The 144,179-nt window shown below is 36.1% G+C and overlaps 1 protein-coding gene across 2 annotated transcripts; it reads right to left on the reverse strand.

Annotated features, from left to right (window-relative positions):
• Nucleotides 1-40,818: 40,818 nt before the first annotated feature.
• SLCO4C1 (solute carrier organic anion transporter family member 4C1) lies at nt 40,819-112,766 on the reverse strand. Of its 2 annotated transcripts, XM_078005074.1 has the most exons (14): nt 111,842-112,667; nt 111,503-111,737; nt 107,031-107,294; nt 84,502-84,684; nt 77,164-77,260; nt 75,052-75,173; nt 73,417-73,523; nt 70,941-71,085; nt 70,103-70,298; nt 62,604-62,754; nt 60,220-60,410; nt 47,482-47,546; nt 46,007-46,144; nt 40,819-43,801 (listed from the first exon to the last, which is right to left on the reverse strand). In XM_078005074.1, the coding sequence occupies exons 3-14, from the start codon at nt 107,233-107,235 to the stop codon at nt 43,641-43,643; spliced, it is 1,761 nt and encodes a 586-aa protein (XP_077861200.1). In that variant the 5' UTR covers nt 107,236-107,294; nt 111,503-111,737; nt 111,842-112,667; the 3' UTR covers nt 40,819-43,640. The 2 variants fall into 2 exon arrangements, with proteins under 2 accessions (XP_077861200.1, XP_001097443.4); XM_001097443.5 differs by having other exon boundaries at nt 111,503-112,766.
• Nucleotides 112,767-144,179: the final 31,413 nt, after the last annotated feature.

A 144,179-nucleotide genomic window follows, 5' to 3' on the forward strand; every position in this document is an offset into this window, starting at 1 on the left:
GACATGGGGACTCTGTTTCACCCTACAGTGTCAAGGCATTGAAAAGATCATATAAATTACAGGATGTAAAGGCATCCTTTTATTTGAATAGATAAGTATCAAAAATATTTAACCCTACTACACATGATTTCACATAGAATATTTCTTGTTCCTAGAAAACTAATTTTGTGAACAAAAGATGTTAGTTCAATGGCTATACTGACAATTGTGTACCCTTCCTATATATCAAGAGAGAAAAAAAAATCCCAAAGCAATTTTCACCTTTAAGTCAAAGATGGTTACATGGCTTGAATTCTAATGGGAAGAGAAAAATCAAACAAATAGTATGGTCCCACCGAAATTTTTTTTTTATATTGTACTTTAAATTCTAGGGTACATGTGCACAACATGCAGATTTGCTACATAGGTATACATATGCCATGTTGGTTTGTTGCACCCATCAACTCATCATTTACATTAGGTATTTCTCTGAATGCTATCCCTCCACCAGCCCCTCACCCCTCAACCAGCCCTGGTGTGTGATGTTCCCTGCCTTGTGCCCATGTATTCTTATTGCTCAACTCCCATCTATGAGTGAGAGCATGCATTGTTTGGTTTTCTGTCCTAGTGATAGTTTGCTTAGAACGATGGTTTCCAGCTTCATCCATGTCCCTGCAAAGGACACGAACTCAACCATTTTTATGGCTGTATAATATTTCATGGTGTATAAGTGCCATATTGTCTTAATCCAATGTATCATTGGTGGACATTTGGGTTGTTTCCATGTATTTGCTATTGTGAATAGTGCTGCAATAAACATAGGTGTGCATGTGTCTTTATCGCAGAATGCTTTCTAATCCTTTGGGTATATGCCCAGTAATGGGATTGCTGGGTCAAATGGTATTTCTAGTTCTAGATCCTTGAGGAATTGCCACACTGTCTTCCACAAGGGTTGAACTAATTTACACACCCACTAACAGTGTAAAAATGTTCCTATTTATCTACATCCTCTCCAGCACCTGTTGTTTCCTGACTTTTTAATGATCACCATTCCAACTGGCGTGAGATGATATCTCACTGTGGTTTTGACTTGCATTTATCTGATGACAGTGATGATGGACATTTTTGCACATCTGTTACCTGCATAAATATCTTCCTTTGAAATTTGTCTGTTCATATTCTTTGCCCACTTTTTGATGGGGTTGTTTTTTTCTTGTAAATTTGTTAAGTTCTTTGTAGATTCTGGTTATTAGTCTTTTGTCAGACTGGTAGATTGCAAAAATTTTCTCCCATTCTGTAAGTTGCCTGTTCACTCTGATGATAGTTTCTTTTGCTGTGCAGAAGCTCTTTAGTTTAATTAGATCTCAATCATCAATTTCATATGATAAGGATATGTCTGTTCATATCCTTTGCCCACTTTTTGATGGGGTTGTTTGTTTTTTTCTTGTAAATTTGTTTGAGTTCTTTGTAGGTTCTGGATATTAGCCCTTTGTCAGATGAGTAGATTGCAAAAATTTTCTCCCATTCTGTAGGTTGCCTGTTCACTCTGATGGTAGTTTCTTTCGCTGTGCAGAAGCTCTTTAGTTTAATGAGATCCCATTTGTCAATGTTGGCTTTTGTTGCCATTGCTTTTGGTGTTTTACTCAGAAGTCTTTGCCCATGCCTATGTCCTGAATGGTATTGCTTAGCTTTTCTTCTAGGGTTTTTACGGTGTTAGGTCTTACATTTAAGTCTTTAATCCATCTTGAGTTAATTTTTGTATACGGTGTAAGGAAGGGATCCGGTTTCAGCTTTCTACATATGGCTAGCCAGTTTTCCCAGCACCATTTATTAAAGAGGGAATCCTTTCCCCGTTTCTTGTTTTTGTCAGGTTTGTCAAAGATCAGATGGTTGTAGATATGTGGTGTTATTTCTGAGGCCTCACTTCCATTCCATTGGTCTATATATCTTTTTTGGTACCAGTATGATGGTGTTTAAGTTACTGTAGCCTTGTAATATAGTCGGAAGTCAGGTAACATAATGCCTCCAGCTTTGTTCTTTTTGCTTAGGATGCTCTTGGCTATGCAGATTTTTTTTTTCTCCATATGAACTTTAAAGTAGTTTTTTCCAATTCTGTAAAGAAATTCAGTGGTAGCTTGATGGGGATAGCATTGAATCTGTAAATTACTTTGGGCAGTATGGCTATTTTCATGACAACGTTTCTTCCTATCCATGAGCATGGAAAGTTCTTCCATTTGTTTGTGTCCTCTTTTATTTCATTGAGCAAGGGTTTGTAGTTCTCCTTGAAGAGGTCCTTCACATCCGTTGTAAGTTGGATTCCTAGGTATTTTATTCTGTTTGTAGTAATTGTAAATGGGAGTATGATTTGGCTCTCTGTTTGTCTCCTATTGGTTTATAGGAATGCTTGTGATTTTTGCACATTGATTTTGTATCCTGAGACTTTGCTGAAGTTGCTTATCTGCTTAAGGAGATTTTGGGCTGAGATGATGGGGTTTTCTAAATATACAATCATGTCATCTGCAAACAGAGACAATTTCATTTCCTCTCTTCCTACCTGAATACACTTTATTTCTTTCTCTTGGCTGACTGCTGTGGCCAGAACTTCCAACAATATGTTGAACAGGAGTGGTGACAGAGGGCATCTTTGTCTTGTGCTGGTTTTCAAAGAGAATGCTTCCAGTTTTTGCCCATTCAATATGCTACTGGCTGTGGGTTTGTCATAAATAGCTCTTACTATTCTGAAATACATTCCTTCAGTACATAGTTTATTCAGAGTTTTTAGCATGAAGGGCTGTTGAATTTTGTCAAAGGCCTTTTCTACATCTATTGAGATAGTCACGAGGTTTTTGTCATTGGTTCTGTTTACGTGATGGATTATGTTTATTGATTTGCAAATGTCGAACCAGCCTTGCATCCCAGGGATGAAACCAACTTAATCGTGGTGGATAAGCTTTTTGATGTGCTGCTAGATTCAGTTTGTCAGTGTTTTATTGAGGATTTTTGCATCGATGTTCATCAGGGATATTGGTCTAAAATTCTCTTTTTTTGTTGTGTCTCTACCAGGCTTTGGTATCAGGATGATGCTAACTCATAAAATGAGTTAGGGAGGATTCCCTCTTTTTCTGTTGATTGAAATAGTTTCAGAAGGAACGGTACCAGCTCCTCTTTGTGCCTCTAGTAGAATTTGACCATCTGGTCCTGGACTTTTTTTGGTTGGTAGGCTATTAATTACTGCCTCAATGTAAGAACCTGTTATTGATCTACTCAGAGATTCAACTTATTCCTTGTTTAGTCTTTGGATGGTGTTTGTGTCCAGGAATTTATCCATTTCTTCTGAATTTTCAGATTGATTTGCATAGAGGTGTTTATAGTATTCTCTGATGGTAGTTTGTATTTCTGTGGGATCAATGGTGGTATCCCCTTTATCATTTTTTATTGTGTCTATTTGATTCTTCTCTGTTTTCTTCTTTTTCTTCTTTATTAGTCTATTAACAGTCTATTTTGTTGATCTTTTCAAAAAACCAGCTCCTGGAATCACTGATTTTTTGAAGGGTTTTTTTGTGTCTCTATTTTGGTTCTGCTCTGATCTCAGTTATTTCTTCCCTTCTGCTACCTTTTGAATTTGTTTGCTCTTGCTTCCCTAGTCCTTTTAATTGTGTGATGTTAGGGTGTCAATTTTAGATTTTCCTGTATTCTCTTGTGGGCATTTAGTGCTATAAATTTCCCTCTACACACTGCTTTAAATGTGTCCCAGATATTCCAGTACATTGTGTCTTTGTTCTCATTGGTTTCAAATAACATCTTTGTTTCTTATTTCATTTCATTATTTACCTTGTAGTCATTCAGGAGCAGGTTATTCAGTTTTCATGTAGCTGTGTGGTTTTGAGAGAATTTATTAATCCTGAGTTCTAATTTGATTGCACTGTTGTCTTAGAGACAATTTGTTGTGATTTCTGTTCTTTTACATTTGCAGAGGAGTGTTTTACTTCCAATTATGTGGTCAATATTAGAATAAGTGTGATGTGGTGCTGATAAAAATGTATATTCTGTTGATTTCAGGTGGAGAGTTCTCTAGATATCTATTATGTCCACTTGGTCCAGAGCTGAATTCAAGTCCTGGATCCCTTTACCATTATGTAGTGGCCCTTTTTGTCTCTTTTAATCTTTGTTGGTTTAAAGTCTGTTATGTCAGACTAGGATTGCAACCCCTGCTTTTATTTTTATTTATTTATTTATTTATTTATTTATTTATTTTTTTTTTTTTTTGCCTTCCATTTGCTCAGTAGATCTTCCTCCATCCCATTATTTTAAGCCTATGTGTGACTTTGCACGTGACATGGGTCTCCTGAATACAGCACACTGATGGGTCTTGACTCTTTATGCAATTTGCCAGTCTATGTCTTTTAATTGGGGCATTTAGCCCATTTACATTTAAGGTTAATGTTGTTATATGTGAATTTGATGCTGACATTATGATGCTAGCTGATTATTTTGCCCATTTGTTGAGCAGTTTCTTCATAATGTCAATGATCTTTATGTTTTGGTAAGTTTTTGCAGTTGCTGATACCAGTTGTTCCTTTCCATGTTTAGTGCTTCCTTCAGGAGCTCTTGTAAGGAAGGCCGGCTGGTGACAAAATCTCTCAGTATTTGCTTGTCTGTAAAGGATTTTATTTCTCCTTCACTTATGAAGCTTAGTTTGGCTGGATATGAGATTCTGGGTTGAAAATTCTTTTCTTTAAGAATGTTGAATATTGGCCCCCACTCTCTTCTGGGTTGTAGGGTTTCTGCTGAGAGAGCTGCTGTTAGTCTGATGGACTTCCCTTTGTGGATAACCCAACCTTTCTCTCTGGCTGCCCTTAACATTTTTTCCTTTATTTTAACCTTTGTGTATCTGACAATTATGTGTCTTGGGGTTGATCTTCTCGAGGAGTATCTTTGTGGTGTTCTCTGTATTTCCTGAATTTGAATGTTGGCCTGCCTTGCTAGGTTAGGGAAGTTCTCCTGGATAATATCCTGAAGGGTGTTTTCCAACTTGGTTCAATTATCCGTGTCACTTTGCGGTATACCCATCAAATGTAGATTTGGTATTTTCACACAATTCCATATTTCTCGGAGCCTTTGTTCATTTCTTTTCACTCTTTTTTCTCTAATCTTGTCTTCTGTCTTTATTTTATTAATTTGATCTTCAATCATTGATATCTTTTCTTCCACTTGATCGAATCAGCTATTGAAGCTGTGCATGCATCTCGAAGTTCTTGTGCCATGGTTTTCAGCTCCATCAGGTGATTTAAGGTCTTCTCTACACTGTTTATTCTAGTTAGCCATTCATCTAACCTTTTTTCAAGGTTTTTGGCTTCCTTGTGATGGGTTAGAACATACTCATTTAGCTCAGAGAAGTTTGTTATTACTGACCTTCTGAAGCCTACTTCTGTCAACTTGTCAATCTCATTCTCCATCCAGTTTTGTTCTCTTGCTGGTGAGGAACTGCAATCCTTTGGAGAAGAGGTGCTCTGTTTTTTGGAATTTTCAGCTTTTCTGCTCTGGTTTCTCCCCATCTTTGTGGTTTTATCTACCTGTGGTCTTTGATGTTGGTGACCTTCAGATGGGGTTTAGGTGTGGATATCCTTTTTGTTGATGTTGATGTGATTCCTTTCTGTTTGTTAGTTTTCCTTCTAACAGTCAGACCCCTCAGCTGCAGGTCTGTTGGAGTTTGTTGTAGGTCCACTCCAGACCCTGTTTGCCTGTGTATATCACCAGGAGTCTGCAGTACAGCAAATATTGCTTCCTGATCCTTCCTCTGGAAGCTTCATCCCAGAGGGGCACCCACCTGTTTGAGATGTCTGTCAGCCCCTACTAGGAGACATTTCCCAGTCAGGCTACACAGGGGTCAGGCTTCCACTTGAGAAGGCAGTCTACCCATTTTCGGAGCTCAAATGCCATGCTGAGAGAACCACTGCTCTCTTCAGCACTGTCAGACAGGGACGTTTAAGTCTGCAGAAGCTATTGCTGCCTTTTGTTCTACTATGCCCTGCCCCCAGAGGTGGAATCTATAGAGGCAGTAGGCCTTGCTGAGCTGCGGTGGACTCCACTCAGTTGGTGCTTCCAGGCCTTTTTGTTTACACTGTGAGCTACTCAAGCCTCAGCAGTGGCAGATACCAATCCCCCTATCCATCTGCAGTGTCACAGGTGGATCTCAGACTGCTGCACTAGCAGTGAGCAAGTCTCTGTGAGTGTGGGACCCACCAAGCCAGGCATGAGAGGGGATCTCCTGGTCTGCTGGGTGCTAATACTGTGGAAATAGTGCAGTATTTGGTCAGGAGTGTACCGTTTCTCCAGATACAGTCTGTCATCGCCCCCTTGGCTAGGAAAGGGAAATCCCCCTACCCCTTGCACTTCCTGAGTGAGGTGACACCCCATCCTGCTTCAGCTCACCCTCTGTGGGCTGCACCCACTGTTCAATCAGTACCAATGAGATGAACCAGGTACCTCACTTGGAAATGCAGAAATCACCCATCTTCTGCATTGATCAAGCTGGGAGCTTCAGAGCAGAGCTGATCCTATTCAGCCATCTTGGAAGTGACTAGAAAAATGTTCTAAAAATTCAAATAGCTAGTTTTACTTGTAAGGTTAGAAATTTCCTTTACCTTGCCTTAATATTAGTTTGTCTACTTCCAAATTTCAAATGATGAAATGCCAACTTGTGAATACTACAAATGACTAAACAGTTTTTAAGTATATGACTTTAATCCAAACTGAGTGATAAACAGAAAGATATATTGACTTGGTAACAGTAGCTTTTCCATCCTAGGTAGATTTATTCTTCCTTTAAATTAAGAACCCCTGAAGACTATCCCACGTCATCTTTGTATCACAGTGGTGGTAGCTGGGAACAAAACACAGAGTTGATCCATATTATTCTAAAGGCAACTTTCCTCTAGCTGTTTATTGAAGTCACATGCCAGTTTCTAAAATATTATAACCAAAGACAGAAATTAAGTTCTATTTTGCCAGATTACTCTTCCAAAATATCAATGACAGATAAGTACAAGAGTTTGGCATTATAGCAGGAGTTTAGAGTTTGGTTTTTTTTTTTTAATTAGTTCTAAAGCATTTCTATTAGGATACTTCTTTAAAGTCTCAGTCAATGAGGTGAAAAGCCTTTCCAGAAACCCCATGCCTATTATTTTGTTACTACAATAAAGCTTTTGCAAAGGTCTCTGCAATTTTTTTTACATTAATAGAAGCCTCATTCTTGAAAACAGAAATTCTCGTCCAGTTTCTCTATGCTGTTAGAATATTGTGAAAAATGGAAAGAACAGGTCCTTAAAGTTACATGTAACTAACAGTATGTGAAAAAGCAGGGTTGAATGTTCAAAATAAAGTAGTAAATCAGATATTAAGAAGTAATACCATATTTAATTATAAAAAGCTATATTTTTCCTGATAATTTCTCTCTAATTGAAGGGTAAGTAAGAGGTATACAAGCATCCGGATTCTGATCTATGGATACTTTCAACATATTCATTAAATCTTACCACTGAATGAAGAATAATGACTGTATGTAAGATTTCCTTTTAATTAAGTATATAGTTAATTAAAAATAAAAAAGCACTCTTAAGACCTCTATTTCCTAATATTTATTCCTTTTAACTATTTAATTCCACAGAGAAGAATGTATCTAATCATGAGGAAAAAAGATCAATCATCAAACCTTTCTTTTTAAGGTTTGAATTTGGAATTTTCAAGCAACATTTTTTGTGAGATAAATAAAAACAAGTCAATGTACTTATACTTGTTATAGTTTATCCTTTTCTACTATCAAGGAGATAAGTAGATCTGTAATATTTCCCTCCTAAGAGAGTTTTTCAAGGAAGGAAAACAAAATCTTCTTGAAGTTAAGACTTTTTTTCTGATTTTTGAGAAATATTAGTATAATGAAGAGATTATTTTAAGTGTGATTAGTGGGGAGAGAAAGAACCAAATTTTTTAGAGGATTATGACCCTTGATACTGGGAAATAGGTTATTGGGAAGTAAATCAGAAGAAAAGGAGAAAAAACTAATGCAATCATTTTTTTTTTTTTCTGAGACAGCAATCTTGCAGAGTTTCTCTAGGGACGTTTCCCAATTTCTCACCTCTTCATATTTGTCAGTGGCAATAAAAGCCAAAAGAATGGATTGAGAAGGTGAGGAAGGAGTCAATCATAGATTAGAGGAAGGTGAAGAGATGTCTAGTAGAGAAAGTAGCATTCACATTTCTACTATGATTTCCCTGCAGGGGTAATGCTGGCCTAGATGTGTTTGATACCAATATAACCTAAGTTCTAAGTCATTTTATGAAGAAAAGTAAAAGTTACAAAATATATTAAAGTATGAAATATTCCTATATATCCTTGCCTACTTCATACTGTGTGAATCAATAAAGATTAGGTATACTAGGAAACTGTTTTGTGCCTGAAACCAGTTCAAGTGTCAATTGGTGTATTTCATTTTGGTGTTTCTTTTTATTTAGTTACCAGAAAAAGAAAATCAAAAATATTTTTTAAAAAATCTAGATTATTTCTATTGTTTTCTACTTATTCAGGGTTTCCATTAGTATACAGTAAATTTTATGATGTATGCTATTAATGATAAGTATTGAAACTCACTTCTTGGACTATCTTTATTCTTTGGTCTCAGATTGACTGCAGGAGTAATGTTGTCTGTAGATGTTTTTGGGTAGTTGTCTGTGAGATGGTCACGATCCTGTTGGTTAAAAATCTTTGAAAAAGGTTAATTAGGCAGGGTGAAAACATTAGTGCTAGGCATATTATTAGGAGATGGCTCAGTGAAAGTTAAATATTTTTTGTAAAATATATTTTGTAAAAGTTACAAAATATAAAATATAGTGACTGCAATTGATGTATTTCATTTTGTTGTTTCTTTATTATTTAGTTACTAGAAAAAGAAAATCAAAAATATTTTTTTTAAAATCCAGATTATTTCTATTGTTTTCTACTTATTCAGAGTTTCCATTAGTATACAGTAAATTTTGTGACATACGCTATTAATTATAAGTATTGAAGCTCACTTACTGGACTATCTTTAGTTATAATTGTTAAGAACAATTATTTACTAGACCCAAAATCGCTCAAAGACATCTTTTCTGTGTGTTTTGTGGAAGGAAAAGGGACTGAAATCTTGATGTTATTGTACCTATTCAGCCTTAAAGTATATTCTTTCATTCATTTTATAGTAGTAAGTTTAGATAACAAATAGCAATTTAACCTTCTCAAATTTCTATTTCTTCATCTGTTAAAACCACCCGGAATGGTTATGCAGACTAAAGAAGTTAGTATACGTGAAGACACTTGAACCGGTTTCAGGCACAAAACAGGTTCCTAATATACCTAATCTTTACTGATTCATTAAGTGCCCACTATGAAGTAGGCAAGGATACATAGGAATATATCATACTCCAAATTTCTGAGGCACATTCATGGCTAGGTCAGTAGCAGAACCTGAAGCATGACCCAGTAACCTTGTTACATACTAGTATTCTGTCCCTAATGATGGTTTGTGAGAAGTCCTTTATGTACTTCCTACCTAGGCTATCAGGAGCCTTTCTACCAGAAACTCAGAACTATTACAGCACTAACTAGTCAGTGATACCAGCATCATCTGCAGCACATGAAGATTCTCACTGGGCTAGAGGTCTGCATAAGGCACCCTGGCTCTAGTTCCACCATGTTTCTCTTCCCGGACCCATGGTGCTTCATTATCATTCCAGTTATCACCTTGCTTTACTGCTTAGGGCAAAATTTCTAACAGGTCATAGGTAAGCCGCATAGGAAATAGAAGTCTCATAATTAATATGCCATAGAACAAAATAACTGACAGATAATATCCTGCTATAGGAACTAGGGGAATAGGTAACCCATTTGCTAGATTTGTGTGACAAAGAGTGTAATTTCTGTGATGTATTTAAGGCAAGAATGTCCATATCTTCTTTAAAAGATTAGGCAACACAATAAAATAAATGTATGTGTTGTGCTAACATCATAAGGACATCTTGACATTTCTTTTCATTTTATGACAAGTGTTTTACAAGTTTCTCTCTAATGTTTTCATAAATCAGTAGCTAAGTATATAAAATCATGATTCTATATCTCTGGAAAAAATCACAGAAACCTTTCTTTAGGTGATTAACTTCAATATTTTCCAAGTTCATATATCTTAAATGTTAGCTTAAATGTTAAGCCATCAACCTCCTGACACTTCCAGCTTGCCGTATACATGACACAAGCATACTCCCACAGAGACTTTCCTCATGGAATGAACTGAAAGGATATGGTTGGGCATTGACAGTATCTTGGTAGAGTAAGGAATGCTTGTAAGAGTCAAAGAAAGAGAAAAGAAACATGAAAAGCGGCTTAACAGTCAAAGACAGGTTTATTTTGGAGAATAAATTTGAGAGGGGCTTCTGGTTGATTTTGATCAGGAGCAGTCTCTCTTACAAACTAAAGGTATTTAAGGGTTTAGAGGGTGGGGACTTATTGCAGGCTTGGAATGTTTCTGTGTGAAGGAGAGTTTGATTGAGGGGTTGGAATGTCTCTGGTCAGAGGGCAGGTTATCTCAGGATTGGCATGTTTCTGGTCAGAAGGGGGTTTATCTCAGGGTTGGAATGTTTCTGGTCATGCTGACATTAGCCATTAGGCTGTTTTGGGACTAGATTTAGGTGGTTTTTAATCAAGGGGGAACTTAAAATGGTGGTGTTTGTCCACAATGGTGATGCTCCTGCTCTATCAATCCAGATCCTATAGTTATAAAAGGACAAGGGACAGTATGTTCTTTCTGGCAACTTCCTGCTGAGGTGGGGACAGAGAATTCTTTGATCTCAGATTGACTGTAGGAGTAACGTTGTCTGTAGATGTTTTTGGGTAGTCGTCTGTGAGATGGTCATGATCTCATGGTTGGTTAAAAATCTTTGAAAAAGATTAATTAGGCAGGGTGAAAACATTAGTGTTAGGCATATTATTAGGAGATGGCCCAGGAATGGGATGACCCATGGTATGATTTTGTTCCAAAACCAAGAATCTATTTGGTTGTTTTGGTATGCTTTTGGCATTTTAGCCCTTTCTTTAAGTTTTTCAGCAGCGTTTCTTAATTGGCCCAACTGGATGACATAGAAGCAACATTCATGGCAATGTTCCTGCTCTGTCAATGCTAACGAGTCAAAAACATTTAAAATTGTTTGAATCTGTGTGACTGAGACGCAAGTAATGGAATAAGTACAGTCAAAAAGAACAGCACTGTTTGGACTCTAAATCTAGTCTTGGTAGCACTAGGCAAGTGAGGCTACTGGAACAATCAGAAACATGTGTCTGAAACCTGAGAACTGATGCGAGTAATACTTACACAGCATGAACAAGACTGAGATTGGTAACAGTAGAAAAATTGACATCTAGGAAGCAAGAAGAAAAGGGACACCCTAAAAAGTAAGCATAAAGATTGAAAGAGAGCCAGACTTTAGTGGCATTGAACTAATAGCATTATGCTAATTTTATAACATAGAATTTTTATTCAAATTAATTTTCCGTGAATATTATTAGATTGGGGCAAAGTACTTGTGACTTTTGCCATTGAAAGTAATAGCAAAAGCCATAATTACATTTGGACCAATAATAATTCAGAGATGTACCAAAGTTTATGGAATATTAAGTGTTAGGATATTAAGTTGCATCTATTGCTGATTTAAGAATGGCAATAAGATAAAATATACAGATTAATATTTACAAAAGTAGACATTGTTTCCGGAGATTCAGTTTTCTAGTACTGCTCAATATTCTTCCACTTTCAGAAACATTATCCTCAGGAGATCCATAGAACAAATGTCAAAAACTTACAACTAGATTTTAACTTGATTTTATTTTACTTAAACAAGGTTTTAACCACTTGGAATTAACTAAAATCAAACCTAATTTTAAATACCACCTTAAATGCATTATTTTAGATCACTTGAAATTAACTAAAAAGAGAGAAGTTTGTATAAATGCCTACATAAAAAAAGAAAGCCTCAAATAATCTAAATGTATAGCTTAAGGCACCAGAAGAACAAACTAAGCCCAAAGTTAGCAGAGGGAAAGAAATAATAAGTGTTAGAGCACAAATTAATCAAATAGAGAATTTAAAAAAAGAAAACTCAATAAAACTGAATACTTTTTTAAAAGATAAATAAAATCGCCATAACTTTAGTTAGACTAAGAAAGAGGACTCAAATTCATAGAATCAGATATAAAAGAGGCAACATTACAACAGATGCCTGAGAAATACGAAGAATCATAAGAGACCATTATTAACACATACCAACAAATTAGATAAACTGGAAGAAACAGGTAAATTCGTAGAAACACACAACCTACCAAAACTGAATCAAGAAGAAAAATAAAGTTGAACAGACCAATAACAAAGAAGGAGATTGAATTAGTAATTAAAAATTTTCCAAAAAAGAAAAGCATAGCACCAGATGGCTTCACAGCTGAATTCTATCAAACATTGAAAAATTAGTACTAACCCTTCTTAAATTCTTTCAAAAAATAAAAAAAGGAACACTTCAAAACTTATTTATGAGCGTATCCACCACAACTAAGTCAGCTTCATCCCTGGGATACAAAGCTGATTCAGCATATACAAATCAATAAATGTAATTCATCACATAAGCAGAACTAATGACAAAAACCACACGATTGTCTCAATAAATGAAGAAAAGGCCTTTGAGAAAATTAAACATCACTTCATGTTAAAAACTCTCAATCAACTAGGTATTGATGGAGCATATCTCAAAATAATAAGAGCCATTTATGACCAACCCACAGTCAATATCATACTGAATGGGCAAAAGCTGGAAGCATTCCCTTTGGAAACTGGCATAAGACAAGGATGCCCTCTCTCACCACTCTTATTCAACATAGTATTGGAAGTTCTGGCCAGGGCAGAAAGAAATAAAGGTATTCGAATAGGAAGAGAGGAAGTCAAATTGTCTCTGTTTGCAGACAACATGATCCTATATTTAGAAAATCACATCATCTGAGCCCCAAATCTCCTTAAACTGATAAGCAACTTCAGCAAAGTTTCAGGATACAAAATCAATGTGTAAAAATCAAAAACATTCCTATACACCAACAACAGAAAAGCAGAGAGCCAAATCATGAATGAACTCCCATTCACAATTGCTACAAACAGAATAAAATACCTAGGAATACAGCTAGCAAGGGATGTAAAGGACCTCTTCAAGGAGAACTACAAACCACTGCTCAAGGAAATAAGACAGGATATAAACATGGAAATATGCTCCATGCTTATGGATAGGAGGAGTCAATATTGTGAAAATGGCCATACTGCCCAAAGTAATTTACAGATTCAATGCTATTCCCATTAAACCACCATTGATGTTCTTCATAGAATTAGAAGTAGCTACTTTAAAATATGGAACCCAAAAGGAGCCTGAATAGCCAAGACAATCCTAAGCAAAAAGAACAAAGCTGGAGACATCATGCTACTCAACTTCAAACTATACTACATGGCTACAGTAACCAAAATAGCATGATAGTGGTACCAAAACAGACACATAGACCAATGGAACAGAATAGAGATCTCAGAAATAAGACCACACATCTACAACTATCTGATCTTCAACAAACCTGACCAAAACAAGGAATGAGGAAAGGATTCCCTATTTAATAAATTATGCTGGAAAAATTGGCTAGCCATATGCAGAAAATTGAAACTGGACCCCTTCGTTACACCTTATACAAAAATTAACTCAGGGTGGATTAAAGACTTAAATGTAAAACCCCAAGCTATAAAAGCCCTAGAAGAAAATCTAGGCAATACCATTTAGGATATAGGCATGGGCAAAGATTTCATGATGAAAAAATCAAAAGCAATTGCAACAAAAGCAAAAATTGACAAATAGGACTTAACTAAAAAGCTTCTGCACAGCAAAAGAAACTATTATTAGAGTGAACAGAAAACCTATGAATGGGAGAACATTTTTATAATCTATCCATCTGACAAAGATCTAACATCTAGAATCTGTAGAAAACGTAAAGAAATTTACAAGAAAAAAAAACATCAAAAAGTGGGCAAAAGGGCATGAACAGACACTTCTCAAAAGAAGACATTTATGTGGCCAATGAATATACGAAAAAAAAGCTCAACATCACTGATCATTAGAAAAATGCAAATCAAAACCACAGTTAGATACCATCTCACACCAGTCAGAATGGCGATTATTAAAAAGTCAAGAAACAACAGATGCTGGCAAGGTTGTGGAGAAATAGGAACACTTTTAGACTGTTGGTAGGAATGTAAATTAGTTCATCCTTTGTGGAAGACAGTGTGGTAATTCCTCAAGGACCTAGAACCAGAAATACCATTCAAGCCAGCAATCCCATTACTGGGTATATACCCAAAGGAATATACATCATTCTATTATAAGGATGAATGGACGAGTATGTTCATTAAAGCACTATTCACAATAGCAAAGACATGGAATCAGCCCAAATGCCCATCAATGATAGACTGGATAAGAAAATGTGGTACATATACACCATGGAATACTATGCAGCCATAAAAAGGAAAAAAATTATGCCTTTTAGAGGGACATGGTATATACAGCTGGAAGTCATAATCCTCAGCAAACTAACACAGGAAAAGAAAACCAAACACTGCACATTCTCACTCATAAGTGGGAGCTGTACAATGAGAACACGTGGACACAGGGAAGGGAACAACACACACTGGGGCCTGAACAGAGGGGTGGGAGAAGGGAGACCATCAGGATAAATAGCTAATGCATGTGGGGCTTAATAGCTAGGTGATAAGTTGATAGGTGCAGCAAACCACCATGGCACATATTTACCCATGTAACAAACCTGCCCATCCTGCACATGTATCCTGGAACTTAAAATAAAATAAATTTTTTTAAAAAACTTTTTTATGAAGCTAGCATCACCTTTATACCAAAACTAGAAAAAGACAGCACAAGTAAATAAAGCTAAAGGCCAATATCCCTGATAAACATAGATGCAAAAATTCTCAATAAAATACTAACAAATCAAATTCAACAGCACATTAAAAGGATCATACATCATGACCAACTGGTACCTATTCCTGGGATACAAGTATGGTTCAACTACACAAATCCATCAAGTGATACATTACACTAACAAAACAAAAGGGGGAAAAATCACCTCAGTAAATGAAGAAAAAGCATGTGAAAAGTTCAATACTCATTCATGATTAAAACCCTTAACAAAATTGACGTAGGAAGAATTTAAGCTTAACACAACCAAGGCCTGCTAGTATAATCAGTGGAGAAAAACTGAAAGCTTCTTTCTAAGATTCGATACAAGACAAGTATGCCCACTCTCACCACTTCTGTTCAACATGGTGCTGGAAGTCCCAAGCAGAGCAATTAGACAGAAAAAAAAAGAAACAAAAGTTATCTAAATCGGAAAAGAACAAGTAAAATTATCTTTGTTTGCAGTTGACATAATAATATATGCAGAAAACCTTAAAAACTCAACAGAAATTTTATTAGAACTAAGAGAAATTCAGTAAAGTTCCAGGGTACAAAATCAAGATACAAAAGTCAGTAGCATTTCTTTCTTTTTCTTTTTGAAACAGTCTCACTCTGTCACTCAAGCTGGAGTACAGTAGTTCAGTGGAACGATCACAGCTCAATGCAACCTCTGCCTCCCGGATTCAAACAATTCTCTTCCCTCAGCCTCCCAAGTAGCTAGGATTCCAAGCATGTGCCAACATGCCCAGGTAATTTTTGTAATTTTGGTAGCGATGGAGTTTCACCATGTTGGCCAGGCTGGTCTTGAACTCCTGGGTTCAAGTGATCCACCCACCTTGGCCTCCCAAAGAGCTGGGATTATAGGTGTGAGCTGCCATGCCCAGCCAATCAATAGCATTTCTATACAATAATAACAAACTACAGATATTAAGAAAATAATTCACTATAGCAACACAAATAATAAAATACTTAGGAATAAACTTAACAAAAGAAGTGAAATACTCGTACAATGAAAATTATAAATTTCATTAATGAAGGAAATTAAAGAAGACATAGATGAATAGAAAGGCATCCATTGTTCATGGATTAGAATTAGTATTGTCAAAATTTCCACACCACCCAAAGTGGTCTACAGATTCAATGCACTCCCCATCAATATCGCAATACCATTTTCTATAGAAATAGAAAAAATACATATAAAATTCAGAGGAAATTATACTATAGAGACCTGAATAATCAAAGCAGTCCTGAGTAAAGAAAACAAACCTGGAGGCATCAAACTTTTTGACTTCAAAATATGTTACAAAGCTACAGTAAAGTAATCAAAACACTATGGTGATGGCATAAAAACAGACATATAGAATAAGAGAACAAAATAGAAAGCTTAGAAATAAATCCACTTAGTTACAATCAACTGATCTTTGACAAGGATGCCAAGAACACACAAGGGGAAAGAATAGTCTCTTTAATAAATGCTGTTTGGAAAATTAGACAGCCACATGCAAAATAATGAAATTAGACCCTTATCCCAGAAAATATACAAAAATTTATTCAAAATGTATTAAAGGCTTAAAAGGAAGACAGGAAGCCATAAAACTATTAGAAGAAATGAGAGGAGAAAAAATTCTTGACATTGGCTTGGGCAATGATTTTTAAATTATAACACCAAAAGTATGAGCATCTAAAGCAAAAATAGACAAATGGGATTGCATCAAACTAAAAAGCTTCTGTAGAGCAAAGGAAACAATTAACAAAATTAAAGGTAGCCTATGAATGGGAGAATATATTTGCAAGCCATACCTCTGATAAGAGTTTAATATCCAAAATATATAAAGAGGGCTATGCACAGTGGCTCATGCTTATAAACCTAGTACTTTAAGAGGCCAAGGTGGTGGATCACTTGAGGCCAGGAGACCAAGACCAGCCTGGCCAACATGGTGAAATTCCAAGTCTACTAAAAATACAAAGATTAGCTGAGTGTGCTGGTACACACCTGTAATCCCAACTACTCAGGAGAGTGAGGCACGAGAATTGCTTGAACTCGGGAATCCGAGGTTGCAATGAGACAAGATTGCACCACTGTACTCCAGCCTGGGTAACAGAGCAAGACTCTGCCTCAAAAATACATATATGTGTGTTTTTTATTAAAATATACATATATGCACATATTTTTATTAAATATATACATATTTTTATTAAAATATATACATATTTTATCGAAATATATACATATGTGTGTATATATATGTGTGTGTGTGTATATATATACATAAATAAAAGGAGTTCACACAGCTCAGTAGCAAGAAAACAAATATGTAATCTTAAAATGGGCAAAGAACTAGAACAGACATTTCTCCAAAGATATACCAATGGCCAACAGATAATGAGAAGGGGCTCATCATCACCAATCATCAGGGAAATGCACGTCAAATGGAAGTGAGATATCATCTTACACCTGTTAAAGTGATTATTATCAAAAAGAAAAGAAAAGATGTGTTCCAAGGATGTAGAGAATAGGGAACCCTTGTACACTGTTGGTGGAAATGTAAATTGGTAGAGCCATTATTAAAAGAACAGCACAAAGGTTCCACACAAAATTAAAAAGTACAACTACCTTATGACCCAGGAATCCTACTTCTGGGTATAAATATAAGGAAAATGAAATCAGCATCTTTAAGAGAGATCTCTACTCCATGTTCATTGCAGCATTATTCAAAATAACCAAGATATGGAATCAACCTAAGTGTCCATCTGTGAATGAATGGATAAAGAAAGTGTGGTATATATACACAATGGAATCTTATACAGTCTTTAAAAAGGAAAAAATCCTGACATTTGTGACAATATGGATGAATCCAGAAGTCACCGTGCTAACTGAAATAAACCAGACAGAAAAAGACAAATACTGCATGATCTCACTCATATATGGATTCTGAAACAATCAAACTCACAGAAATACAAAGTAGAATGGTGATTTCCAGGGACTGGTAGTGGAAGGGGAAAATGAGGAAATGTGAGTGATAGGTCTGAAATTTCAGTTATGTAGGTCTCAGTTATGCAGGTTCTGGAGACCTTCCATATAGCAATGTGAATATTGTTAACAGCACTGTATTGTACACTTAAAATTTGCTAAGAGAGTAGACCTTAAATATTCTCATTACACACATATGCGCACACACACACACACAAATCAATGATTAGGAAATTATTTAAATTAAAGACAGCATATTTTGTGAAAAGCTAGTTTATAATCCTAGCTATTGTATTCATTATTACATACCCCTAACATAGTCATTTGGTCCAAACAACTTTTGCCTTTGTTTAATAAGAAACAATTATTTTGTTTCTTTTCCATTTTTGTTTCCATTTTTTCCTAATTCAGAAAGAAATTGAAATGGCACTGCCACTGCAAAGTTAGCTATTGTTGGGATTGCAAATGTTGTTCTCCTAATCAATATCATACTTCAGGTCCAGGTGCCTAGCAGTTTTGTGACTAGAAAAAAATAAGGTAATAAAAGCATGCCAGAAATGTGCTAGCAGGAAGAAAGAGGGAAAAGACAATGAAGTCCTTTTTGAGAGATTCTTCAGGCTTATTATCTCTCATTGTAGTATCTCAGCAGCATAAATAACTGGTATTCTTTTTCTGTTTAATGTTAAAGCTTCTAATATCCAGATATTAAATGAACTCAGTGATAATTTTAGTAGATTAGTTCTCATTTTTTCAGCCTTTTAGTTTAAGCCTGCTTATCAGTAATGGAAAAATAATGATTACTTTCTTCAGAGTGTTTTATGGTAACTTATCCACAGATATTAGATTAACAAAGCCATGTGAAGCACATAGTTCTTAAAGGCCATATTGAGCCAAAATTTATCTCACATTAAAAAAATCACAGAACTTGCCTTTCTGACCAATTCCTGATTATTTTCATGCCACAAGCTGACAATATTTAGTTTTCAATCAAATAAATTTAAGGTCATGCTTCTGACCATAAACATAAGTATTCTGTCTCCACATATTTTTATTACTTTGTTTAAAAATGTTTACTCCTATAGGGTTTTGTGTGTATGTACAAAAGCTAGAAATTACAAAATTTAGTCAATTACAAAGCAGATTTACTTTCAAAAACTTCCCTAGATGCTAGAAATGACTAAATGCATGTCTGTAAAAGACTGAAAAAAAAAATGGCAATGAGACAAAAGACTTTTTGCATTCCCTTGATTGCCTAAATTCTTCACTTTGGAGCTGATTATCCTGGCATCATGTATACTGTAGACAGAATATTAGTATTCTGTCTATTCTAAATTTCCTGACAAATCACAGATCTCACAAATTGGCACTTGGACAATGTCTTCAAACTCCATGTTTCACTTTGAGATCCATCAATTTTGGGGCAACCTCTTCTTAAGTACACGGGAAAAGTAGAGTGAAAGAGGATATCCTATGAAAGGTGTCTCAAAGTTTCAGCAATCATAACTGAAGGAACATTCTAGATATTGCACTAAAAAATTCACTAAACTCTCCTAAGTCATTTTTCCCTTTAAAATAATCACTTCTGCTCTAAGAATCAAGAGGTTATTTAACTTTAATTTAGTCTTTATCAAAAAATATTCAAAGCGTTTGAAATGTCAAATAGTTCTGAAAGCTTAACAAAAACAAGTTTTCACATATCCCTACCTCTTCACCTCTCCCATACACAAACATCATCCTACTGACCATAGGCAACCATTTTCATGTTTATTGCCCATTTCTTGTTATTTATTTACTTTTCTATTACTAAATAATATATTTGTAGTCAGATCTTTGTTCATCAAATCTAGCAATTATCCTTTTGCTTCCCATTATAGTAAGTGAAAATACCAGGTCCATTACAATCTGTCTTGCCCTCCACTCATCTATCCACCATACTATAATTTTTGCCTAAACTCTATTTATTCATGTATTGTGTGTATTACCACATATTTCTTCACCAAGTAAGCATATTACAATTATGTGTCTTTTCCTGTCAACCCTTGTGGTAGTGTTTGCCTGGCAATTTTTTTTTTTTTTTCATGGTACTTATTTTTGAACAATGGGCAGTTTTTCCTGAAACAGGACCATTTTTCCATAATAAGCTAAAAGCACTTCTAGGAAAAATGTAATTAAAATAAAATCTCGTCCTCGTCCTGAAAACTTCTTCACAAAGGTAAAAGAGAAATAAAGCAATTTTATTATCTAACAAGCAATAGAACCAGAATGTGATGTACATCATAGCATGATCCACTAAAGAGATTCCAAGAGCAGAAAGGGTTATGGCACTGTTACACAGCCAAATAGATATAACTCACATGCATATTCTCAGAGTAAACAAAAACTAGTTCCTCAGTAAACGGACCTATCAGCACCATCTGCCATACGTAGAATTAAGATTTGTAAATTTACTTAGTAACTGAATTGGTTTATTCAAAGGAAAAATAAACTTCTCCTATTTTGGTAACAGGAGGTAGCTTGAGACCAAAGACCTGACTACCTTAAGTTCCTTCCCTCCCATACAACCTGGGAGATAGGGGTTCTATCTTCCTTGATGATTACATTTCAAAGAGATGGTCCCCAGGTTTTGAAGAAAAAAACATTCCTGGGTCATTAAGTGGGCAAGAGGCTCTTTTAGCTTTTGAAAAGATTTACATACATTTCAAAGATACAGAAATAAGTTACAATTACAGGTTTTGTAAAATAAATGCTCTAAGCAAAGGGAGGGGAGAGAAGTCTCTTTCCTTATTTTCAACAGGGAGAATTAAACCTTTTATTTTTAATTTGCATTTACTTTACACACCCCATCGTGTGGTAGCAAACTCACAAAAGCCCTGCGGAATATTTTTAAAATTTTTAGAAAAGTAAAGGAATACTTCATATCTGTTGAACTTGGTACAAACTGCTAGATTGAGGAATTCAGAGTCTTAACATTTAATTGTACTGTATTCCTTAGGCGACGTCGTATCTTTGCAAAGCTGGGTCTTCAACAATCGCTATGATAAAAAGAAATTACTGGTGAAAATCAATGTGAGATATAAAAGGAGGAAGTCGCCTGTAATCCCAGCACTTTGGGAGACCGAGACCGGCGGATCACGAGGTCAGGAGATCGAGACCATCCTGGTTAACACTGTGAAACCCCGTCTCTACCAAAAATACAAAAAAATTAGCCAGGTGTGGTGGCGGGCGCCTGTAGTCCCAGCTACTAGGGGAGGCTGAGGCAGGAGAATGGCGGGAACCCGGGAGGCGGAGCTTGCAGTGAGCCGAGATCGCGCCACTGCACTCCAGCCTGGGCGACAGAGCAAGAGTCTGTCTCAAAAAAAAAAAAAAAAAGGAAGTCAATATCCAAACCAGTTACGAGGTTTAAGTTATGCAGTCTCCGGCAAGGTACACACATTAGTAATTGTGACTATTTAATAATGAAATAAAAATATATTAATACATATACTTTATGAGTATTGTTTTCCTATAATGATCAAATTAATTAATTAGGAAATAAATATTTACTAATTTTTGGACCTATTTAGTTAATTAAAAAAAATGTTAGCCATTTCTTAGGGTCTAGGTATTCTAGGAAAAAAAAAAAAAAAAAAAAGAATTACGGAAACATTAAGTTTGCTGTGAACAGAGAAAATGTCGGAACCCCTGGACTAGTATCTAACGTCTGAAAAACTGCTGTACTAATTTATAGGGTTACAGTAAACTCACCTCAGTGTGTACGCCTTTTCTTCATTTTTCTTTTTTTTTTCTTTCAGACGGAATCTCCTCTGTCACCCACGCTGTTATGCAATGGCGTGATGTCGGCTCACTGCAACCTCCGCTTCCAGGTTCAAGCAAGTCTCCTGCCTCAGCCTCTTGAGCAGCTGGGATTACAGGCACCCGCCATCATGCCCGGCTAATTTTTGTATTTTTGTAGAGACTGGGTTTCACCATGTTGGCCAGGTTGGTCTTGAACTCCTGACTTCGGCCTCCCAAAGTGCTGGGATTACAGGCGTGAGCTGCCGCGCCTGGCCCTTTTCTTCATATTAATGGCAGAACGATATTTGCTCCCTCCCATCCTCTGAGAGCTAAGGTTATATTCATTAGAATGGGAATAATTTGAAGACGATCTTTTTACCTAGCAGGAAAAAAACACAAATCCAAGACGGCGCCTAACTAATGCTTTGTTTACCCCGCCCACTCCCAGCAGGGGTCCGCTGCTCTATTGTCATGGCAATAACAAGGCTTATTATTCACATTTATATGTGCCTGAGAGTGATTTTATGAAAAAAATAACTTTCCACCAAAATAGAAACATCCATCCAACAGAGCACCAGACTACCTGGGCCTAGTAACTCACTGAAAATTGGGAAAATGCTCTCAAAACACATCCCTTCATAAACCAAATAGTTATTAATGTCTAAGTACAGCAGTTTTGTGACTGGTGAAGAGGGTGTGACATTGGAAAAGTCCAATCTTCAGTCCAATCTTCTAAGTATAGCCCATTGCATCTCCATTCTTGGTGATTTTATGTGTATACATTGTGTATCTGCAATGCAGCTAATTATCCAACCCATAAAGGGAAAATGGTAAGGAAAGAAACAAGGAAAAGCAAAAAGGAATTAACCTGTATGCCATCAACTATTGAATGACTCTGTGCTCTTTTATAAATACTAGATTCATGAACCATTTCCAGAGAAGGTCATTCACTTTAACTGGAATAAAACACAGTAGCGAAGTAATTTTCTTAATCTCCTGTATGAGTTTCCTTTTGTGCATCACATTTCCATCCCTCATTTCTTTTGTCTCATTTCATGTCTTCTATTATAGTGGTTTTAATATGCTTACTCCCCAGTCTTTTATTGGCCCACATTCAAACCATTTACTGTAGGTAATTAGCTTTAGTCTGTCTGAGCCTGTGTTATCTCAGCCTGCTCTGTTCACAGCAGTCTTTTATGAGTACCCTTCCTATATCAGAATTCAAAGCAGAAAAATAGGATCAATGTCTGTCGAGGACACTGTGGCTTAGTTTTTCAGTTTCTAGCAACTAATTGCTCTGTTATACTCATTTGATTAAAACCACAAATCCATTGACAGATATGCTGTTTAATGAAAAAACAATAGGCTAAGCCTGACTGAAATTTAAGAAGGGCTTCTATGTTAGTGAGTACCTGAATCCAAAATCAAATACCTAGCAACCACAGGATAAGCTACATAAAACTTACTTAGAGAAACTTTAAACACATTGAAACCAAGTCAAAGAATTTGCATCCCCCTTAACTCTGACAGCTTTCACATTTCCCTCAGTTTGACTAAACTTTAGACTTGCTTTTTCCTGATTCTAGGCACCTGACATCTCTTTTCGTAGAGCACTTACTCTGAAAAACTTGTAATTCATACCTTCCCCGCCCCTCTGAGATGTAAATAATGGGAATGTCTTTCTCAAATAACTAGGGGCCATCCCATGAAAATTCAATCATCAAGGAAGGTAGTGCCCCTATTTCCGAGTTTTTGCAGAATAGGAGCCTAACTTCAGTGGGCCCCTCACTCTAAGTTGTAAAACTACCTCCTGTCTTGAAAAAAAAAAAAAAAAATTTACTTCTTCTTGGATTAAAGCCAGCTGGTAAACACAGATGGCTTATGATCTTTCTCTTAACCTACCTCCTAAACACCTTACCTGCTTTTGTTTGAGCAGAGTTGAGTTCTGGTCTTCCTCTTCTATTGCGAATAACCTTGAATAAAGGCTTTCTTGTCTATTTACCTTTGCCTGATACAGTTTTGGCTTTGACACCCCAAGGCTGGACAAAATTATAAAAATTTTTAAAACTACCAGTTTTACTTTGTAGCTTTTTCTGGGACTGCTTCTGGGCTATCAGCCAGGTATTATTAAGCTGGAAAATAAGAATTCAAAAAGAACAAGCATTTCCATTTCCAATTTACATCAGAAAGTGATTCATATTGAAGATTATTAAATTGTCATATATATTCATGAGAGAAATAATGCTTGAAAATAAAAATTAAGCCAAGAAATTAAATTAAATATTTTGTCACTCTTGATTTTTCTCTAATTATTTCTTGAGAATATATATAGGTAATATAGGAAAATGTTTAGTCTATATCTACATATGGCATTCCATTATTCTGCTTTTACATGGTGTAATCCAATATCTATTCAATGAAGAAATTTTAAATGATGTTTGTACATTATCCTTTCTGTGAAATTATAGTCACTACATGCAATATTTGATGCTAGTTTATAGTTCACTGTTGACATAGGGACTGCTGATGGGTTTAGAATGCAAAGGCAACAGGTAAGGTACTGCCATTACTCAAAAAGAAGAAAGCAAGAAAGGTAGACTCCTGGGAAGGGAAGTTAGATGTTGAGTTCAGTTGCTGACAAATTGAGTTTATGATGCTTATGATTTACCCCAAAAGAGATGTCTGCTATGAGCAAAGATATGAGAAGACAGATTAGGCTTGGAATTGGGCATTTGGTAAGCATGAGGGGAGGAGGAGAATATTCTACAGAAGAGAGAACTTGGTCTTCAGATGGGAAAAAGATGAAAGAGAGAAGCAATTAATATACTCTAGAGAGCAGAGAAAAATTAATTGATCAAGGCCCCAAATAAGATGATCGGGAAGATTCATAGTAGAATGAAAGGACTAGGTTAGTAGGTGACCCCGAAAAAGAAGGGACCTCTTTGCCATTGAGATGAGATGAAATAATAGATATATGTTAATTTGTAAATGGGAGGTAAAGTGATGTAAATGAAAGATGAGAATGATCCTATTTAACAGTCTGTCTTTTCTCTCGGAAGTAAGAAGTAATACCATCCATGGCAAATAATATTAGGATGCAAAGCACGATAGAAGTTTCTGGATGTCTCCTCCATTATGGAGATAGCTCTAACTAAACCATTTTCAGCGTAGAGCTGTGCAAGTCATTTGTGATCAGGCATTGCTTTGTAACATTATGTCAATTCATCACTTTCTAAATCACTAACACAGCTGTCACTGTCCTGCATAACAATCTCAGAGTTGGTGAGTCACTTTCATTGTGTGTTGTGGTGACAATTTGAACACTCTATATTGTATGTCTTCACTGCTTTATTGACTGTATGTAAGCACTGATGGCAGGGGTGGAGTATATCTCTATAAAACTGGTGTTAAACTTGACTCTCTAAACACCTCCTCAATAAAGTACCTTGTGAAAAATTGAATTGTTTTAATAAAATTGATTAATTCCATGTCTACAGACATATCTTCTTTACTGTGCTTCACTTTATCATGCTTTGCAAGTTTTGCAGTTTTTACAGATTGAAGGTTTGTGACAAATCTGTGTTGCACACCTCTGTCAGTGCCATTTTTCCAACAGCATAGGTTCCCTTTGTGTCTCTGTGTCACATTTTGGTAATTCTCACCATATTTCAAAATTCTTAATTATTATCTGTTCTGGTGATCTGTAGTCAGTGCTCTTTGACATGACTATTAAAATTGTTTTGATGTGCCATGAACCATACAACTTTAAGATGGCTAACAATAAACAAATACTGTGTGTGTTCTGACTGCTCCATGACAGGGCGTTCCCCCATCTCTCTCCCTCTCCTTAGGTCTCTCTATTCTCTAAGATATAACAATATTGAAAATAGGCCAATTAATAACCCTACAATGGCCTCTATGTGTTCAGGTGAAAAGAAGTCACACATCTCTCACTTTAAGTCAAGAGCTAGAAATGTTTGAGCTTAATGAAAAATGCATGTCAACAAGTGAGATAAGCTGAAAGCTAAGCCTCCTGCACCAAACAGCCAAGTAGTCAGTGCAAAAAGAAATAACTTTTGAAAGAAATTAAAAGTGCTACTCCAGTGAACACACAAATGATAAGAAAGCAAAACAGACTTATTAATGATATGGAGAAAGTTTGAGTGTTCTAGATAGAAGATCAAACCAGCCACAACAGTCCCTTAAGCCAAACCCTAATCCAGGGCAAGGCTCAAACCCTCTTTAATTCTGTGAAGGTTAAGAGAGGTGAGGAAACTACAGAAGAAATGTTTGAAGGTGACAGATATTGTTTAATGAGGTTTAAAGAAATAAGCCATCTTCCTACATAATAATGCAATATGAAGCAGCAAGTGTGTAGAAGCTGCAGCAAGCTACTCACATCTAGCTAAGATCATTGACGAAGGTGGCTAAACTAAACAACAGATTTTCTTTTTCTTTGTTTAACATCTAATAATTCATTTTTTATTCCAATAGGTTTTTTGGAATCAGATGGTGTTTGGTTACATGAATAAGTTCCTTAGTGGTGATTTTGGAGATTTTGTACATCCATCACCCGAACAAACTACACTGTACCCAATGTGTAGTCTTTTATCCCTCACCCCTCTCCTACTCTTTCCCCCAGGTCTGCAAAGTCCATTGTATCATTCTTATGCCTTTGCGTCCTTATAGCTTAGCTCCCACTTATGAGTAAGAACATATAATGTTTGGTTTTTCCATTCCTGAGTTACTTCACTTAGAACAATGGTCTCCAATTCCATTCAGGTTGCTGCAAATGCCATTATTTTATTCCTCGTTATGGCTAAGTATATTCCATGGTATGTATATACCACAATTTCCTTAACCACTCATTGATTTATGGGCATTTGGGCTGGTTTCATGATTTTGCAACTGAGAACTGTGCTGCTATAAACATGTATCTACAACTATCTTTTTTGTATAATGACTTCTTTTCTTCTGGGTAGATATCCAGAAATGGGATTGCTGGATCAAACAGTAGTTCTAATTTTAGTTCTTTAAGAAATATCTACACTGTTTTCCATAGTGGTTGTACTAGTTTACCTTCCCACCAGCAGTGTAAAAATGATCCCTTTTCACCGTATCTATGCCAACATCTATTATTTTTTATTTTTTGATTATGGCCACTCTCGCCAGAGTAAGGTGAATGTTATTTGCATTTCCCTGATAATGAATGATGTCAAGCATTTTTTCATATGCTTATTGGCCATTTCTATATCTTCTTTTAAGAATTGTCTGTTCATGTCTTTGGCCCACTTTTTAATGGAATTGTTTGTTTTATCTTGCTGATTTGTTTGAGTTCTTTGCAGATTCTGGATATTATTCATTTGTCAAAGGTATAGATCGCAGAAATTTTTCCCACTCTGTGGGTTGTCTGTTTACTCTGCTGATTGTTTCTTTTGGTGTGCAGAAGATTTTTAGTTTACTTAAATCCTATTTATTTATCTTTGTTATTGTTGCATTTTGATTTTGGGTTCTTGGTCATAAGGTCTTTGCCTAAGTCAATGTCTGGAAGGGTTTTCCCAATGTTATCTTCTAGAATTTTTACAGTTTCAGGTCTTCGATGTAAGTTCTTGATCCATTTGAGTTGATTTTTTTTAGAGAGATGAGGATCCAGTTCAGTCTTCTACATCTGGCTTGCCAATTATCTCAACACCATTTGTTGAATAGGTTGTCCTTTCCCCACTTTATGTTCCTGTTGGCTTTGTTGAAGATCAGTTGACTGTTATTTGGCTTTATGGGTTCTCTATTCTGTTTCATTGGTCTATGTGTCTATTTTTATTACAATACCATGTAGTTTTGGTGACTATGGCCTTATAGTATAATTTGAAGTCAGGTAATGGGATGCCTCCAGATTTGTTATTTTTGCTTAGTCTTGCTTTGTCTATGCAGGATCTTTTTTGGTTCCATATGAATTTTAAGATTGTGTTTTCTAGTTATGTGAAGAATAATGGTGGTATTTTAATGGAAATTGCTTTGGATTTGTAGATTGCTTTTGGCAGTGTGGTCATTTTCACAATATTTATTCTACTCATCCATGAGCATAGGATGTGTCTCCATTTGTTAGTGTCATCTGTGACTTCTTTCAGCAATGTTTTGTAGCTTTCCTTGGAGAGGTCTTTCACCTCCTTTGTTAGTTACACTCCTAAGTATTTTGGAGTTTTGTTTTTTTTTTTTTGCAGCTATTGCAGAAGGGGTTGAGTTCTTGATTTGATTCTTAGCTTGATTGCTGTTGATACATAGCTGAGCTATGGATTTGTGAACATTTATTTTGTATCCTGAAACTTTGCTGAATTAATTTATCAGTTCCAGGAGCTTTATGGAGGAGTCTTTAGGATTTTCTATGTTTACAATTCTATCATCAGCAAACAGTAACAGTTTGACTTCCTCTTTACCGATTTTTGTACCCTTTATTTCTTTCTCTTGTCTGATTGCTCTGGCTAGGATTTCCAGTACCATATTGAATAGAAGTGGTGAGAGTGGGCATCCTCATCTTGTTCCAGTTCTCAGGAGGAATGCTTTCAACTTTTCCCTATTCAATGTAATGTTGGCTGTAGGTTTGTCATAGCTGGCTTTTATCACATTAAGATAAACAACAGATTTTCAGTGTAGACAAAACAGCCTTCTATTGAAAAAGATGTCATCTAAGACTGTGCTAGCTATAAAGAAGTCAATGCCTAGCTTCAAAATTTCAAAGGGAAGGCTGACCCTCTTCTTAGAGGTAGCCGGCATCTTTAAATTGAAGCCAATGCTCATTTACCTTTCTGAACATCTTAGGGTCCTAAAGAATTATGCTAAATCTACTCTGCTTGTGCTCTACAAATGGCACAACAAAGCCTGGATGACAACACATAAACAGAAAAAGTTCTTGGTTTACTGAAAATTTTAAGTCCATTGTTGAAACCTACTGTTCAGAAAAAAAAATTTCCTTTCAAAATGTTACTACTCATTGACAATGCACCAAGTTACCCAAGGGCTCTAATGGAGTCACCCCCACGAATGATTTTGAGAGGTTCAAGATTTCAGTGAGGGAAGCAACTACAGATGTGGTAGAAAGAGCAAAAGAATTAGAATTAGAAATGGAGCCTGAAGATGTGACTGAATTTCTATAATCTCATGATTAAACTTGAGGGAATAGGAGTTGCTTCTTACGGACAAGCAAAGAAAGCGATTTCTTGAGATGGATCTACTCCTGGTGAAGATGCTTTCAACACTTGTTGAGGTGATAACAAAGGATTTAGAATATTTCATAAATGTGGTTGGTAAAAGAGCAGCAGCAGGGAGTCAGAGGATTGACTTTAATTTTGAAAGTAGTCCTACCATGTGTGAAATGCTTATCAAACAGCATCACATGCTGTAGAGAAATATTTCCTGAAACAGTCAATCAATGTAGCAAACTTGATTGTTGTCTTGTTTTATGAAAGTGTCACAGCAACCCCCGCCTTCAGCAACTAACCACCACCTTAATTATTCAGCCGCCATCAACACTAAGGCAAGAACCTATCAAAAAGACTGCAACTCGCTGAGGGCTCAGATGGTTCTTACTATTATTTTAACAATAAACTATTTTTAATTAAGTTTACCAACTTTTAGAAATAATACTGCACTTTTAGTAGACTATGGTGTAGTGTAAACATTAACTTTTATAGGCACTGGGAAACCAAAAACACTTGTGTGCCTTGCTTTATCACAGTATTTGCTTTGTTGCAGTGATCTGGAACCAGACCCACAGTATCTCTGAGGTATGCCTGTATTTACAGAAATCCATGGGCCTCTGAGAATAAATATTGACAGAGTACCTCTCTTTATCTATCTCCCTTTGCTCATTTTTGGAGCTCACAATAGTTCTTTGCATTAAGTAAAGGGTCAATAAATGTTTTTGGAAGATGACTATATTGTCTTTGACTTTTTGTTTATATCTTGTATTGCTTTACTTTTAAACTTTTCACATATTTATGCTTTATTTTCCCAATTAGATTTTAAGTTTTTGAGGAGAGTAACTCTAGTTACAACATCCCATATTAAATAAAGCCTGAATTGACTTAAAAAGAAAACTTTGGGAGAGGCATTTTGTAAGAAAGTCACATTACATAATTCATCCCATGGCTAGCCAAAAATGGTTTGAGACTTATAAGCACAATTGAAATATTTTAACAGAAATTATATAATAAGTATAAGAACATATCAATTTTTTCAGATTTGATTTTTAAATTTTATGTTGAAGCAGTCTTACTGATATTCATGGGAGAAAATGCTAGTATTAATAGTAGAACATGTTAATATTTTTAGTATATACAGAATTCATGCTCATCAGTGAGAAGACAATCTTGTAAAAATTTTGAAGTTTTTTATTTGTTAGTACATTTTTCCAAATGTACTACGGATGACAATATAAATAGCTATTCGGTATCTTAAAATAAACTACAGAATAGTACAAAAATTTGCTTTTGGTCGATATCTGCAGTGAAACTTGTGAAATGAGAAATGTGCTATTCTATTTCCAACCTAGAAAGGAACTGAAAACAGTGAAAGCGGCATCCACAAAATAATTCTCATTCGTTACTAGTTTTTCTTTTAGCTGCAAATCTTTCTAATAAGCTGCAATGAGAAAAGAATTCTTGCAAAATTAGTAGGAGTATGGGAACAAAGAAAATGAACAAATGCAAATGCAAATGCAGTTTTTACTCCAGGAACAAGAAAAAAGTTCAGCAAACAAAGCGCTTCATTTTCTTAGTATTATAAAAAGCAACACCGCCACCTTCTGGTAAAAATAGAAATTGCAATCCCAGAAAGACTGAAAGGACATTATAACACATTTTTTTTTCTTTTTTCTTGCTTCTTTTTTTTTATTTGTTGAAGGTCCAAAACTTAGTGAAGATTTTCTTTTCTTGAAAATATCACATTTTTATGTCTAGGGCCTCAAATTTGTTCAATTGCTTAATTAAATGTGATTTTTAGGATTAAAAGAGATACTGTATGATACCCATGACTAAAAGTTGCGGGTTATGTTCCTTTTAACCTACAAAGTGAACTTCAGCATATACTAGTGAAAAGAGAAAGCCTGAACTTTGGAACCGCAGATACCTGGATTCAAGTTCTACCTCTGATTCTACCTTTGTGGCCTTGACAAATTAATTCCCCCGGGTTTCAGTTGTTTCACATGCAAAACAATAGTGGTGTCGTGAGCATAAAATGTGTGATACATCTAGTACATTTTGTCATACCGAGTAGATAAGCAATAACTGATAACTACCTCATTTTCATTAGAATTACCTGATTTCTGCTATGCTTTTTTTGAAAGTGTTTTCATGGATAATGTTATTCAACATGGTTTTGCTGCTTATAATTAATTAATTTTCAGACCTTCAAATCATCTGTCAAAGATACCTGGTAGCTGGGTGTGGTGGAGCATACCTGTAGTCCTAGCTATTGGTGAGGCATAGGTAGGTGGATTGCTTGAGCCCAGGAGTTCTAGTCTGCAGTGAACTACGAGGGTGCCACTGCACTCCAGATTGGGTTTTAAAGTGAGACCATGTCTCAATAAATAAAGACACATGGTAATTATCAATATGTTATTTACTTACATAAAAGGAAAGCCAATAACAGATTTATTTAATCTTACCAGGCCCCAAACAGGATGTATATAGGACAAGGAAAAGAGAGGGAAGAAGGAAAAAATTTGAAAATATCTGATATTGTGATTTATGTTCCACTTCCTTGGGTAAGCTTTGCTGACCACAGTCAAGAGACCAATCAAAATATTGTGTCATTGTGCAGCCAGATGGATCAGTTGTTTCCATATTATTAGAAAGATTTCAAGAATATAGCTGCAGAGCATGTCCTAGGATGTCTTTTTTTTTATGTCTGAGTGTCTTTAGCACCTGTACCTTAGTTATGCCAAATCTGCCCCATTTTCCTTATCAGAATTTCTCATATTACTATCACCATATGTTGCCTGTACTCTGCCAAATCACTTCTGGATCTATTCATGAAATATCCAGTAGTGTTGTGTTCATACTATTACTGAAGTAGCTCACGAATGCAGAGAAAGAGGGAATTTACCAAGCGATATTCTCTAATTTGTTGTTGTGGTTATTTCTGAAAGGAAGAACTCTGGGCAAAATTTAAAAACAAAAATTTCTCTTCCCTGCTTCCCAATTTTCTGACACCCTTTCTTCCCCAATTAACCTCATCCAACCCAAAGAACACATGCTTCCATATTTTCAGATGAAGGCTGAGTAATGTCTCAACCTCAAATTACCCCATTATTTTTCATGTCTCTTTTACTTTCAGAACTAAATGTTTATTCTCTGAGACTAAAGTCAGAAATAAGAAATCTTGATTAAATCACTGACAACAAAGAGTGAGTCATGTCTCCCTCCCGCACTGCATCTTCTTCAATGAGATAGCTTATATTCAGCGGTTTCCAACCCTAACTTAACTTTAGAATCATCTGGTAAATTTTTAACAAGTTAATTTAATTTGTTCTGGATGGAGCTTGAACATTGTTAATTTTAAAAATTCCACGAGTGACTTCAATTGTAGCCATTGTTGCCAACCCTCGACCTAAACCCTAGTTAATAAATTTCACGAGGTAAGGAATAGGTTTTTTCATAGGTTTGGAAGGGAAAATTGTACTAAAATTATGTTTGTTTTCTCTGTATAAGTAAAGCAAGAATACAAAGATAGTAAAGTAACTGAAAGAGGTGGAACTGATAGGATTCAATCTATAAAGGGCCTTATTTTTATCCCATTGCTATCTTCAAATATATTTTGTAGGATCTGCCTTCCCCACTTTCTTGACAACAGTCTAAAATTTCATCGCCATATGGCAATTTTAGGCAATAGAAAAGACTCATTTCTCTTATACCCCCAAATTAGAACTCACTCATGTAAAAGGTACCAATAAGGGAAGAGAGGGTAGTTCTTCATTAGTCCATTTTGTTCTCTGTGCTCTTTGCATCAGGGAAGGGATGAAAGAAATACAGGAAGAGGGGCAAAATCCTTACATGACCAGGGCCTACACCATCTTCTCTTGGCTGACACTGGCTGACTTCCATGCCCTCCATTACAGCATGGCTTCAAAGACTGCTTCATTTATAAGGTGCAATATTAGGTCCATGTTTACCTCTGAACTGATCAATTCCCAGACAGATTGACGCTCCCTTGAGTTGACTTCTTACAGAACTATCCTCCCTTGTTCCATACTTTAGTAGGAAGGACCTCACAGCAAGGAGCCCCTGAGGCAGAGTTCCATCAAGTATAGTAATGCCTCATGGCATCTTATTGCATGGGAAATTCTCATCCTCAGATGTTAGGAATGCAGCTATTCCTGTAAGACTCCCTCTCTTTGCATTGGGGGCCCTAGGCTTAAAACAGTAACCCATTTCCAAGTTCCTTTACACCTCAACATACTGAGGTTCATACTCCATTCTGGTTGGACTGCAATTCAACAAGCATCCAACTACAAATATTTTATCAGTCTCCTCTCTTACACCTTCATCACTAGGACTTTCTCATTCAACTTGGTGGAACCGATCAACAGCTGTTTGTTTTTTAAATAGCTTAGTTTTTTAAAATCATTGTTTCTAATATTATGTTCTAAAATTTTCAAATCAGTGTTATTAGGGAAAAAATACATATCACAAAATACACCATTTTTAAGTACACAGTTCAATGATTTAAAAAAAGACACTAACATTGCCATCACTGCTGTGCCCTTCTCCAATCAAGCATTAGCCATATCGCCAGAGAGCTCTAGTTTTTTTGTTTGTTTGTTTGTTTGTTTTTATAAAAAATAGTTTTTGGAAAGCAACATCTGTCTGCTTACATGTGCTCATTACTGCTGGATTACCAGTATCTCCAACCTTTTTGACAAACAGAATCTATTCCATCTCTTCATGTGCTTATTTGCCATGTGTGTCTCTTCTTTGGATAAATGTCTATTCAGATGCTTTGCCCGTGTATTCATTGGCCCATTTATCTTTTTATTGTTGAGTTGTAACAATTCTTTATATATTCTGGATGCAAATGAGTCCCTTATCAGATATATTATTTGAAAATATTTTCTCCTATTTTTGGGTTACCTTTTTACTTTTTATGATATTTTTTACAGTATAAAGTGTTTAATGTTAAGTCAAATGTTTCCATTTTTAATTTTGTCACTGTGCTTTTGGTGTCATATCTAAGAAACCATTGTCTAACCCAAGATCACCAAGATTTACCTTTTTTTCCTTCTAAATATTTTAGAAGAAATATTTACAAACTTTAGCTCTTATATTTAAACTTATGTTCTATTTTGAATTTAGTTTCATATAGATGTGAAGTAGGGGTCTAACTGCATTTTTGCATATGGATAAATTATCATTTAAATCAGTTAAGATAAATATGAGAAAATATATATATAATCTTTCATATTCACCCATGTACTTACCTTTTCTAGTGCTTTTTATTTGTTAATGTGAATTAGTTACAATCTAGCGTCATTTCTTTTTAGCCTTTTCAGCACGTCATTCTATTTCTTTCAGAACTTACTTGAGTGTTTCTTGTAAGGCAGGTTTGATAGGAGGAAATTCTTTCATTCTTAGTTTATCTAGGAATGTCATTTCACCCTCACTTTTGAAGCATATAGTTGCTAAATATATATTTTATAATGATTTTTTTTCTTTCAATACTTTGATTCTGTCATTCCCCCCTACCTTCTAGCCTTGATTATTTTTGGAGAGAAGTCAGCCATTAGTTGCATTGTTTTCCTCCTGTGCATGTTGACTGGGTTTCCATTTGCTGTTTTCAAAATGTTCTCTTTCAATAGTTTGAATAAGATGTGTGTAGCTATGAATCTCTCTGTGTTCACCCTACATTGGACTTTGATGATCTTCTTGGCTATGTAATTTAAAATTTTCAGCAAATTGGGAAGCTTTTAGCCATTACTTCTTAAAATATTTTCTGTAGCTTTATTTCCCTCTATGATTCCTATTACCTTGTATATTGGTATGTGTGATGGTTTCCCATAGTTGCTGAGGCTCTTATTTTTACTTATTCGTCTTATTTTCTAGTCCTCAGATAGAATAATTGGGAGATCTTCAAGCTTGCTGATTATCTCATCTGACATTTCTAATCTGATGTTGTTTCCCCAGTGAATTTCTCATTCATTACAGTTATTATACTTTTCAATTCCAAAATTCCCTTTTCTTTTCTAAAATTATTCCTTATTAACATTCTCTTTGAGGTATTTTTATCATAATTTCATATAACTCTTTAAACATGGTTTCTTCAGTTATTTGGGCATTTTGTAATAATTGTATTGAAGTCTTGGCATGCTAAGGCTAGTATCTGCTCCTTTTCAAGACAGGTTTCATTATTTTCCCTGAGTACAAATTATTTTCAGTATTTCTGCACATACACTGTAAGAACCTGAATGATGGAATGAGAGGTTCATCAAATCCTCTCCTAAAATGCAGCAATACAACAATACTATACAAAATTGTCAAAAACTACCACTTAAGGTTCTGGAAATCAAGCACAGGCATATGACAGACTGGGAAATATTTACTCACCAAAAAAACCTGCTAAATCTTGTATAAGAAAAGCGGACCATGCATGGTGGCTCATGTCTGTAATCCCACCAGCTTGGGTGACCGAGACGGGTAGTGTGATGAGTATGGGTGATGATCTTCTGCTTTCGATGTTTCACAATTTTTTCTTTGAATCCAGACACTGAAGAAAATATACTGTAGCAAACTCTGAATTTGTTTTCCCCTCTGGGTGAGTCCAGAGATCCCTGTTAAATTTCTTGATACTCTGATAGCACTGCATGTTTTAACCAGCATCTCATCCTCAGACTAGCTGCAACACTGGCCACTGAGATTGTCAGTGACTGAGAAAATGCCCATGGACCTTGAATTTCACTGTATTCCACTCCAAGCCAAGACAGGCTCCTCTACCTGCAAAACTGCTGGTTTTCACAGTCTGGCACCCTTATAGTACCACCACGATGATGAAGCTGGTGAAGGAACAAGAGCATCCCCAGGCTAAAATACATCAGAAACTCCTATCTTTTATTTCCCCCTCAAGACAGGGTCTCACTCTGTCATCCAGTCTAGAGTGCAGTGGTAATCACAGCTCTCTGCAGCCTGGACTACCTAGACTCAAGTGATCCTTCTACCTCAGCCTCCCAAGTAGCTGGGACCACAGACATGGGCAATATCCTCGACTAATTTTTCATAGTATTTGTAGAGACAAGGTCTCCCTATGTTGCCCAGGCTGGTCTCAGACTCTTGGGCTCAAGTGATCTTCCCGTCTCGGCCACCCAGGCTGGTGGGATTACAGACACGAGCCACCATGCATGGTCCGCTTTTCTTATACAAGATTTAGTAGGTTTTTTTGGTAAATAAATATTTCCCAGTCTGTCATATGCCTGTGCTTGATTTCCAGGACCTTAAGTGGTTGTTTTTGACAATTTTGTACAGTTTTGTTGTATTGCTGCATTTTAGGAGAGGTTTTGATGAACCTCTCATTCCATCATTCCAGTAGATCATGTTTTTACAGTGTATGTGCAGAAATACTGAAACTAATTTGTACACTTATAAGGTGTATTAGACAGAATTCTAAAGCTGCTTCTTCCCCAACATTCTATACCTTGGGCTATTCAAAGAAGCTCTTAACTGGATACTGTGGTCAAGAGACTTTGTAAATGTAATTAAGATGGTGAATCTTAAAGCAGAGAGTTTATCACGAGTTGTCCAGGTTGGCCCAATCTAATTACTTGAGCTCTTAAAAGCAGATCATTTTATCCAGCTAGAGTCATAAAAGCAGCAGCAAAAGAGAGCAGAAAAGATGAGACACAGGGGAAGTCAGAGAGATTCAAATCTTGAGGAGTCCACACGTCATTGCTGGTTTTGAAGATGGAGGAAGTCGGGGGAGGTGCATAAACCAGGAAATGTGGATGTTCTCTAGGGCCCAAGAACAATCTCCAAACACTATTGCAAAAACAAAAAAAAACCAAAAAAAACAAAAAAAACACACAAAAAACAGGGACCTAAGTCCTACATTGCTATGTGTATTAGTCTGTTTTCACACTGCTATAAAGCACTACCTGAGACTGAGTAATTTATGAAGAAAAGAGCTTTAATTGACACACAGTTTGACAGGCTTCACAGAAACCAAGACTGGGAGGTCTCAGAATACTTACAATCATGGCAGAAGGTGAAGAGCAAGCAAGCATGTTTTACCGTGGTGGAACAGAAGGGTGGAAGTAAGTGCTAAATACTTTTAAACTACCAGATCTCGTGAGAACTCACTTATAAGACAGCACTAGGGGGATGATGGTAAGCAATTAGAAACTGCCTCCATGAGCCAATCACCTGCCACCAAACCCCTCCTTCAACATGTGGGGATTACAATTTGACATGAGATTTCAGTGGGGACACAGCCAAACCGTATCATCATGCAAATCAATTTGCCCAACAACCTGAATGAGCTTGGGATTTAATTCATCCCCAGAGCCTCCAGAAATGAATACAGCCTTGGACAACAACTTGATTTCAACTTGTGAATCCTGGAACAGAGAACTACCTGAACCACACTATTCATGGGCTTCTCACCTACAAAACTGTGAGATGTAAATGGGTATTATTTTATGACATAAAATTTGTAGTAATCTGTCATGTCAGCAATAGAAACTAATACTCCATCTAGTGTTGGACAAATGATGTGTTGTGAATAACAAAAGTCAGTTTTCTCACTCTTTAAGAAAGTATTTACAAATGAGGAAAAGGAAGATTAACATGAACTCTATGGTGTTGGATTGCAATTGGAGGTATCCATATTCATACACACATAAATTAATATAGAAATAGATGTTATGCATGCACATTTTGGTTTTCAATTATTTGATCCTTAAATAATGGAAAGTATAAGAGGAGCCTGGAGTATCTTGTGGTGCTAAACAGTAAGGATGTCCTCAAATAATGATGTAAATATGTCCAAAAGACACAGGAGCCAACATAATGGGGCTCCAATGTCTACATATAAAACAAATTGACAAAAAAAAAAAAAAAAAAAAAAAAAAACTAGTGGATAACCTAGTCAATTAATTTATATTTATTCAAATAATGAAGTAACTTTAAATAAACAAAAAGGGACGGTTCTTTCTTAGATTACAATACCAATTAATACATGTTAAAGAAGTGATGAATACAGAAAATCACTATTAGCAAAAACCACATTAAGCATGCAAGAATAAAAAATGGATGCTAAAATTAGTGGAAAGTTTGCTGAGAAACAGGATATTTGCATGCTCTCAAAGTATCCCTTCAAGAGCTAGTTATTAATAACGCAGGAGAAAATAAAATTAGAGTGGTTATTGCTGGCAGATACATACCTTAACCAAGTGATCAAAGTTCTATCATATTTAGACAACACGTACTCTCTAATATGTGCTCTGAGAAGAATATATCATTTTTGAAAAAAATATATATAATGTTAATATAATCATGAGAAAACATCAGACTAATCCAAACTGATACTCTACAAAATAATTGGCCAATCCTTTTCAAAATTGTCAAAGTAATATATGGTAGCCACCCCCAATATCATCCCAATGATAATCACAATATTCATGCCTCTTGGTACTCACCTTTTGTCTTTTCTTCCCACACTATACCAGGCATGGTAGGCAGAATTGTAAAGACATCTTCTCCTCCCTGGAGTATTCAACCAAGTATATGAATCAAGGCGTTGTAGTTTACTGCAAAGTTCTTTTAAATCCTTTTAAGGACTTTGCAGCTGGAATTAAGATTACTAAGGTCACCTGTATGACCAGTAGACTGTGGTAGAAAAGATATGTCACTTCTAAAATTAAATCATATAAGACACTGTGATTTCAGTTTTGGTTGCTCTCACCCTGGGGGCAGTCAGCTGCCATGTCACCAGACCTGTGAAGAGGCTCACATGTTGAGGAATGAAGTTCTTTTTTCAAACAAACATGTGAGCACACTTTCTTACAAGCAGATTATTCAATCCCAGAGAACCCTTCAGATGATTACGGCCCCAGCCAATATCTTTATTGAGACCTCTTGAGAAACTTCAAACCAGAGCCACTCAGCACAGCTGTTCCTGAAATCCTGACACACAGAAATGGTAGGATAAGAAATGTTTCCTGTTTTAAGCCACTGAAGTTTAGAGTTATTGGACACATAGAAATAGAGAGGAAATATATCATGAAGAAAAAAGACTGGGGAACCATTCCAGATTGGAAGAGATTAAGAAGCAGTAATAAATAAATTTAACGTGGGATCCTTGACTGGGTTCAGATCAGATAAAGACCACTGAAGCAGGAAATTTCCCTGATCCCTTTGCAGGCAGGAACTGGAGTGTGGGCACTGGAGCTAGCTGGTTGCTTTGGTGCCAGCAGGTGTAAACTCCACTCAGTAGAACCTGTTGTGCTCAACCCCTTGTGGAAGAGAGCACATAAGTGAGTGGATGCAGGAGCTAGGGTGAGTGCTTCTGGGCACCAAAGGGAAACTCCATGCAGGCCCCATGGAAGCATCTAATGGGAAGTACCTGCGACCCCCGAAGCCCCAGTTGCATGCTTTACAGTGTTCTTTTAGCTTTGCTATCTGCTGACGGCATAAGTGTGAAACAGCTCAGTAGGCCCTCTGTCTTTTGGCGTGAGGCAGTTGCTCTCCACCAGTGAGGGCAGAGGGTCAGAGTGATAGCCTTTAGCATTCACACCTGTGGCACCTGAGCTATTGTTCAACATCCAGGAAAAATCAGGTTGCATGAAAAAATTGAAGGGTGGTGAATGTGAAGGACTTCATTGCCTATGAAAGTGGCTCTCAGCCGGAAGGGGAGCTAGAAAACGGATGGAGCAAGAAGGTGATCTTTTCCCGACGTCCAGCAGCCTGGACTTCTTCTCTCCAACCCCAAACCATAGTTTCCAATGTCCAGCTGCTTTTCATCTTCTCCTCTCCTACTCTACTGGCAGAGCCTGGGATGGCACAGGATGCGGGGTGGAGTGGGCCATGGGTAGTTTTGGAAAAGGTAACATTTGAGTAGGAAAACAGGAATGCATGTTCTCACTTTGGGCTGTGGTTCCAGACTTGAGGGTGGGGCCTTTACCAGGACCCTCTCTCTTCTGCCTAGAATTTCTCAGCCTCCTGTCCTTGTCACCACTAGTGTTATGATTGGCAAAATTATAATAAAATCTGTAGATTAGTTAATAGCATCATGTCAATGCTAGTTTATTTGTAATTGTTTCTAGTTTTAGGTAATTGTTCTATGGATTTTTAAAATGTTAACACTAGCGAAAGCTTATAGAGGAATTTTATGTGTACTATTTTACAAAGTCACAAAATAAATTTTTAAATGGAAAGTCAGACACACTAAATTTGAAAAGAAAAAAATGATAAATTCTTGGTAATTTTTAAAAGCTAAATTAATTTTAGCTGAAGCACTAAAATGTTATAGTACAATTTACTTACTGAGTTTTTCAAAGTGGATTGTCTTTCACCTATTTTTGATTACTCATATGTGCTGTAAAAGTTAGTGTTTATTGGACTTTACTGAAAAAAAAGCTGAAGGAGCCTAGGGAGAAAAGAACATTATATTTCAAATTAATATCTAATAGTATTTCCTTAAAATATTTTACTATTATAATAAATTGAGATAAATACATCCCACACTTTTTTATCAGATATTTTAAAAATAAACCATCTGTAAAATGTATCCTACTCATATAAATCATATATATTAATCTGTCATATATAGAAACTTGTGTAAGAGAATTTTCCTAATATATATTTCATAATAAATGTGGTTTGTATTGAATTAAAAACATCTGTTGAGATACAAGAAATCTCTGGATCAAATTATTAATACATTCACCAAGTTCAAAAGTAATACTAATTTCCCTTTCCCATCCATAAAATATGCTTATATTCACAGAGATAAGCCAATTTTCAAACCTGTGTCATTTAATAAGCTCAAACATGACAATTTTGTAATAAACACTCTGATTTAATAAATGGTATGAATATATATTTTGCATACTTTACAATAAAGACAATTTTGAAAGAAAATGGATCTAAAACTTTGTTTCCCTCCAATTTACATAGTAAAGTCAAATGCATACAGTTCTTTCCACATATATTTTCTACAATTAAATAAATCTAAATGTTAAATTTTAACACATATATCCAATTATGTACAAAATTACAATGTCAATTTATAAGTCAATCTTACTTAAAAATCATAAATTACAAAAAACACATTTTGAATAATTTTGTTCTAGAAGTATCATAACAACTCATATGATCTAGGTGAACCCAAAAGTAAAAAACAATGATCATAAATTATGGTAGTGTCTATAAAACCCTGTTGTAAAGGAGGTATTCTTTTAAAATATGTACATTATATATAAAAGCTCTGGACTCCTTTTAAGAACCAAAATTATGTTCAGTTTAACCATTTTCATAAAAAGCTTATTTAAAAAGTATCACCTTATAAAACTGAATATATAAAATACGATGCAGCCCTTGATAACTAAGAATCTTTATAAATGCCAATTATTTAGTCACCTGTTTATCAAACTATTTCTGTGGATGAGGTGATTTTTTTTCTTCCTCTAAATTAAGTGGCCCTAGACTAACATATTTGTATAGTTATTCTGTTTTCTTCCTTACTGTCATTTCACATCTCTATCAGTGAGTTCCTCAGGATTTGCCTTTATTTTACAACTATGAGTGTCTTCAATCCAATTTCCTGCTTCCACACATGGGACACAGAAAGCCTAAACTTTCCTTTTTTCTGGGCTCCAACAGGAAGCAGCATTTACACTGTGTCTAGCTTGGTGGGCGGGAGATTGTCAACTGAGGTATCACGTGTGTTCACCTGCCCATCTTGCCCTGTTTCTTTGGCTGCTATAAATTTCCTGCTTCTCAAATATCTGGATTTTTGGCTACCTATTTGGCTTCCGTCTTTGGTGTTTATATCTGTCTGGTTTTAGCAGGTCTCTCTGATTCCTGACCCAGAGCTCCTCTCCTTCTCTAATATTCAAGTGTGCTTGCTTGACTAACTTCTCATTCCTTCTCCTTGAATTTCACTTTACAATTGCACTACATTCTATCATCCTTGGCCACGGATTACCACAAAACATAATTTCTTAAATTCTGCAAATTTCTTAAATTCTGCAAATTTCTAATGTTTCTAATATTGGTTTCCTACAAGATCTAACACTAGTCTTGTGTTATCCTTATTACAGTGTATATAAAACAATGCTTGTGGAAAACTAACCTAGGAGAAAGCTTATAGGGGAAACCTGATAATGAATTTTATTAAATTAATAACCCTTATAAAAATTTCAAATGTAATAATATCTGGATTTAAACTTCAATACTTTTCTTAAGTAAAATTCTTAACCATGGTAGAAGTTATGTTTGTTGATGTTCACTCATCTATACCCTCCATATTCTCAGCAAAGTTGGCATAAATAGCACCTGTATAAATAGGGTTATAATATTATCAGGCTTGTAAAATACTTTATTGAATCAATGCATCAGTTAAAGCAGGGGTCCCCAACTCTGAGCTGTGTGTGGCCTGTTAGGAATCAGTCCACACAGTAGGTGAGCTGAGAGGCAGGTGAGTGAGCATTACTGCCTGAGCTCCGCCTCCTGTCAGATCAGTAGTAGCATTAGATTCTCATAGGAGTGCAAACCCCACTGGGAACTGCACATGCAAGGGATCTAGGTTGCACTCTCCTTACGAGAATCTAACTAATGCCTGATGGTCTGAGGTGGAGCACTTTCATCTCAAAACCATACCCTCTTCCCCCATGGGAAAATTGTCTTCCACAAAATTGGTCCCTGATGCAAAAAAGGTTGGGGACTGCTGAGTTAAAGGGTAGGGTTTAATGTTTTAATTAAACAACAATAATAGATGACTACACTATGCAAGGCACTGTTTTAGGCGCTATGAGTAATGTGTTAAGTGATTGGCTTTTCAAGTAAGAAAAATTATAAGTATTGATCAATAGTTTCATGTTTATTTGGCATTTTTCTTTACTGACTGGTACTTTCCTCTGAAATATATGTAATTGAATAATACTATCACAGAATCATAGATGTGTTAAACATTGTAATATCAACAAATTACCTCTTGGAATTCTTGAGTTAAAGTGAAATTATGTGTATACAATGCTGATGTTTCTGTATTCACTATATACCAAGACACAAGGATGATAACTAACATATTCTAATAGTTCAATAATTTGAGAAAGGCCAGACTAGTATACATAAATTTAAAAACAAATTATGTGACAAACCTGGTTTTAAGTTCATAGGCTTTCAATAATAATTCCTGGAAATCATCACATAACTTTGATTAGTTTAAATTTTTATACCATAAATGTTCTAAGCTCAAAATATTGGCAATGAAACTTAAAATTAAACAAGTTGTAATGGGGATAGAAACATCATTGTTTTTTAAATGTAAACTTTTCTAATTGTGGGCCTTTTTTCTTGTTATTGCTTGAGGATTTCATATCTAGACAATGGGAATGGGAAATAAGTGTGTGTGTGTGTGTTCGTGTGTGTGTGTGTGTGTGTGCTGTGTTTTGAGGCTTTTGGAGGGCTTTGAAGGCACAGGTCTGTTTCTTGCATAAAACAAAAACTACATATGTAAAAAAATACATTTGATTATGAAAACATCAATTTTGTAAATATGATTGTCCATATTGGATAGATAATGTTGTCACGGCAACGTCTGTTCTTAAAAATCGAGGTAAATTTTCCAGGTGTAAAACAGTCTTCTCTTTTCTCATTTCACCCTTCTTTTACTACTTTGTTGAGATCCTGTTCTGCTAAAACATTAGTCACAACTGAATTCTCATTATGAAATGACACATCTGTGGCTGGTGGAGGTGGTCTATACAAAAGGATTGCAAATCCATTGAAGAACATGGTGATAACTTTACAAGTAACACCTAAGTAAAAAAAAAATTAGTCATGGTTTTTGTTTTTAATTATGATAAAAATTATCACTGAGAAAAATCTTCATGAATAGAACATTTTCAAAGAGAATAATTACATAACCATTAGAGTTCTATGTTTCAAATTTTTGAAACTTTAAGGGGAAAGAAAAAATATTTGTATACAATTCAAGGCAGTAGTATTTATTTTCTTTCTAAGCAGTAATAGAGTACAATAATTAACTTATTCTTGGTTATGCTTGTGCATTCTGGTAAAATAAGTGTTGTATAGAACTAAATAGGAATTGGGCCACAGTCTAGATTTGTTAACACAAGCCCATAATCCCAGTACTTTGGGAAGCTGAGAGAGGTGGATGTCTTGAGTCCAAGAATTTGATAACAGGCTAGGCACCATAGGAAACCCTGTCTCTACCAAAAAAAGTACAAAATATATCCAGGTATGATGGTATGAGCCTGTAGTCCCAGCTACTTGGGAGGCTGATGTGAGAGGATAACTTGACCCCTAGAGGTGGAGGTTGCAGTGAGCTGAGATCACACCACTGCACTCCAGCCTGGGTGACAGACAGAAACCTTGTCTCAAAAATAAATAAATAAATTTGTTAACACAATATCATATCTATAAAAAATTGCAAGCAACCAAAAGTCAATAATGAGGGAAAGTAGTTTGTAACATTCTTGAACCTGAATAAATTACAGAACATTCTGGTCCAGGATAGAAAATAATTCTAAAAATTAAAAAGGTTTTGGAGTTCTTAAGAGAAAGCCTCTGTGGGAGAATATCACACTCAATACTTAACCAATCTACTCTTCTTATCAGCTAAAAATATGAAACATTAAGATTCACTTCACAAACTTTGATTTATTTTCAAGTAAATCTGATTTTAATATGAAGTTATATGAACTTAAACTAGTTCCAACCACAGTATAAGCATTTAATAATTGCCTGCCTGATAAATTCAATGTGGTCTCACAGCATAGTTCTTGCAGTAGCTGGTTTCTTTGTGTTGATTATTAATATTTTGTTTAAAAACAGGAATGCTCATTCATCTAGACATTACTAGATTTATAGAATGATTAGTTACATAGGTACAACTTACAATATTTTTTTATTTGTTTCATTCTGAAAATTTTAAGATTTTTATGTATTTTGTGGGGGAATTCCCACATTCATCACTGAGTAGGAAAATGAACAATTTGTTATCTATCTATATCTTTGACCAAAAAGTATAAACAAAATGAATTAAATAAATTTTAAACATAAAAACATTGTATGTAGTCATGATTGTGGTAAAAATATATAGTTTAAAAAATTGAATAAAAAATGGTTTTTAAAAACAAGTAAAGTAATGGGATGATTCATTTTGCTTATACTTGTCAATACTTACTCCCCAAGTGCTATATGAATTTATACATATTTCTTCAGGAAATATTCTATTACTCTATCTCTATCAACTCAGAAAGTATACTCTGGATTTACATGCATGTAAAGAGTAATCATAAGCCTATCTTGATACTTGTGTCAAAATAATCACAATGAAAATCACACATTATATTAGATACATATGTATACATATGTTCAGGATTTCTCTAAGATATTTTAGTTTCTTAGGTTATTTTTCAAATTTTAAATTTCAACTTTTATTTTACTAGTATAAACTAGATACATTGTTCTACTTCCTTAATCTTGCCTTAAATTTCATTCATTGTTTAACCAAGACATTACAAACTGCAAAAGGCAAAAAAGAATTAAACATCACAGCTAACCTTCTAAGCTATAAAAACCTTCCTCACAATGTGCCTTAGAGACAAAAGGTACTTCCCTGCCTGAGCTGTCCGTGTTTGCAACACCTAGATACCTAGATGACAATCATTCCAGGGAGTTTCTCAGAATTCTCCTTTACCTTTCAAGTATACTTTTCAAAAATGTTTGAGATAAGTTATTAAAAGTATATACTGTATGATATAATGACAGCAAGAATTTTATTTTCTTGTATTTAATACTGAGCGTTGCAGACTCCATCCATTCAAAGCCTCTCATAACATGCTGTGATAAGATTTCTCTGCTTCAGGAAGACTACTGGATGGTTCAACAATGTGGATGGAACAATTGAAAATAACTGTGACCTAAGTAACCAACAATGAAATTTTTTTTTTAAAGTTCTTAGTTTACTCTAAAATTATCAAGAAGTCACCACTTACTTATGGCTACTAGCATATGGGCCATCTTGATGTTATCGTAAATCCAGCAAGCTCCTTTAATTCCACAATCATTTATATCCCAAAGAATACATGTGCTGTCTATTGTGAAACCAAATATAATTGGTCCAGGTATTGTTCCTAAAAGAATTATGGGTGAAATACACAAGGGTAAAGTACAGTTTAGAATTACAGATCTTTTTATACATGATCATACATATATTTTATAGAAATAAAAATAGATATTCATCTGTCCACATGCAAATTAATTCATGTATGAGTCAAAGGAATATAAAGCACAGATATAATATTCTAAAATAATTATATGTAATTACTATGTATTTCTAATCAATTCAAAAAAGTATTTATTTTAATAGAAATATCCAATCTATATTGGACTAACAGTTAATATTTCATTTCACCACTTTTCTAATATAATGAATAAATGTGCCTTTGAAATTAGCTATTATACTTTTTAAAAATCAAAATAAATTATTCATGATGCACAAATAAATCTGTTGAACTACAGTATATGTTATATCTATGCGGGTGTGCATGTGTACATAAATTAACATGGACCTCTGTATGTATTAGTGTATGTATATACAGATATATAGTCTTATAATACCATATCTAGGAATATCACTATCTTATATACCCGCCACCATCTCCAAGAAGCCATGAGGTACTCAACTTCCATATAGCTAAGGAATTTCCAATTATTTGAGGTAGTAATTTTTAGGCAAAGATTTCAGTTACATCCAGTCAGTTATTTCATGACCTATAGCATGATACAGTCAGAATACTAGACTCACAGTTAGGAATCGTTTTCCTAGTTTCATTTATATTACTAGTTGTGTAACTATGGGCAAAACCCTGCACTTTTCAGGACCTTAATTTACTCATCTGAAAAAATCGGCAAGTTGCACTAGGTGATCTCTAACGCACTCACTTTTTGTTTTTGTTTTAATAAATAATCTTAATATTATGTTTACTATGTCTGCCTTTCTTGTAATTTGTCCTGTATCTGGAACTTTATAAAATTCTCTGGTATAAATTCTTTCTTCCAATAATTCTTAACTAGTCACAATATCCATACCACAGTTGCTATTGAAACATTTTAACATTATTTTTAATTGCTAATGTAACACAATAGTGTCACAAATAGAGAAAAAAGCAGAGAGAAAACAAATTACATGTTGATGATCATATTTCATATTTGAAACAGACATGATACACCTTTTAAGGTTTTATTTGCAATAGAGTTAGAACAGGTAACCAGGCAGGTAGGTTAAAAGTATGCAATATGTAAATAATCCTATATCTGAAACATTGGAAAATGGCTTCCTTCAACAAGTATGATGTAGCCTAGTCTTCCACTATAATTTTTTTTGTCACAGGCCATAAATTAAAAAATCAATAACACTATTGAACCACAATAGCCGACACTTAGCAATGAATAAAGAGAAATGGCATACCTAATAATCGAAGGAACATAAATTGTATTCCCAAGGCTAGGGACCGTTGTCTGTGATTAACACACCTGGAAATATTAAATACATATGAGACCAAAAAACGTGGAATAGTATATTCACTCTTTGAGCAAGTTCACATTTATAAGAGGTTAGCATTCCTATATTAAAAGTAAATGTTGTAAACACAATATAAACAATGTATTTGTAAGAGCTTATAAATGGTTTAATCTTCCCGGAATTATAAAAGAAGAAAAATGTTATCTGACCTAAAATATTGCAAATAACACCAAAGAGTCACTAGTCTTTATTAATTTTAATAAATGTAAAGGAGAAAGGGTATTCATTCACAAGACATATTTTCCATGAAAGTCATCAATACATTATGTATAGGAGTGTGCCTCAATATAACAGAGCCCAGATATAACAAATCCACAGCTAACATCATACTCAATGGTGAATACCTGAAAGCTTTTCCTCTAAGATGAACAGGACAAGGATGCCCACTCTCACGAATTCTATTCAGCATTGTACTACAAGTCCTATCAAGAGCAAGTAGGCAAGAAAAATAAAAGGTATCCAAATTGGAAAGTAAAAGTAAGATTATCTCTGTGAAGATGACATGGTCATGTATGTAGAAAACACTAAAGATCCTGCCAAAAAAGCACTACAACTAGCAGATGTATTTAGTAAAGTTTCAGGATACAAAATCATAATACAAAAATCTGTTGCACTTCTATACACCAACAATGAACAAAAGAAATCAAGTAAACAACAAAATTTACAATAGCATTGAAAAATAAAATACTTAGGAATAAAGTTAACCAAAGAGGTAAAATACTTGTACACTGAAAGCTATAAAACAATGATGAAAGAAATTGAAGAAGCCACAAATAAATGAAAAGATATCCCTTGTTTATGAATTGGAGGAATAAATATTTTAAAATATTTATCCTGCATCAAGTGGTCTACAGAATGCAGTGTAATTTCCAATAAATTCCAATAGCATCTTTCACAGAAATTGAAAAAGCAATGCTAAAATTCATATGCAACAACAAAAAAAATTCAGAATAGCTAAAACAGCCAGAGGGTAGCACAAGATGAGGGACTGAAAAGCTCCAAGTTAATAATTATCTACATAGAAAGAAAAAAGAAAAACACTTTAACAAGAATCAAAAGTCAGGTGAGCACTTATAAAACGTGGTTTGACCTTTATATTTCTGAAAGAGGCACTGAAGAGATTGAACAAAACAGTCCTGAATCTCAGACAACACCCCTCCCCAACTCAGGCAGTGGCAGTTTAGTAGAGAGAGACTCTCAGGGGTGGGGAGGCAGAATATAGCAACTGTGAGGCAATAAAATCAGTGCTGTCCTGTTAGAGCAGAAAGGAAAGGACCAACTCACCTGACACCTGCCCACAGAGGGAGCATTTAAACCAGCCCTAGCCAGAGGGTAATCTCCTAGGCAGCAGTCCAAACTTGAGTGCTTACAAAACAACTCACCACCAAGGGCTACAGCACTGTGTCTCCAAGTTAACTTGAAAGGCAGTCTAGACCATAGGGACTGCAACTCTTGGGCAAGTCTTAGTGCTGAATTAGGCTCATAGACAGTGGACTGGAGGCACACGTGACATACTGAGACGCCAGCTGGGACAGACAATGGAGTCCTGGTGTTAATCCTCCACTAATCCCAGGCTGCACAGCTGCAGGTTCCAAAAGAAACCCTTTCCTGCCACTTTGAGGAGAAGAGAGGGAAGAGTGGGGAGGATTTTTGTCTTGCATCTAGGATGCCAACTCAGCTACAGGAAGACAGAGCACCAGTCAGAGTCGTGAGTCCCTCCCATTTGAGGCCTTAGGTCCCAGACAACATTTCTAGACACATTTTGGGCCAGAATGGAGCTCACTGCCTTGAAGGAAAGACACCAGTTCTGACCACACTCATCTCCTTTTAAGTGAAGAGCCCTTGGGCCTGAACAGCCAGCACCAGTACCCAGGTACTACACTGAGGGCCTTGGGCGAGAACTCTTGAGACTTGCTGGCTTCCGATAAGACTCAGCACATTACCAGCTTGGTGGCTATGGTGAAAAACTCGTTCTGCTTCAGAAAAGCAGAGGGAAAAGTAAAGGGGACTTTGTCTTACACTTTAGGTACCATCACTGCCACAGGCGGGTAGAGCACCAAACAGGTTATTGGAGTTCCCAATTCCAGAACTTGACTCTTTGACTCCAGAACTTGACTTCTGGACCTGTCCTGGGCCAGTGGGGAGCCCTCTGCCCTGAAGGGTGAGTCCCAGGCCAGGCAGCATTCACAACAAGCTGACTTAAAGAGGCAGTGGGCCATAAGGGAACACCGGTGGTAGTCTGGCAGTGCTCCTCGTGGCCTGGGTTGGAGGTGCCTATAGGGTGATGCTTGTCTGTCTTTGCAAAGGGGAAAGAAGAGTGGAAAGGACTACATTGTGTGGTTTTCATGCTAGCTTAGCCGTAATACAATAGACCAGGTACACCTCTAAGGTTTTTGACTCTAGTCCCTGACTTCTGGGTGGCACTTCTAGACCCACCAGTGCCTGTAGGACCTCCCCACCCTGAAGGGAAGGACACAGGCGTGGCTGGCTCTCCCACTTGCTGATTGTAGAGCCCCAGGCCCTTAAGCAAGCAGAGCCAGTAACCAGGGAGTGGTTACAGAAGGTCTTGGGAAAGAGCCAACACTGTGCTGGTTTCAGGTTTGACCCAGTGCAATCATAGTGGTGGTGGCCACAGAGGTGTTTGCATCACTCCACTTTCAGCTTTAGGTGGCTCAGAACACAGAGAGAGAGAGTCTGCAAAAACCACAGCATTACTGACCTTAGGGTGCCCCTTAAAGCAGATCCAAGTAAAATCACAACACCCAAGTCCTTTCAAATATATGGAAAGCCATCCCAAGAAGGACGGCTACAAATAAACCCAGACAATGAAGACTACAGTAAATACTTAACTCTTAAATACCCAGATGCTGAAGAACATCTACTAGAATCAACACCATCTAGGAAAACATGAACTCACCAAATGAGCTCATGCCATCAGAGACCAATCTGAAAAACAGAAATATATGACCTTTCACACAGAGAATTTAAAATAGCTGTGCTGAGGAAACTCAAATAAATTCAAAAAACACAGAGGAGGAATTCAGAATTCTGTCAGATATATTTTACAAAAAGACGAAATGATATTGGCCGGGCATGGTGGTTCACACCTGCAATCCCAGCACTTTGAGAGGCTGAGGCAGATGTATCACTTGAGGTCAGGAGTTTGAGACCCAGCCTGGCCAACACGGTGAAACCCTGTCTCTACTAAAAATACAAAAATTAGTTGGGCATGGTGGTGCACGCCTGTCATCCCAGCTACTCGGGAGACTGAGGAAGGAGAATCACTTGAATTTGGGAAGCAGAGGTTGCAGTGAACCAAGATCATGGCCACTGCTCTCCAGCCTGGGCAACAGAGCAAGACTCCATCTCAAAAAAAAAAAAGAATCAAGTGGAAATTCTGGAGCTGAAAAATGCAATTGGCATATTGAATAATGCATCAGAGTCCTTTAGTAGCAGAACCGATAAAACAGAATAAAGAATTAGTGAGACTGAAAACAAGCTTTTTGAAAATATATAGTCATAGAAGATAAAAGAAAAAAGAATAAAAAACAATGAAGCATGCCTACAGCATCTAGAAAATAGCCTCGAAAGGGAAAATCTAAGAGTTATTGGTCATAAAGAAGAGGTAGAGAAAAAGATGGGTAAGAAAGTCTATTCGAAAGGATAATAACAGATTCTTGAGGGAGGGGCGGAGCAAGATGGCCGAATAGGAGCAGCTCCAGTCTCCAACTCCCAGCGCGAGCGACACAGAAGACCGGTGATTTCTGCATTTTCAACTGAGGTACTGGGTTCATCTCACTGGGGAGTGCCGGACGATCGGTGCTGGTCAGCTGCTGCAGCCCGACCAGCGAGAGCTGAAGCAGGGCGAGGCATTGCCTCACCTGGGAAGCGCAAGGGGGAAGGGAGTCCCTTTTCCTAGCCAGGGGAACTGAGACACACAACACCTGGAAAATCGGGTAACTCCCACCCCAATACTGCGCTTTAAGCAAACAGGCACACCAGGAGATCATATCCCACACCTGGCCGGGAGGGTCCCACACCCACGGAGCCTCCCTCATTGCTAGCACAGCAGTCTGTGATCTACCGGCAAGGCAGCAGCGAGGCTGGGGGAGGGGCGCCCGCCATTGCTGAGGCTTAAGTAGGTAAACAAAGCTGCTGGGAAGCTCGAACTGGGTGGAGCTCACAGCAGCTCAAGGAAACCTGCCTGTCTCTGTAGACTCCACCTCTGGGGACAGGGCACAGTAAACTAAACAAATGCAGCAGACACCTCTGCAGACGCAAACGACTCTGTCTGACAGCTTTGAAGAGAGCAGTGGATCTCCCAACACGGAGGTTGAGATCTGAGAAGGGACAGACTCCCTGCTCAAGTGGGTCCCTGACCCCTGAGTAGCCTAACTGGGAGACATCCCCCACTAGGGGCAGTCTGACACCCCACACCTCACAGGGAGGAGTACACCCCTGAGAGGAAGCTTCCAAAGCAAGAATCAGACAGGTACACTCGCTGTTCAGAAATATTATATCTTCTGCAGCCTCTGCTGCTGATACCCAGGCAAACAGGGTCTGGAGTGGACCTCAAGCAATCTCCAACAGACCTACAGCTGAGGGTCCTGACTGTTAGAAGGAAAACTATCAAACAGGAAGGACACCTACACCAAAACCCCATCAGTACATCACCATCATCAAAGACCAGAGGCAGATAAAACCACAAAGATGGGGAAAAAGCAGGGCAGAAAAGCTGGAAATTCAAAAAATAAGAGCGCATCTCCCCCGGCAAAGGAGCGCAGCTCATCGCCAGCAACGGATCAAAGCTGGACGGAGAATGACTTTGACGAGATGAGAGAAGAAGGCTTCAGTCCATCAAATTTCTCAGAGCTAAAGGAGGAATTACGTACCCAACGCAAAGAAACTAAAAATCTTGAAAAAAAAGTGGAAGAATTGATGGCTAGAGTAATTAATGCAGAGAAGGTCCTAAATGAAATGAAAGAGATGAAAACCATGACACGAGAAATACGTGACAAATGCACAAGCTTCAGTAACCGACTCGATCAACTGGAAGAAAGAGTATCAGCGATTGAGGATCAAATGAATGAAATGAAGCGAGAAGAGAAACCAAAAGAAAAAAGAAGAAAAAGAAATGAACAAAGCCTGCAAGAAGTATGGGATTATGTAAAAAGACCAAATCTACGTCTGATTGGGGTGCCTGAAAGTGAGGGGGAAAATGGAACCAAGTTGGAAAACACTCTTCAGGATATCATCCAGGAGAACTTCCCCAACCTAGTAGGGCAGGCCAACATTCAAATCCAGGAAATACAGAGAACGCCACAAAGATACTCCTCGAGAAGAGCAACTCCAAGACACATAATTGCCAGATTCACCAAAGTTGAAATGAAGGAAAAAATCTTAAGGGCAGCCAGAAAGAAAGGTCGGGTTACCCACAAAGGGAAGCCCATCAGACTAACAGCAGATCTCTCGGCAGAAACTCTACAAGCCAGAAGAGAGTGGGGGCCAATATTCAACGTTCTTAAAGAAAAGAATTTTAAACCCAGAATTTCATATCCAGCCAAACTAAGTTTCATAAGTGAAGGAGAAATAAAATCCTTTACAGATAAGCAAATGCTTAGAGATTTTGTCACCACTAGGCCTGCCTTACAAGAGACCCTGAAGGAAGCACTAAACATGGAAAGGAACAACCGGTACCAGCCATTGCAAAAACATGCCAAAATGTAAAGACCATTGAGGCTAGGAAGAAACTGCATCAACTAACGAGCAAAATAACCAGTTAATATCATAATGGCAGGATCAAGTTCACACATAACAATCTTAACCTTAAATGTAAATGGACTAAATGCTCCAATTAAAAGACACAGACTGGCAAACTGGATAAAGAGTCAAGACGCATCAGTCTGCTGTATTCAGGAGACCCATCTCACACGCAGAGACATACATAGGCTCAAAATAAAGGGATGGAGGAAGATTTACCAAGCAAATGGAGAACAAAAAAAAGCAGGGGTTGCAATACTAGTCTCTGATAAAACAGACTTTAAACCATCAAAGATCAAAAGAGACAAAGAAGGCCATTACATAATGGTAAAGGGATCAATTCAACAGGAAGAGCTAACTATCCTAAATATATATGCACCCAATACAGGAGCACCCAGATTCATAAAGCAAGTCCTTAGAGACTTACAAAGAGACTTAGACTCCCATACAATAATAATGGGAGACTTCAACACTCCACTGTCAACATTAGACAGATCAACGAGACAGAAAGTTAACAAGGATATCCAGGAATTGAACTCATCTCTGCAGCAAGCAGACCTAATAGACATCTATAGAACTCTCCACCACAAATCAACAGAATATACATTCTTCTCAGCACCACATCGTACTTACTCCAAAATCGACCACGTAATTGGAAGTAAAGCACTCCTCAGCAAATGTACAAGAACAGAAATTATAACAAACTGTCTCTCAGACCACAGTGCAATCAAACTAGAACTCAGGACTAAGAAACTCAATCAAAACTGCTTAACTACATGGAAACTGAACAACCTGCTCCTGAATGACTACTGGGTACCTAATGAAATGAAGGCAGAAATAAAGATGTTCTTTGAAACCAATGAGAACAAAGATACAACATACCAGAATCTCTGGGACACATTTAAAGCAGTGTGTAGAGGGAAATTTATAGCACTAAATGCCCACAAGAGAAAGCAGGAAAGATCTAAAATTGACACTCTAACATCGCAATTAAAAGAACTAGAGAAGCAAGAGCAAACACATTCGAAAGCTAGCAGAAGGCAAGAAATAACTAAGATCAGAGCAGAACTGAAGGAGATAGAGACACAAAAAACCCTCCAAAAAATCAATGAATCCAGGAGTTGGTATTTTGAAAAGATCAACAAAATTGACAGACCACTAGCCAGACTAATAAAGAAGAAAAGAGAGAAGAATCAAATCGACGCAATTAAAAATGATAAAGGGGATATCACCACCGACCCCACAGAAATACAAACTACCATCAGAGAATACTATAAACACCTCTACGCAAATAAACTGGAAAATCTAGAAGAAATGGATAATTTCCTGGACACTTACACTCTTCCAAGACTAAACCAGGAAGAAGTTGAATCCCTGAATAGACCAATAGCAGGCTCTGAAATTGAGGCAATAATTAATAGCCTACCAACGAAAAAAAGTCCAGGACCAGATGGATTCACAGCTGAATTCTACCAGAGGTACAAGGAGGAGTTGGTACCATTCCTTCTGAAACTATTCCAATCAATAGAAAAAGAGGGAATCCTCCCTAACTCATTTTATGAGGCCAACATCATCCTGATACCAAAGCCTGGCAGAGACACAACAAAAAAAGAGAATTTTAGACCAATATCCCTGATGAACATCGATGCAAAAATCCTCAATAAAATACTGGCAAACCGGATTCAGCAACACATCAAAAAGCTTATCCACCATGATCAAGTGGGCTTCATCCCTGGGATGCAAGGCTGGTTCAACATTCGCAAATCAATAAACATAATCCAGCATATCAACAGAACCAAAGACAAGAACCACATGATTATCTCAATTGATGCAGAAAAGGCTTTTGACAAAATTCAACAGCCCTTCATGCTAAAAACGCTCAATAAATTCGGTATTGATGGAACGTACCTCAAAATAATAAGAGCTATTTATGACAAACCCACAGCCAATATCATACTGAATGGGCAAAAACTGGAAAAATTCCCTTTGAAAACTGGCACAAGACAGGGATGCCCTCTCTCACCACTCCTATTCAACATAGTGTTGGAAGTTCTGGCTAGGGCAATCAGGCAAGAGAAAGAAATCAAGGGTATTCAGTTAGGAAAAGAAGAAGTCAAATTGTCCCTGTTTGCAGATGACATGATTGTATATTTAGAAAACCCCATTGTCTCAGCCCAAAATCTCCTTAAGCTGATAAGCAACTTCAGCAAAGTCTCAGGATACAAAATTAATGTGCAAAAATCACAAGCATTCTTATACACCAGTAACAGACAAACAGAGAGCCAAATCAGGAATGAACTTCCATTCACAATTGCTTCAAAGAGAATAAAATACCTAGGAATGCAACTTACAAGGGATGTAAAGGACCTCTTCAAGGAGAACTACAAACCACTGCTCAGTGAAATAAAAGAGGACACAAACAAATGGAAGAAGATACCATGCTCATGGATAGGAAGAATCAATATCGTGAAAATGGCCATACTGCCCAAGGTAATTTATAGATTCAATGCCATCCCCATCAAGCTACCAATGACTTTCTTCACAGAATTGGAAAAAACTGCTTTAAAGTTCATATGGAACCAAAAAAGAGCCCGCATCTCCAAGACAATCCTAAGTCAAAAGAACAAAGCTGGAGGCATCACGCTACCTGACTTCAAACTATACTACAAGGCTACAATAACCAAAACAGCATGGTACTGGTACCAAAACAGAGATATAGACCAATGGAACAGAACAGGGTCCTCAGAAATAATACCACACATCTACAGCCATTTGATCTTCGACAAACCTGAGAGAAACAAGAAATGGGGAAAGGATTCCCTATTTAATAAATGGTGCTGGGAAAATTGGCTAGCCATAGGTAGAAAGCTGAAACTGTTCCTTTCCTTACTCCTTATACGAAAATTAATTCAAGATGGATTAGAGACTTAAATGTTAGACCTAATACCATAAAAATCCTAGAGGAAAACCTAGGTAGTACCATTCAGGACATAGGCATGGGCAAAGATTTCATGTCTAAAACACCAAAAGCAACAGCAGCAAAAGCCAAAATTGACAAATGGGATCTCATTAAACTAAAGAGCTTCTGCACAGCAAAAGACACTACCATCAGAGTGAACAGGCAACCTACAGAATGGGAGAAAATTTTTGCAATCTACTCATCTGACAAAGGGCTAATATCCAGAACCTACAAAGAACTCAAACAAATTTACAAGAAAAAAACAAACAACCCCATCAAAAAGTGGGCAAAAGATATGAACAGACATTTCTCAAAAGAAGACATTCATACAGCCAACAGACACATGAAAAAATGCTCATCATCACTGGCCATCAGAGAAATGCAAATCAAAACCACAATGAGATACCATCTCACACCAGTTAGAATGGCGATCATTAAAAAGTCAGGAAACAACAGGTGCTGGAGAGGATGTGGAGAAATAGGAACACTTTTACACTGTTGGTGGGATTGTAACCTAGTTCAACCATTATGGAAAACAGTATGGCGATTCCTCAAGGATCTAGAACTAGATGTACCATATGACCCAGCCATCCCATTACTGGGTATATACCCAAAGGATTATAAATTATGCTGCTATAAAGACACATGCACACGTATGTTTATTGCAGCACTATTCACAATAGCAAAGACTTGGAATCAACCCAAATGTCCATCAGTGACAGATTGGATTAAGAAAATGTGGCACATACACACCATGGAATACTATGCAGCCATAAAAAAGGATGAGTTTGAGTCCTTTGTAGGGACTTGGATGCAGCTGGAATCCATCATTCTTAGCAAACTATCACAAGAACAGAAAACCAAACACCGCATGTTCTCACTCATAGGTGGGAACTGAACAATGAGATCACTCGGACTCAGGAAGGGGAACATCACACACCGGGGCCTATCATGGGGAGGGGGGAGGGGGGAGGGATTGCATTGGGAGTTATACCTGATGTAAATGACGAGTTGATGGGTGCAGCACAGCAACATGGCACAAGTATACATATGTAACAAACCTGCACGTTATGCACATGTACCCTACAACTTAAAGTATAATAATAATAAATAAATTTTAAAAAAAAGAAAGGATAATAACAGAGAACTTTCCAAATCTAGAGAAAGATGTCAATATCCAAGTACGAGAAGGTTGTAGAACACTAAGCAGATTTAAACCAAAGAAGACTACCTCAAGGCACTTAATAATCAAACTCTCAAACATCAAGGATAAACAAAGGATCATAAAAGCAGCAAGAGAAAAGAAACAAATAACATACAGTGGAGCCTCAGTACATCTGGCAGCAGACTTTTCAGTGGAAACCTTACAGGCCAGAAGAGAGTGGCAAGACATATTTAAAGTGCTGAAGGAACCAAACTCTTACCTTAGAATAGTATATCTGGTTAAAATATCCTTCAAACATGAAGGAGAAGTAAAAACTTTCCCAGACAAAAGTCAAGGGATTTCATCAATGCCAGGCCTGTCCTATAAGCAATGCTAAAGGGTGTACTTCCATCAGAAAATGAACATTAATGAGCAGTAAGTAATCACCTGAAGGTACAAAACTCACTGGTAATGATAAGTACAAAGAAAAACACAGACTATTATAACACTGTAACTGTGGTGTGTAAACCACCTTTATCCTAAGTAGAAAGGCTAAATGATGAACCAATAAAAAATAATAATTCCAACAAATTTTTAAGACATAGTACAATAAGATATACATAGAAACAACAAAAGGATAAAAAGCCAGGGGACAAAGTTAAGGTGTAGAGTTTTTATTAGTTTTCTTTTTACTTGTTTGTTTTATCAATAACACTGAATCTAAAAGGACTAAACTCTCCAGTGAAAAAACACAGCCTGGCTGAATGGATGATAAAACAAGACCCATTGACCTGTTGCCGACAAGCAAGACACTTCACCTATAAAGACACACACAGACTGAAAATAAAGAAATGGAAAAACATATTCCATGCCAATGGAAATTGAAAGAGAATAGGAGTCACTATACCTAGAAAAAAATAGATTTCAAAACAAAAGCTATAAGAAGAGACAAAGAAGGGCACTATATAATGATAAAGGGGTGAATTCAGCAAGAGGATATAACAATTTTAAATATATATGTAGCCAACACTGGAGCACCCAGATATACAAAGCAAGTATTACTAGAGCTAAAGAGAGAGACAGACCCTGATACAATAATAGCTGGAGACTTCAACACCCCATGTTTTGCACTGGACGGATCTTCCAGATAGAATATCAAGAAAGAAACATCAGACTTAATCTGTACTATAGATGAAATGGATCTAATAGAGATTTATAAAACATTGCATCCAATGGCTGCAAAATACATACTCTTTTTGTCAGCACATGGATCATTCTCAAAGATTGACCATATGTTAGGTTACAAAACAAGTCTTAAAACATTCAAACAAACCGAAATAATATCAGTCATCTTCCCTGACCACAATGGAATAAAACAAGAAATTAATAACAAGAGGAATTTTGGAAACTATGCAAACACATAGAAATTAAACAATATACTCCTGAATGACCAGTGGGTCAATAAAGAAATTAAGAAGAAAATAGAACAATTTATTGAAACAAATGATAATGAAAACAACATGCCAAAATCTATGGGATATAGCAAAAGAAGTACTAATAGGGAAGTTTATAGCTATACATCAAAAAAAGAGGAAAAATTTCCAACAAATAATCTAATGATACATCTTAAAGAATTAGAAAAACAAGAGGAAACCAAACCTAAAATTAGTAGAAGAAAGGAAATAATGATCTGAGGAGAAATAAATGAAATTGAAATGAAGAAAACAATACAAAAGATCAATGAAAAATTAAACAAAATTGACAAACCCTTAGCCTGACTAAGAATAAAAGGAGAAGATGCAAAGTAATAAAATCAGAAATAAAAAAGGACACATTACAAGTGATACTGTGGAAATTCAAAGGATCATGAGTGGCCACTATCAGCAACAACATGCCAATAACTGGAAAATCTAGAAGAAATGGACAAATTCCAAGATACATACAACCTATCAAGACAGAATCAAGAAAAATCCAAAGCCTGAACAGACCAATAACAAGCAGCAAGATTGAAGCTGTAATGAAATATCTGCCAGTAAAGAAAAGCCCAGGACCCAATGGCTTCAGTGCAGAAAAGCCAAAGCTATCCTAAGCAAAGAGAACAAAACTGCACATGTGCCCATGAGCTTAAAATAAAAATCAAACAGTAAAAAAAAAGAAAGGTAATGAGTAAATATTGAGGAACAAAAAAAGAAAAAAAGCTAGAATTCATTAGGAAAGATATACAAAGACTGATGACTCTATGGAAGGACAGGTATGAAATGTACAGGTATGAAATGTGTTTGTACAGTGGGATAGAAGGAAGAAGAGCAACTGGAAACATAAAACAGGTGAACAACACAGGTAACAGCCAGTTTCTTATTGATTAGCACTGCTTAAGGAAGATTTAATGACACAGTGCCTAATGCATAAGGTAGAATGCCTGCCATTCTGATTCTGGCATATTGGAATGCATTTTATTTCTGTGATACTCAAAATTGAACATTTCTCCAGCTCACAGCTGAAGTTTCATGAAAGAAGCAGAGAAAACACCAAGCACAAGCCAGGCAGGCAATGTGAAGACACTTTCACGTGCATATCACTTAAATCTTCTACATCTGGGGTTCTATGGAGGCGCTTATCCAATGCCACAGAACTAATGATCTTGTAAGGGTTGATTGGTATTGAATCAATGGTCAATATGAACCCCAAATGAACCCCAAGTCCATTTGCTTTCCATCAACATGTTGCCTTGGGAATGAAACTTTCTCAACATACTACATACCTTAGGATAGACACAGTTATAGGAGTACTGGCCATAAAGGTAAAAATAATTATAATAAAGAAAATGCAAAGGAATATGGGCAGGTTCGCACAATGAGTTTCACATTTTCCAGCTTTAGCTTCAAAACCCAAAGTTTCTGCAGTGGATGTTATTTCTGTTTTCCTTTCAATACAAGAACAGTTGTAATATACCTAAAAATATTAGACACAAAAACAATGAAAGTGATTATTTAGAAAATAAATTATTGTAAATTAGGTATTCTCTAGACATGGCAAACACTCTCATACTGTCTTAATCCATATACAACAAATTATGCTGAGAGAATATTTAACCCTTAAGAAATTAAACAAGTGGAAACAAACCATATTTATGATGTGGAATTACTTGTATTTGACTTTTGTGGCCATTACTCCAGCTTGTACCCTGCTATAGTAATTACTGACTTACAGAACAATTTAATGGGAATATAAGTTATGTGATCTTGCACATTCTAGGCTTCTTACAACAGTAATTATTTCTTAAAGGCATTTTACATCTCAACTCCATCATTCCATATCCTTTATCCTTACTGTAAATCTTTTTTAGACATTAAGGCCTTAACGAAATCAGAGCACAGCCAGAGATATCAAAGAGAAGCAGTGCTTTCATTGTTCGAAAGGCCAGAAACTTTTTTTTTTTTTTTTTTTTGGTGCTAAAGCCATTCTAAGACCTCTGGTACCAATTCAGGAAAACCAAATATGCAGATGACACCTCCAAAATTGACTATTACATATTCAGCAATCAGATATATCAAATAATGAGGTAATTCAGCCTTTAAAATTTTAAGGAGAGAAACTGAGAACAGTATTTTCTATCCTAATGAAACTTTACAACTCTCATTCACCTGCAATATAGCAGTTAGTCAAGGTCAGATTTTGTAGTTTGGGTCACTGGTGTGAAATATAAGATTAAAACTGTATTGCTGTGAACAAATGTATATGGGTGTTTATTAAAAGTATTATAAATGTATATTGCCTATCTGAAATATTTCATAAGAAAAAAATATTGTGAATCAATTGATTATTTCACAGACTGATTGGACATAAAAAAGTCAGGACAAATAGAAAATTTGCAAGTCAAAATCATTTTCTCTTCCCAAAAAATTCTAGAAGACAACTTGCTGTGTAAGACAGTAATTATCTTAGCATTTGGTGAAAAATATAAATATTAAATTAACCATATCAAAATAACCAAAACTATTTTAAGTATGCTCTGGGTATTAGATTTTCTGTGTTGTTTCCCTGTGCAGGATGGTATTTGTGTCTATATATATTTAGTTACGTAACTAAAACCCTTCCTAATAACTCCTTGTCATAATCCGCTTCTAATCAAAGTTAGCCAATAGCGTTTATTGGTTATATATACAGAAAAAAATTCAAATATTCAAAATTGTCATATAACTCTTACACGTCTTATTCATTGTTTTTGTTTATACCACAGTATATATTTCCCTCAGATCCTTTTAAAGTTATCACATTATCTACTAATGCATAATATACTGTGTACTACTCATAATCTGAATATTATTTATTTCCAAGGCTCTTAAGTTTAGCTAAGTTTAGAAATATTTAGTTTCTAAGATATAGTACAATAAAATTGCATTGAGTTCTTTTAAACTATTTAACCATACAAAAAAGAAATAACATCCAGGCACATTGATTAGTATTCAGATCCAGAATTAAATATGAATTTGTATTAAAAATAAATTGATTTGAATATTTTAAATGTATTCATGGTACATCAAATAAATACTAAGTTTCTATTATATAAACTGTACCTAGTGAAAATAGGAAAACTCTCTTGCCGTCAAAGATCTTAAAGTATATTTAAGGAAAAATAAAATTGACCCTTGAACAACACAGGTTTGAACTGCACTGGTCCACTTATATGCGGATTTTTTTTTCAGTCGAACATGGATCAAAAATACGTATTCGCAGGATGCAAAACCCATATATACTGAGGCACTGACTTAAAGCAAGTTCTTCAAGGCCATCGGCGGGACTTAAGTATGGCATATTTGGGTATATGCAGGGGTCCTGGAACCCATCCCTCATGTATTCTGAGGGATGACCATAAAACAATTTGAAAAGGTAAAAGATATTTCACAACTGCAAAAAAGTGATATTGCTAAAATGTTTGTAACTTCCAAATTGATTTTTCAACAATAACTGCAAGAGGCATGAAAGAACAAGAATCCATTTCAGTTGGAGACATCATGGGCTGCTTAATGGAGGCAGTGGAGCAGGGAGGCAAGAATAGGCATTGCATAACCCCATTAGCAAAGTCAAGATAGAAACCCACAAACACATTGCCTCACTAAGGGAAAAGTAGGAGACATAAGCTACCTTTGGTTTCCTGTGTGAGACTGTGTTTGAACAGCCTGCAAAGCAGGGAGAAAAATATTGGACTCCATCTCCACAGACAGGATAATAATATGATCGCAAACAGTTACAATTGGCATTACAAGGGGCTATCAAGCTTCCCAATTCTCCAGTCCTGTAAATAAGAAATGAAAGAAGGGTAAATGATCTATGTCATAACTTTTAACTAACAGTTTCGAAGCACTGTTATATCTTACCATTAGAACATTTATTCACTCACTCAACACATAATTACTAAACAAATAAGAAGTCTTCCTTTGCACATAAAGTTTAACTTCTTGTCAGAGAGAGGCAATAAAAACAATAGTCATATAGTATAGTATCTGTCAGTAATTAAAAATATAAGGCAGAATAAGTGAAGAAAACAAGAATTTCTCATCTGGCACCAGATAATTCTCTTGTGGGGTTGGTTCTGTGGACTGTAGAATGTTTAGCAGCATCCGTGACCTCCACCAGATACCAGTAGCACTCTCCTTCATTACAGCAACCAAAATATCTCCATACAGTGCCAAATACCTCCAGGATGCAGACAATATTTCAAACTTGGAAGGATGAACAAAATCATGCTGTTGAACATAATCATCTCATCAGTGGGAAAACTGAGGTCCAGGGAGATTAAGTTACTTTTCTTCCCTTACCAAATATAATTTTCCCAGTCTCCAGGATCAGTGTCATTTCAAGCTGCCTCTTACAGAAAATATCTTCCCTAATATAAAGGGTTACACTAATCAAAAATGCATCCCTCATACCTCATTTGTTTATTTATTCTTTCAAACAACATATATTGAGCAACTGCTAGGCCCTATGCTAGGTAACAGGAATACAAAGTAGAATAAGACAGTCTCTGTCCTCAAGGATTTCACAGTTTAGAGGTAGAAAGGGACATAGATAATTATTTACTAATATGCTAAGTGTGGTTACAGATATCTGCAAAGTGCATTTTAGAAGCACCAAGGAAGGACATCTATCACAAGCCACAGTTTGGAGAAAAGGGGCTGGAGGAGCTACTGCCTGAGATGCAATTTAAAGAATGAGTAAGAGGTTGGTGCAGTGGCTCACACCTGTAATCCCAGCACTTTGGGATGCCAAAGCGGGTGGATCACTTGAGGTCAGGAATTCCAGACCAGCCTGGCCAACATGGTGAAACCTTGTCTCTACTAAAAATACAAAAATTAGCTGGGCATGGTGGCAGGCACTTGTAGTCCCAGTTCTCAGAAGGCTGAGGCAGGGGAATCTCTTGAACCCACGAGGCAGAGGTTTCAGTAAGCCAAGATCATGCCACTGCACTCCAGCCTGGGCAACAGAGTGAGACTCCAAAAAAAATAAAAAATATATAAAGAAAGAGTACAAGTAAGCCAGTCAAATGGGGAAGGTGAAACGTATTTCAGAAAAAGCTGGTACAAAGGCATAGAGTAGAGAAACAGCATCCTCTGTGGAGAAATATGAATGTTGGCTGAGGCACAGAGTGATAGGAAATGTAGCTGGAGAGGAGTAAAGGACCAGTTTAATTGAGAACCACATGGGCCTGACAAAAGGTAATCATTAAGGTAGTTTTAGACTGGAAAGTGACACTGTCAAAAGTTCATTTTAAAGAAATAATTCTAGGAGTTGTACAGAGTATGAATTTGAAGAAAGGGGACCAGTTACAATACCCTAGGCAGTAGGTGATGACAATATAAAGGAGAACTAAGATAGAACATACGATGATAGGAAGCTGATTAAAGAAAACTTTTGGATGTAGAATCAGTAAGATTAGGTGATGGATTGGTTGAAGATGACTCTTCCTGTTAAAAATGGAAGAGGCTACTCAAGAGGGTTAGGCAGAAAGATCACTTGAGCCCAGGAGTTTGAGACTGCAATGCATTACGACTGTGCTGCACTCTAGCCTGGGCAACACAGTGAGATCCCATCTCTAAATAAAAAAAGAATGCAAGAGTCAAAGGTGACTCATAATATCTAACTTGATGTTGATGTTTAGGTATAGGAGAACAAGTTTTGGAGAAAAGATGATGAGTATGGTATTGTACCTATTGAGATTAAGAGTATCTCAAATTTAGTGAAGAAATCTTGAATGGAGCTAAATTTCTTAATAACCATTTGGACATAGATGTAGCTGAAACCACGAGCATTTATAAGATCAGTCATATAGTGTGTGGAATGAGGAGAGTACTGAGGTCTTGGGAGTTCACTTATTTAATAAACACACAATGAACACCAATTATGTGCTAGACTACTCAAAGTGGTAGAATTATATTTAAAAGAAAGAAGGATCTAGAGCTAGAACTAAAAATGACAGACAGAGGGAGAGAGAGAAATGGATGGAAGGAAGGGAATGAGGGAGTGAAGAAGAAAAGGAGACAGAGGGAGGGAGAGGGAAGAAGGAAGGGAGAAAACAGAGAAGGAAGGGAGAGAGGGGGAAAGAAGGAAGGGAAGAAGGGAGGAAGGGAAGGGAAAGAGAAAAGGAAAGGGAAAGAAGGAAAGGGGAAGGGAAGAAGGGAGGGAGGAAAAGAAGGAAACCCCTGCCCCCATGAAGCTAACTTTCTTGCATCAGGGGTCAAACACAGTAAATGAGTGATTTCTGGAAATATTAGAAGATAATCGACACTATGTTGGAAAATGATGACATACAAAGTAGGTGGAGAACAAGAAAGTCATGAAGAAAACAGATTAAAGAGAAAAAAAAATGACGAAATCAGTAGAGAGTCTGAAGGAAAGAGTGATCAAGATAGTAATCTCCACTCTGCCTGCAGTCTCATCTTACTCAAATCTATTCCACAGGATGCTGCCAGATTTATCTTTATCAAGTATGATGATATCAAGGGTTGGTCACGTTCACAAAAACAATCACGAGTGTCTGCTCACAGAGCTCAAAACACAGATGCAGAAATAAGATAATCAGAGAAAAACCATTGCTGCAACTTTAGAAATAGCCTTTACACAGCAACTTTTAAAGTTCCCAATAGATAATTCTCATATTATTGATAAATAATTACTGAGATCATACAAAGTATAAGACAGCATGATGCAAATTATAGTAGAAACAAAGAAGTCTAGCTTATATTCCTTAATATCAAGGGTTGGTCACACTTGTCTACATATTTTACAAAGGTTTACTTCTTGAGGTAACTAGAAAATTATTAGAAAAACAGCGGATGCTTGTGAAGTTTATTAAATTTTCTTAGTGTATACATATTATTTTAAAAATATAAAAATATCCTATTTTGAAATGTTTACTAGTTTTTAAGATATAATAAAATAAACGTGCATATATACATTTGTCACAAGTAGAATTCAAACATTAGTTTCTTAAATACAAAGTATTATTCTATAATTACGTCTCCGTAACAGGCTAAAATTTCCCTAAAACCATTGCAAAATATTAATATGCCTCTTTAAGATGCTATTTCATATAATCAGTAAAATTCTAGCTAAAGGCCAGATACAGAAAAAAATACTGTGTGTATACACTATGGTATTTCTATATTCTATGAGGTTTTTAAGTATTAAGTAAAACACAAATCATCATTACCACCCCTGATCACCAAAATAAGACTCAAAGTTCCTATAGATTGTCAAGGCAACAAAACAGCAGTGGGAAACAGTGGGAAAATAAACAGTATTCATGCAATCGAATTTAGTATTGTGCCCAATTGAAGATTTAATAATAAATTACTTTAAAATATTATTGAAAAATATCCTGACCATTATCTCAAGCAAATTAACACAGGCACAAAAAACCAAATACCACATGCTCTCACTTAAAAGTGGGAGCTAATCACTGAGTACTTACGGAATAAAGATGGCAACAATAGACACTGCAGACTACAAGAGGGAGAAGAGAAGAAGTGGGGCAAGGGTGGAAAAACTATTAGCCAGGAGCAGTGGCTCACACCTGTAATCCCAGCACTTTGGGAGGCCGAGACGGGTGGATCACCTGAGGTCAGGAGTTCAAGATCAGCCTGGTCAACATGGTGAAACCCTTTCTCTACTAAAAATACAAAATTTAGGTGGGTGTGATGGCACACCTGTAATCCCAGCTACTCGGGAGGCTGAGGCAGGAGAATCGCTTGAACCCAGGAGGCAGAGGTTGCAGCGAGCTGAGATCATGCCACTACACTCTAGCCTGGCTGACCAAAGGAGACTCTATCTCACAAAAAAAAAAGGAAAGAAAAAAAAATTAACTATTGGGTACTATGCTTGGTACCCGGGTAACAGAATCAATTGTACCCCAAACCTCAGCATCATATAATATATGCAGGTAACAAATCTGCACATGTACCCCCTGAATCTAAAAGTTGAAATTTTATATATATATATATATATATATATATATATATATCCCCTGATCTTACATTTTTTGGATATGCTGTTATATTAAACAGGAGCTTTCAAAGAATATATCAATGAACCTAATTCATTAATTCATAGATGCAAAACCTATTTTTACTCATGTGTGCTTACCATGGTAAAGGTCAAAGATTCTTTGCATCCCTCTACTAGAAACCCTGCATCCTCAGAACCTCTTCTGTCTCTCACTCCCTGAAAAGGTATTTCCTGAGCTTCTTAGTCTGTTCTTTCCATAGATAGGCTTACCTAGCTTTACTTCACTTTGTTTTATTGCACTTGGCAAATCTTGTGTTTTGTACAAATTGAAGGTTAGTGGCAATGTAGTGATAGTGATAGTATTCAGTAAGTCTATCAAGTGCAATTTTTCCCAGAGTGCACGATCATTTTATGTCTATTTCATATTTTGGTAACCTTGCAAAATTTCAAATTTTTTCATTATCATTTCTGTTATGGTGATCAGTGATTTCTGATGTTACTAAAATAATTGTTTCGGGACACCGTGAACCATGCCCCTTTAAGAAGTAAAATTTAATCAATAAATGATGTGTGTGTTCTGACTGCTCATTATTGTCTTATTTTAAGAAGTTGCCACAACTACCCCAACCTTTGGCAACCACCACCCTGGTCAGTCAGCAGCCATCAACACTGAGGCAAGACTCTCTACCAGCAAAAAAAATTACAACTTGCTGAAGGCTCAGATGATTGTCAGTACATTTCAGCAATAAATAATTTTTTAATTGAGGTATGTACATTGGACATTTCTTTTGTAGACATAAAGTTATTGCATATGTAATAGACTACAGTATAGAGTAAATATAACCTTTATAAGCACTGGAAAACCAAAATATCCATTTGAGTTGTTTATTGCAATATATGCTTTATTTTGGTGGTCTGGAACCAAACCCACATATCCTCAACATATGCCTGTACCTTTTCTTCTACACATGTTTCTTAGATGAGACTAGTTTGACTGACTAGTTTGTAATATACACATTTTAATACTCAGGGTACAGAAGCTAAAACTAAGAATTTGGGGCAATGAGAAAAATATGATCTGAAATGTCACACCTACTTGGTGACATTAAATTGTCCCTATTTCTATCTATATACATACACATACATAAATGTGAGTAAAAACACATACATTTAGTGACATTTATGTGTGTGTATGTGTATATTTACTTTCAGTTTTTCTCATCACTAAGAAATGTGTATGTGTATTAAACACTATGTCCCAGATCTTAATATATCTTAATGGCCAACTCCTACACGAACCTCAGAATTACCCCATCACACATGCCTTCCTTTCTGATTACATGAAGGACAGCACACCTGGTAGTAACTATCATTTAATGTAGACAATATTAAATGGATTCACATGTACTTTGTTACTCAAGGTGATAAAACTATGTGTTAAACTATCCAGAACTTCCTTTTTTTTTTTTCCTAAAAGGAACATACAGAAAAAGTTTAGTGGGATAAGTTTGCGTGAAGTTTACAGGGGTGAAAGTCAGGTCTCCGCAACTTAACCTCTACCTACCTTTCAACATTCCAAAACATATTTATACTATCTCTAGACATTTAATCTAAGTTCCATTTAACTTGGTCTCTGAAACTAGCCTTCACACTTAATAGCATTTATAACTTTGGTTTAGCGTATTCCCTCTCCCTTTCTCTCTTCTCAAATCTTTATTTCTCAAAATTCTTCGTATCCTTGAAGGATTTTTAAACCCCATTTCACTATTATGCTATGAAGCCCTTCCAGATTCTAATCAAATAAAATTGAAAAGCTCACCTTCTTTTCAATTCCATAGCAATTTGTTTATCCCCCATTATCTAATTGACTATTCATTCACTGTTTTCTTCCGCAATCTCTCCTTTAGAACAGGGATTTTGCCATGAAGGTCTGCCAGAGGAAGCATTCAACAAACATCGAATAAATGTAATGGAGCTTGGCCAGGCGTGGTGGCTCACACCTGTAATCCCAGTACTTTGGGTGGCCGAGCCGGGCGGATCACTTGAGGTCGGAAGTTTGAGACCAACCTGGCCAACAGGGTGAAACCCCGTCTCTACTAAAAATACAAAAATTAGCTGGTCATGGTGGCATACGCCTGTAGTCCCAGCTACTCCAGAGGCTGAGACGAGAATTGTTTGAATCCGGGAGGCGGATGTTGCAGGGAACTAAGATTGTGCCACTGCACTCCAGCCTGGGTGACACAGCAAGACTTTGTCTCAAAAAAAAAAAAAAAAAATGTAATGGAGCTTAACTAAATATTGCTTTAGAATGCTCAGCATTAATGTAAAAGAATCACAGATATATTAGCAGCAACTACAAATCATGGTAATTGTCATTGGCAAACTTTTCCCAAGTAGATTATATTTATATCATCTGTAGGTCATATTACACAAAATTATGGAGTCCTTGACCTAACGTACCACCTTCCTTGACAGCCTCAAACACATGTAATGAAACAAAGCAGCACTGTGAGGTATAAAATGTACTGCTGTGCAATATCCTCTTGCCTGACCACTTACTTAGGGCTTAAAATTTCAAAGGAAAACAAAGAAATATAAATGGTCAAATCAGTTATAGCTAGAAGCATGTCTACAGGTGAGAACAAGTTATTTATTTATCTACAATAAACAAACTTTTAAGTAGATACAATAATGATTAGTATTAGCTAGGACTAACTTTATTCTAATTTCTCTTCTTGTCTATTTGCAACCAACCTAATAAGGTAATTTTTATCATAGGGAGTTATTTGTATTTTTAAAAATTTGAATCAATAAAAACATATAATGTGAAATTCTCCCTAGGATATGAATCGCTTAGAGGCAAAAATCCTACTGTATTAATCTTTGTATCCCTAAGGAAGCATAGTGCCCAGTATATGAAAGTTGCTCCTTAAATGTTCTTTGTATAAATATCCCCAACTTTTAAGAAGACATCAATTATCTAAACTAAAAACAAAACCACATGTTCTTACATAGGAAAAAAGGCCTTCCAAATTTTTAAAACGCCAATTTCTCACCATTTTATTTAAGAAAACATATGCTTGGAAATGCTTAGTCTATTATTCTGGTATTAATATCAAAAAGCACTGAGATGTATTTACCCATTATACGATTCGGATACACCAGCAAACGGCTCATTTTCACAATTAGCATAAATAAATACAAAACTCAGCGTAAATGCAACTCCAGATGTAAACAATGCAAACTTCATTGTGTTTTTACATGTCATTTTGAATTTTGAAACAAGGAAGCCACCTAAAATTTGACCGAGAGCAGCTCCAGGAATTAAAACAGCCCCTAATAAGAAAGAAGAATGTGGATTGTGAGAAATCATACACATATACTCACTCATACTGACAACTGAAAAACATCAAAAACAAATGCCAATATGGTTTTAACTTATATTTATTCACCTGATATAGAAATATGTGTACAAATGACTTAACAGGTCCACTAAGTAGGGAATTAGTCAAATTAATATATTGAACATTAAGAATTAAGATTAATAGATATTCTCTTTAGCCATTTTAGCTTTTGTCTTTCTCTAGTTTATACAATAGACTGCCTAATGTCAGAAAATCAGAACTTTGTACCAAAATTAAGTTTAAATGTCTTTTTTTTTTTTTTTAGACAGGGTCTCATTCTGTCACCCAGGCTGGAGGACAACAGTGCAATCTCGGCTCACTGCAGCCTCCACCTCCCAGATTCAAGTGATTCTCCCACCTCAGCCTCCAAAGGAGCTGGGACTACAGGCACATGCCACTACACTCAGCTAATTTTTATGTTTTTTGGTAGAGACAGGGTTTCACCATGTTGGCCAGGCTGGTTTCAGTTTAAATTTCAAGGAGGGGCTATCTCAAATTATACATTATCCTAATAAAAATTTAATATGGCAAAGTGAAATTTTTAGATTAAGTTAAAATAAAGAAAATGTTTTACCTCCAAGAGTAGCTGCAAAGCTGGATGTCAATCCGAATTGATTTTCTATAAATTTAGGTAAAAATGTAGCAAATCCAGTAGTAATTAAGGCTTCTGAAGAAGTTGATAGAACTAAACACATAAAGACAGCATTCTTCATCAAATTCTAAAGAAAAAATACAGTTCCTCAAATGAATAGCTATGATTATACTGCAAAGTATAGGGTTAGAAGGTTAGCATGATGAAATAACAAAATTTTACAATCGTCTGTAAAATTTCAGCATTTCCTCCAAAACAAAAATGTAGCTAGGGATAATTAATAGATTTACATATACATGATAAGAAAATTTATATGTGGAATACCTAGAAAATTGATAGATGATTCCTCAATATGGTGGTTATGCTTTTATTGCATTCCAAGGGCCACGGAAAGAAAGTAAAAGCCTTCTTGGAAAAGTTCTCTTCCCAAGTGTTACTGTAAATCTACACACTACAAATCTACCACCTATTTGGTATTTTATTGTGTTTGAATTCCTATGTCCAGTAAAGAAAGAGTTTGAGACTATGAGCACAGATGAGAATGGTCTGTAAGTATCAAATTCATAGTATTGTTCCATGATTAGACTCAGCAATTAAAAACTTTAGAAACACAGTTAAGCAACTTTAGATAGGTGTCTATATGGCTAGACCTCTCAGAATCTTATTTATTGACAGAGGGGAGTATGGAGGTTAATTGTGTTAATATATTTAACCACGAAATGAAAACCAAATTATAGTTCTCAAATATTAAATGTCAAAAAATTTTTCATAAAACGAAGCAAAACACAAACACACACACACACAGAATCACAAAGGAGCAAGATGGCAGCTTTAGAAGTCAGAGCCACATAGACTGATAAAGGAAGGAAAACGTACCTAAAAACACGCAATAATTTAAAATAATTCATAATAATAATAAATAGCGGTATTTTAAAAAATTGCCTTCAGATTGAAAACAATCAATTCTTGAGAAGAATTAATGAGAAAAGACATATACTTCAGAATAACTAAGTAAATTTCCTGTAATCAAAGATAAATGAAAAAACTTACCAACATACAGATGAAAAGAATAAGCCAGAATCACACTAACATAAAACTTCTCAAATACAACACAATTAAGTAGAGAAGAGCAAGCAATATTCACAGGCTACAGAGATTAAAAAGGAATAATCTAAAAGTATTCACCTAGTAAAATACATTATTCAAACATTCAAGGATATCTAGGTGGTATCCTATCTAAGGAAAACCGACAAGAAAATGTTGAATTCATAGAGATTGAAATCAGAATAGAGATCACTAAGCAGGAGGACACAAGGATTAAAAAAAAAGTAATGGTCAGTAATGACTCTAGATGATAATGTAAATTAAAATGTATAAGATAAATTAAACAGGGATAATGAAATAGAACTACTGTAAGAGAAAATATTAGTAGTTGTAATTAAAGCATGAACAATATCAGCAAAACACAAGAATGTGCATGTATGGTGTGGAGAAGTAAAAACATTCTAAGGCTTTTATTTGACAAGAAACAAAAAACAATGAAAAGCAAACAATTTCACATCTTGAAAAGGTAAAATTATAAAGTCCTTTATGAATAAAACTTTAATAACACTAAATAGAATACTTTTCTGCTGAGTACAACTGAATGGACCATAACATTTTTGTTCTTTCTCCTCAAATTCAAACCAAGTTACCACTAACTACTTCTTTCACAAAAGAAAAATATTGGTTCAGAATTCTCAAATACATTTACAATTCAGTGACAAGTGACTAATCAATTTCATAAGGAAAATGTCATGGAATAATGGGCTGCTAGCGTTAACAAGGAACCACTGAATGTGATATTGCCAATAAGACAACTCATGCTCTTTCAACCATTCTACCCTAGAATAGTTTTCATTTACTCAAAGGACAATAAAACTGAATCCAAAGAGTTGTTTATAAGAGCTCCAATTGTAGTAAACAAGCAAACAAAATTGTACTCTGAAAAGATGGCGCGCGTGTGTGTATGTGTGGGTATGTGTTGGTGTGTGTGGGTTTATGTGCATGTTTATATGTATTTATATATATAATGTACTATACATAATATATAATATACTATACATATATGTTATGTATAGTATATAATATACATAATATATGTATATTAATATCCATAATATATAGTATATAATAAATATATAGTATATATAATAAATATTATATACTATATATTATGTATAGTACATATAATATACGTTATATTTATATATAACTATATATAATTATATATAAAATATATAATATATACTATATATTATATATTTATACACCTGTTATATATAATCTATATTATACACATATTATACATACTATATATAATATACACACACATCTATACATATGTACATGTGAGTTGTGTGTGTGTATACATATGTGTGTATGAGACAGAGAGAGACAGAGAAGAGTTTTATTTTACCTTTAGAGCAGCTGGAAAATCTTTAATAGTTTTCCCAAATTTCGCATCTGCATTACCATTACTCTGATGAGCCTGGGAAGTTTTTCCAGCTTGAATTTCTGCTGTACCTAAAAAGAAAAAAAAAAGTAGTAATTAAACTTGCTCTATCACTTTATTCTTCATATAAAAATGTGCTTACTTTCTAATTGACACATACTTCCGCTAGTATATAAATTCTATAAGAGGCTAGTTGTTCTGTTAAGAAAATTGTTCAAATATCTATGTCTGTAATCAGGATGCCCCAAGAACCAGTATTCATTAGTACTAGCTAAGGAAGTTCCAACTAGTCTAAACATTCAAATGAGACAATTTTGCTCCAATCACATATCTATGCTTTTCATTTAAAATCTCTTTAACATTTTTTCTTCCTTTCAAATGGTTCTCTTTTTGATCCTTTACATATTAAAGTACTTTTGTGGCTTTTTTCCTCTGCTCTATTAATCCTAACATGCTTGACAAATGAAATATTTACCATCTTATTACCATGTCCTTTTGATTTTTAATAATGGTACTGCCAACAAATTTGAGAAAACAGTTAACATATGGAACTATAAATGAATGGCTCAGGGTAGAAAGAAATTAATGAGCCTATCTACTCCCAGTCTGTCAGATTTTCTCTTGCCCATTTCCAAAAGTTAATCATCTATCCTGCTGAAAATAGCAAAGTAAACTACTAAATACCTCCAACCTAAAGAAAAATACTTCTACAGATATGTTTTTTAACTACATGATTATACAGAAGCAAGAGCTCATAGAGAAAAATGAATATTACTTCTAATTAACCTTTTCTTTTGGTATAGAATGTTTAATATTCAAGCTGGGAGTGGTGGCTCACGCCTGTAATCCCAGCACTTTGAGAGGCTGAGGCAGACAGATCACCTGAGGTCAGGAGTTCGAGACTAGCCTGACCAACATGGCAAAACCCCATCTCTAATAAAAATACAAAAATTAGCCGAGTGTGGTGGCACATGCCTGTAGTGCTAGCTACTTGGGAGGCTAAGTTAGGAGAATTGCTTGAATTCGTGAGGCAGAGGGTGCAGTGAGCGGAGATCGCACCACTGCACTCCAGTCTGGGCAACAGAGGGAGACTCTGTCTCAAAAAAAAAAAAGAAAGAAAAGAATGTTTAATATTCACATACAGTAAAAAAATAAAAAAAGTACACTACAGAATGACTTCAGTGATAATTAAAAAAAAATAAGTACTTGCACTTTTAACTACAAATAATTGATATGAATGATTTAAGACAGACTGAAATTAATGACTAACTGAATACAAACTAATAGTTTAAAAGATACTGTACCTTGTATACACATAAAGCAGAATTCCAGATAAAACATAAGAAACAAATTTATTAAGTACTAAAGAAGTAAATATTCATAGTTCTATCATTAATTGGAAATTGAAAGAAAAACCATGAATATTGATTGTTACCCAATAATTTCTAGAATGAAGAATATTCAAAATTTACATAGGCAGACAGTTGAGATTCTATAAAACAAACAGGGTGAATCTACAGTTCTTATTAATCATATAGAAAAGAACAACTGGCCTACAATTAAAATAAACCTCTCTGGTTTTAAAGAAAGCATGCTTACCTGGTAAATGTTTTGGAAAGCAAGAAAAAGGTATTATTAAAGACCAAGCAAAGATCCATGATAGAAGAAATCCAATCCACCAAGCTCCCAACCATCGTGGATCATCCTCAGTGACATCAGTGCTATACAATAGAAAAACAAGAGGTAAAAGTCAACTCTACCTTATTAATTAAAACTCAGTTAAGATAATTATATACTTTATACTTCAAGTGCATATAGTAGAATACGATTATAATATCCAACAGTTTAATGGTGCCATTGCAAAGAATCAGAAAACAGGTAGCAGACATAATTGAGTTATGAGAATAATGGTTTACAAAATGTTTAACAATGGCAAATATGACATGAAAGTTTAAAATATCTAATAGTAAATATGACAAATATTTGAAAAGATACATAGAATTTCTCAACATTCTTTTAACTTTGGCTAAATTTTCTTCTCTACTGTATTAAATATATATCACAGCAGGCCGGGCGCGGTGGCTCAAGCCTGTAATCCCAGCACTTTGGGAGGCCGAGACGGGCGGATCACGAGGTCAGGAGATCAAGACCATCCTGGCTAACACAGTGAAACCCCGTCTCTACTAAAAAATACAAAAAAAAAACTAGCCGGGTGAGGTGGCGGGCGCCTGTAGTCCCAGCTACACAGGAGGCTGAGGCAGGAGAATGGCGTAAACCCGGGAGGTGGAGCTTGCAGTGAGCTGAGATCCGGCCACTACACTCCAGCCCGGGCGACAGAGTGAGACTCCGTCTCCAAAAAAAAAAAATAAATAAATAAATAAATAAATAAATAAATAAATAAATATCACAGCAAATCACTGATCTGTGTTAAAAGCCCATAGAGTGTGCTTCAATTAGAGCACTTCTTTAATGTAAAATTATTCTTAAAGTGACTATTTGTCTATTTATTTCCTTGAAACAGGGTCTCAGTCTATCACCCAGGCTGGAGTGCAATTGCATGATCATAGTTCACTGCAGCCTTGAACTCCTGGGCTCAAACGATTCTCCCATCTTAGCTTCCCAAGTAGCTGGGACTACAGGCACAAGTCACTCCTGGCCTCAAGTGATCTTTATACTTTGACCTCCCAAAGTGCTAGGATTACAGATATAAGTCACCGTGCCCAGCCAGGGATCTCGTATTTTAATACACTTTGACCCTTTCCAAAAATACACTACTCCTACAACTCACGTAATTTTCCACTGAAATTAAAGTGTCCTTTCTTAAATCTCGGGGTCACTACTTCAAGAGTTCTTCTGCATGCCTTTTTAGAGTCTGTGAAAGAGTAACCTAGGACTAACAGTTTAGAGAACAAATCACATACCTATGACCCTATTTTTGTATTCACTGCTCATGGTCATGTAGAGGATTGTGCAGTTATAATTCCCAGTGGCAAAATGAAAAAACATATGACCTCAGCAAAGGCACAAATTTCTCTAACCAGGAAATAGAGAAGGTAACTAACTCAGTGTTGGATTTTGGTCAAAGAGATCTATTTTAATTCATGTCTTAGACACTTACCAACCTGTGCGTATCAACTACTTTGTTGAATACTTGAGATTATTAAATAAGATAGCATGTAAAATAAGTTAACACACAAAACATATGGTGTCTGGTATACAGTATAGGACAAATAAATATTATCTATTACTATCCTTCATTGTCATCATTGTTAAAATGGCATAATTGTGATCTCTGTGACATTATCAGAGTTATTCTGGAACATTTTCTGAGAATCATAGACTCTTGAGACTCTTCAGACTATCTAGTCCCAACTAAATCCACGGAAAATATTGCTAATTTTTATTGAATTCTTATTTTTGAACAATGCATGGGGTCCTACATATGTATTTTTAAAAATTTCACCAGATGACTTTATTAAATGTCATTATTTATGAAAATATGTTATTATAATAAAAGATGGTATAGCATTAACCCAAAAGGTAATGCAGCCAAATTAGATATTATATAAGAATCTTTTGTATTCAATTTTTTTTTCCTGAATAATTCTTCATGCTATACTGAGGGAAGTACTGTGAAAATGTTTTGTCTATGATATTGGCATAATTAAAATAAAATGACTTTAAATACAAGAAAACTAGATACTGCCTTGCCTTTCTCCCACAGCAGCATCAATGTACATGGTTAGCAGTTGTCCTCCCAATACATAGCCAATAGCAGGGCCTAAGATTGACATAGCATAACCAGTTCCTAGAAGAAGAACAGAGACATTGAATACAGTCATATGCACAACTTCACTTTGCCTATCTAACAGTGAAAACAAATGTCTTACTATAGAAAAATCTAAACAATTAAACATACCAAAATCACACATATTTTCATTAAAACAATAACATTTGAATAGACAGTCAAGGAGTCTAAAACATGTAATTCAATGTAAAAGCTATTTGTAGTAATAATTAGAACAAAACCAAAAATTATAAATCCATGGAAAGTGTTGTTAACTGGCAGTAGAGGTAGTATATCTACTATTTATCCTTTACTGATAGTGATCATAGTTACTGTTTACAATATCACGGAAGAAAATAATGCGAGCAACGTGAAACAAGAAGCCTTTTCTACTCTGTGCAACTCAAAAAGAATTTTATATTTTGCACTACAGCAGCTGACTTCAAATCTGGATCTGCTGAGAAGTCTACTTCTTAAAAGTAAGTCATTAAACTTCTTAAAAGTAAGTCATTAAACTTCTTCCTCTTAGGGACTCTCCCTATTTTTACTTGCAGTGGAATTAAATTGAGCTTATTTCTATCTGTGAGACATTTAAAATGTTGCCATATATAACTCTGAATTTTCATAAAACAAAACTTATTTGACCACTCATGTCTTTTTATTGTTGTTGTTGCTGTTTATTTAAGCTCGCAAGTATTTTGGGGAGTTAGTTGAATATAGTTTCATTTTTTTTTCCTTTTTTTAGTTGACACATAACCATTGTACACATTTAGAGGATACATGGTTATGGGTCAATACATCTATACAATGTGTAATGATCAAATCAGATTAATTAGCACACACATCACCTCATACATTTAAGATTTGTTTGTGTTGGGAACATTTAACATCCCCTCTTCTAGCTTTTTGAACATATACAATGAGTAATGGTTAGCTATATTCAATCTACAGTGCTGTATAGAACACCAGAATTTATTTCTCCTAACTGTAGTTTTCTATCCATTAACAAATCTCTCTATATCCTCCCCTTCCCATATCTTCCCCAATCTTTAATAACCATAATTCTGTTCCTGAATTCTAGGAGCTGGTATTTTTTCTTTTTAGCTCTCACACATCAGTGAGAACACGTAGTATTTACTTTTTGTGCCTGACTTGTTTCATTTAACAGGATGTCCTCTAGGCTCACCCACGTTACCATGAACGACAGGATTCTTTTTTTTTTTTTTTTTTTTTTAAATGGCTGAATAGTATCCTGTTGTATCCTTGTTTCATTTAACAGGATGTCCTCTAGGCTCACCCACGTTACTATGAAGGACAGGATTTTTTTTTTTTTCATGGCTGAATAGTATCCTGTTGTATGTACATTTCACGTTTTCTTTATCTATGCATCTGTTGACAAATGTTTAGCTTGATTCCATCTCTTAGCTATTGTGAGAAGTGCTACAATAAGCATGAGGACACAACTATCTCTTCAATACACTGATTTCCTTTCCCTTGGATAAATACCCAATAGTAGCATTACTGGATCATATGGTAATTATACTTTCCGTTTTTGAGAAATGTCTATACTATTTTCCATAATGGCTGTACTAATTTACATTCCCACCAACATTCTATTAAAAAGTTCTCTTTTCTCTGCATCTTCACCAGCATTTGACATTTTGTCTTTGTGATAATAGCCATTCTAATTGAAGTGAGATAATATGTCATTGTGGCTTTGATTTGCATTTCCCTGATAATTTATGTTGAGCAGTTTTTCATATACTTGGTGGTCATCTGTATATCTTATTTTGAAAAATGGCTATATAGATTCTTTGCTTATTTTTAATTAGATTATTTCGACTTTTTGCTGTTGAGTTGTTAAAGCTCTTTATATATTCTAGACATTAGTCCTCTGTTGGATGAACAGTCTGCAAATAATTCCTCCTGTTTTATAGGTTGTCTCTACAATCTGATGATTGTTTCGTGTGCTGTGCAGCAACTTTTTAGCTTGATATAGTCCCATTTGTCTAATTTTGTTTTTGTTGCCTATGCTTTTGCAGTCTTGGCCATATAATCTTTCCCAGGACCAAGGTAATAAAGTGTTTCCCCTGTGTTTTCCTCCAGCAATTTTATAGCTTTGAGTATTACATTTAAGTGTCTAATCCATTTTGAGTTAATTTTTGTATATGGTGTGAGATAGGGGTCTAGTTGTATTCTTCTGCATATCAATATCCAGTTATTACAGCACCTTTTATTAAAGAGTCCCCAGTGTATATCCTTGGTATCTTTAGCAAAAATTAGTTGGTCATTTCTGAGTTCTCTATTGTGTTCCATTGGTCAATGTGTCTGGTTTGATATCAACACCATTCTTTTTTGATTACTAAAGCTTTGTTGTATAATTTGAAATCAGATAGTGTGATGTTTTCAGTTTTGTTCTTTGTGCTCAGGATTGTTTTGGCATCTTTTCCAGTTCCATATAAATTTGAGGACTGCTTTTCCATGTCTGAAAAGTGACATTGGAATTTTGATAGGGATTGCATTGAATCTGTAAATTGCTTTGGGTAGTATAGTCAGTCATTTTAACAATATTAACTCTTTGAATCCATGAGCATGGGATGCCTTTCCATTTTTATTCTGTCTTCAGTTTCTGTCATTAGTGTTTTGTAGTTTTCCTTTAAAGATTCTCACCTCCTGGGTTAAATTTATTCCTATGTATTTCTTTGTAACCATTATACATGATATTACTTTCTCGATATCTTTTTCAGCTAGTTCATCAAAGGTGTAAAGAAACATTACTGATTTTTTAATATGATTTTTTACCCTGAAACATCACTGAATTTATTTAGTAGTTCTAAGAGTTTTATGGTGAAGTCTTTAGATGTTTTTATATAAGATTATGTTATCTGTGGAGACAGACAATTTGGCTTCCTCTTCTCCAATTTGGATGTCCCTTATTTCTTTCTCTTGCCTAAGTGCTCTGAATAGGACTTCCAGTACCATGTTGAATAAGAATGATGAAAATGGGCCTTCAGCCAGGCCTGGTGTCTCACACCTGTAATCCCAGCACTTTGGGAGGCCGAGGCAGGTGGATTACCTGAGGTCAAGAATTCAAGACCAGTCTGGCCAACATGGTGAAACCCCGGCCTCTACTAAAAATACAAAAATTAGCGGGGCATGATGTGGGCACCTGTAATCCCAGCTACTTGGGAGGCTGAAGCAGGAGAATTGCTTAAACCCGGGAGGCAGAGGTTGCAGTGAGCAGAGATCGCACCACTGCACTTCAGCCTGGGCGACAAGAATGAGACTCCATCTCAAAAAAAAAAAAAAGAAAGAAAAGAAAAGAAAAGAAAAAAGAAAGTGGGCTTTCTTGTGTTTCAGTTCTAAGAAAGGCTTTCAGCTTTTTCTCATTCAGTATAATGTTAGCTGTGGGTTTGCCATACATGGCCTTTATCGTGTTGATGTATGTTCCTTTTATACCTAATTTCTTAGGAGTTTTTATCATGAAGGGATGTTGAGTTTTATGAAATACATTTCTACATCTATTGAGAAGATCATGTGATATTTGTCCTTCTATCTGTTTATGTGATGTATCACATTCATTGATTTCCATATGACGAACTAATTCTTGCATCACTGAGATCAATTCCACTTGATCATGGTATATCATTTATTGATGTGCTATTAAATTCAGCCAACTATAATTTTGTTGAGGATTTTTGTATCTATGTTCATTCGGGATATTGGCTTGTAGCTCCTCTTTACATTCTGTTTTTCTCTGGTTTTGGCATCAGGGTAATACTGGTCTCAGAACAAGTTAGGAAGAATTCTCTCCTCTTCAACTATTTGGAATAGTTTGAAAAGAACTGGTACTAAGTTCTTCTTTACAAGTTTTATAGAATTCAGCAGTGAAGCCATCCAGCCCTGGGCTTTTGTTTCATGAGAGACTTTTTATTATTGATTCAATCTCATTACATGTTATTTGTCTGACCAAGTTTTCTATTTCCTCCTGGTTCAATCTTGGTAGGTTTTATGTGCCTGGGAATGTATCCATTTTCTATAGGTTTTTCAATTTGTTGGATATATTTGTTCGTAAGACTAATAATCCTTTGTTTTTCTGTGGTATCAGCTGTGATGCCTTCTATTTTGTTTCTGATTTCACTTAGGTCTTCTCTCTTTTTTTTAGTCTACTAAATGGCTTTATTTTATCTTTTCCAAAAACCAATTTTCATTTCATTGATCTTCTGTAGTATTTTTCTTTTTTTTTTTTTTTTTTTTTTACTCTTGTTTAGTTCTGAGATAGTCTTTATTACTTCTTCCCTTCTACTAATTTTGGGTTTGTTTGTTCATGCTTTTCCATTTTCTTAAGGTACATCATTAGGCGGTTTATTTGAAATCTATTTTTACGATGTAGGTGTTTCTTGGTATAAAATTCCCTGTTAGCATTGCTTTTGCGGTACCTCATAAGATTTGGTTTATTGTATTTCTATTTTCATGTAATTCCTTCTTAATTTCTTCATTGGCATATTGGTTGCTCAGGAGCATGATGTTTAATTTTCATGTATTTGTACAGTTCCAAAAGTTGCTCATTATTAATTTCTAGTTTTATTTCACTCTAGTCTGAGAATATACCTAATATATTATTAATATTTTAAAGTTTATTGAGACTTATTTTGTGGTTTCATATGGTCTATCCTAGAGAATGTTCCATGTGCTGAAGAGAACATGTATCCTGTAGCTGCTGAATAAAATGTTCTGTAAATACCTGTTAGGTCAATTTGGTCTATACTGAAGTTTAAGTCCAGTACTATTTGCTGATTTTCTGCCTAGATAATCTTTCCAGTGCTGGAAGTGGAGTATTAAAGTTTCCAACTGTTATTATATTGGGGTCCATTTCTTTAACTCTAATAATATTTGATTTATATACATGTATGCTCTAGTGTTGGGTGTGTATTCGATTATAACTGCTGTATCTTCTTGGTGAATTTATTTTTGTATTCTTGGTGTATTCATAAGAGTAAAACGATATTCTTTGCCCCTTGTACTTTTTGACTTACACTCTTTTGTCTAATTTAAGTATAGCTACTTCTACACACTTTTGGTTTACAATTACAATAAATATATTGTTTATCCCTTCACTTGCAGTCTAAGTGTATCTTTACAGTTGAAATGAGTTTCTTCTAGGCAGCACATGGTTAGATATACTTTCTTAATCCATTCAGCCTATCTATATTTTTAATTAGGGAATTTAAACTATTTACATTCAAGGTTGTTATCATTGATAGGTGAGGACTTCCGTCACTTTGTTAATTGTTTTCTGATTGTTTTATATATCTTTTGTCCATTTCTTCCTCTCTTGTTCATCTTAGTATTTTGGCAGTTTTCTGTAGTGATAACATTTGATTCCCTTCTTTTTCTTGAGTATCTGCTTTGCACTGAGTTTTATACTTTCACTTGTGTTCAGGGTGGTAATTATTGTCCTTTTGCTTCCAGATGTAGGACTCCCTTAAGCATTTTTTATAGGGCTGGTCTAGTGATGATGCACTCCGTCAGTTTTTGCTTGCCTGGGAAAGACTTTATTTCACCTTTATTTCTGAAGAATAGCTTTGCTGGATGTAGTATTTCTGACTGACAGCTGTGTCCCCCCTCTGACCCCCAAACCCCTGCCTTTGAGCATTCTTAAATATATCATCCAATTCTTTCCTGACCTGTAAGGTTTTTGCTGAGAAATCTTTCTGATGGGAATTACTCCATAGGTGATTTGATGCTCTTCTCTTATTATTTTTAGAATTATCTTTGATTTTTGCTGGTTTGAATATAATATACCTTGAAGAGGACCCTTTTGGGTTGAATCTATTTGGGAATCACTGAGTTTCCTGTATCTGGATGTCTAATTTCTCACCCACAACTTGGGATGTTTTCAGCATTATATCATTATATGGATTTTCTATACCTTTTCACATTTCTTCTCCTTCTGAAATTCCTAAAATTCAAATATTTGTTTACTTAATAGTGCCCATATGGCACATAAGCTTTCTTTATTTTTTTTCATATTGTTTGCTGTTTTGTTTGACTGGGTTATTTCAAAAGACCTCTCTTCTAGGTCAGAAATTCTTTGTTTGATCTAGTCTATTGTTAAACCTCTCAAATATAATTTTTCATTCAACTACACTTGTAATTTCATTCATTTAACTCATCAGTTGCATGATTTATATTTGATTATTTTTAATGATATCTATCTCTCTTGAATTTCTCATTCAGATCATAAGTTGTTTCCTTGATTTCCTTATATTGTTTATCTGAGTTCCCTTGATATCATACTGAGTTTCTTTAAGACCATTAGCTCAAATTCCTTTTTAGGCATTTCATAGATTTTTATTTTCTTTTGGTTCTGTTACTGTATAATTATTGTATTTCTTTCAAGGTGCCATGTTTCCTTGATTTTTCATGTTTTTGTTTTTGCTTGTTACTATATTGATGTCTGCACAGCTGGAGCAACAGTAACTCTTGCGATTTTAATGAGTAGTTTTCATAGGATAAGACATATTCCTATAGATATATCTATGGTGTTGGTTGGGTAGGTACCCTTTGGGTTTGATTCTGGGTGGGTGCGGCAGTGTAGTCTCCATTTGAATCCTCTGGCTGTAATCAAGGCCAATGGTATCTGTGAGTTCCACAGTAGCTTAGGCTGCACTGAACATACTATCTTACTAACCCTATGGCAATGAATCTCCTATGTTAGATTAACAGACTGATAAAGAGAAAACTCATATGCAAATAAAGTACTCAATAATTAGATGTAGGGCTGTGCATTGTCTAGTTAGTTTTACCTTTCAGGAACATAAGAGAAGGAATTTAAGAGAAACTTATGCTACCAGGAATTAGATCACAAAGGAGAAACAATGGTTTGTTTTGTGGACTGTATGTCAATATAGGATGTAATAAATCACACAGAATGGCAGAGCTCAATCTCAACACCTTGCAGACATCTGCCTCTATGTCAATTCAAGCAATCTAGAGAGAATGCTGCTTAAATGGCTCTTCTTATCCTGCAAAGCTGGCCTGCCAATACCAAGAAATACAGCAGAGGATCAACAAAAATGATGACAATTTATATTCACTGACATTATATGGCAGAAAATAAAAGTAATACTGCATGTATTTATTGGGAATACCTATGGCATTACAACTAACTTTTTAATAAGCCTATGTTATACTTTACTTCTAAAGTAAACATATAATAAGATAAATTGATACTGAGACAGTTTAGAGAGTAAACTTACCTATATAGAGAGAAGATTTGTGTGTGGGCACAGAATCATCAAGAAAGGCTGTTCCCAGAGTATAAAGAGGAGTTCCTCCTGCCCCCAGCAATAGTTGTCCCAAGATGAAGACATACAAGTAGTTAGAAAGTGAAGAAGTTGAAGAGGTACAACTGGTGCTATTGCTTGCTGTTACACAAGTGTCTTGGGGAAAAAAAAACAACAAAATTGTGAATTAACAGAAATTTAACTAATAATTTAAATTTATATCATATAAATTATATTTGCCTAATATGATATAACCTTATTTATTTCTTCCAATCATTTTACTTTGATTTAAACTATTTAAAAATAAATCAAGAGAAAAATATACTTTCTTACCCCAGCCTGCCCTCACTTTATGAAGGTAACCCCTATTCACCTAGGTCACTTAGATGAGGGTAACCACTGTTAACAGTTCTTTTCAATTTTTCAGACATTTACTCATATAGTTACATGTTGTATACCCACTTAATTTTCCACACAATTACAGGCATAATAAAACATACTATCTTTATATTCAACAATGTCCAGTTTTCACTTATTATGTCCTGGACATCTCTGATATGGGCACTTAAAGCTATAAATTTATTTATTGGCACTGTCATAATATTCTACAGCATAAATGTCCTGTAATTTTATTGCCTAGTCCAGTACATGTATTTAATGATAAATATTGTTAATATTATATTGTATTATACATAGGTTTAGACCATTTTGTTATTTCCATTAGAATGTTATGAGGTACATTTTTTTTTAAGTTTACCCTGGCACATTTTGGGTAATCCTATCTATAGGACAGGTTACAATGAGTGAAACTGCTGGGTCAAAGTGAATAAATATTTATATTTTGATACTGCCAAACCACTTTATCAAAAAGTCATACAAATATGCAGTCCCACCAACAATTCATTAACACTTTACATAATAAGACTTAAATGACTACCAAGCTCATTGGTTAAAAAATATATATAATTTTTTAATTTCATTTTAAAAATCCTCAGTGACATTAAGCATTTTTCCATATATTTATTGTCACTTACATTTCTTCTAATTTTTCAATTAGTTCAATTTTCCTAGGTTCAGAGTTTGATACATGACTGTTCCTTGTTCCATAATTACACAAACAATGGCTTTATCCTAACATTTTTACTATTTGATTTAGATATAAGATAGGTGGATAAACATATACACACAGAAGGGATCACATGGCTATGTCTATGTAATGTGTGTGTATATGTTGCAAAAAAAAGCCTCAGAAGAAAAGTAGGTCAGAGGTCAACTTCTGCAACTAGGGTAAATACCTTAAGCCAATTAGCTCAGCCCAGGTGATTGCAATAAGCCAATTAGATCAGCACTGGTGAATATAATCAGTCAATTAGTTAACTTGAGAAAGTAGAGGCATCCAAGCAGGCCCCCAGTAGAAAATGTTGATAATACAGGCCTACATTGAGAAAGGAAGCAGGGCTGTGATGTGCTAATTCATATGTAATATCTTTAAGTGGGAGAAGACAGAGATCCAGCATTCTATTGCATTAACCAAAAAGCACATCTTTTAGTAACTTGACTATTTGTGAATTTATTTATGGCCGCTTGATCTTGTGTCACTAATCTCTGCAATCCTACTCCAGCACAAATCTCTTGTTATTACTGCAGCTTTCTAAGGTTTAAAGGCATCAATATGTCAACCCAGCTACAACTTATTTTACAGTGCTTCATGAAAAGTTCTATTTAATTGATCCATTTTCATAATACTGCTGACAAGGAATAATTCACCTCATTAAAAGTTAAATAATAACCAAAAAAGAAAAACAAATGACTAGTAAGGGAGAACAGTCTCCAGAAAAATGCTGTTATTAACGTAGATTTTAAAAGTACTATATTGCCATACTTAAAAAAGGAATTGAAACAATTGCCTCTTAAAATCCAGAGCTCAAAACAGGGATTTAATAAGCTCATAGAAATATGTTGAGGCAGGGAGTGGTGGCTTACACCTGTAATTCCACTACTTTGGAAGGACAAGGTGGGCGGATCACTTGAGGTCAGGAGTTTGAGACTATCATGGCCAACATGGTGAAACCCCGTCTCTATTAAAAGTACAAAAATTAGCTAAATCTGGTGGCACACCCCTGTAATCCCAGCTACTTGGGAGGCTAAGGGCAGGAGAATTGCTGTAACCCAGGAGGAGGAGGTTTCAGTGAGCCACTGCACTCCTGCCTGGGCAGAAAAGCAAGGCTCCATCGAAAGAAAAGAAAAAGAAAGAAAGAAAGAGAGAGAGAGAGAGAGGGAGGGAGGGAGGAAGGAAGGAAGGACAGAGAAGGAAGGAAGGAAGGAAGGAAGGAAGGAAGGAAGGAAGGAAGGAAGGAAGGAAGGAAGGAAGGAAGGAAGGAAGGAAAGAAGGAAGGAAGGAAGGAAGGAGAAAAAAGAAAAAAACTCAAACATGGGCTAAAATAACTCAGTATCAAATTTTGTTCTATAAAACATAAAAGAACAAAACTATCAGAAGTGGAAGTCACCCTGGAATGGTCAAAAAAAGAATAGACTGTAAGAATTATGACAGAGAGAATAGACTTGAGAAATAAGAACAAAATTAAATAAAGGAAAAATAAGACACCAAGATTTAAAAGGTTACAGAGAAAATTACGGATATAGAATTCAGACAAAGGCAATCAAACATATGTCTAATCAACCAAAATAGAAAAATGAATATGTTTAAAGGTAAAATTTTGGAAAATTTTCTGAAATAACGATTGATCTATAATTTAAAAAGATATAGAGCATCCCAGGAAAATTTGCCGCAGGACTTTCAACACCAAAATATTCCCTGGTAAAGTTTGTGAATTTTAAAGATGAAAAGACTTTTTTGAACAGCTAAACAAGAAGGTAAAGCCACTTAGGCAGAAGGAAATAAAAAACATAAGCTTACATTCAGACTTCTCTAAAGCAACATTAATCCCATAGAGGAAGTAAAGGAATGCCAAAAAAGTAACCACTGCAAGATAATGCGACCCTCATATTTTATGCTTAGTCAAACTGTCATGTCAAAAGACAAAGAAAAATATTTAAACCTCTATTATTTAAACCTATTAAATCTCATAAAATGAACTTGCCCTGATAAACACTACTAAAGGGTACATTTTAGCCTATAGAGAAATACTTCATTCAGAGATGCCATGTGTACCTCAAGATAATCAGAGGCAAATTTATATAAAATACATAAAATATATTTTATAATACAGTTCATAAAATAGCTAGATTTACCTATTCAAGTAATTTTGTGAGATTATTAGTTGAGGAAATCATTTGAACCCAGAATTTCAACTTCTAATGAAAAATCAAACAATTTCTGACCAAATACAGTTAGCCCTTCATATCCACAGGTTCCATATCTGTGGATTCAACCAACCACAGATCAAAAATATTCAGGGAAGAAAAATAACAACACATCAATAAAATATAATATAAATAATATAAATAAATATTATATATAAAATATATATAAATAAATATATATTTATAAAATATAAATAAATATATATTTATAAAATATAAATAAATATATATTTATAAAATATAAATAAATAAATAAATATTTATAAAATATAAATAAAATTTATATAAATTTTATAAAAAATAAAATTTTATTTAAAAAAATAAATAAAATGTATTAAAAAATATAAATAAAAATATACTATAATTATTTACATAGCATTTACACTGCATAGCTATTATTTGTAATCTAGAGATGATTTAAAGTTTATAGGACAATGTAGGTAGGTTGTATACAAATAACACACCATTTTATAGAAGGAACATGAGCATGCACAAATTTTGTTATCCATGGGGGTCCTGGAACCAATCCCCCATGGATATTGTACTTTCAACATTAATTAAAAAGTATGTGATTTGACAATACACCACAAGAGGAAGGTCCTATGTTCTTTATAAATTTGGAGGAACATTGCCAATAAAATTAAGAATTAGAACTTTACCTAATGAACAAAGAAGTGTCCAGTCTTACCCATTAACATTGGCAGGGCTGTGACAAAAGGACAAAAGGAAATCCACATACCATATGTCAAAACATTTAGAAGATAAATACCAAGCTCAGCCAAATGCTCAAAGACCCACGGCCTGCTGCTCTCCAGGCATTTGCCCTAAAGACCTAGAGGCTAAAGGTACGTCTTTTCTTCTGGGCCTATCCTGCTGCCAGGGGTAGAGCAGAATGGACTCCGCTGTGATGTGATTCCTCTTCCCCAGCCACATATTTGATAAGATTCCCAGGAGATGCCTATCTATGCATCCTGGAGAGGGGAGTAAAGAAGCATAGTTTTTAGGGAACCAAGTCTCCCCAATTACCTGCATCAGGTGCTTTGAGGTGACTAACTTTAAACAAATAGTCTCTCTTTCTCCTTTCCCAGGGGCTGGCTGTACTTTTCTTCCCTCAGTCTCACTCCTCATCTCCTAACCTCCTAACCACTGCCCTGAGGAAGGAGAAAGAGTTGCTGCTTTTGTTTATAGTTGACCACCTCCTAGTCTATACAGTATCTTCTGGCCTGGAGAATTTAGCCCAATCCTACATTCCTCTCCTATCATCTCTGTTCACTTATCCTGTTACCAATCTTTCAAAACCTCCCCTTATAAAACTCGAGAAAGAAAAGTAAAGTATCTTCAAGTTTCAATGTTTGTGATAATGTGGGTCCCGCTAAGCACAGGGCTCAGGGCAGGACCCTTCTTATCCAGGCCTCATGTCAGCTGGTGGCAGAAGATCCAAGAAGGCAGCAAGAGAAATACTCTTCCTAAAGGTGACAAGAAACACTCTAAAGTCCAAATTTATATCTCTTGCCTGTAATAGGTGTCAGTAGGGACCTTCTGGGCTGCTATGACTCATAAAAACAGAGGGTAGGGTAAGAAGAGGTTGCACAAAGAATCTCACAGACAATTCAGCCTTCTCTGTGGGAACTGAAAAGCCAAGAGCCTTTATCCCTGCAACCAACGCCTGGGATGCCAAATAAGTCACTCCCACCCTATGGGAGCCCAACGGAGTCAATAAAGTGATTTTCAAACAGAGCTACCACGGCATTTACAGAAAGATGTCATAAGAAAAAAAAAGCAGCATAATTTTATTACAGTTAAGATTAGGGCACTGACCACAAAAATATTTTCAGGGAGCAAATTAGAAATGTGAACACACAGTTCATCATGAGATGAGGCAATTATTTATACAAAGAAATGAAGTAACAGAAAAGAAATGATGAAGGAAAGAAAGAGGAGATCAAATGTTGGCAGAAAAGAGTAAAAGGAAAAAACTAAAACCTCATAGAAAAGAAGACACAATGGAAAGGGGCACACGGGTAAACTGACTGAGAAAACACAGTTATGGGCATATAGAATACAAATGAGAAAAGTGAGCAAAATTAATGATAAAAAAGGAAGAAACGTTAATATAAGGAGGCCAAAGAAGATCATATATACACATAGTTGAAGTAGTTGATGTACCTAAGAAAACTAAAATCATAGAACAAAATACTTAAACATATAATTTAAAGAAATATCACTATACTTTAAAAGTGTGTATGTAAATCTCTATAGGTCAACCTGCATAAGTGGAGGCCAGGAAACTATGACATGAATGGTCATCACCAGGACATAGCTTAGAGTAGACTTCGAAGAGAGACTCCAAGTTGCAGACACACTTGGACTATTGAGAATCTTCTTTGTAGAGAACACCAGCAGTATACTGTATATTACGTGTCACAAGCACTTCTGAATAATTTCAGAATGCACAGGCAAACAAAGGCTTTGTGTGCTTTCTATCTTTCCTTCTTGGAGAATAACAAGTGGACTAATCACTTATTTATATGTAACATGATAAAGAATGTTAACTTTAAAAATCATCTACCATATATTCAAGCTAGTTTTTTCTTCATTAATGTCTAACATCTCCCAGAACTAGTGCTCTATAAATCACTTTGGTAAAAGACTGTTTAGAAGCATGACAAAAGTGTCAAAAGAAACAAAACAGTCCTAGGTCATTAAAATATTTAAATTTAGCCCTTATACAAACAAACTTAAATCCTAGAGGGTTACAGTGGCACACAGCCACTCCAAACCACACCAGTGGGGAGGACACCAGGAAAATACACACTTAGGACCTCTTTCTTCCCAACATGCACACTCCTGTTAGCTAACCCAACTACAATCCAGGGCAGAGAAAAGTGCCAGATTGACAGAGTCTGTTGGGTTTTTCTACTAAAACACAAAGCGAAAGTGATAAATCGTGAATATTGGCTCCGGAAGGACACAGAATATCCAACACAGCTCCCGCTCCTTCTTTTTTTTTTTTTTTTTTGAGACGGAGTCTTGCTCTGCCGCCCAGGCTGGAGTGCAGTGGCCGGATCTCAGCTCACTGCAAGCTCCGCCTCCCGGGTTCACGCCATTCTCCTGCCTCAGCCTCCCGAGTAGCTGGGACTACAGGCGCCCGCCACCTCGCCCGGCTAGTTTTTTGTATTTTTAAAGTAGAGACGGGGTTTCACCGTGTCAGCCAGGATGGTCTCGATCTCCTGACCTCGTGATCCGCCCGTCTCGGCCTCCCAAAGTGCTGGGATTACAGGCTTGAGCCACCGCGCCCGGCCCTCCCCTCCTTCTTTAGCATCCGCTTTTATCTGTCTGAATTTAAAAATCTATACTTTTAAATATTAAAATATATATTTAAATATTAACTTATTTGTCTGAATTAAAAAATCTGTATGTCTCCCACATTAAAAAACCCACAAAAAGCTATCAGCAAAATATCATCGTGAGGTAACATCCATTCAGTTATTCTCCCACCTGAAAGCAACACTGAAGTGTTAGCCCCAGCTGTGGTCTGCATCAAAGGTGGCAGAGGAAAACAAGAGCAAGGCGACAATTAACCAGCTCCATAGTTCTCTTTCTATAGTTGATCAGAGAGCCCGACTAATAAGCATAGCTTCCTTCTATCACGCAGTTCTTGTTCCCTTTACCACTGCCCATACCTTAACTGATCAGGTATTTTACAGTCTTTTACAAGTCTCCAGCTGTTCTTTCCCTATTGAGCTACTGAAGTTTTCTCTCAACAAGTACTGTTGGGTATGGGAGTGTTAAGAGGCATCTAAGTGAATCTTACAGTCCAAAAATATGCTGTTCCTTGCAACTGGAAAGGAACAACTCAATTTTCCCTCGGTAACTAGGATCCATTAGCTCTGTCAATTTAGTGAACTTCTCTCCCTGTTGAATATTTACTATGAAGCGATCAAAAAGGATTAGCAAACATTATAGTTAAGCTTTGGACTTAAGGGAATAATGACTGTGTGCTTTGATGGAAACTTGCATCCCTTGGGTACTAGAATTCAACAAGGCAGGGTGTAAGAATTCCACTAAGTAGATTATTAGCTACAGTAGTGAGAGGCACCAATTCATTGCCGCTCCTTAGTTCCCTAGACAGTACCCAATGAACACAGTGGTGAGTTTTTCCTGGGTTTTATTTTTGCTTATCTATCCCAGATTTGCAGATGAATAAGTCAGCAACCCACAAATGCCAAAGGCTGCATACAAAACAAACAAACAAACAAAAAGCCACAAGAAAATTATCATCATTCTAGCCAAAAGATCATGAAAGCAGCAGCTTGGCAAGGCAGAAATATTATACAGTAACCATGCTACTCTAGTCAAACACCACAGAGAAAGACTGCAATCTCACCCACACTCACTCCCGCAATATATAGTGTAATAAGGTTGCCCATCCCCCTTCCAGGGTGGTGTCAGAGAAGGGTGAGAAGGGACCCGGCACTTCTACCCCCATCAAGAGGTAACGATCCCCACCCCTGGTGCCAGTGACATCTACATTGGTAGCCTGGGTTTCCAGCTCTATGTAGCAACAGAAGCACCCCTCCTCCCTCTCTGCTAGTACAAGAGGAAGCCTAGTGAAGAGTCCAAATTTACACTGTAGTCGAGTTGGAATTAGGTCATACTTCTCCTCTGTGGTGTCAGTAGAAGAGTAGCAAGTCACTCCTACCCTTCCCAGACAGAGTGATATCAGTGGAGTTCTAGTGGAGATCCAGGATTGCCACCACCACCCAACAATAACAAGGAGCCTGTCTTCCTAGTAGTTGTCAACTGAGGCCAAGAGGTAAACTTGGATTTCGATGCCACTCGGCAAATAAGATAACACCCACCCCACTTCAAAGCCATCAGAGCAGTTCCAAGTAGTTAAGACAGAAGATTTAAATAAGAATCAGAGTCTAATAATATAATACCAAGAATATACTTCTATACATTTAATACAATAGCTGGAAAAAAAAACACTCAAAAAGCTATACAAAGAAATACACTCAAAACACTATAGATAAATCAAAATGGAATTGTAAAAATGTTCAACCAACCCACATTCAGGAAAGCAGGAAGCAGATAATAGAGAAACAAAAAACAAAGAACAAACACAAAACAAAATATTAACAGTACGGGTTTAAACCTTAACGTACTAGTATTTACATTACATGTAAATGGTCTGAACATTACAATTAAAGGATATTGACATAGTGAAAAAAAAAACAACCCAACTGTGCCATCTACAAGAAATTCACTTCAAATGCAGTAATGTGGGCAGGCTGAAATTTAAAGATTGGGGGAAAAAAATATCATCCAAGCATTAATCAAAATAATGTAGGAGTAGCCATATTAATATCAGTTGAAACTGACTTTAGAGCAAAAAAATTTACTAGACACAGAGAGACATTACGTATTGAAAAAACAGTCAATTTACCAAGAAGAGTAACATGTATTCACCATCATAGAGCTGTAAAACATAAAGCGGAAATTTATAGAATGAAAGGAGGAACAGACAAACCCACAATTACAATCAAAGATTTCAAAATCCCTCTCTGAGCAACTGATAGAACAAAAAATCAGCAAGGGTATAAACTAACTTATTGACCACATCTACCAACAGGATCTAACCAACATTTTTTAAACATTTTGTCAAACAACAGCAAAATACATTTTCTTTTCAAATGCCCACAGAACATATGCCAAGACAGACCACACCCTGCATCACAGAGCAAACCTTAATAAATTTTTAAAAATTGAAATCCTACATAGCACATTTTCTGACTACAATGGAATCTAAACATCATTAACAAAATGATAACAAGAATATCTCCAATCATTGGAAACTAAACAACATGCTTTCACACTTTCAAATAATCTATGGGTCAAAAAAGAAGTCTCTAAGGAAATGAAAACATTCACTGAATTAAGTAAAAATGAAAACACAATATATAACAATTGTGAAATACAACTCAAGCAATACTGAAAGAAAATTTTATAGCACTAAAATGCATACCTTAGAAAAAATAAAAATAAAATCAATAATCTAAGCTTCCATGCCAGCCACCTAGAGAAAAATAATAATAAAATAAATTTAAAACAAGCAGAAGGAAGAAAATAAAGAGCAGAAATCAATAAATTGGAAAAGAGAAAACTACAGAGAAAAATCAATGCAACTAAAAGTTCATTTTTTGAAAAGATGAATTTAATTGGCTACATCTAGCAAGACTGACAAAGAATAAGTAGACAAATACTATCAATACCAGAAATCAAGCAAAGGATTTCACAACAGATACAGCAGACAAAGAAAATATAATAAATACCAGGAACAGTTAGCTCTATGTACATAAATTTGACAACTCAGATGAAATGGGCCAATTCCATTAAAAGCATAAATTACATCTACTCACCCAAAATGAAGTATAAGGTTGGTGCAAAAGTAACTGCAGTTTTTGCCATTAAAAGTAATGACAAAAATCACAACTACTTTTGCACCAACCTAATAGATTTGAATTACTATTAAATATAACTATTAAGAATATTAACTTTTTAATTGAGAAACTCCCCAAAAAGGAATCTATAGGCTGAAATAGTTTCACTTGCAGAATTCTAACAAACATATAAAGAAAAATTAAAATCAATTTCAGAAAATAGTAGAGGAGGAATATTTCTCAATTTATTTTATGAAGTTTATAATCCCCTAAAATCCACAAAAACTTCAAAGCCAAATAGAGACATTACATAAAAGAAAATTAAAACTAAAATCCCTTATGAATATAGACACAAAAATGCTTAACAAAATAGTACCAAACGGAATTCACAAATATATTGAAAGAATTGTACACCATTGGCCAGACGTGGTGGCTCACGCCTGTAATCCCAGCACTTCGTGAGGCCGAAGCAGGCGGATCACAAGGTCAGGAGATTGAGACCATCCTGGCCTATACGGTGAAATCCCGTCTCTACTAAAAATACAAAATAATTAGTCGGGCGTTGTGGCGGGAGCCTGTAGTCCCAGCTACTCGGGAAGCTCAGGCAGGAGAATGGCGTGAGCCCTAGAGGCGGAGTTTGCAGTAAGACAGATCATGCCACTGCACTCCAGGCTGGGCGACAAAGCGAGACTCCATCTCAAAAAAAAAGAAAAAAAAAAAAAAAGAATTGTACACCATTGCCAAGTGATATTTATTCTGGGATGCAAGGCTGGCATCAAAAAAATCAAAAAATTAAAAAATGTTAGTGACTGTATTAACACATTGAAGAAGAAAAAATCACATGATCATGATCATATGATCAGAAATCACATGAACAATTGATGCAGAACAAGTATTTGACAATATTCAACAATGATTCCTGATAAAAATTCTCAGAAAAAGAGGAATAAAGTAGAACTTTCCCAACTTGATAAAGAGTATTTCTAAAAACATGAAACAGTGGTGAAAGACTGAAAGCTTTTTTCCCGAATGTAGGGAAGAGGTAAGAACAATCACTCTCACCATTCTTACTCATAATAGTACTGGAAGTTCTAACCAGCGCAATAAGGCAAAAAAAAAAAAAAAAAGAAAAAAAGAAAAAAAAGAAAATTAATGCCATACAGAAGGTAAAGGAAGTAATAAAACTGTTCCTATTTGCAGAAGACATGACTGTCTACATAGAAAACACCAAGGAATCCACAAAATAATATCAAGAACCAATTAGTTCAGTAAGGTTACAGAACACACAATAAAACATACAAAAATCTATTGTATTTCCATATACCGGCAATGAACATACAGAAACCAAAATTTAAAATACAGTACTATTTACAATCATTCAAAAAAAAGCAAAAAGAAATACTTGGATGTTAATCTAGCAAAACATATACATAACTTGCATGCTAAAAATACAAAATACTGATAAAAAATTAAAGAAAATCTAAACAAATGGAGTATAAATCCATATATATTCATGGATTGGAAGACCCAACATAGTAACTACATCAATGTAATCCCAATTAATATGCAGGTTGTATTAGTTCATTTTCACACTGCTGTAAAGATACTACCTGAAACTGGGTAAATGTAAATAAAGAAAAAAATTTAATTGACTCACAGTTCCACATGGCTGGGAAGGCCTCAGGAAACTTACAATCATGGCTGAAGGGGAAGCAGGTACATCTTATACGGTGGCAAGCAAGAGAGCATGTGAAGGAAGAACTGTCAAACACTTACAAAACCATCAGCTCTCATGAAAACTCACTCACTATCAAGAGAACAGCACGGGGGAAACCACCCCTGTGATCAAATAACCTCCCACCAGGTCCCTCCCTTGACATGTGGGCATTATGGGGATTACAATTTGAGATGAGATTTGAGTGAGGACACAAAACCAAACCATATCAAGGTTCAATACAATTCCTCTCAAAATCCTATTAAGATGTTTTGTAGATATAGAAAAGATTATTCTAAAATTTATAGGGAAATAAAAAGGAATGAGGCAAACCAATATGGAAAAATAACAATGAAGTGAGAGGAATATCTATAGGATTTCAAGACTTATATAAGTATAATAGTCAAGAATGTGATATTGGTGGAGAGATACATAAATTAGTGGAGCAGAGCAGAGATCCCAGAAATATAGCTATACAAATATGCCCGACTGATTTTTGAAAAGTTGCAAAAGTAATTCAATGGCCAAAGGACAGCTTTTTCAAATGGAGCTACAGCAACTGGACATTTATAGACAAAAAATAAAACTTGATCTAAACTTCACATCTTTTATACAAATTAACTCAAAATATATCACAGACTTAAATGTAAAATAGAAAATTATAAAACTTTTTTTAAAAATAGAAAATCTTAGAGATCAGAGCTAGGCAAAGGGTTTGTAGTCTTGACAATAAAAGCATAATCTATAAAAGGAAAAAATTGATAAATTCAACTTTATTTAAATTGAAAACTTTCACTCTGTGAAAAGCCCTGTTAAGAGGATGAAAAGACATGCTACAGACTGGAAGAAAATATTTGCAAACTAGCTTGTGACAAGACCTAGTACTTAACATAAATAGCTCTCAAAACTCAACGGTAAAGAAACAAATATCCAAAGACATGAAAAGACATTTCACCAAGGATGACATGCAGATAGCACATTCGCACAAGCAAAGATGCTCAATGTTAACAGCCGTTAAAGAAATACAAATTAAAATACAATGAGATTTCACTGTATACCTATCAGAATGGCTATAGCAAATGCTGGCAAAGATTCAAATAAACTGAGTCACTCATACATTGCTGATGGGAATATAAGGTGCTACAGTGAATCTGGAAAAAGGTTTGTCAGTTTTTCAAAAAACTAAATACAGAATTTTCATATGACCCAGCAGTTTTACTCCTGGGCATCTACTCCAGAAAAAGGAAAACTATGTTCACATGAAAATCTGCACACTAATGTTTGTAGCTTTATTTGTAAAGCAGTTTCACTCCTGGGCATCTATTCCAGAAAGATGAAAACTATGTTCACATGAAAATCTGCACACTAATGTTTGTAGCTTTATTTGTAATAACCAAAACCTGGGAACAAACCAGATGTTCTTTAACAGGCAAATGGTTAAACAAACTATGGTACATCCATACCATGGATTACTAATCAGCAGTAGAAATAACAGAACAACTGATATATACAACAACCTGATGAGTATTCAGAAAATCACTCAGACTAAAAAAAGTCAATTCCAAAATATTATATACTGTATAATTACTGAAATATAGTAAAACCTTTAAACATAAAAATGTTCATCATGAGTTAATTTATAATTAAAAACTTTTTATATGTAAAAACTGAGCTCTATGAGAATGTTTAAAATGTAAAACAGAATGCTATGCAAGAATAAAAATGCTCACAGGTTGCAACATATTTTATTAACTGTATTAAAAATAGGCACAGAAAAACAGTAAGACAATTCTGAAGTTGTTTTCCTTGAGAAAAGAAAAACAGTGAATTGGGTTTTTCTCTCTTTCTACTTCTTAGTATTACCCAAATTGTCTGCATGACCCATAGAACCTCTCTAACCAGAAAAATTAAATGTATTAATAAAAAATATAACAAAGGAGGGTTGATTAAATAAGTTATTTATAAAATGAAATAATAGAAAAGCAAAAAGATTCTGCAGTCTCATCTTTACTAATATAAAATGTGTCCAATACATCTTCCAAGTAAAAAGAAGTCAACATCCATAGATTAAAAATCTTGTTTCCTTCAAACAAGGATTTTGAATGTGTTTGTGCAAATGTGAGGTAAAGATGTGTGAATGTTAATAAAATTATGTGAGTGTGAATGTGTGCATGAACATGTGTTAATGACTGTGTAGTGTAGTTTATGTGTGATAATATATGTATGAATGTGTATATACATTTTAAGAAGACTGAAGAGTGTTAACAGTGAATAATCGAGGTGTATTATCATGAAAACTCTTTCTTTATTCCATTTTTGTTTGTATGTTCCTATTTTCTGAACATTTTACAAAGTATATATCATGTTCAAAGCCAAAAAATTCAAGACATTTTCAAAAGGCAACTCGGCTATTTAAAAGGCAATATTTCAATGTGTTATTCTAAGTGGACCCAATTAAACTGAGCTACACCAAATGAATTATTTTCTTATCTCATAGCAATATGATCTTAGAAATATAGCTAATTAAAACCCTTTCTAATGTACTAGTTCAAAAGTGTTTGGTCAGACTTTGGGGATATGTCAACACCAAATGACATCCACAAAAAGAAAAGGGCTTTATTGTTCATTGCTACTATTTAATGAGCACTTATCACACACCAGGCACTACCTTATCCCCAAATATGTATACTCTTCCAGGTGGCATTGATTATTATTAACATAATTTATAGTCAAAGAAACTTATCTCCAGGATCACTACAGTTCTATCACAGTGTGTGAGCAAAAACTTAAACTCACTTATTTTTGACTCTTACATCTCTGCTAAAGTGCTGAATACTTTCATTAAATAGGATGAGCTAACAGCATTAAAATGAAACACACAAAAAAAAAATACATTAAAACACACACTGGCAAATTTGTGCATTTTTAAGAACAGTGACTAAGAAACTAGAATTTCCTCATTTATTTCCTGCCACAAACCTCCAACCTTTCTAAAGAAGCTACAAAAAAAAAAAAAAAAAAAAAAAAAAAAAAAAAAAAAAGACATTGCTGAAAGACCTTCCACACAATATATCTGGTTAGACACAACTATGTCTATGGCCACTTCAATGTCCTATCAGAGCATTTCATTTTATATATGAAGATTTTTTTTTAAAAAGTCCATGAAAAGAGAATTGCTAACATTTTAACATTAAGAGCCTAATGTCTTGTCCTTCCACAAAAGACGGTAAGAGTAGGTAATGGCAGATAAAGGCAATTTGGGATTATCTGTTCACATTTTCCATAAACTTGGGCTAAAAAACAATGGAACATTAAAAGAGAATTTTCTTAGAAGCACTGAAGTGAAATCAACATCTTAGCAAGTCATTAAGACAAAAACCAAAAGTAGAATATCGAAGCATTCTGCTGCTATTTCCGAATATGCTTCTCATTTTAGCTTACTTTTTCACACTGCAAATTTTTCAGATCCCAAATCTTACTCAAAAAGATTATGGAAAATAATTTTTACCTGTAACAATGTAATTTGTCCCAATTTGGTCACCAGAAAAAAAAAAATGAATAAGAGAGAGAAAGAGAAAATTCTCTTTAAATGTTCCGTTATTTTTTAGCCCAAGTTTATGGAAAATGTGGACAGAGAATCCCAAATTGCCTTTATCTGCCATTACCTACTCTTACTGTCTTCTGTAGAAGGACAAGGCATTGGGCTCTTAATATACCTCATCAAAGGACTCCATTAATTAATATATGTGACAACTCAACAAATAGTTCTTAAGCACCTAGTCTATATCACATGCTGTTCTAGGTGCTGATCATAATAAAGTTTCTAAACTCAACAAGGGCTTTCAAATACACATAATTAAACGTAAAGCAAGATAGAGCAGATTTTACCAGTGTGTTCACTGCCTCCTTTACCTAGAGGAAGACAAAATAAAGGGTGAAAGCCGGATGAAGGGGACAAGTGTAACAATGAAGCCTCTTCATCAACTCTACATATCATACCCCTAACTAAAGATTCACAAAATGCATTTGCTTTATAGTGCTGCAATAAAGACACCTGCTTAGCTTTCTTCTTTTTTGTTTTTTTCCCAAACTCATTCAACCATTGAACACATTTTTAACATATTCCTAATACCTCTAGAAACTGTTCTCTGTAGATCACGCTTTCAGAAATGTTTGGACATGTTTTTCTCTTTCAGAAGGCCACGGATTTTTTAAACCTCTACCTATCAGCAAACTACAGCTTGCAAGGAGAATTGAGCTTGTGCTAAAATTTCATTGACATATTTTTTTCCTACTTATTTTTCTCTGTAAGTTTCCTCTATTTCAGAAGTTTGGTCATTTGCATTTTAACAAAACTGGCTGCATTAGAGCACCTAGCATTTCATGATGATTGTGAAACTCCTATTTTAAAGGAAGACATAAAGCAAGAATCCAGAAAGGAAAAGAAACCTTTCTCTCTATATCCACAGTTAAAAGCTTTACAAAGTAATCAGACATTAAAATGGACATGTAGGTCCTAAGTTAGACTAAGATAACCTGGATAATTTTTTTACAATATTGATTCTTGAGTCCTACTCCAAACTTACTGAATCAGGATCTCCAATATTTTATATATACATATATATATATATATATATATATATATATATTTTTTTTTTTTTTTTTTTTTTTTTTTTTTTGAGATGGAGTCTTGCTCTGTCGCCTAGGCTGGAGTGCGGTGGCCCAATCTCAGCTCACTGCAACCTCCGCCTCCTGGGGTTCATGCGATTCTCCTGCCTCAGCCTCCCAAGTAGCTGGCATTACAGGTGCCTGCCACCACCCCCAGCTAATTTTTGTATTTTTAGTAGGGACGGGGTTTCCCACGTTGGCCAGGCTGGTCTCAAACTCCTGGCGTCAAGTGATCCACCCACCTCAGCCTCCCAAAGTGTTGGGATTACAGGTGTGAGCCGTTGAGCCTGTCTCAGGGTAATTCACATTATCTAGGAAATATGAGAAAGACCAAAAAGCCTCTGATATAAAAAAATTTTGATAGTTTTATCTAGAGCATTGACTATTGCTAAAAGGTAGCTCTAGGCCTTTTATTGTATGTATTATATTTAATTTGAATCATTTGTTTTATTACACCATTGTAGCTTCTAATCTAAAAGAAATCACCTCTCCTCATTATTCCTTTATTCATTTCAGTTACAAAGAAGTAAAATGTAAGAAAAATAAGTGATTTCTGTAAAGGAAAAAATAATATCAAAAAAGGAAAAACACTCAGAGGCCAAGCAAAATTAAAGCTTCCTGTATTGAATTTGTGCTTGAAAAGCACTAAGATTCTTTGCCCTAGGTCTTCTCAGATCTAGGCAAGCATTCCATTAAAGAAAAAAAACAAGAACAAAAGATAAAATAGTAAGTAGAAATAAAGTCCACTTTGAGTCCTACTCTAATCATTTTCCTAGCACAGCTTTTGTGAGTAGTTACCAAGTATAACCAAAGTCCTTTGATGAAGCATTCTCTCTGAAATGCCAATCAAAAAAAAAAAAAAATTAGAAATTTAGTGCTACAGCTAATGTGAATTTTTATCATTTAAGGTTCCTTTGAGGGAAAGGGGATGGAAAAGAGAAACAAAGATATAGTGCAATGTAGGAAAAATTATCCAATTATTGGTCAATAAATAAAAAGAACTTTACTAGGTTAAGTAACTACTTTTCTACAATTCCTCAGTATTTAATAATGCCTCTCTCCCAAAGTCTCAAGGAGATATAAAGATTATTTTGCCTAAGAACATTAAAATAACACTCATTTAAAGAAATTAAAATTGCTTACATGAAAACATTATGTAGTAAAGATGTGTTTATTGCATTTTAAATATTTTAAAGTCATATTGCAATATGTTGTGTCATATTAATATTAAGTTGAAGTAAGTCAAAAATGAATGTCAAATATGACTTATTTGAAAGTGTTTTGACACTATTCTATGTTTGGGTTAACTTGTACAAAAAATTAGCCCTTAATAGTATGTATTTGTTCTGCTTAATTTTAATACTTCCTCTTTTTTTAATCCAATAACAACCACAACTTCCCTTTGATCATCTCCATTCAAAGTTAATCACCTCTAATGCTTATGTCTTTCTAAAAGCTTCCCTTAAAGAAAAACTTTCTCTCCAACCTACTTAAATTTATTGTTTACAACACAATAGAAAGTCCAAGCTGTTTCCAAATATATCTTCCTAACTTTTGTTCTTAACATCCTTTTGTGTTATTCTCACACCTGTAGAAATTATACACGCTTATCATATTTTCTTTTCTTTCTTACTACTTACTAGCTACATTATTTATTACTTTAGTCTCCTCTTATAGAGATTATCCCAACCAAAGTGAGTCCTGACTTTGATTTCCCACAAGAACAACAGAAAAAGCACACAAGGGTATGTTACTTTCCTCACTGTCCATTTTAAATTAAATCATATGTATAATTTCAATTAATAAAATCATTTATTAACATTATGCTCTATGTTAAGTTACTTAAGAAAATTACACATCCCTTTGCCTGTAATTAATTTACAGGAAGCTTTCAACTAATCTGTTTTCCTTTTGCAGTTTCCTTTTCCTAAGTTTTCTTCTCTACTCTCCCTAAAGTTTGACAAATAATTCAGATTTTTCATTACAGATTCCCATACTTGCAAAAGTAGATTAATACACACCACTGTACTGGACTACTAGAAATTAGAGAATAAATGGTTGACATTCATAAAAAATATTAAAATCATTCAATATCATTAATAACTTAGTATGAGTAATAAGCATACACATTTGAAAAACAATAAACAAACCATAAAAATTAGGATTAGCTTTAGTTGTTGTTAACTATCTGTTCACCTCTTGCCCTAAGGCTTACACGGTAAAAAGAAGAGGTTTTTCATTTCTTTTTTTTTTTTTTTTGAGATAGAATCTCTGCTCTGTCACTCAGGCCGGAGCGCAATGGTACAATTTTCAGCTCACTGCAACTTTCACCTTCCAGGTTCAAGCAATTCTCCTTCCTCAGCCTCCCGAGTAGCTGGGACTACAGGTGCATGCTACCACATCTGGCTAATTTTTTGTTTTTTGTTTTTAGTAGAGATGGGGTTTCACTGCGTTAGCCAGGCTGATCTCGAACTCCTGACCTCATGATCCGCCCACCTTGGCCTCCAAAAGTGCAGGAATTACAGGCATGAGCCACCGCGCCCGGCCGGGATTTATTATTTCTAACATCCCTTCCATTTCTAAATGTCTGTACTCCTTTAAATGTGTAATGCAATTTCAATCCTGAATTTTGTGTCTGTCATATTATAAACACCTACACACACCACAATGACACTTCTGTTAAGAAAAATCACAGGGCAAAAAAATGCAAAAATTCAACACAACAGTGATGCATTTTCATTCACCGACAATGGGGGAGTAACTAACATACCCCTTCCTGAAAGTCAGTGAGACATTATCTATCAAAAACTAGAATGAAGAAGCCCTTCAAATCCAGTATTTGCACTTCTAGGAATCAAACCAAATGAATGACTTGCACATTTATGTAAACACATATGTTTGACGATACACACTGCAACACTGGACATATAATATGCAGTTCATACTAAAAAACTTCAGGCCGGGCGCGGTGGCTCAAGTCTGTAATCCCAGCACTTTGGGAGGCCGAGACGGGCGGATCACAAGGTCAGGAGATCGAGACCATCCTGGCTAACATGGTGAAATCCCATCTCTACTAAAAAACATACAAAAAACTAGCCGGGTGAGGTGGCAGGCACCTGTAGTCCCAGCTACTCGGGAGGCTGAGGCAGGAGAAGAATGGCGTAAACCCAGGAGGCGGAGCTTGCAGTGAGCTGGGATCCGGCCACTGCACTCCAGCCCGGTCAACAGAGCGAGACTCCGTCTCAAAAAAAAAAAAAAAAAAAAAAAAAAAATCAAACCCGAATTCTTAATTTCATTCCAATTCTGTTCTACCTCATATTCCATCTTCTAGTAAAAATGGCCCCAGCTGATCAAGCCAAATACCAAGGAGCTCTTCATTCCTCCTTCACAATAAATCCAACAGAGTCCTATTTCTTTTTCCTCTAAAACACACTGAGAATCAGTCATCTTCTGGATCTCTACTGCTACCACCCCAGTCTCAGCTGCATTTATCTCTCACCTGGACTACAATAAAAATATCTAGAGTGACTGGCTCCCATTTACTCTTGTCTCTTGAACTCCAGTAAGATCATGCAATTCCCTGTGTAAAACTCTTCCACAACTTTGCATTGCACTTCAAGCACAATCTAAATGCCTCCCTAGTGTCTACCTGCCTCCCCAAAACAGCCTCTCTTGCTTCGATGATGCTGGCTAAAACTGACAATTCCTAAAACCTACCGAGCCTTCCTCTGCTCCAGAGCCCTTAACCATGTTTTTCTCCAGCCTGGAAAGTATCTTTCAAGGTTAGCTCTTCATTATCCAGATATTATCATTGTAGCCTTTCCCGGCAAACACACTTAGCCTTTAACACAGTATTACTTCATTCTATTTGTCTCTTTACTCACTCACCTCAATTTTCAATTATCTTGTTCATTTGTTTATTAATTGCATATTTCTTCCCACCAGTACATAAAATCAGATGGCATGGAACTGTTTTACTGGTGTTATCTCAACACCATGTGTAGTCCATATCAATAAATATATGTTGTGTGAATGGCAGAATAACAGGAGGGCAAGCTGAGTTTTTGCTTTCATTTGCCACATCTAAGCTATTATTTAAATTATGAGTCAATTTACAGTAAAAATCTTAGATCAGCCAATTCCTCTATCTAACCTATTTCAATCATCTACCAAAATAATGAAAAATGTAAATTAGATCAACAAGAACTTGGTGAAAACCTGCACAGTACACTACTAAAAGTTTATGATCTGGCTTCAGTAATCTTAGCTTCATCTCTGGTCACACACAAACACCTTAATTTGTGGCAATTTTCCTTTAGGAAAATAAGTTCTTCAGAATGGCCATAACTCGAGGTATAAATGGCCAGTGATGAAGCTGAGAAGATCGTGGAAGAGAGATCAAGCTTTGTACTCGAAGAAGTATTTATGTTTCAGTTTAGAGAGTCATAGATTTTTGAGCCAGGTTTGTTTACTTAAGAACAAGAAAGGCATCTGAGCAACTGAAAGGGTAAGGGCCTAGAAACAGCACAAAGATTACCATCTAAACGCTATGAACAAATAACTGTCATAGAATCAGTATCATGTTTTCTTGTGTGGCAGATTAAAATTTAGATATTCCCTTACAATTTAGATTTCAATAGTGTTATACTAAAGCCTACGCTGAAATATGTGGCTTGTTCCTAAAACTACTCCCAGTGAAATATGTCAGTTGCTTTGTGCAGTCTTGTCCAATCTTGGATAATGTGCTAGAATCTATGTACGTGCTCTTTCTGCTGATAACATACTCTCCTTATCTTATTCATTCCAAACTCTACCATATTTTAAAAATACTCTCCATTCATCCGCTTACATATTCTATTTTTACTTCTAAAATGGTGCACTTCTAAAACCATGCTTTGTTACTGAGAATATTTTCCTGTTTGTTATCATTCTAGAATTGGAAAATTTATCTTGGGAAAGATTAATACTTTAATACTGTCTTAGTCCATTTGTGTTGCTAAAAAGGAACACCTGAGGCATTCATATGGAAAAGAAATTGATTTGGCTCACAGTTCTACTGTACAAGAACACAGTGCCAGCACTTGTTTCTATATGAGGGCCTCTAGCTGCTTCCACTCAGGGCAGAAGGTAGAGGGCAACTAGCCAGAGATCACAGAGATCACATGGGGAGAGACGAAGCAAGAGAGCTAGAGGGGAGGGGCCAGAATCTTTTTTTTGTTTGTAGAAAGTCTGACTATATTGCCCAGGCTGGTCTCTAACTCCTCAGCTCAAGGGATTCTTCTGCCTCAGCCTTCCAAAGTGCTGTGGTTTTAGGGCTCAGCCCCCATGCCTAGCTCAAACTCTCTTTAACAAACGGTTTTTGGGGGAACAAACAGAGAACTCACTGACCCTCATCTCCAGGGCACTAATGTATTCATGAATGATCCACCCCCATGACCCAAACACCTCCCTCCAACATGAGGATCAATATGAGGTCTAGGGGAACAAACATCCACACTATAGCAAATATTAATTTTCAGTATTAACACACAAATCTAACAATCTTAACTTTTTAAAAATAATGTCTATAGCATAACAGGCTCCAATTATCCTTTGCCTTTTATTTTCAGGGGCTAAGTAAGTGAATAAAGCCTCTGAATTTATAACCATCTGATTTTATTCCTAATTATTTCAATATCTGCTATTAGAAGTCCCAGGAAGGACATTAAAATGTTAAGGTCTACTTTCATTTGTCCACCCTTCTGGCTCTACTACATAGTTTTTTAATTAAAAATGTCATTTGGAAAAAATACGTATATAATTAAATTTCCTTTCTGAGCCTTTGAATAACACATTTATCCATCTAACCAGAGCAACCTATGATGTAGGTTGCTCTAAAGTTCTGTGTTTCTTATTTAGGTACAAAGGTAGAGCTAGTTTCATTTCTCAGGAAAAGTTCCACTTTTCTAAATGTCACCTCTCTTTGTCTCAAATCAGGAATCAACACGTCCAGGGTGCAGAGCTGTAAACACAGCAAATAAAAGTACAAAGGGAAAAGCTAACAATCTCAGAACTCCAATGAGGTCACAACCTGCAAAGGAAAACAAGTCATCTCTTTTTGAGGAGGATCGTGTATATAATATGGGGAATAAGAATCAGAGGCTTAAAAACTTGGAGAACCACTGAAACGATGAATGATGTACAGTCTCTCTAATCTCCTATCTCATAGAGTTCACACAATGAACAAACCAGTGAGCCGTGGAAGAGATGTAAACCCTTAACATACTGTATAAGTGAATTGCAATATAAAGTTAATGACCTAGTTTTATCCACTTCTGTAAATTAAAACAAACATAAACACAACAGAAACTTACCTTTAAAAAGAGACCCCACCTTATATTTTCCACTGAAAAATTGTGGCAATGAGAATACAAGTGCTCCCAGTCCAATCATAAAGGCTGCAAATGCAAGCCACCTTGGCTTATGTCCTCTTTCACCGAAGAATGATACAAATAAAGACAACAAACAGAAGGAAATATCGTAGCTTGATGAAATCAGGCCAGTCAGGGAACTCTTCATTTCATAACGCTTCTCAATAGTGGAAATGCTAATATTTACTAGGCCATTAACTACAATACCTAAAAAAGAGAAAAATTGATGTGCATCATTACAATGTTACCATATGATTAAGATTATTAACACAATGCAGTAGAGTTTGATTATTCGTTTCTTTTGTTTTTTAAAATGTACCAGTTTTCAAAGTCTCAAAGTTTCAAAGTTAGGAAACCAAAACATATTTCCTTGAAAATCAGTTTGCTTTTTATTTTTATTTATTTTATTTATTATTATTATTATTATTATTATTATTATTATTATTATTATTATTTTGAGACAGAGTTTCACTCTGGTTGCCCAGGATGGAGTGCAAAGGCGTGATCTCCGCTCACCGGCTCACCGCAACCTCCGCCTCCCAGGTTCAAGTGATTCTCCTGCCTCAGGCTCCAGAGTAGCTGGGATTACAGGCACACGCCACCACACCCGGCTAATTTTTTGTATCTTGTTAGTAGAGATGGGTTTTCACCATGTTGGCCAGGCTGGTCTTGAAATCCTGACCTCGGGTGATCCACCCGCCTTGGCCTACCAAAGTGCTGGGATTACAGGTGTGAGCCAATGTGCCCGGCCCAGTTTGCTTTTTAAATTGTACACTTGTGAATTTTCAGGTGTCCAGCAAACCTGATGCTTGCTACATACAAAATTATAGTTAACTTGCCTTAATTCATTTTTCTTTAAATGGCAAAGTCAAACTGGTAAAGACCCAGAAAGTCAGTTTGCTAGAGTTTCCAAGTATTAATATATCATACTCCCATGGCCCTCACTCAGAAGACTACAAAAGGTACAAGAGACCCCTTAGGCCATTACAGTTAGACTCAATTGCTTCCCAAATTATTCAATCCTTAAACATATTTATCTATGACAAAAGATAACTTTGACTATTACTTTGTCTCTTCCCTCCTCTCCCCAACTCCAAAAAAATAGATAACCTTGATTTAGTCTTAGGAAGAAGAAATTGAGCTCTCAAACCCTTATTTTTTTCTAACAATCTTACAGATATTAAAGTTACCATGTAAAGAATTCTAGAGCAAAAGTAAACATAAGTCTTTCAACCGCTTGCATTCTAAATTGTATGCAAAGTAAAAGAAAAAAACATACATTTATTCTAACTATAGTGAAGGAATAACAGAAAGTAAACAAGATAAGACTGAAAATCTGAAAATTTTGACTTACTTAAAAATGTCCTGTCCAGATATAGATTAAATTTACAGGAGTTTTAAACATAACTATAAATTGAAAATTTTAAAAATCTGATTGAATTAACTAGAGATTCCTTTTTACCTAGGTTTGATAAATTTTTTTCATTAACAGTCCAGATATATATTAAACTTATAGGAGTTTAAACATTACTACAAATTGAAAATAAAAAACATCTGATTGAATTAACTACTTTTATTATTTAGGTATGATAAATTGTTTTCATTCAATAACAGAATGAGTATATACATACAAGTCATGATCTCCACAAATCTCTTTAAATTTTGATTTATCAAGACCGTAGCTGAAAATATATTTCAAAAAATAAATAAATAAATTCAACGAATTTAATAAGTTTCAAAACTCATAACTTTTTTACTTTTATACCAGTTTCATAAGACTATAAGCCAATTTACAACTCTTGGGATTTCAAGATAAAGTACCGAAAGTACCTTAGGATGACATTTTTATGCATTATCTAGTAATACAAAATTTTCCCCATCAAATAAAATCAACTTCCCTCTTACCTGCCATACTGACTAAAAATTAGTTAATAGAAAGCATTGTCTTTATGGTAAAACTTCTCTTTGAAAAAAAAATTCGTAAACTCCTCAGGAAGGATAGCACATTAATCCAATGACTCTTAAAGTGAATTATATGCTACACAAGTTCCAGGAACACTACTTAAAAAGACAAAAACAATCTGGAAGCACTCCATACTACATCTCTCTATTGTAAATGAATGACAGTAGGAAGCACATTAGAAAATTAAGTACTTAGAGAACCCCTGTTTGTCTTTGAGAAATGCTAGGTTAAATAAACTCATTTGACAAATTTTGTTTTTCTTTCCCATTAAATGTATATTTACATATACCATGGAAATAATCTTAAAGATCATGTTTGAGAAACATGGCAATAAAGTTTTCAGGCATTCAAACTTAAACTGAAAAGTAAACTAATAATTTATTGGGTCACACTTTTTATTATCATAATTTTTTTTTTCTTTTTTTTTATGTTCTTGCCTCGCTCTGTCACCAGGCTGGCGTGCAGTGGCGCCATCTCGGCTCACTGCAACCTCCACCTCCTGGGTTCAAGCGATTCTCCTGCCTCTCAGCCACCTGAGTAGCTGGGACTACAGGCGTGTGCCACCGCACCCGGCTAATTTTTGTGGTGTTTTGTTTTGTTTTGTTTTGTTTTGTTTTGAGACAGAGTTTTACTCTGTTGCCCAGGCTAGAGTGCAATGATAGGATCTCGGCATACTTCAAACTTCGCTTCCCAGGTTCAAGTGATTTTCCTACCTCAGCCCTCCAAGTAGCTGGGATTGGAGGCATGCGTCACCATGCCCAACTAGTTTTTGTATGTTTGGTAGAGACAGGGTTTCACCATGTTGGCCAGGTTGGTCTCGAACTCCTTACCTCAGGTGATTTGCCTACCTCAGCCTCCCAAAGTGCTGGGATTACAGGCGTGAACCACCACGCCCGGCCTACTGGGTCATTTTAATCTCAGATTAAGCTTCTTAAATTGGGGACCTATGGGTAGATGCTGCTCCAGACTAAACCTGACACAATTTTCTAGGAGTGACAATTATATTTGATAACAATTTTAGGCAATATTTTATGTTAAATGTAAAATGACATATTCTGGAATAATATAGAAATTTCAGAGGACTTTTAATATAACACACAAGACATTTTTTTACTTGTGTCCAACTTTTTTACCTTCACATTCCTTTGACACTGAGATGCTTCACAATTACCAGTTTTGTAAAACTATTATCAAGACATTAATGGAGGGGAACTTTGGTAGGGACAAGAAAAGTGGACAGGGAAATAATTCTTCAACACAAATCTACCTTCAGTAGAAAAGCTGCAGCTGACTTGCAATCAATAAATAGTACTTAGCATCTCATGCGCAAAGCAAGGGGCCCTGGGTTACTTGAAGAGGGAGAATAAGAACAAAAAGTATGCTTTGACTTAGTTTTTTATTAACTTAAAAAAAAAAATGAGTTGTTTCCAACCCTCTAAAAAATATATTTCTAAGGTTGTATTTCTTCCAATTAATCCTTGACTGGTTATACAGAAAATATTATCAGACTATGACTCAAGTGACCAAAATATATCTAGGTGCCAATTCAACTAAGCTTCGGCATGTCCTTCGTGACTCTCCACCTCATCTCCACCCTTCCTCAAAGTCACCTCAGAGTAACTTCCTATTTTCTTTCAACCTCTATATTAAACACACCATAGCAGCTTAACCTTCTCCATGCTTTCTTTCAAGGGAGTTGTTCTCCCTTCAGAATATCACTCCTCCGAACTGAGCTTAGATTGCAAACCCCTGAGGGTATAAATCTGAACTGAATCTGTAACTCCCAGGAGAACCTAAAAGAGATCCTAGAACAAAACAGATACTGGATAACTAATGTAACACAATGAAGATTAAGCCTCACCCTTCAACAACGTCGGGAGGCTTTGCTAATTTACTCACTGGGCTCCTCCGGTGCCCACATACTCTCAAACTAAATACACTCACAAAACATGAATGTCTGTATCTAATTTATACGATAGATTTTACACAGCTTTCTTCTTTGCAAGGCATCCCACTTTGACCTGCAAATGTATTACTCCTTCCCCTGAGGCAATGAAACAAACGTAAAATATCTTTAAGGAGGGACTCGGTAAATTTTTGTCTTTATAATGTAAAATAAACTCCCCCAGGGTATACCTTTCCCAAAAGAAGGTTCTTGTAATCTTCCCTGGAAGTCTTGAATCCGCTAAACTGAGGTAAAACACAAAAGAGAAAAAGGCTTGTATGGCAAGTTTGAACTGTAGCGATAAAGGAGAAGCTGAACTTTGGAAGGCTGGCTGGAGCCAGTAGGTTGACATTGGTGAGAGCGCACGCAAGTTCCAAACCCGGGGACACCTTGCAGGGCGCGTCCATCGCCCCGCGGACCCCGCGCACCTGCCCTCTTCCTCGGCTGACTCGCCGTGCCCACCTCGCTCTCCACTGGCCCGATCCTCGAGCGGGCACTGGACTTTACCTTGTGTGACGGCCAAGAGGCAGTAGTGAAGCAGAAAGCCTCGAGGTGTGTTGAAGCGCTGGAGACATTGAGGATGGAAGTTCCTCCACCCGCAAGGCCCCTCCTCAAACTCGGACAGCGACAGTGACCGGAGCTGCTCTTCGGAGACATTGGGAGGGGCTGAAGGCAGAGATGGCTCCGGTGACTTCTGGGGCTCCTGGGGCTTCTGAAGCTCCTGTGGCTGCGAATTCTCTTTCTGGGGATCAGAGGAAAAGGCAGAGATCTCGATCTCGGAGGGCGACGCAGACAAGCGGCGCAGGATGTCTGGGCTGGAGGGTACGAAAGCCAAGTTATCGATACCTTTGGCGCTCTTCATGTCTGGATGGGTTCTCCCGACTCCTGTGCTTCAGAGCTGCAGAGCCAGGTCCCTCTCTGGCTCCTCCCACGGGCAGGTGACAGCGCCCCCGTGCGGGAAGCTTCCCGCCTCCTGGCCCTCCAGCCTCCAGCGCGCTCTCTGCTACCGCCGGGACCTTCCTACTCCAGCTCGCGGCTGCCTGGAGCGCAGAGAGCAGAGCGCGGAGCGGCGGCGTTAGTACCCCAGCCTGTGGCTTTGGCGCTCAGCTGTGCCTCACCCGCGCCGCAGGGGCCAACCGGAAGGCGCGGCGTGGGCGTGCCACCCGGCGGCAGCCGAGTGGAGGGAGCCAGAGTTCTCACCCCACAGCCTTCGACCGGAGTCCGCCTCCACCCGAGTACCTGCGGTTCTGACCTGAGTCTCCAGCCCGCAGCGCGCCTCCCTTGAGCCCAAGCACTGGGAACACACAGAGATTGTGGGAGTCACTGGCCAAAAGCTCCCCCTGGGTGCTGACATGAAACCTGTGAACACAGTTGCATCAGGAGATCGTTCAAGAAAATATCTTGCGTTTTTCTTCCTTTGCTGCTTACCAAACCAGGCTAGGCTTAGACTCCAAGAATCAAGACTTCAGAGGTATGCTTTGGTTCATGAGCATCTTGATAAGACTTTTGCCTGTCATCCTGTTACTTGTAGAAGGTGTCCAGGTTCTTGGCATCTTGAACAAAGAATTGAAGAAAATACACAAACAAAGCAAGGAAGGAATGAAGGGATTTATTGAAAATGAAAGTACACTCCACAGTGTGGGAGCAGGCGAGCATAGGGACTCAAGGGCCCGGTTACAGAATTTTGGGGAGTTTAAATACCCCCTAGAGGATTCCATTGGTTACTTTGGGTATGCCCTATGTAAATGGAGAAGATGAAGTAAAGTTACAAAGTCATTTATGGCCTACGCCCTATGGAGAGGATATTTCCTGTTATAGCTGAAGTGTGAATAGGCCTTGTGTTTCCTGCCTCCAGATCCTATTTTCCTGCCTCAGTCCTCCTTAGAAAAAGAAATCCACCCCACCCCCATCACCACCAGGATGAACATCACAGTATAACCACCGCTTTGCTTTTACTTCTCCGAAACTGAAGGACCAGAAATTGTCTCTCTGCTGTATATTGCATATCTAAGATACACAGTGATGACAATTATGTAAATAATTTCTACCGGGCCAGGCGCGGTGACTCACGCCTGTAATCCTAGCACTTTGGGAGGCTGAGGCGGGTGGATCACCTGAGGTCAGGAGTTCAGGATCAGCCTGGCCAACATGGTGAAACGCTGTCTCTACTAAAAATACAGAAATTAGCGAGGTGTGGTGGTGCGTGCCTGTAATACCATCTACTTAGGAGGATGAGGCAGGAGAATCACTTGAACCTGGGAGGCAGAGGTTACAGTGAGCCGAGATCGTGCCACTGCACTCCAGTCTGGGCGAAAGAGTGAAACTCTGTCTCATAATAATAATAATAATAATAATAATAAAATAATACATTTCCACCCGTGGAATAAGAAAAACACTTTGAAGAGCTTAACACCATTGTGTCATGGTAGTTACAATTTAGTCATTCATTCTTTCACTTAACACAGACACAAAAAATTCTTGTGTCCTGGGTGCCAAACATTGTTCTAGGTTCTAGGGGTACACAAGTGAACAAAAACTGGCAAATAGCCCTACCCTTATGGTGCTTATGTTTTAATAGGAAACAGACAGTAATAATACATAGTACATGGCACATAATATGATAAATACTATTTTGTGAAACTTTAGTTTCAATTATATATGCTGTGTTTACTGGGTCGAGAGACAGATATAAAATATGTATCTTACTTTGGACAGAGGTACATTCTGTTGCCTGTTCCCTCACAATCAAAAAAACTCTAGACTGGCCAGCCGGGCACGGAGGTGCAGGCCTGTAATCCCAGCACTTTGGGAGGCCAGGGTAGGTGCCTTGAGTCCAGAAGTTTGAGACCAGCCTGGGCAACACAAAACCCTGTCTGTACCAAAAATACAAAGATTAGCCTGGCCTGGTGGTGCATGCCTGTAGTCCCAGATGGGAGGGAGGCTGAGGTGGGAGGGTCACTTACAACTGGGGAAACTGAGGTTGCAATGAGCACTCTAGCTGCGCCATAGAGCCAGACCTTTTCTCAAAAAAATAAGAATAAAAAATAAAAATAAAAATAAATTCTATATTGGCCTAAAACATGGGGAAAGAGTAGAAGTAGGAGCTAACATTTTAAATGTCTGCTATATGCCCCATTATTAAAATCTTTACAAAAGCAGCTGCACTGTTATGTATAGTTTGCACGTTGAGGAAACCACATCCCACAAAGATTAGTAACTGTCCCAAAGTCACATAGCTAATAAGTGAACTGCCATTTAAGGATCTGAACTTGGCTCTCTTAGCCAGAAGTCTTCCCTGAACTTTGCATTTTCTGTCTTTTAATAACTACAGTGTATCTCCATCAGGTTAAGCTATTGCATAGCAATTTTAAGAGATCAAAATTCAAAATTCTCTGACATTTGTGAAGTTTAGAAGATTAATGCTGCTCTGAAAACCTCAGATTTTGGAGGTATTCAAATTAAGCATGGTATGTAATCCTCCTGGGCTTTCTTTAGATAAAAATGGACTCAAAGTAGGTAACTCTTTTGATCACCATTGTATCTATGTAATATGAAGTAATTTACACAACCAGCAAATTTTGTTTTGATAAGATGTGGATACATACAATCATGGCTTAAGACTATTTTGCAGCTGTGACTTGATAAATCCATGCTATACTATCAAAATCAGAGTAGCATAATCGTCGTGCACTTAAATTCATACTAAGAAGAAATCTCCACTGTCACAGTGTTAGAGAGAGAATTTTGGTTAAAGATTAGCGAAATTACTATTGCTTCATCTTAAATACATCTTGCTCTTACTGAAAGTTTCAATTTCCTGTTCCCTTACATTCTCTACGCTGCGGTGATGAAAGGAAGGGACTCAGGTTTGCAACAAAAACCAAAACACAAAAACTTGGTAGTTTTCATCTCTGAATAATTCTATGGAAAAATGTCCATTTTAAAATTAATTATCAATCTAGGTTAAATCTGCCTCTAATGAACACAGTCAAAATATACCATGTTAAATTTCAGAAGGTAATTGATAGTTTACTCTTCTTATTTGCTATGTTTTTTTATGTTTATGTTTGCATTTTATTTGCTATGTTTTTCATGGGTGGAGAATGGGAGAAAGAACAATGTCCAAAAATTATTGTAAGGCTTCAACACTGTAAACAGAAGCAGTCCCTGCCTCTGGATATCATTCTCTGGGATGTACAGTAGATCTTTCCTTTCAGGAACTGGATGAAACAAGATGAAGTGGCTTAATGACAGAAGTCATCAAGATTGTCCTACTAAGTCCCCTTGCTCTGATTCCATGCTTAAGAGTGATCTTATGATTTGGGCCTGTCATGTAGATACGTATACTGGATGAAAATGTTTTGATATGCCTATCTTGAGTACTTTATCATTTTCCCCTCTGTGTTGTTAATGCTTTATTAGTTCCCTTCCGAGTTTAGACTAAATATGAACCCTTTAGCAGTATAACACTATGAGCTCATAGAAAATTAAAATTAGAGGGATCTTGACAGTGGCTGATTACAAACATGGTCAAATGTGAATATTGTTGAGGTTAATTACAAATCCTAGTATTAAAGGTTTATTAATATCACAGCATCTTATATTAACTACATAAAAGCAACCAGACAATCTAAGTGACCATCTTAGTATTATTGATTTATCTTTTCAATTTTAAATGTTTCACAAAACATATAGTTAAAAATAAGTTAAATCTAAGAAAAATTAACACTGAACTGTGTTATTCTTAACACTGTTTTAAATTGCAATTACACATAAATACCCAATCATATTGAGAAGAAATGCAACTATACTTTTTCTTTTCATCTTATTAATCATAAATCATTAAGAAATACATACATAAGCCACGCACAGTGGCCCACGCCTGTAATCCCAGCACTTTGGGAGGCCAAGGCAGGAAGATTGCCTGAGCTCAGGAGTTCGAGACCAGCCTGGGCAACACGGTGAAAACCCGTCTCTATTGAAATATAAGAAATTAGTGGTGGCATTTGCCTGTAGTCCCAGCTACTTAGGAGGCTAAGGCAGGAGAATTGCTAGAACCCGGGAGACGGAGGTTGCAGTGAGCCAAGATCACGCCACTGCACTCCAGCCTGGGTGATAGAGCGAGACACCATCTCTAAAAGAAAAAAAAAGAAAAGAGAAGAAAGAAAAAGAAACACATACATAAACATGGCTGATAATAATTATTTGAAACAAAAACATGTCCACATTTAATACAGTACTCCTATAAGAAAGCAAACAAAGTAGATGGTAAAACACTAATGTAAAAATTACAGAAGGCCCAGAAGACACTCTGAGTTGAGGAGACGGAGCTGAAAGTCCAACAAGACTGAGACAACTGGAATTTGCAGAGTAGAATACCGAAAAGGAGAAAGCTGTATAGAGGTGATGTGCAGAGTGTCCCCTCTTGTATTCAGCAGTTATGCATAGCATATGGGTGTGAAGAAACTGTTCTAGTCCAAGGAAAGAATCATCTGAAGGGATCAGAGGAATAGTAGCTAGTGCTCGCTCACACAGGGCCTAAGAAAGGTGGAATAAAGAAGTTTTCAGACATTGAAAAAAAATGAAATAACCAAAAGCACCTACAACCAAGAAATGTTAAAAAGAAGTCCTTCAGGCAGAAGGAAAATGATACCAGGTAGAAATATTTTTCTATATGAAGGAATGAAGAGCACCAGAAATGAGGAGATAGAGCTTAAGATGCATAGAGAAATATGTAAGATTTTTTTCTTATTATTTCCATCTCTTTAAAAAGATAATTCACTGTTTAAAAATAATAATAAAGTAGTGCAGGGTTTATAAGATATGTAAAAGTAAAACGTGTGACAACAATAGTGCAAAGGCCAGGAAAAGAGAAATAGAAGTATGCTATTGTAAATGTCTTTTACAGAAAGTGATATATGTGTCTCATAAGTGAAGTGATGTAATATCAAAGGTAGAATATGATAATGATTTATACTATAAGCCTTAGAGCAACCTCTAAAATGGCTATGATAAAAAACAGCCAGAAAAGGAGATAAAGTGGAGTCTTGAAAGATATTCAGGTAATCCAAAAAGAAGGACAAAGGGGAAAAAACTGTATGGGATAAACAGAAAATAGTTGGGCCTAACCATTTTAATAATCACACTAAATGTAAACAGTGTAAACATTTTGTTTAAAAGGAAAGGATTATCAGATCTGATATAAAATGCAAGAACCAGTCAAATACTACCAATAAGAAACACATTTTAATCCAGGCACAGTGGCTCACACCTGCAATTCCAGCACTTTGGGAGGCTGAGGCCGGTGGATTGCTTGAGGTCAGGAATTCGAGACCAGCCTGGCCAACATGGTGAAACCTTGTCTCTACTAAAAATACAAAAGTTACCCAGGGTGTTGGCACATGCCCGTAATCCCAGGTACTCGGGAGTCTGAGACAGGAAAATTGCATGAACCCGGGAGGCCGAGGTTGCAGTGAGCCGAAATGGCACCACTGCATTCCAGCCTGGATGACACAGCAAGACTCCATCACAAAAATAAATAAATAAATAAATAAATAAATAAATAAATAAATAAATAAATATAATTATTATATATAAAGGCTAATACACTAAAAGTAAAAAAAAAAAGTGGGAAATCATGCTTACACTAAAAATGGCCTAGAAATTTGATAGTTAGATGAAATGGTCAAATTTCTTATAAGACAAGACACAAAGATCTCTGGAGGTAATAGAGAATCTAAAGAAGACTTTATCTACTAAGGAAATTGAACTTTTGGTTTAAAACCTTCCCATAAAGAAAGTCTTAGGCTAGATGACTTTAGTGGTGAATTCTACCAAGCATTTAAGAAAGACCTAATACCAATTCTAACAAATTCTTTCAGAAAATCAGAAGTGATTCCAACTCATTCTATGGTGCCAGAATTACTCATCATTTGGCTAGACTTCATCATAGTATCCACCCAAAATTACCTTTTATCCTTGTGGTTATGATAAATAAACGTGTGCTAAATGACAGTAACTGTTAGTACAGTTGAGACAGAAAATTCTTTTTGACTTCATGACTATAACAAAACAATGACTGAATAACAGATTAGTGTCAACACAGAGAAAGAACTTTAATAAACGCTGAGAACATGTATTAGGATAAACTGTCAAGAATGTGAGGGCCATCTGGCTGCAACATCTTTCAACCCATTCATCTCCACAGTTGATTCAGCTGATGTGACTGGCTACGGGGGGTGTCCCCTTCCTCCCTCACCACTCCATGTGCGTTGCTCTGAAAGCTGTGCCCTGGGTCTAAGAAGACAACCATCTCCAGTAGAGGAGGATGGATCTTCCCTCAAGAGTATACGAGTAGCTGTACTTCCCTGCTAGAACCTCCAAACAAGCTCTCAAGGACAGACTATCAAACAATCCCATGAGGTAAAAACAATAAATAATGACTCTCCTGAAAAGTTTTCCTGCAAATTATGAATTCACAGATCCATGTTCCTCCCATTTTCTGATTCTCTCATTTCATGGTTATTTTCTTCCTGCAAGTAAAGTGAGGACAGGGTGAAGATCTTCATGCCAGATGTTTCTGCCCAGCATTGAAATATATCATATGGTATTTTTGCCCATATGCCACTGACCAAAACTTAGTCCCTTGCCCTGCCAACATATGAGAGGGTTCGGTTATGTAGTTGTCCTGTATGCCAGGAGGAAAGTAAAATAACTTGGTAAACACATAGCAATGTATCTGCCATAAATATTACGAATACTTTGTATAACAGCATTAGAACCAAACAAGCTAAAACTATGATCCATATCTAACAAGCTGATATAGGTTAAAAAAAAATTTACAGTCAACTTATATCAAAACTGTAAGGTAAGAGAGATTTATCTAAACATCAGCAAATTAAAACATAGGTCAAAAATAAATAAACATGAAGGACATTAATTGAAGTATCAAGTCCAGGTTAATGTTTTTCTCTCTGTCTGTACCATTCAGACTATCCCAAAATATTATATTGAATTATAAATATTGCACTAAAAGAACCATTGGCTAATGCGAGCAAGCCCATTAATAACATAGTTAAAATGAAAAAAAATGAAATTTGTCATATGAAAATTAGTTGAAATAACTTGAAATTTTATCCTGAAGAAAATGTGTAGTGGTTAACATAATAGTTGTCATAAAATATTTGAGTAGGGGCATCATTTAATACAGTGATCAGACTTATTTTTTTATGGATCTTAAGATTATGAGTACCTTGTATATAGAAGGAAAATATGGGCTCAATATAAAGAAAATTACTTTATAAATAGAGCAATTTTTCTCAAAATGTGATCCAGGAACCCCTGAGGCAACTAAGACCTTCAAGGGGTCTGCAAGTTCATAACTATATTAAAAATAGTATTAGGATGTTATTTGCCTTTTAGACTCTCATTTTCTTACATAAGTGGCTGTAGTATCTGCAATAAAAAATTTTAAGAAACTAACAAAACCATCATTTTCTTACAAGTGTGCAGTGGAGTTTTCCAGGGACTGCTTAACATGTTGTGTCACAAAAAAGAAAACATAAGAACCCTTTATTAAGACAGAAATTCAAAAGATATTTAAAGAGATAAACCATTCCATTCTTCTCACTATAATTTTTGAAAATATAATTTTTTAATTTAAAAAGTGTTAATGTATTTTGAGTTTATTACTGTAGTGAATTAATTTAGTATTAAAACAACTCATTTAATTTCTAATATAATAAATATCAAAGGTTATATTCCATTAAACAAAAGTTATTTGGAATCTTCAACAAGTTTTGGCTTAGTTTTTTTTGTTGTTGTTTGTTTCTTTACAAAACATGAGCTAGGAAAGACTCAGTAAGTTCTAAGAGTAAAAAGGGGTATGGAGACCAAAAAGTCTAAGATCCAGTGAAGTAAAGCTATACAAAATAGGATTGATTGCCTGAATACATAATGAGTTATCTATCATAGCTAGCTGGTCAGTTATTAGGGATATTGTGTGAGGCATGCAAACCATAGGAATTGGGTTGGACAGCCAGTGAAGCCTCCTCCAAAACTAAAATTCAATGAAGCTTAAACTCTGTAATCATTGATCAATTTTATAAAATACTGATAAGAACATAAAGTTAGTTAAAATTTTTGTCAAAAATCTACTGTGTCAGAGCCATAATTAGAATTATCTTGTCTTTCCACTACACCACTAAATTCCTTCCCCAATTCCTATTCCTTCAGTTATCAACCTTACATCCACCTCTAGGCCTTGGCCAGGCAAACAAATGGACTGTGTTCTATCCTAACTGGAACCAGTCATGAGCTCAGCGTCTAAGATATTGTTGGTTTCCACCACCTTCCTTTCTCAGCACTCCTTGACTGAATAGAACATAGACCTCTCAGTCTTCTAATGTGCTGTTTATTTACCTTGACTCTTGCTCTCCACGTATGTCCAAGGCATTCAAAGTATGTATTAGCGAAGAAAGACAAAGATTCAGTCCTGTGGGTGGGAAGTAAGAAAACAAGAATGAAGCAAATGAAAACAATACCTAATTTTGAGATCGTCTATGGCAGCCGTCCCCAAGTCCCCAACTGTTTTGGAACCAGGGACCAGTTTTGTGGAAGACAACTTTTCCATGGACGTGGGCAGGGGTGGGGGTGCAGATGATGGTTTGAAGATTAAACTGTTCCACCTCAGATCATCAGGCATTAGGTTCTCATAAGGAGTGCACAATCTTGCCCACAGTTCGCAACAGGGTTCAGGGTTCCTGCTCTTAGGAGAATCTAATGACCTGCTGATTGGACAGGAAGTGGAGCTCAGACAATAATGCTAGGTCTCCCGCCACTACCACCTCCCGTGCAGCCCTGTTCCTAATAGGCCACGGACCAGTACTAGTCTCTGGCCTGGGGTTGGGGACCCTGATCTGTTGGATGAGATGTCATAAAACACTAAGGCACATACAATTGGAGACCAACAAGACTTTCCCAAATAACAGGCCTGAATATAAAAGGTATACTAAATAGATGTCCTGCAAGACTTCCTAAAGAAATCAGTGAGTGTAGAATTTTATAAGCACAAAAAATGTTGTAAGCATGGATATTAATTAGTTGCTGTGATGTATTTGTCGTAATATTCAAGCATGATTGTTGTCTCAATGTTTTGGAATCAATTACATACTGTTTTAAGATTTTCATGGTTCAGAAGTTTATACCTGTATTTCCTTGGGGGGAGAAATAATCAAGGCTGTAGCCGAAATTCTGAAGTGAAATTAAGGCAGCAAAATAAAACTGCCTACTGGATACCTAGGATGATAGCAGGCAGTAGAGGCTGATCTGGAAGATGGTTTCCTACTGCCAATAGGTGCCCTGGAGAAAATTTCAATAATCTCCAAACATGTTTGCACTTTGTATCTGAATATTTAGAAAGGAAAGGACCCATTTATTATAATCCCTGCTTCTTACATAGTAGATACAGAAAGGTTGTGGGGTTTGTTGAGTCCTAAAAGAGTAAGGACCAGAATACCAGTTTGGATATTTTTAAGAGAACAGATTGAACAAAGAGAATAACAAAAACCTGGCATTGTCATATAATTTGAACCTCACATAAAAATGTCAAGATTTTAAAAATATGGCTGTTTTGATAGAAGGCAAAACACAAATACTTAAAACTTTTAGTAAATAAAATTTTCTTTTAATCTCAGATCTACTTGCACGAGGAACCTAAAATATACCACTGACTGAAACAGCAATTTCACTGATTTTCAACTTAAAATAAATAAAATTAAACAATAAAGAAAGGAGAGAGGAAAGAAATTTCATATCATTGTACCTAGCTATTCAATAATACACACTTATTTGTCAGTTGTACGCTTACCAATACTCACCAGTACACTTAAGTGTTGGAAATGTTCTGTGTCATAATTGTGGTTACATGACTGTACAGTAAATCCTCAATTAGGGTTGTCCATGGGCCCTTGGAAACCGTGACTGTAAGCCAAACGAGGTATAAGGAAATCAGTTTTACCTTAGGCTAGTTGATATAAACAAGTGATAAGTTCCTGCGCATGTTTCTGATTACAGAAACATCAACAAACTTCTAAATAAAGACCAAAATATTTCTAATGTTAAATACTGAAAAAAAAAAGTGAGTTATACATATGTATAAGAAAGATTAATAAAAACAAAAGATAATTATTTATAGCTTGTTCCAGTTCAGGGTAGTGAGTGGGCAGAACCTGTCCTGGCAGCACAGGGGCAAAGCAGGAAGCAGCCCTGGACAGGACCCCATCCCCCCCACAGAATGCGCTTGCAGGTTCACTCACACTCTCTCAGACAGGCACCACTGAGACACTCCAGTTCACCTAACCAGCACAGCTTTCAGATGTGGAAGGAAACAAAGGTAGCCAGAGAAAACTCACACAGATATGGGGAGAATGTGCAAACTCCACACAGGGGGTCCAGCAGGGAGTTATTTTTTCTTTTTTTCTCATCAATGTCATAACAAAATGATGGTGAACAAAGTGACATTATTCGAGGATCTGCTGTATTCTTGCAAATTTCATCAAATTATACCCATAAAATTGGTGAGCTTTGTGTGTAAATTACACCTAAATAAAATAGATTTTTTAAAATCTGTTTGAATTTAGTAAAAGAGCAAACTAGGCACCATATATTTCAAAAGGTCTTAATGAAGTATCTCAATATCTACAATATTGATGCCTTGCCATTTCTTGGCTTTGTGACATTGGGCAAGTTATTCCACTTCTCTTAATTTCCTTTTCTGTAAAATGGAGAAGATAGCAGCTGTGGTATAGGACTGTGGTGTGACAATTAAATGAGTTAATTCATTAATATGCCTGGCAGAGTATCTGGCACATAAGAAGGACTCCACTCAGTTATTCACACACACTCAAATTCAGGATCTATTACATGGAAATTCTTTTACCAAGGCCTTGGTATACAGAGGAGGATAAAATGGATACATCCTTGCACCTATGGAGCTCTATATCCTAACTTAGGGGAAACTATTCATAGTAAAAATGAAAGTACCTGAAGATAACTGTATCTGCTTGGCAGGCAATCAAAATAGGTGCACATGGTAGATAGAGACCAGATGGTTTCTTTAGTCCCAGTGGTAAGGAAAGGCCTGTCTAGGAACTAACATTGAAACTGAGATCTGAATGGGGAAAATTTAAAGATAGCCTGCAAAACCTGAAGGGATTCGTTAGCCATGGCAAACTGTATTTTTGTCCATTAGGGTCACAGGAACATTTGGAAGCTTTTAAACAGACAAATGACTAATTCTTGCTTTAAAATACTAACACGGCTCCTGTGTGGCACTGGATTTGGGAAGCCCAAAAACCTATCAGGAAATTGTATTAGGTTCAGCTGTGAGTTACAAAAAAGAAACAAAATAATATTATTTTGAACACAATGTAAGTTTATTTTCTTTTGAAGAGGTCCAGATGTAACCAGTTCATGATGGTATGGTAGTCCAAGAAGTCAGAGATTCATGCTCCTTCTAGTCTATTGTTCTACCATATGTAGTTTCCACTTGCCAAATTAATTTTTTGGCCCAGAATGACTCATGAAGCTCCTGCTGTTAAATTACATCTGAATTTCATCCAACAGGAAGAAGGAAAAGAATGAAAAAGTACACTACCTGGAAGTTGCACACACCACATTTGTTTACATCGCTTAAGCCAGAAATCAGTCACACCTGTCTAAAGCAAAGCCTGTAAGATAGTGTTTATTATAAGCAGACATGTGGCTCATTAATAATCTAGATTTCAATTACAAATGAAAAAAGTATAAATTATATTTGGAAGATGGTGATAAATAACAATAACTTAGACTAAAAGAGGAGGATTCACAGTGGTGGTGAAAAAAAGATTGCTGGGTGGGCCTCTTCGTTCTAATGGAATTATGCTGTAGTGTGCAGATTTCTCCTTTGGGATTGTATAGTGTTATAGAGCAGATTGCACCCCCACTTTTTTTTTTGAGACAGAGTCTCACTCTGTACCCACGCTGGAGTATAGTGGCATAATCTCTGCTCACTGCAGCCTCATCCACCCCAGGTTCAGGTGATCCTCCCACCTCAGCCTCCCGAGTAGCTGAGACTACAGGTCTGCACCACCACAACCAGCTAACTTTTAATTTTTTTGTAGAAATAGGGTTGCACCGTGTTGCCCAGGCAAATCTCAAATTCCTGGGCTTAAGTGATCTGCCTGTCTCAGTCTCCCAAAGTGTTGGGACAGCCATAAGCCATCTTGCTGGGCCAGCCTTTTCTATAAATAGTGGTTTTGACAATGATCTCTTTCATCAAAAATATATTTTTAGAGAGGATGGCAAGGTCAATTTCCTCCCTGCCACAACAAGGATTGGGATTCAAATGCATTTCTCTACCCAAGGATGCAGTTCCTATCGGTAGCCCTTCTAACAGCCACATGCCCTAGCAGGTTTCTACCAGTACTGGCTCTATTATCCTTCAGGCTTCCTAGCGGTGAGGCCCTCCTGCTGACCCTAGCTCCAAGGCCTTCCACCTTCCTTTGATGGACTCATGTAACCAAGGTACATAGAGGCATTCAAGAAGTCTGGGAAATACGTGAAGTCACATAAAAAACTTTGTATTTATGTGAATTTTTTCAAAACAGGTTTGTACCTATCATCAAAACTTTTAAGTGTTGAAATCCAGAATGAGATACAGAAAAGTTTGATTATATCTCTACCCCCCAAAAATTAAAATTTATTGGTTTAGAACCAGTTTTGAGATAAAATCAAACTTTTCTGTATCTCATTCTGGATTTCTGAGATTTCTCAAGAGGAAGGTACTTCAAAACCCCAAAGGCTCTTTGCTAAATGTTCTCATCCAAAACATCATTTCGAAGAAGGAAAGAAAGAATAAAGAAGTGAAAAGTTTCCTCCAGGTGAAAGAACTTCTTTGGAGTTCTTGGATATTGCCTTTTTGTATCAGGTTCTTAAGGTTTTACAGTATGTCCCAACCAAAATAGTGTGAAACCAGGAGTACATATGTGCAAATGACTTTGGCCCATGAACTAAAACTCCTAGAAAAGGACACTCAGTATTTACTTTTTAAATACATGAATAAAGGTCAGGCCCAAAGAGCCATAAATTCAGTCTTTTAAAAATCAAGAAGATTTCACTAGTATTTGTTAGGCACTTTATTTTAAAATAGCATCTTCTTTACATTTCCTGTTTCAATAAGAAAATAGCTTCAGCTGAACAGTCAATTTGATGAAGTCTTCCCTCAGTAGCCTCATCTTCGTAAATGGCCTCACTAAAGCCAGAAAGCTGATAAGAAACCTTTGACTATTCATGTTTCCTCATATCTCATACGTGATGGTTAATTTTATGAGACCTCATGGCCTAACTTGACTGGGCCAAGGGGTGCCAAAATATTTGGAAAAACAATATTTTAGTGTGTCTGTGAAAGTGTTTCTGGATGAGATTAATATTTGAATCAGTAGACTGAGTAAAGCAGATTGGCATTCCCAACGTGGGTCGGCCTCATCCAATCAGATGAAAGCCTGAATAGAACAAAAAGACTGTCCTATCTTAAGCAACAGAGAATTCTCCAGTAGACTGCCTTTGTACTTGAACTGGACATCAGCTCTCCTGGGTCTCCAGCCTGCTGAACCCACCCTGCCGATGTGGGACTTGCCAGCCTCCGTAATGTGTGAGCCAATTCCTGATAATAAACCTCTTTATATACACACACACACCGAGAGAGAGAGCGAGACAGAGAGAGAGAGAGAGATCCTATTGGTATGGTTTGTCTAGAGAACCCTGACTAATATATTAATCCATCAACAAGCACTTTTTATACTAGCTCCGAAGTATGTCCTGTATCCATATACTTTGTTCCCTCTTTACTGCCATTACACTCTTTAAGTTACCCATCTTCTGTTTAAACTACTCTAATAGCCTTCTATGGCTCCTTAAATTCCACATTTTGTTGTTGTTGTTGTTGCACATTGAACTCACAGTGATTCATTTAAAACATGAGAAACATTTAAGTATCAATATAAAAATTCCAACAATGGGTTATAATTCAATAAAAAATAAAATCTGTGTATATATACCAATATAAATATATACCAATAAAAATAAGTAAATAAACAAGCCTTTCTGCACAATAAAATGCCAATTAATAATACAGAAAAAAATAGACTTAGAAGATGCTAAAACTAGTGGGTGAAAGATTGATGAACAGGATATTACATAGTCTCAAAATATCCCTTCACAAATTGTATATAATTATAAAAGAAAAAATAACAATAACAGTGGAAAAATACTATAGTGATTATCTTAATCAAGGAACCAAAATTAACACCACCGTATTGGAACAAACTGATATCGATGAGTCTTGATATGCACTGAGAAGGATACCATGCTTCTGTGTGGCATTCTTGACAAAAATGTGTAGCCTGAATCAAATAATAAGAAATTATCAAACTAAAATTAAGAGGCATTCTGCAAAATAACTGTCCTGTATTCTTCAAAATTGTTTAGGGCAAGGACAAGCAAAGAAAGACGGAAAAACTGTTCAGATTGAAGGCAACTAAAGTAACGTCACAGCTAAATCCAAAACCAGAATTCTGTTATGAATGCTGAACCAGGAAAAGCAGCTCTAAAATATATTAGTGGGAAATTTGACAAAATTTGAATATAGACAGTGGATTAAGTAATAGAATTATTATATTAAGTTTTCTGATTTTGATAATTATAGTGTGATAATGTAATAGAATGTTTATATTATTAGGAAACACATAAGTCTTTTAAGTAAAGAGATGTGATAGCTCAAATTTACTCTCAATACATAGATAAAGAATAGGAAACTATCAATGTGACAAAATATAAATAATTAGAAAGACCAAGTAAATGATATGTGAAATTTCCTTGTACTATTCTTGCAGCTTTTGTGTAATTTTTCAATTAGACCAAAATTTGAAAATATAAAATTTGAAAAAAATAAGACCTTTCATAAAACCATCCGATCCTTTCCATCATACACAGAATAAAATAAAATGCCATGCCTATGGCCTACAAAGCCCTATATATTTAGCCCTTGCCTACCTCTCCAACCTTATCTCATACTACTTTACCCTTTTCTCAATATACATTATTATAAGGATCTTCTGTTCCTTCCTTCAACATGACAAACTCTTTCCTGTCTTGTAGACTTCGAATTTGCTCTTCTCTCAGGATGTTGTAAAACGGAGGCTTTCTCTGACTTGATTGAAATGGTCATACCCATACACACACACACACACACACACACACACACACACACACTCACTCTCTCTCTCTCTGTCATCTTGTCCTGCTTACTTTTCTTACTTGTATCTTTTAAAATAATTTAGACTTTTTTTTACTTATTTATTATTATCTCTTTCCTAAACCAGAATAGCTTTATACTTCCAGTTCTAGCACAGTTAGGGTTCGATAAACATGTGTTAAATAAAATGAATCAGTGTGAAAGTGATCCATAAAACAGATATCATTGTACGAATCATTATGATAGCTACCGTTTATTTCAACAGTAACACCCTAAGTCCTTGATCTGTATTATTGTGTCCTAACCTTCCCCCAACACCTTCCATGATGTGGCAAACAGTTTCTAAAATGGCTTTCAATGAAACATGCCTCCTGGCACTCACGCCCTCTGTCATCCTCTCCCCTTGTGTGTGCTGGCTGGATCTAGTGACTTATTTCTAACAAACAGAATATGTCAAACTTGGTGAGATGAAAAAAAAATAGTAACTTTATTGAAGTGAAAATGGGTAGATATAACCTTGACCATCGTCAAAGTCAACAGCACTAGTAATACATATTGACATCATGTACTCCATGATATGATACAAAGGGCAAACCACTTCTGTGTTATCCTTCCTGTAATGTGAAATTTCAGCCTAATCCTGAAAAAAATATAAAGCAAACCTAAATTGAGAGGCATTTTACAAAGTAACTACCAGTCCTTCTCAAAAGTATCAAGATTTTGAAATGCAAAAAAAAAAAAAAAAAAAAAAAAAAAAAAAAAACAAACCTCAGGAATGTTTGTAGATCAAAAAGACTAGGAAGACATGACAACTAAATGCAATGTGATGTTGTGGACTGGATCCTTGGAACAGAAAAAATATTTCCACTGGTAGAGAAAACGGTGAAATCTGAGTAAAGTTGTAATTTAGTTTTATAAAAAAATTATGGGAAGTTAATTTTCTTTTTTACTTTTATTTTTATTTTTAGTTTTTGAGACAGAGTCTCACTTTGTCATCTAGGCTGAAGTACAGTTGTGTGATCTTGGCTCTCCTGGGCTCAAGCAATCTTCCTACCTTGATTTTCCAAAGTGCTAGGATTATAGGCATGAGCTACTGCTCCTGGCCTGTGGCTCTTGTTGCTTAAGGCTCTGATGAAGCAACTGCCATATGAACTGTCCTATGGAGAGGCCCACATGGCAAAGAACTGAAGGAGGCCTCCAGTCAACAGCCAGTGAGGAGCTGAGGCCCTTTGTCCAACAACCCTGAGGAACTGAATCCTTCCAACAACCGTATTAGTGGGCGAGGAAGAAGATTCTTCCCTACTTAAACATTAAGTTGACTACATTTATAGGTGACACATTGATTCCATTCCTGGGACACCCTGAGCCGCAGAACTCAGATAGACTGCATCCAGATTCCTAATCCACAGAATCTGGGGTGATAAATGTTGTTTTAAACCACCAAATTTTGGGTTAACTTGTTGCACAGTGATACTTGTTGTTTTAAGCTACTAAGTTTTAGATTAATTTCTTATACAGTAATAGATAACTAATACACATGGTTCTGTACAATTATTATCTTTATTTTTACAATGAGGGAAGTGGTTTAAAGAAGTTAGATAACTAGCCCAAAGTTACATAATTAAGTGACAAACTGGAATTTAAACCCTGGACTCTCAGACACAGTCTATGGTCCTAGTCACTGCACTATAATGCACTCAAAAAGCCCTGTAAAATAGTAGTTATATTTTTACTAATGAAATAGTTCTAAGCCAGGATAAACTTTTACAAAGCATCTGAACCTATTGCCAAATAAATTTAAGAAAAAAATGCAGCTGGGCACAGTGGCTCACACCAACACTTTGGAATGCCAAGAAGGAAGGATCTCTTGAAGCCAAGAGTTTGAGACCAACCTGGGTAACTAAGCAAGGCTCCACTATACATAAGTAAAAATAAAAATGAACTAGCCAGGTGCAGTGGCTCACGCCTGTGGTCCCAGCGACTCAAGAGGCTGAGGCGGGAGGATTGTTTGCATCCAGGAGTTTGAGGCTGCAGGGAACTACGATCACGCCATTGCACTTCAGCCTAGGTGACAGGGACCCCATCTTTAAAAAAGAATAAAAATAAAACAATAAGAAAAAAATACTTCTTAACATCTATGTCAAAGTGATACCACATTTTGGGGGGTGGTTATTCACCATAATCCAAATAATAATATTAAGTAATCGTATTTAACTAGTAAATTATTTCAGCTACTTTGAGGTACTTTTGAAATTTAGCATTTAGTGGGCCTAATGATAGATAAAATCATTCTGTAAGAGTCGGTAGTGATTTAGAGGAATTTCAGGGCTGATCAAGGCAAATGATATGACATGAGCTTTATTTAGGCAACATTTTGACAGGATTTCATGTGTGCAAAGTCCCCCACAGCATGATACCATCCAAAGGCTATATAGCATTTACGAGGGTAAGGGATGAGGGCAAGGAAACTCATTGGGGAGAGGGGATCATAGAGAAATATTGCATGTGTGGGTAATGCTACGCAGCACTCCAGCAGTGAGTCTGGGTCAGAGAGCTGCAAAAGGCAGAAGCAGCTTGGGATATTTTATAGCTACACGGTTGATCTTATCTATGGCTAGCAGATGTTGGGCAGTTTCCTGAGATATGCAAAGCAGGCAGGCTCTAAATGGCTAAACATTTGGCTTATGTTGAAAACAACTGGATATGTAAAAATTTGAGTTTGCCACTGGTAGGCTTTTGAGTTCACAGATTGTAGACTGCTGTGAAGAAATAAACAAGCTAAGGGTCATCTTTACTCATTCATGTAACAGATTCACACTAAAGTTCATCCACAATTGACTTGGTCAAATGACAACAACTTGCCTTTAAAAGCTAGCCTAATATAAAATAATAACTTTTAGTTCTCTGGCAGGTAACTCTGAATTGTCAAAAAGTATTTGTTTCGGCATGAGAGGCTCAAAACAGAAAATTATTGGCCCCTTGCCAGGCATTGTCATAGACTGCCCTGGGCACTTCCAAGAGGAGATGGGATTACCTTGAGACAAAAATAAACAGCCTATTTAATACATATAGTTGTATCATGTATACATATGTAACAAACCTGCACGTTGTGCATATGTACCCCAGAACTTAAAGTATAACAAAAAAATACATATAGTTGCATCTTCTATTTTTAAAAAAGACTCTTTTATTATAAATCAGATGCACATTTTTAACTTCAGGTACTAACCAGAAAACACAATTTAGAATTACAAATCTGTGCGCTCTAAATACAGATGAAATATAGCAGTTTAAAGGGAATGATTGCCATGAAGTATTCTAAATTTTTTAAGCCCTGTCTCCAGGCCAGAACTCTAGAAATGAGAGAAATCAGCTCCTGAGTAAAATATCTTTACTAAGCTATAATTTAGTGTCTGTATTTTTTAGGACATGCTATATTATGTCACATTACGGTAACACATTACTCCTCAATGCCTTAACATTGAGTTGCCTTAACATAATAATGAAACAAACAAACAAACAATTTCTAGCTCCAGTGCAAGTTCAATAAGGGTTTAAGGGTGGTTGGTATGCTATATATTTTCACTTATAAGCTCAGGTTGAGTAAGGATCTATCTTCTTGTAGTTGTACTATCTGAGACATTACAGATGCAGTAGCAGAAAAAGTGAATCTGAAGAGTGACCCATTTCACTTCTGCTCACATTTCATTCACCAGAATTAGTAATATCTTACTTCAAAAGGAATGGAAAATGTTAAGTGGAGGATGCAAATAGAGTATTTGATGAATACTATCTCTGTGACAGTGCCATTTCCCTAAATTTTGTAAAACAAATATGACAATTGTATTGACTTCTTATTGCTGCTTCAGCAAATGACCACAAACTAGTGACTTAAAAAAAAAATATTATCTTACAGTTCTGAAGGTCAGAAGTTCAAATGTGTCTCACTGGACTAAAATCAAGGTGTCGCTATTACTTGGCTCCTAGTCTTCTATCTTCAAAGGCAGAAATGGTTTTTGCCATTTAATGGAACATATTCGTTGGTTCTGGGAATTAAGGCACAGACAGATTTGGGGGGTCATTTTTTTTTTTTGCCAACTACAATATGGTATGAAAAACATTTGTACAGCTTCTGCATACCTGCTATTAAGGATAATGCTTATTATGTTTTGCAATTATTTTCCTATAAAATTCACATTTAAAAAACTGTAAGAACTGATAAGCTTCCTTTCATCAGTTCATAGGAAAGAAGTAACACAATCTGTTTTCCTTTTGTCTTAGAGACAAGGAAGAAGACAAGGAAGAGACAAGGAATAACGCATTGGCATAGGCAATTCAGTATCAGTTTGTGAAACAAGTAAATCCTGTTTCCCTAGGTCATCCAATTTCTTTCACCATTAAAAAAAAGAAAAGGTCCCTGCTATTTCCAATGCTGTTAGAAACAAAAGGCATTGTAAAATACATTCATAAAAAAATAGAATATTAATATTGGCACTATGGAATCAGACAAATTATAGAATACTTGATGCAAAGTAAAAGAAAAAATAAATATTGAACATTATTCTGAAGAATAAACTTGATCTTATATTTTATTTACAACAGAGAGAAAGGCACATACGTAGTTGAAGGAGAGACTATTCAGAGGAATAAAATAGTGTTCCCTCCCTCAAGGAGCATAATATTTATTTCAAGTGACAAAAACATATAATAAAGGCATAACTAGCTACATCTAGCAGGAAATAAGCAGAAAAGTGTCTTATAAATAAATGCTATAAGAGTTGAGTAGTTTGCAAATATTATCTCCCATTCTGTGGGTTGTCTCTTCACTTTGTTGATTGTATCTTTTGCTGTACAGAAGCTTTTTAACCTGATGTGATCCCATTTGTACATGTTTGCTTTGGTTGCCTGTGCTGGTGGGATATTGCTCGAGAAATCTTTGCCCATACCAATGTCCTGGAGACTTTTCCCAATGCTTTCCTATAGTAATTTCATAGATTGAGGTCTTGTATTTAAGTCTTTAATCCATTTTGATTTGATTTTTGTATATGGTGAAAGGTAGGGATCTAGTTCTTCTGCATATGGATATCCAGTATTCCCAGCACCATTTATTGAAGAGACTGTCTTTTCCCCAGCTTATATTCTTGTCACCTTTGTTAAAAATGAGTTTGCTGCAGATGTATGGATTTGTTTCTGGGTTCTTTAGTGTGTTCCATTGGTCTATGTGTCTGTTTTTATTCCAGTACCATGCTGTTTTGGTTACTACAGCTCTGTAGTGTAATTTGAAGTCAGGTAATGTGATTCCCCCAGTTTTGTTCTTTTTTCAGGTTTGTCAGTTTTGTTTAACCATTGAAAAAAACAACTTCTTGTTTCATTCATCTGTTGCATTTTTTTATTTCAATTTCACTTATTTCTGCTCTGATCTTTATTATTTCTTTTCTTCTACTAAATTTGGGTTTGATTTGCTCTTGTTTTTCCAGTTCTTTAAGATGCATCATTAGATTGTTCATTTGAAGATTTTTCACCTTTTTGACGTAGGCACTTATAGCTAAAATTTCCCACTTAGCAATGCTGATGCTGTATCCCATAGGTTTGGGTATGTTGTGTTTCCATTATTATTTGTTTCAAGAAATTGTTCAATTTTCTTCTTAATTTCTTCAGTGACCCCACTGGTCATTCAGAAGCATATTGATTAATTTTCATTTATTTGTATAGTTTCCAAAATTCCTCTTGTTATTAATTTTCAGTTTTATTTTGTTGTGGTTAGGGAAGATGCTTGATATTATTTCAATTTTTCTGAATGCTTTAAAACTTGTTTTGTAACCTAACATATGATCTATCCTTGAGAATGATCCATATACTGAGTAATCGAATGTGTATTCTGAAGCTCTTGGATGAAATGTTCTGTAAATATCTGTTAGATCCATATGGTCTGTAGTGCAGATTAAGTCTGCACTTTATTTCTTGATATTCTGTTTGGAGGATCTGTCCAATGCTGAACGTAGGGTGTTGAAGTCTCCAGCTATTATGGTCTCAGGGCCTATCTCTCTCCATAGCTCTAATAATAGTTGCTTTATATATCTGGGTGCTCCAGTGTTTGGTACATATATATTTAAAATTGTTGTATCTTCTTGCTGAATTGATCACTTTATTGTTATATAGTGACCTTCTTTGTCTCTTCTTACAGCTTTTGTCTTGAAATCTGTTTTGTCTAGGTATAATGATGTCTACTCTTTTCCAGTTTCTATTGGCATGGGATATGTCTTACCATCCTTTTATTTTCAGTCTGTGTGTTTCTTTATAGATGAAGTGTGTTTCTTGTAAGCAACAAATCAATAAGTCTTTTTTTTTTTTTTTTTTTTTTTTTTTTTTAATACATTCAGCCAGGATGTGTTTTTTGACTGGAGAGTTTAGTCCGTTTAGATTCAATGTTATTATTAATAAGTAAGGACCTACTCCTGCCATTTTGTTATTTGTTTTCTGGTTGTTTTCTGGTTTTACCCTTCTTCTTTCTTTCCTTCCTGTCTTCCTCTAGATAAGGTGATTTTTCTCTGGTGGTATGATTTAGTTTCTTGCTTTTTATTTGTTGTTTATCCATTGTATTTTTATTTTTTATATATCTATTGTGATTTTGGTTTGAAGTTACCATGAGGCTTGCAAATATTATCTTATAACCCGTTATTTCAACCTGATAACAACTTACACTATTTGTATCAAAAAACAAGCAAAAGGAAAACTAATAAAAAATCTATGCTTACCTTCGTCCCTCCACTTTTTAACTTTTTGTTATTTCCATTTATTTCTTACTGTACTGACTGTTTTAAAAAAGCTGTTGTAGTTATTATTTTTGATTTATTCATCATTTAGTCTTTCTGCTTAGAATAAGAGTAGTTGACACATCACAGTTACAGTGTTATAATAGTCTTTGTTTTTCTGTGTACTTTCTATTACCAGTTAGTTTTGTACCTTCAGGTGATTACTTACTACACATTAATGTCCTTTGCTTTTTCACTGAAGTACTTACTCTCTTTAGCATTGCTTGTAGGACTGGCCTAACATTGATGAAATCCTTTAGCTTTGGTTTGTCTGGAAAAGTATTTTTTTTTTTTCAAGTATAAAGGATATTTTAATCAGATATGCTATTCTAGGGTAAAAGGTTTTTTCCTTCAGTACTTCAAATATGTCATGCCACTCTCTCCTGGCCTGTAAGATTTCCACTTAAAAAGTCTACAGTCTATAGTCAGACTTTGGCGCTCCATTGTATGTTATTTGTTTCTAATTTTAGGATATATATGTGCGTGTGTGTGTGTGTGTATATATATATATATATTTTTTTTTTTTTGAGTTTGTAGTTGTGTTATTTTGAGTTTTCTGAGCCCCCAAGGAAATTTTTTTCTTTACTCTAGTGAGGGAAGATGTTGAACTTGTATTCTTGCCATTGTGAAATGACTTGTGAAATGACTTTGTGCAAGGGTTTTTTCCTTCTTCTTCTTTTCTTTTTTTTTTTTTTTTTTTGTTTTGAGACAGAGTCTTGCTCTTGCTCTGTCACCCAGGCTGGAGTGCAGTAGTGCGATCTTAGCTCACAGAAGCCTCAGCCTCCTGGGTTTAAGTGATCCTCCTGCCTCAGCCTCCTGAGTAGCTGGGGTTACAGGTGCCTGCCACCACACCCAGCTAATTTTTGTGTTTTTAGTAGATGGCGTTTCACCATGCTGGCCAGGCTGTTCTCGAACTCCTGACCTCAAGTGATTTCCAGCCTCAGCCTCCCAAAGTGCTTGGATTACAGGCATGAGCCACCATGCCCAGCCTAGGATCCTTTTTTTATCCTTGACCTTTGTGAGTTTCTTTCTCTAGGTTTGGGAAGTTTCCTGTTATTATCCTTTTGAGTGAAACTTCTACCCCTATCTCTCTTTCTACCTCCTTTTTAAGGCCAATAACTCTAGATTTGCCCCTTTCAGGCTATTTTGTAGATCCTGTAGGTGGGCTTCATTGTTTTACATTTTTTTTTATTCTTTTGTCTTTTCTAACTGCATATTTTCCAGTAGCCTGTTTTCAAGCTCAATATTTCTTTCTTCTCCTTGACTGATTCTGTTATTAAAGGACTCTGATACATTATTTGTTATGCCAATTGCATTTTTCAGCTCTAGAATTTCTGCTTCATTCTTTTTAATTATTTCAATCTTTTTGTTAAATACATCTGATAGAATTCTGAATTCCTTCCCTGGTTTCTTGAATTTCTTTGAGTTTCCTCAACATAGCTATTTTGAATTCTCTGTCTGAAAGGTTGCCTATCTCTGTTTCTCTAGAATTGGTTCATTTTTTGAGTTCATGTTTTCCTGGATGATGTTGGTGCTAGTAGATGTTCTTCAATATCTGGGCATTGAAGTGTTAGGGATTCTAGTCTTCACTGTCTGGTCTTTTTTGCATCCATCTTTCTTGGGAAGGCTTTCCAGATATTTGGACAGTCTTGGGTGTTGTGATCTAAACTGTATCTACTTTAGAGGGCACCCCAACCCCAGTAACACGGTGGTTCTTGTGAACTCGTAAGGGGACTGGCTTGATGGTCTTTGCTATATCTGGGAGAATTTTCTGGATTACTAGGAAGAGACTCTTGTTCTCTTCTCTTACATTCTCCCAAACATAACAGAGTCTCTCTCTCTCTGTTCTGAGCAATCTAAAGCTAGTGGCAGAGTGACACAAGGACCCTTGTGGCTACTACTAAGACTGCACTGGGGGGCCAGGCACAGTGGCTCATGCCTGTAATCCCAGCACTTTGGGAGGCTGAGACAGGCGGATCACAAGGTCAGGAGATCCAGCCCATCCTGGCTAATATGGTGAAATCCCATCTCTACTAAAAATACAAAAAATTAGCCAGGCATGGTGTCAGACACCTGTAGTCCCAGCTTCTTGGGAGGCTGAGGCAGGAGAATGTCATGAACCTGGGAGGCAGAACTTGCAGTAAGCTGAGATCACACCACTGCACTTCAGCCTGGGCAACAGAGCGAGACTCTGTCTCCAAAAAAAAAAAAAAAAAAAGACTGCACTGGGTCAGACCTGTAGCCAGTGAAACACTGAGTCTCATTCAAGGCCTGTTGTAACCACTTCCTGGCTACTGCCTATTTTTGCTCAAGGGTCTGGGGTACATCAATCACCAGATGGCAAAGTCAGCCAGGCCTACATTCTACCCTTCAGGGCAGTGAGGTCCCTCAGGCCCTGGGTGGGTTCAGAAGTGCCATCCAGGATTCAGGGACTAGAGTCAAACTGTGTTTCAGCTTAACTGGCCCTCAAACTGCAGGACACAGTCCTTACCATTCTTCTCTCCTTTTTCCAAAGGCAGAGGAGCCTCACTCTGTAGACACCACCATCCCAGACCATGAGGAATATTGACAGACTACCACTAATGTTCCCTTAAGGCCCAAGATCTCTTAAGTCAGCTTGTCATGAATGCTGCCTGGCCTGGGACTCAAGTCTCAGGGTAGTGGACTCCCACCTGGCCCAGGATAGTTCCAGAAATGCTGTCCAAGAGTCAGGTTTTGGAACTGGGGACCCCAGAGCCTGCTTGGTGATTTGCCCCCTGTGGCAGTTCTGGTACCTAAGGTCCAAGAGAAAGTCCCCTTTACTTTTTCTTCTGCTTTTCTGAAGCAGAGCGAGTTTTGCCCTGTAGCCACCACAGCTGGAATGTGCTGAGTCTTATCTGAAGCCAGCAAGTCTCAGAGTCTCAACCAAGACCCTCAGTGTAGTACCTGGGTATTGGTGCTGGTTATTCAGGCCCAAGTGGTCTTCAGTTAACAGGTGATGAATGCTGTCAGGACTGGATTATTTCCTTCAAGGCAGTGGGCTCCTGTCTGGCCCAGTGTGTCTAGAAATGTTGTCTAGGACCTAGGGCCTGGAATGCGAAGGCCTCACAAGTCTGACTGGTGCTGTATCCTCCTGTAGCTGAGTTGGTATCCTACATGCAAGACAAAATCCTCCCCACTCTTCCTCTCCTCTCCTCAAGTGGCAGGAATGAGTCTCTTTGGAACCTGGAGCTGTGCTGCCTGGGATTAGTGGAGGGGTGATGCCAGCACTCCCTTGTCTGCCCCAGCTGGTGTCTCAGTATGTCCTGTGCCCCCTCAGTCCACTGTCTTTGGGCTTAGCTCAGCCCTAGGACTAGCCTAAGAGTTGCAGTTCTTATGGCCTAGACTGGCTTTAAAGTTTACTTTGAGACACAGAATGCTGCAGGCCTTGCACGCAATCAAGTTTGGACAGGTGGGATTGATGATTTCCCTCTGGCTAATGCTGGTTTAAATAACACTTCCTTGGGTGGGTGTCAGATGAGTTTGGTCTGGTTTCTTGTATTCTCCCTTTCCCAGCACCGAGATGCTCTCTGCAAAATGTGGCCACTGCCCGAGGTTGGGGAGGGGTGGTGTCCAGGATTCAGGATTGTTTTTTCTATCTCTTCCGTGACTCTTTTGGTGAATGTGAAGTTAAAACAAGGTACTATGAGTGCTGACCTGATTTCTGCTTCTTATCAGCACGTTTTCTTCTGTGTAGATAGTTAACTTGCTATACTTGCAGGAACAATCGGTGGAGTTTTCTATTTCCTTATCTTGATATTCCTCCCCTGATAATTCAATTTTCAAGAGCATTTTGGAAATAGTTTATAACATTGAAGAGATGCATATCTTATTACACAGGAACTCTTATATGGATATATGTATGTGTGTAGTAGTATGTATGTATTTGTGCATGGATGTATGACTGGATGTGTTTTCTCTCAAAGCATTTACTCATGAATTTCAAAAGAGTTATAGGAGAAAATTCATAACAGAATTGTTTTTTACAGCAAGATATTTTTAAGAATGGCCAGGCGTGGTGACTCACACTTGTAATCCCAGCACTTTGGGAGGCCGAGGCGGGTGTATCGCAATGTCAGGAGATCCAGACCATCCTGGCTAACACGGTGAAACTCCCTCTCTACTAAAAATACAAAAACTTAGCCGGGCGTGGTGGCGGGCACCTGTAGTTCCAGTTCCTCGAGAGGCTGAGGCAGGAGAATGGCGTGAACCTGGGAGGTGGAGCTTGCAGTGAGCCGAGATGGCGCCGCTGCACTCCAGCCTGGGCGACAGAGGGAGACTCCATTAAAAAAAAAAAAATAGAATTGAAATGTGCATCAATAGAAAATACATAAATAATTTTAAATTTATGAAGTGGAAATACAATACAACAATCAAAATTAATAAACTAGAGCTACACATATCAAAATGGATGTATGTCAGAGAAATGTTTACTGACAAATTCTGTAACATGATTCATCTGACATCACTTATGTAATATTTAAGAACATGGAACATTTCATCTGTTACCTAAAGACACAAACATATATGGTAGAGTTTAAAGTAATAGACAATATACTCAAATTCAGAACAGAGAGTGTCTCTGAGCTAAGAGGAATGGGTATCAGTAAAATATAATTTGTTTAAGTGGTGAACAAATGGTTACTTATTTTATATATGGATATTAATAGTCTTTAAACATTTTATATGTTTTAAATTCTGAGAAATAAATCAATTTGTTTATTGTCCTGACTATACAAGGATATTCTAAGATGTCAACTTGATTGAAATCTAGGTGTTAATATCAGTAGTTCCTTATCTTTTTAAATATAAAAACTAATATCATAAATTTTGTTGACAATTTTCATTGGGAAAATTTATCGTTATTAAGAACCTGCTGTTAATTCAACTTTTAAAATTATTTTTATTTTATTAATTAAAATAGTATCCACATGAGTTTTTTATGCTTCAATATTAGGGGATCTAAATTTAAAAGTCAAATGAAAATGCTTAGTGAATACATGGATTTTTCAAACCTCAGGGGACATCTGTGCCTCACATCTCGGTTCATCAGGGGTCTCCTGGCTGCCAAGTTGTCAACCACTCATCTATATCATGCTTCATTAGCCTAGTTAGCTAACAAAGGATATGAATCTTACTTAATTGGCAACATAGGCAGAACAGGAATATTTCTTAAGATATGTCTTCAAAATCACTGTGCCTCAAAATTTACTTAAAACTTGTTTGAAATAATTGTGTATCTGGCATGCTTGCCAGATATGGAGTCATTTATTCCTTTAAAGACTTTAAAATGCATTAGGCCAGACCACCAGAAACTGTGGACCTCAAGACGTTGCTTTCACCTGATATATAATTGGTTTTATTGAACTGCTCTACGTTATCAGTACACATTGGGGGATGAAACTCCTATTCATTATAAGACTGTTGCTGCTGAAGTGTTTCTTTAAATTGCATGTTTTCTAGTTTGGTGACCTTGATATGTGCATCATTATTTATTTGTACAAATGAAAGAAATTAGAGTATTTATATAACATGATTGATGTTAAAATTAATTGTGCTAATTCATATGAAATGCATAGAACAATTTTTAACAGTCAGCAAGCACTCAGTATTATTATTGTCAATGTTATTTTCTTTAATAATAAATGGGAATTTATTTTCTCAAGTGTAAGTATCAGAAATAGTTGTGCATTTTCACATATAGTGTTTGTTGTATGATCATCTGATTAGCTATAATCCTTTTGCACTAGCTTTTGTCTAGAAAGGATATATGATGTCAAAGATAAAATCATTTGCATTTCTTCCTTTTATTCTTGTTGAAGTTTGGAATTTTGATAACAAATTATTTTCTAGTAAGACAACGTTATAAATTAAGTAAATAAATAAATATTTTTTCCTACCACTCCAAGGGCTACTCTATTACAAGTAAACACTTCCTTTTGAACTTGCCAATTTTTTTTTTTTTTTTTTTGAACAGAGTTTTGCTCTGTTGTCCAGGCTGGAGTGCAGTAGCACAATCACAGCTCACTGCAGCCTCGACCTTCCAGGTTCAAGTGATTCTCCCACCTCAGCCTCCCAAGCAACTGGTAGGAGCCACGATTCCCAGTTAATTTTTGTATTTTTTTTTTGTACAGACTGGGTTTTGCCATATTGCCCTTGAATCCTGGATTCAAACGTCTGCCTTGGCCTCCCAAAGTGCTGGGACTGATCCTTAATTCTTTGGTAATTAAGCATTTTGAAATTAAGTGTTCCTTCTCTCTGCACCACACATTTTCTTTCAAGCAAAATTTTTTTCTTCTGTCCCTGAAATTTACACACTTTTTAAATGCCTGTCACGTGACCAATATGACTATTTCTTACCAACTTTTAGAAAACAAAATTTCCATAATTGTGGCAGATATTGTTTGTTGATTATCCACCATGTATTCCCTTTTTTTTTAAAGTAACCCCAGTGTTGTTGTTGTTGTTGTTGTTGTTGTTTTACAATGATGACACGTATACTTCAAAAGTACATTTCTAGTTTCATTGTCACTAGGGAACTTCAAGTGACAGTTTAGGACAATGAGTTTAAGCATGTAAACAAAGCCACTGGATGGGACTTTTAACATGTGACTTTTTTCATGGTTGTCTTTGGCTCTTCTCCTTTCTCCCTTTCTTTATGCCTATAATGAGGAGAAAAAAAGCCTGGAGCATCTGTGACTATGACAAGGGAAGTCAAATGTTGAGGATGGCAAAAGAGAAAGACAGAAAAATACTGAGTCCTTAATTTTTGAGCCTCTGAACCAACTCCAAACGGTCTGCTCAAGACTTTCTGCTTTGTGAGAAAAGTCAGTCCCTAATTGGTGCCATTTCTGTCATCATCACCATTCTCTGTCTGACCTTTTCATTTTAGGATCATATACATCCTATGTTCTCTTTAATAAAATTTCGTTTACAGAAAGTGGACTCCTGACTTTGCTCCCAGCTGGACCAGATGTTTTCAGTTAGTTCATGGCATCACCAATATGTAATTAGTAGTTGTCCGAAAGAAAATAGCCAGTGTTCCCAAATTCTTGTTTGAGACTGATATCCCAAAGACATTCATGCACCTACACAGGTATTAAATGTTTTAGGAACCCTCTACTACACTATTGCCTTGGTTTTCTCATGGACTCTTTTCCAATAAGAACCTTTACCTAACCTCCTGGATTTAGATTTCTGGGATTAAGTGGGTAGTTAAATAATAATACCTTGAGTTGTCCATCAGATTCTGACTTCCGTTTTGCTTCTGCTTTGCTTCAGCTTTTGTTCAAAGTGCATAATATAATTGATTGCTCTCATGGCTTACAGAATATTGGATCCTGTACTATGCCTCTCTTGTGAACAAAGATTATGATGTCTGAAAATCGTATTTGAGCATATCTACTTCTTAATGTAAAAGATGGGAATCTAAGCAGTTTACCACGGGGCACAGGGTGGGGAAATGTCATTAATTTAGGAGAAAAACATTACTGTTAAGAGCTGGGCTGAGCCAGAGAGAAATGAGCTTTCAGATTTTGAAGTAGTCTTTTAAGACAAGACAAACTTAAAGTAACATTCAAGATTTTAATCAGCAACTGTGATAGGATAATAAACTAAATAGGAGAAAGTACTGATACCCTTATATTCCAAGGAAGAATACATAATAACAGGAGCATTATACCTTTGAACAATATTGACCAAACTACTGTTTCTAGCAATATAATAATTTTAAAAATTGAAGAGAGATGAAAGAAACTGAAATTCACCTATCTAGTATTTGAATGTCTTTCTTTCCATAAGTGAACTTATAATAAATTTATTTAAAAATCTTCCTAAAGTAAGCAGATAATTTAACACCCTAATTTAAGTAAGCAAGCTGTCTAAAATTATATGTAACTTGATGTATCAAATCCAATTTTAGGAACCAAATATAATGTCTATAAATATAAAGTCTGTAATAAAATTTTACTGGATAAGAGATTTATGCAAGTGCAGATACCAAATACTTAAAACCATACTTCAACATGGGAAAATTCAAACAAGTTTCCTCACGAAAGGTTGCCACAGAGTCGAGCTCAAGATAACAAAGGAATTGTGTTCCCTCTTAAACCTAACTGAGAAACATATTAAGGGATTACCAGCAAAGTGACAAATTAGGGGATCCCCAGAAGGGTATGGAGAAGAGCTCTGTATTTGTAAGTTTATCTTGAGAATATTTCCCACAACAAATTTATGACAGGATTTTGTTCAATTATAATCTAAATAAAAATAAACATTACTTTATCAACAAGAGTAAAAGTTAAAGTTAAAAGAAGCTTTCCTTTCACGGAAGAAGGAATGATTAGAAAATAACGATATGTCTTCTTTTTTTCCAGTCAGATTTATCTACTTCACTGATTTGTATCCTTGTATTTAGGCTAAAATTCAGGCCATGAATACCTTGAGTCTGTCATCTAAATTTCTATTTTATGAGGTTTTTAAAAATGCTACAAAAAGGCATTAACTACCAGACAGTCATATAGTTAAGAGTGGTTCTTAATTACCATTTTGTTAAGATAATAATGTTGGCTAAATTATCTGTATTTCTTGTTGATAAGTACGTATAAAGATGGCTCATGGATGAGTTTCCAAGTTTATTTAAAATCCTAAAGCAACCTAAACCCTATGTTGAGCCATCCAAACTATCATTCTCTCTACTTATTAGATCTAATAAACAGCTTCAATGAAAAGCCTATTTCACACTCATTTGTGAAACAGTTGGAGCACAAGGCAAGGATCTCATTTCTTGCCACTCTTGCCTGGCATTGAAGACGTTCTAGCCAGCGTGATCAAGGCAAGAAAATAAAATTAAAAGCGTTACATTAGAAAAGGAGAAATGAAATGTCTTCTATTTACATATGACACAATTATCTATGTCTAAACCCTTCTCTCAAAAAATCTAAATTTGAAAAAACAAAACCCTTCCAGTACTGATATGGTTAGCCTTTGTAGCTTCACCCAAATCTCATCTTCAGTTGTAGTTCCCATAATCCCCACGTGTCATGGGAGGGATCTGGTGGGTGGTTATTGAATCATGGGGGCAGTTTTCCCCATGCTGTTCTCATTATAGTGAGTGAGTTCTCACTAGATCTGATGATTTTATAAGAATCTGACAGTTCCCCTGCTGGCCCTCATTCTCCCCTCTGCCACCCTATGAAGAGGTGCCTTCCACCGTGATTGTAAGTTTCCTGAGGCCTGTGCAGCCATGCAGAACTGTGAGTCAATTAAACCTCTAATCATCATAAATTACTGAGTCTTGGGTATTTCTTCATAGTAGCATGAGAATGGACTAATACGATAAATTTATACCCCAGAGAGTGGGGTGCTGCTGTAAAAATACCCAAATATGCGGAAGTGACTTTGGAAAATGAGGCAGAGATTGGAACACTTTGGAGGGCTCAGAAGAAGATAGGAATATGTGGGAAAGTTTGGAACTTCCTAGAGACTTGTTGAATGACTTTGGCCAAAATGCTGATAGTGATGTTGTAGCAGGACAAGCTGCAGACCAAACCCCTCAGACACCAAGTTAAAGAAGGCAGGGCTTTATTTGGCAGGGAACTTCAGCAAGACTCACGTCTCCAACAACTGAGCTCCATGAGTGAGCAATTACTGTCCTTTTTAAGGGCTCACCACTCTAAGGGGGATCTGCGTGAGAGGGTTGTGATCATTGAGCAAGCAGAGGGTACGTGACTGAGGGCTGCATACACCAGTAACTAGAACAGAACAGAACAGGACAGAGATCTTCACAGTGCTTTTTTATATAAATAACCGATTAGTTCAGGGGTGGATATTTAACTACCAGGCCCAGAGTGTGGCACCAGGCTGTCTGCTTGTGGATTTCATCTCTGCCTTTTAGTTTTTACTTCTTCTTTCTTTGGAGGCAGAAATTGGGCATAAGACAATATGAGGGGTGGTCTCCTCCCTTAATATGGTCAATGAAGTCCAGGCTGAGGTGGTCTCAGATGGAGATGAGGAACTTATTGGGAACTGGAGTAAAGGTGACTCCTGCTATGCTTTAGCAGAG

This window comes from Macaca mulatta, chromosome 6 (assembly GCF_049350105.2).
Source record: "Macaca mulatta isolate MMU2019108-1 chromosome 6, T2T-MMU8v2.0, whole genome shotgun sequence".
Classification (NCBI taxonomy): Eukaryota; Metazoa; Chordata; class Mammalia; order Primates; family Cercopithecidae; genus Macaca; species Macaca mulatta.

Excerpts from the sequence above, each read along its gene's own strand:
- SLCO4C1 (XM_001097443.5), bottom strand. The coding sequence starts at position 111,857 with ATGAAGAGCGCCAAAGGTATCGATAACTTGGCTTTCGTACCCTCCAGC. Across the intron at positions 75,174-77,163 it reads GATGCTGCTGTGGGAGAAAG|CACTGATGTCACTGAGGATG; the intron begins GCAAGGCAGTAT and ends TCTATTGTATAG. Across the intron at positions 60,411-62,603 it reads TCTCACACAGGAAACCAAAG|GTATATTACAACTGTTCTTG; the intron begins GTAGCTTATGTC and ends TAATATTTTTAG.